The sequence below is a fragment of the Telopea speciosissima genome, chromosome 9, assembly GCF_018873765.1.
Source record: "Telopea speciosissima isolate NSW1024214 ecotype Mountain lineage chromosome 9, Tspe_v1, whole genome shotgun sequence".
Taxonomy (NCBI): Eukaryota; Viridiplantae; Streptophyta; class Magnoliopsida; order Proteales; family Proteaceae; genus Telopea; species Telopea speciosissima.
The window spans coordinates 50,178,913-50,323,091 of record NC_057924.1 but is presented as its reverse complement, the minus strand read 5'-3'; the positions used below and the strand labels follow the sequence as shown (position 1 = coordinate 50,323,091).

Genomic DNA, 144,179 nt, shown 5'->3' with positions numbered 1-144,179 from the left:
CAACTGCGAGCCTAGCTGAACTGCCTTCGTGGGGTCATCCTCGCTGAGGGGGAAAGGAATCAAGTCTTTCACCGATTTTCCTCTTAGCTCCATTAGCTCATCTCGTTGATCCTCCGGGAGATCTTCTACACACATGGCCATCCCTCAGACATTTCCTTTGTTCTGCTTGATGAACGTCGTATAGCATTCCCTGGCCTTCTTTTGATCGTCTTGGATTTCTTCGATCCCGTTCGCTATGGGGAACTTCATCTTCAGATGGACTGGTGAGATGACAAGTGTAGTTAGGATCAACCGTTCAACTATTGCATTGAAGGCCACGACCGACCTTACTACCATGAATTTAACCTTTACCGTCGTCTGGCGTGCCGCTTCTCTGAGTGTAACTAGTAGCTCAATCGATCCCTTGAGCGTGGTTGAGGCTCCCGAGAATCCGTGTATGGAGGTTCCCTCGGGTTTGAGTACATCATCGCCAAAGCTGAATTGCTGATATGCATTGAGAGACATCAAGTCCATCGACGCTCCTGTATCTATTAATACCCGATGGACGGGTCTTTTCGCGATCTCCACCTACACCACCAAAGCATCATCATGGGGTAAGCTTATACCTTCAAGGTCGGCGTCGGTGAAGGAGATCACCATTTCAGTCTTTGTCATGTTGTTCAGCATCTCCGCGATTGCAACGAATCACGCGTTGGCTTTAGCTTTTCTTGTTGACTCTTGTTCAGGGCCCCCGAGGATGGTGTATATTGGTGCGCCTTTGGTACCACTCAGCCCCGAACCATCATCTTTCTTTTCAGGGCGGGTTTTGTTCTCATTGGGTTCGGCCCTTTTGTCATCACGCCTCGGTTCATCCTTTCGCCGATCTTGGTCATCATTCCGCCGACTCCCACTCTCATCTCGGCCTCCTTTCACATGCAGCTTCAGGTGCCCAACCTTTATCAGCTCTTCAATTTCTCTCTTCAGCTGAAAGCAATCCTCGGTATTGTGTCCGATGTCCTTGTGGAATTGACAGTATTTGTTGGGGTTCCGGGATGACCCCGCCTACATCAGTCGAGGCCGGCGTATGTACCCCTCATCTTGGATCTACATCAAGATGTCCTTCCAGGATGCGTTCAGAGGAGTGTAATCGGGACTTTGAGCTCGGTCCGTCTTCTCGGGTCGGCGATCAGTCTTGGTGCATTTATCTTCTTTGTTCACATTTGTCACCGCTCTCTTCTTCTCGTTCTTTCCTTCACCTACTTTTCGTGCCTGAAGTACCTCCGCCATGTTGGCAAATTCATTGCATCTGTCCAACAATTCCTTCATGTTCTTGGTCGATTTTCGGGCCAAATCCTAGATGAGTTCCATGTCCGAGGGGCCATTGCTCATTGCCGTGTGAGCCATAGCCTCATCTAGGTCCTTAACGTCTAAGGATTTTTGTAACCTCCTTTTTTTTACCCTTACCCACATCATTTACACTTTCTTCAAATAAAGACTTTGTAGTAATTTTACTCATTCAACTTCTCTCTTTGTTTCTTTGTTTTAGGATATGGAGACAAAAGAACTCTGGTTGTGGTCTGCCACCAAGAACCAGAAGCTAGGCTTGGAAGTCACCATTCCTTTCCCCTCAGGTACCCAACCTGATGAAGAACTTGAATACATTGGGGAGCATGCAAATGAATCCTATTGTTCCGCAATTCTCTCTTTGTTCTCTCTTTGTTAGAAACCGATACTATCTCTCTTTGTTCTCTCATTTAACATAATGTGAAGTTGCCACCTAGGGTTAGGCCTAGGACCCATTAAGTGTAGCCCTATCCGTTGTGAACGGAATCGGGCTACGTGACTCCATACAGTCTGACCAAAGGTTTGGGTAAGGGGTCAGGTTACGAGTGTGGGAAGGTGTTAGGCACCCACCTCGCCCGGCCGAAGCCGGTCTCTCTGTATTGGATGCTACATAAGGACGAATGTTCTCTCTCTTTTATTACGGGGATGGGAGATATTATGAACTACATTTAGACATTATAAATTGAACTAGAACATAATAAACTATCTTAAGTATATGAAAGACACAGACTAAAGCGAGGAAATACGAAAGGACTACATTGAAACAACAAGAATGCAGTAATTATACCTGTATGGTTATATGCTCTTGGCTTAGGGGAGATGGACGAATGGACTGACGCCGATTCCGTCTGGGCTGGGCAGAGCAACGGTTCTTTCAAGTGATTTAATGGGGAACAAATGGACAAAATAACGTCCGTAACAAGGAGTTTTGATTGTTAGCCATACACTGACGGGATAACAATGCCTATGAGCGAAAATGCTTTACGCTCGAAGGGATAATCGAAGGATCTACCCACACCAAAGAAGGATTCACTCATTCACACTCTCATAAGGGAAAGAGGAGAAAGGAGAGTGAAAATGGAACAAAGAGAGGTGGAAATCACTTGGGGAGGGTCTCTCTACCCAGAATTCCTTGGGAAATGAGTGTGGGTAACCCTCCTATTTATAGGGGAGGGGAACCCTCACCATTGGGCTAGATAAGTCCTCCACGACGCTGTGGGGGACTTTTCCACGGTGCCGTGGGTGATGTCAGCAAGCTGATGTCACACCCCCTCATGGGGCCGTGGAAATTAGGTACACGCCTCCACGATGTCGTGGGAGGGAGCCCCACGGTGCTGTGGGAGTGCAGTACCTTTTCCCCTTTGTTGTTGGGCCTAAAATGGGCCATTTTGTGTTCAAAATGGTTCTTGGGCTTATGGGTCAGGTATAGTGCATCGTCCACCGTCCATGTCCCGTTGTCATCATCGCCAATCAGGGGGTGACAAAAAATCAGTGTCTACAGATAGATTTAGGAAAGGCAGAACAATGGGATGAGAAATTAAGAGAGAGAGAGAAAAAAAAGAGGAAAATTAAAGAAAAAGAAAATAAGGAGAGAATAAGAAGAATTAAAGAATTAAATTTTAAAGAATATTTAATTATTAAAAATTACTAAGGGTATCGACAATTTTAGGAAAATAAACAGTAAGGAGAGAAATGATATTTAAATAAAAAGTTAAAAGCTGCCTTTTTTTGGAAGAAATTCTAGTCCCGGTTTGCTAATCATGTCTGTCCAGGTTTTGAAAATCAATTATTTCAAGTTCTTAAAGGTTTATTTGGGAGCTACATTCATCTGTCAAGCTGGATTCTGCTGCAACTTAGTTTCTTCTCATTTTGTTCAAGTTGGGCATTAATACCTTGTATGCGCCAACTTGAGGGGGAGTGTTTGCATTATTATGGAGTTCTTTTTTTTTCCTTTTAGTTCAAGCTGAATCTTCTTTCTTTACTTATTTGTATAATCCAGCTTGAGGGGGAGTGTTGAAGTACAGTTCATGTGACACTGTTCACGTGAACAGTGATTTGGTTGATATGTGTATCTTCTATTTTCCTAGTCCTAGTTGAAGTCCTAGTTTCTAATTATGTTAAGTCCTAATTCTACTGTGAGTTGTTAGTCTTAGTTTCAGTTTGACTTGTTAGTTCTAGTTCTTTTCCTATTGTAACTTGGAATCCTATCATGATTAGGAATTTCTAATCTGATTAGGAGTTCCCCTTTCTATTGTAATTTGAGATTATAAATACAAGCATTATGAGGGAGACTGATAAGTATAACAGTTCTCTCCTCTTCGTCATCTTTTCTTCTCTCTCAAGTTGCTGGTTACAGTTCCTAGGTTTTCTACAATATGGGTAACTAAAATATAGTTCTTATTATAATAACTGAACCAACATGGAGACTCCCTGATAGTAGGATTAAAAAACATAAATATCATGTGTTGATTTGGAATAAAATGATATATGATTAAAATAAAATAAAAACATATTACATAAGTGAAGTATGTGTGAGGATCCGTCTCTGACACGCGATTGCGCGTGAAGGATTTTATGCTCTTCGATGGAGAAGAAAGAGAGAGAAGGAATGCATCTTCTCAGCAGTATATGTCAATTTATCAAGGGATGGGAGTCAAACAATTAAATGAAATGGAGTCGTCACTTAGGATTAGGGCCTAGGACCCATTGGTGTAGCCTTGTAGGACTTCGTTTGGACTGGTTAGGGATTCGGCGTAAGTGGTCAAGTTACGAATGTGGGAAGGTGTTAGGCTCCCACCTCACCCGGATAAACTAGTCTTTCTCCTAGATCCTTGTTTTCGAATATTCTCCCTTCATGAATGTCTTATTCCAGCATGTATAGCTAAAATGATGCAGAAACTGCTTAAATGAAAATTAAACTAATTTATATTAACTACTGTACACTACACAGGAATACTTTAAAGTCTACATTGTGCCAAAATTAAAAAGGTAAAGGAAGTAGTATACCTGTACGCTTTAAACCAATGCGATTGTATAAGACGGACGGCGTCCCCCAGCTCAGGTGGAGGCAAAAGACTAGCTTTGTTCCTTATCAGATAGAGTAACGGCTTACGAGTATCGGATGCTAGGGTCTCGGACAGAGTAACGGCTTACAAGTGTTAGATACTAAGATCTTAGACAGAATAACGGTATTGCGAGGTTTTAGAGACCAAGCACTCGGACGTTGGACAGAGTAACTAGGCTATGGGAGATTCCCGAGCTTTGGGCGAAAAATGGTCAGGAAAGGTAGATTTGGGGAATCCGGACAGAGGGACTAGGCTCGAAGGCTCGAAATTGGGTTGGGGAAGAGCCCCGAAATAAGGAAACTAGGAAAAAGACAAAGAAACTAGGAAAAACTGAAAAATTGGAGCTCTAGGGTGCCCCCTCTCCCATAAACTTGGAATGCCGCATGGTGGGGCTGTGGCCAGGCTGCGCAGCACGCGTGCAGCCCGCACGGCTCTATGCGACAGGGCCGCATAGTGCCCGAGCTATGTGTGGCACTGCACGCAGGACTGTGGCAGGGCTGCATAGCACGCGGGGCTGTGGCAGAGCTGCGCAACACATGGGTAGCATGCACGGCACTGCCAGGTGGGGTTGCTCCCATCTGTGGTACAGTCGTGCATGCGCTACGCGTTTTCCAAGGTTATTTTTTGGTTTTTGGTATTTCTACAGTGTTTTTTGGAAAGGGGTTTCAAGGGACATTGTCAGTCATTCATGTTCGATTGTCGTCATCGCTCGGGTGTGACAAAATTCAGCGTCTACAGGATACATATGATATACTGGATACATTTGGTATTATCAAAATCCACTAGTTCGTCTTCTCACCTCACTTTCCCACCCCCAAATCACTCTGACCGCGGATGTGTTCTACACTTCTCATATACATTCCTCTGTAAAATCCACGACAAGGAAGCGTTGATTCATATCTCTCACTGTAAGAGTATGAAGTGGGCAAAAAAATTAACAGACGAGAGAAGATCAGAGAAGTTCCACAAAACAAATTAGAAAAAAAACCTGGTAGAATATGAGAACAATATGGAAATTATTCACCTCTTATCGAATGATTGCTTCAAAACCGCAGCAAACAAAGAACTAATAACAACAACATTTCTCCACTAAGGACGATTTATTATCTTTTACTCAGATTCGCGATTACATGAATGTCAATCAATTTCAAAACCCTCTGGAGTTGAATCTTTTTTTTACTAATGATCAGCAATGTATGTATTGATGATGAAAAGTAAATAAAAAAACAATATTACAGAGGTTAAAATTGGAGTCCTATGCACAGCCTATAGCTGCATCCCAAAAGAAAGGAAAACCTCTCCTGTCCGTGAGGACCTAAGAGAACCTGTAATGTGGCCGACCCAGCGCCTCCCAGTTTACCATGTTAACTATAAAGTTTGGCGAAGCATTCCATGTTTGAGTTGCTTTTGTTCTAGCCGCATGATTGGCGAGTGCATCAGCCGGCGTGTTTCGTTCTCTGAAGCAATGGGTGAGTCGCCATTGGATGGTGTCCAGGAAATTAGAAGCTGTCCACCATTCCTGTAAATGGTACCATGGAAGCTTATTTGATAGAACTGAAGTAACCACCGATGCTGAATCACACTCTACCCATAGCTTTCTCACCCGTAGGTTCTTGGCTTCCTTGATGCCAATAGAAAAAGCCGCCAATTCTGCCTTGTAGTTTGTTCCAACCCCTTGAAACGATGCAAAACATCTGACCACAGCTCCAAAATGGTTGCCAAAAACCCCTCTAGCACCTGAGGATCCTGGGTTCCCAAATGATGACCCATCAATATTAAGTTTCCACCACCCTAACGGTGGTTGCCGCCAAGTCACCTCCACTACTCTTTTACTCAGAGACCTAGAGATTGTTGCTCGAAGAGATCTTGCCAAAACTAGCTCTTTAACCAAGTTAACATGCACCTTCAAAATACGTGTACAATCTGTAATTTCTCTAAGGCATCTCATTACGACTTGCCTTGGAGCACTTACTCAGTTGTCGTATCTTCGTTTATTTTGCTCCAACCAAATTTGTTGACAGGTGATAACTAGAAGCACCCTCCAGATGCTTGGCAGTGATACTACATTGGATTTTCTCCTCCACCATGAGAATGAAAGCTCCATTGATGGGAACCCACTCCAATTCTCCTCAAAGAATGAGAGAATTTCCTTCCATACTTGACATGAAAAGTTGCAGTTTAAGAAAATATGTAGTCCCGTTTCATTTTTTGAATGACATAACTCACATCAAGAGGCCAAAGGAACTGCACACCGGCATACTTTGTCGTCCATGGGGAGAGCCTTGTGCACTAACCGCCACCCGAATAGGGAACTGCGTGGGTGCAAACCATGCTGCCATACTGCCCATGTCCACGCTGGAGTCGTTGCCTTTTTCCTGATCTCATTCCATGATGATTTGACCGTGAACAGCCCAGTCTTAGAGAACGCCCACATGCAAGCATCCCTTCTATCTGTGGCTGTGATACCCAAATTCAAGATCTCATTTATCACCTCTTGGAACGCAAGAGATCCTACCTGAGGAAAATTCCACCTGCTCCCTTCTAAGAACTCTGAGACCTTGGCCGAAAGATTTCTTGGAATTTGACTAGGCTGTAGGAGTTCCTCAATAGATTGATTCCCCCTCCACTTATTGTACCAGAAACGAATCGTGGCTCCATCTCCCACCACCCATCTCTCCGATGAAAGAATAAATTCCCACACCTTTCTTACCCTAGGAAGAACCGAAGATGGACCCACAGACTTCCTTAAAGTGCCATCTTTGTTGACAAACCTTCCTTTCAAGAATTCAGTGAGCTTTGACTTTGAAGTTTTAATGGACCATGCAAACTTTGCAATCAAAGCCAGGTTTAACTTCCCTCATTCGACAGAGACCAAGTCCTCCTTTTTTAGGCTTGCAGAGACTATCCCATTTTACTGTTATGGCTTTGAACTTATCTAGTTCCTCTGACCAAATAAAGTTGCGAATCCAGCGCTCCATAAGATCTATGGCTGATCCAGGCCATAAGTAAATGGAAAAGTTATGTACTGGGATACTGCACATGACTGATCTTACTAGCTCCACCCGACCTGCCATGGAGAGAAGGCGGCCCTTCCAAGCAGCTAATCTTTTCTTCAAAAGATCGATCAACGGCAAAACCGACTCCTTTTTAACTCTTCCTTTTACCAGTCGTATCCCCAGGTAACGTGTGGGAAAGGAGCGTATTGGAATTTGCAGCACTGTGGCCAGCCGTTGTTTGCGCGGTGCAGAGATTTTCTCCATAAAAGCCTTGCTTTTAGTCAGATTAACCATTTGGCCTGAATATGAATCTCATTTCTATCTTCTACTCAGATTCATGATTACATAAACGTCAATCGATTTCAAAACCCTCTGGATTTGAATCCCATTACTAATCTCCAAAACCCTCTGTATCCACTCGCCATTACATGAATCACCAAAACCCTCTGATTCCACTCTATCTCTCTCCCCCCCCCCCCCGCCGCAGTAGAACACCATGAGCAAACAAGGTAGTGGAGTCGAGAAGAAGGATTACATAGAACAGTATAAAATGGTTTTGTATGGAGAAGTGTATCGCAGATCCTCTCATGTACCTAAGTATTGCTATCGTATCGCCCAAATATCGCCCAAATCGGCGATATGTATCGATTACTAGTCACTGATATCGATACCATGCCGATACCATATTGGTAGCACGGTACGGACAATGGGTAAAATGGTTAAAAAACTCATTTTTTAAGGAAATTCAGGGGCATTTGTGTCCAATACAGCCGATCTAGGCCGATACCGTATCGGTATCATATTGGTTTTATGGGTCGCCGATACCCGTTCTGATACCGTGCACTAAAACCATGGATCCTCTACGTATAAATTGGTTATTGTAATGAACGATCGAGATTTTATGATTCCAGATAGAGGGATGGGATTACACCCAACCACCAATACGTTTAGATGGAATCTTTTTTCCATAAAAAAATGAAATAGACTCTACTAATGGGTATGTTAATAACAATCTTTATAATAAAAAATAGATACTTCATGTGTATCAAGTGGTTAATATAAAACAAGCCTTAAATGCATTTGTCACGCATAGTGGATGCATAAAATCTACATACATTGTTAGCATGGTATTTGTTTATAACAACTTATTGCCTTAAACTATTCATCATTCATGAAACTATTTTTTCGGTTTCCTCTCTCAACATTGATGTGTCTTAAGAATAAGAGAAAATAAGTGTGATGATGAAACTTCAATGACAAGATTGGAGGAAATCAATGGGACAAAAACAATTTTTTGTTTGACCACTCAATTTATAGGTATCCATTCCTTTATTTTTTGTTTCTCGTTTTTCTTTCGCTCCCTTACGATACTCTATCCTGCCCAGATCTGATCCTTTCCCTGTTGCAGGCATTATTGCATTATTATGTTGCCTGGTTTCTCTGCTACATGTCAGCATTATTACTTACATTCTCCTAATAAGAAATCAACTTCTGATTTGTTTCCTATAACTTTGTTCTCCTAATATCGGTAAGAATTCAGTTTTGAAAACCTGATTAATAGTTCTACTTTCTGCTAGGCTTTAAATCTCTTACTTAAACCAGATCTGATTTTCTATGTCAATTTTGTCTCTGTATACTTATCTGAACTTGTTTTTATCATTATTAAGCTCTATAATTATCCATCACAAACAGAACATCCTGGGCCTTTCTGTGAATGCTACTCATATACTTAGGATACCAGACAGCAAAAACCTGTAATCTGAGAACTATTCCATCTTTAATTATATGTTAAAATATCATTGAGGATGTTAATTTAACCGCCCTGTACCTACTGGGTAACGTTTTAAGGCCACCATATTTACTCTCCGCTATTGGGTAAGGTGAAAAGGCCTGCACCCCGAGGAGAGTAGAGAAAAGGACATTATCCCACCCAACCCCACCTTGACCACCCCTAAGCCTACCCACAAGCCCCACCATTGAGATTTCCTACTTGAGTAAAATTTATCGGAATAGCTAACTATACCTTTCCAGCCCTACAAGCCTCCATGATCATCCCAAGGTGACCCTTTGTATTGAAGTGGTACCCATGATGCAGCATTCTCTGATTGAAGTCCACGACCGACCAATACTCTCTGAGCCTGCATCAAGGAGGAGGACCTTTGGATTCTTCAGCATTGCTCTCACAATGGCAATTCTCTGTTTTTGCGCTCTAGAGAGTTGAACTCCTCGCTCTCCCACCTGAATTTGTCAAAAAAAAATACTGTTTAAAAATTTCATGATTGAACAAACAGATTTATATTATAGAATGAACTTTGACCCTCAAATGTTTTCAATTCAGGCAAAATATTACTTTCACTGTCCTACTTAAATCTGATTCACCATTACAATGATTTCCAACAGAACGGGATTTACCTATGAACATGTTCAAATTCTCATTGAAAGAATCGGTGGAATCGATGGAACAAGAAACGCAACAGGCCGTTGAAAGCTAAGAAATGATCATTGATAAGATGCTGAATGAATTCATTCCTGTTGAAGAATAGTATACGACAATACGGACATTGATGGTAGATAATCCCACCAAATAGCAGAATTCCATTGCAGTTGCGGATGATTCGATCAACAGAGTCATAATAAAACATTTGTAAGGCTGCATAATCTGCCATGTCTGAAACATTAGGTAATGATCTTCGGTCTCTAAGAAATTGAGAACGCTTGCAGAGTAAACGAGGGAGAAAGAGAGAGAAAGAGAGAAAGAGAGAAAGAGAATCAAGAATTTGAAGAGAAAACGAGGGAGAGAATCAAGAATTTGCAGTGCTAACAGACAAGATAGTGTACCCTTATTATGTTCTGCTTATAAAATAAAAGAAAAAACTTCAGATTCTTCAACTTTTTTTATTTATTCTTTTTTTTTTTTTTATAAATTTTAATAAGAGGATATTATCAATTGGAACGGAGTTTGTCAGTTTTAAGTTCGAGTTTCTTTTCAATTTCTTTAGATTCAGTATTGGTTTTTATAGATGATTCGGCTTTGTTGGAGACTTTATTTTAAGATTAATATCCAATTATCCATGTAACGAACTATAATGCAAGGTTCTAAGTATCAATATCGGGCAATACGTACCGGTGTGGTTAGTCAGCGATACCGATACTATGCCGATACCGTATCGGTAGCAAGGTACGGACAAGGGGTAAAATGGTCATAAAAGTAATTTTTAAGAAAATTTAAGGATAATTTTATCTGATACAGCCGATCTAGGCCAATAACGTATCGATATCGTATCGTTTTACGTATTGTCAATACCCGTTCCGATACGGTGCACTAAAACCATGCTCTAATGATAAAGAGTATTTTATACCGTATATGGTTATATGCCCACTATTAATTGACATAGGACAAAAAATAATGGATGAAACGGTAAATTAACATGACTCAAGAAGGATAAATATTTAATAGAAATGTGTAGGGGTGTTAATGGGTCGGGCTGAGCCGGGCTTGGCCTCAACCCTTACCCAACCCATCCCTGGTAGCCTTAACCTAAACCCAAGCGCCCAGCCCGACCCTGTCAAGGTCAAGCATACCCTCAACCCAGTCCGACCCTGGTAGGGTTTTCCCAAGCCCGGCCCGGCCCTGATTGGCCCTGAATAGTGAACAGCCCAGTGAGTCCACTTAACAAATAACAAAGCCCCGGCCCACTTAACATATATATATATACTATATAATTGCTCTTATGCTTGCATTCATTATGAACATGCTACATCCTTGCATATGAAATATATTGGTTACAAATGGATGTGATGTGGATATGTTTACTTTACATTACTGTATTGGGTTACGGTGCCGAGTATGCCGGTGCCAGAACCTCAGAAATGCTTATAAGATATCGTGATGGCCATCCTGCCTTGTATGCGCCGTGCCGTGCTGGTATTCGGGTACTAGATGGAATGGGACGTTGATGCACCCGGAATACCTCTCGAGACGATAGGATTTACATATAGTATATCTACGGCTAAGATTCATTTCCCTATGCTACGACCCTTACCAACAGGGGTTTAGGTGTTGGGTGATCGGGGCTCCTTGTTGCCTGCGGGGGAGAGAAGCCAGGTCAGGGATGACCACTGATCATCAGGGTCCGCCACTGGGTGGCCTTGGTGGTTTCGACCGGCATAGGCTCCCCAGTGATAATAAAGGTTTCATTGTGGCGATAAGTTAAATGACCCACAGTGTCTCCAAAGTTATCATAGTAGAATATACCCCCGACTTAAAATTGTGTATTAGGTGGAAAATTTATTAACATTACATTCATCATAGACTATTTGTGATTGTGTGTTTGTGCATTCCCCTTCCCCTCGCTGGCTCAGTGGAGCTAACCCCCTATATACACACTCTTTTAGATTTTGATGTAGATGGTGGATACCTGGCTGGTCTCAAGGCCCAGCCAGCGAATTATGATGGTATTGGCATGGAGGAACCCGAGGCTGTGTTAGAGGAACATGGTGACGGATGCCCCTGTGACTATTGTTCCTACAGGCCGTGATGATGTTGGGGATTGTCCCCTCTTTTGATTCTTTTGGGGCTTTGGGCCCATTATGAACATTTGTTTGTAATACTTTATATTCTTTTGAGTAGTTACGTCATGGTTAGTCGGCAAACAGTGTTAAACTATTATTGTATCACCTAGCTAGCTGAACACATAGCAACTGCTATTTAATTCACTTCCGCTTGTAATTACTCTGTCTTGATATGAAATTACCCTTCCTTTTCTGTAAACTGCGATTATTATGTTTGGCCTTGACTGTTGACTATGGACTGGGACACTGTGTCAATGATCCTGATAGGAAAGGGGATGATGTGTGTCATCCTAGTCACCCCTTGACTGTGCTTTATTCCTATCTTGGAATGGGAGCGTGACACCGGGTGGTCACGATAGATTACCTCACCAAGTGGTTAGAGGCAGAACCATTGACGAAAATCACGTGACAACAAATGGAAAAGTTCTTTAGAGACAAGGTACGTGATATATCGGTTCAAGCCACCCAAAGTGCTGGTCACCGACAATGGAACCCAGTTCAACAACCACGAGTTCAAAATTTTTTGAGCGCGCTACCACATAGACCTCAGAGCAGTGGCAGTATCGTACCCTCAAGCGAACGGTCAAGTAGAGCTCATGAATCGTACTCTACTGGCTGGGATAAAAAGAAGACTGATCGAGGCGAAAGGAAAATGGGTGGATGAGCTTTTGAGCATCTTGTGGTCGTACCTAACTACCGTTCGAACACCAACGGGGGAGAGCCCATTCCGGTTGATGTATGGAACAGAGGCCTTACGCTAGTTGAGGTGTTGGCAAGGTCGCTCAGGAACCTCAAATTTAATGAGAGAACATATCAGGATGGGCTGAGGGCATACCTAGACTTCCTGGACGAAGTAAGAGAAGATGCCCTCATGAGAAACGTAGCTTATCAACAAAGGACAGCCCGCTTCTACAACTCAAAAGTGAAAGAAAGAGTGTTTAGAAAGGGAGACCTGCTCTTAAGGAAGACCAATGCGTCACAGCCACAAAAATAGGGAAAGCTGGCAGCAAACTGGGAAGGTCCATATGTGGTCTCCAAGCAGATAAGGCCGAGCACATATCGCTTGAAGACCCCAGGGAGCAACAAAGTACCCCGGCCCTGGAACTCAGAAAATTTAAAGAAATTTTATCAGTAAAGTTTTATGGACGACCATCTTCAGTAAAAAGTCAAAGTTTGAGCCATCCCTTGTTCAAATTCAAATTTTTTAAAGATCGACCCCCAGAGGTCGGCACGAAAGTCCCTAAGGGGCACTAAAGACCGATCGTACCGACCGGCACAAAAGTCCCTAAGGGGGAATAAAGACCAACCTAGTGTCGGCACGAAGGTCCCTATGGGGCTACCAAGACCGATCTCCTTGATCGGCACCAAAGACCGTAAGGGGCAGTAAAAACCAACATTAGGGGTCGACCCGTAAAAGCAAAGTCGAAAAAAGGATGACCTAGGGAGTTGGGCAAATTAAAGGCAAGACAATACCAAAGTTGAAGAACAGAGGATTTCATTAAAATGTCATTATTTTACATTCCAAATATATATATATATATATATATACACGTTCCAAAACAAAAAACAAAAAAAGAGAAAAAATTAAGTAACAATAAGGGCGGTCTCAGGGGCAGCATCGTCGGAGGGGTCTTGGACCTTTGACACGATGTCAGCAAGAACGACAGGAGTTGGAGACATGGGAGGAGGCGGAACATAGGAGTCTTACCCATCAAAATTGAAGGTCGGGCTCACTCTAAGCACGTACTCGATGGTGTCCCTTACACCAAAGTTGTACCCTTCTTGCGACTTTGCCGTGACGAACTCGGCCAGCTCCTCCGACTTCTTGAAGTCCTCCATGACCTGGGCCCGGATCGCGCCCTCCCTAGCCTTCTACTCAGCCAGCTCCCTCTCCAGAGACTTGATCTTCTCGGCGGCGGTGGCGACCTCTCCTTTCAGGGCATCCTTCCTATCAGTCAAGACCTTAAAGTCCCCTCGAAGTCCCTGACCTTGGACTCCAGGTTGGAATTGTCCTGGGTCAGGTTGAGCACCTGCACCTCCACCTCCTTGCGCCTCTGCTTCTCCCCAAAGTAAAGGTCATGATAACACTCTAGTCGTTGGAGGGTCTCACTGACCTTGGCCACAACTTGAGCGAATAGATAAACAATGTTAGAAAATAAGGAAAGGTAAAGTGGTGAAGAGAAAAATGTAATGTGCTAAAGGTCACGACACGCTTACCATCATCGTGTCAGGGTTGAGCAAGGAGATGCGGTCCTCGTTCGTCATTGACTGCATGGCCTTGTAGTCCTCCGGGAGGACACCCTGCATCAGCTACTCGCGTGCAACGGCAGGGTCCTCAAAAGCTGACTCGCCCACATAGATCTCCCATCGGGGCATCAGAGGGGCCTTCTTCCCAGAGGACCCCTTCCACGCATCCCGGGCTCTATTGGCCAGGGTGGCCTCCCCCTCCCTCGTGCCCACGGATGGAGCTGCCTTCCTAGCCCAACGCATCTGGTCGATATCAATGACCTCGACCTCCTTCTCCTTCCTCTTGCTTGGGGTCAAGGGAGGGGCGCAACTGTCCGAGTGGCCTTTGTCCTTAGAGAGAGAGGGGCACTCCTCGACCTGACCCTTACTCTTAAAGGGAATCGGGGCCATACCGCTCTCAGCAGCCTGGTCGACTGGGGCTTTCTTCACCCGCTGCTCCGCCAACTTCTTGCTGCGTTCTATCGCCATAGCTTTGAGTGCCTTGCGGTCTAGTTGGACGTCCATTGTCAAAGAAGAAAAGATGAGTCAGAAAACATAAATTATATAGGTAAGCATGGGAGGACAGACCCAAGGATAAAAAACACTCACCCTGAGCCGAGTTTAAGCCATAGCGAAACAGTAGGTTCTCGTTCTTCAGCTCACGCACGTCTAAGGGCACTCCATTCAAGCACAAGCTGATGGAAGCCTAATCATACTGGCTTAGCTCAGGAACAAGGTTCACGGTCCTCAGTCGAATCTTCTCCTACTCCGACTTGAAGGGGTTCCCAGGTATCCGAGTGAAGAAGTAGCGATCCTTCTACTTCTTGGTAGACTGGGGCATATGAGTGATGAATTGGATGGACTTCAACGACCCCTTCAGGCCACGAAGCGCAAGGTAGTACCACCCGCCAAAGGACTTCTTCACCATGAAGAAGTAGGCAAAAAGGGCCGCGGTCGGTTCGAGGCCGAGCTGAGCGAAGGAAAGGTAGAAGCTGACTATTTGCCTCCATGAATTCGCCACTAACTAGCCCGGGGAAAGGGTGAAGTGGCGGAGGGTGTCCACTATGAATTCTCGGAAAGGCAGACGGAGGCCGCAGATGAACGTAACCTCATATAAACACACCACGCCCTTGCGCAACTGATTCACCTTTTCCTCAGGGCCTGGGACCCAGGTGCGAACCTCCTTGGGGAACCCATACCGGTTCCGTAGAACAGTCAAGGACCGGTCTATTAAAACACTGTCATAGGAGTCCACCCCCTGGCAGCCTCACCAGCAGGCTCAGAGTCGGACTCGTCTTCGTCTTCATCCTCACCCGGGGCCTCACTGTCCTCAGCATTGCGATCCGGGCTACCCTCTGTGACTCGCTCCTCTAGAACTTGGGCAGGGGCTGGATTACTCCTCCTTGGAGGATCAGAAGAAGAATCGGCCAAATGGCCATACTGGGCAGCGAAACGCTTGGACCCAAACAAAATGAACTGGTCGTCGTGAGTTCTTTTAGAACTCTACTCCTCCCAGAAACGTCATCAAAGCACCTACTGGGCTCCTACTGAGAAGAATTCGAAGACATGGAAAGAGAAGAGGACTTACTGGAGAGAGTTGGGTCGAAGAAAAGAATGAGACCGAAGCGCCTGAAGAACAAAGGGCGACGCGAGTAGAGAAGGTTGAAGCTGCTACAAAGTTTAAGGCACCAACAATGCGAGCAAAGGAGCAGAAGAAGAAACAGACGTAAGAAGACACAGAGCAGCAATAGAAGAAATGAGGAGTAGGGGCTCCATACTTATAGGCAAAGGGAGAAGGAAACCATCAAGATCCAACGGTCGAGACAAAAAAGCATCGACAGCTAAGAGCGAGCAACGATAGCCCTCCCCAAGACGCCATAATGAACCTGTGCCACACGTCAATCGGTACATGGAATGTCAAACGTTGTTGAGAACGAGCGATGGTAGCCCTACACGAGGTGCCATAATGACCCAGCACCACGCATCAATCGAGACGTGGAATGTCAAACGTCTGACAACCATCAATCGTCATGATCACAAGCACAAGGGCAGACATTGGGAAGCCACAAATTGGTTTAACTCCCCTTAACGAGAACGTCCAGAGGAGTAGGGGGCTCGTGATACGTCATAAAAACTACCAGCCAATAGGAGGCTGACAGGTGTACTTGGAACGAGGTGAGGTCGTGCAAGACGAGCGAGGCTACCCCTATCCAGGAGAGCAAGGTCAAATACATATGTGAGACCCCAAAGACCATTGGTGCGAGGCCGGACATGTTTGAGCAACGAGAGATCATCGAGCCAAGCCGTCCAAAGGGTACAACCAGATCGAGGCCATAACCACCCTATACAGGGACGAGGACGACCTATATGGGACGACCCAGATACCACACTTTATGGAGAAAGAACAATCACCGGAGTTTCCGACATAAGAATGGATGGGCCTCAATGGCCCGAGATTGTCACTCATACGCCGCCTAATAAGGCATAATGGGGTAAGGGGGTTAACCTTATCCCTAAAATCACTCCTAAATTACCTCACTCCATGCCGCGAACTCTCCTTTCCTAATAGGGCACGTCTCTACCCCTAGAGTCTCACTCATCGCCTATAAATAGCTGGGTAAATTCCTTCCATGATTATCTGAACTCTACTATTCTTATTTGTTGCTAAGAGTACTGACTTAGGCATCGGAGTGGCTAAACCGGCTTAGCCCGGCCTCTCTTGCTAATTCCATATTTGCAGGAAAACTCGCTCCAACACCAGTTCTTGACACAACAGATCCACAATGTAAAATCAATACATCCACATCCCAAATCTCTTACAATCACTGTTTGAACATAAATATTTTACTACCATTATCTTAACAACAGAAGAAAATGGTGATTTTTTCTTCACACGGTCCAAAGTAGAGCAGTCTCTCTCTCCACAACAAGGTTCGTAATCTTGGTATCAGCTGGATCGGATCGGCAAATAAGGATCGGAATCCCCTAAACTGGGGCAAATATGACATTTGTGCCCCTATTTTTTTATTTAAAAAAATCTGCTTTTTTTTTTTTAACCTTTTTACCCCTGTCTATACAGTTGGAGCGGATCGGTATCAAGATCGACCTTGGCCGGATCGGATACCTATCCGATCCAAGATTACAAACTATGCTCCACAAAGGTCAGAATTGACACATCATTCCACATAACAGATTGGGGATGGGCCGCTTTGATAAGTTAGAGAATTTTCTGTTTATTTTTTTTTTGCTAAAGGTCAGCAATGTATGTATATATGTAAAGAATAAAAAAGAACAATGTACAAGAAAAAGATAGACTAAACCATAAACTGGATCTTCTTGGCGTAGGTACTAGCAGTACAAAAGAAACGCCCCTGGGGCCTAGTAGTTACGTAAACCTGTAGTATGGGCGGCCAAGAGCTTCCCAATTCACCGCCTGTGTTATGTTATCCGGGGCAGATATCCAATAGCTTGTGGATCGATTCTTCGCTGCATATTTTGCCAGCCCATCTGCTGTACTATTGGCTTCTCTGTAGCAGTGAATAAACCGCCACTGGATCGAGCCAAGGTAGTTTGATAGCGTCCACCAAACCTGTAGAAAGCTCCAAGGTATGTTGCGTGATAGGATGCTTTGTACCACAGCAGCTGAATCGCTTTCAATCCAAATCCTATCGAAGTTTAGCTCTTGGGCTTGCTTGATTCTAGCCATAAACGCTCCCAATTTTGCTATAAAGTTAGTACATACTCCTTTGTAGATTGCACAGCACCTTTTTGCAGTGCCTGTATGATCTCGAAAAATTCCTCCTGCCCCTGAGTGCCCTAGATTCCCCAAAGAGGCCCCATCTATGTTCAGTTTCCACCAACCCATTGGGAGGTTCTTCCATCGAACTTCTAGAATGCTCCTTTCCGGTGGTCTAGATCGAGATAGCTATGTGAAGATTTTTTGCCAAGACTAGCCCTTGAACTGAGTTCACCTGCACTCCATGAATCCTACTTCCATCTTTGATCTCTCTCAAACAGAGTTGGAGGACCTGTGTAGGCATTCTATTTGAGTTTTCGTACCTTCTTCTATTACGCTCTAACCATATCTGGTGGCATACTATTACCAGTAAAATGTCCCAAATTTATCATGTTTTTAGGGCCGCTGGTTCAAGAATATGACACAATTGTCCAGTTGATGTGCACGGTGCATCATGGAAAAGCCTGTTGGCGAAAGTAACCCCATCTTTGAAGCCAACAGAGAATCTATCGATGACAACCACAACTGGAACCCTGAATTCTCTCATGGAGCCCCTTCATTAAAGATTCACCAGGATTCGACGGGGAATAAATACCCCCGCAAATCTGAAGAGGTCGATAGAGATATAGGGCAGAAATCAGATGCTGGGCTGGTGTTCAAGAGACTCCTCCTCTGCTTCACTATTTCATATCTTCTTCCCCACTTTCCGACAGATCAGTTTGAGTGAGTGCAATGATGTTCAACGTATCCCGCCATATTTAATTACTGTATATGTGTATGTTCGCAAGAATCTAGCAAATAGATACTGGTAATGACGATCTATCTCATCGTTCTCGATAATGGTTCCCGGGCATGTTTTATCTCTTGAATTGCATTTGTTCAGATTGATTAGTATTAATTGGAAACATGTTTATGATAAATATTTGTTTAATTTGGTGTATTAAATTTTATGGGTTTTTTTTAATAATTAAATGCAGATCTATAGTCCTTCTAAGATGAAGAAAGAAATCAAATCCACAATGGAAAATTTTTTTTCTTCCTTTTGTTTTACTGTTCTTTCGTTTTTCGTTTATCCTGGATTTTCTGGGATGAAGGTGAACACAAAGATTGGACGATAGTTCCACTAAGATGGCTTTTGTTTGTCCCTTTTTTTTTATTTTTTTCCGATCCCAACTTTTTCACATTCAAAATGGATCTCCCAGTATGTCAGTTTGTTTCCTTTTGTACATTCTGAGCAAAGACATGGCAAATTTGTTCATTGGTTGGCATTATCTTTTATTTTATTTTCATTGCTTCCTTTTTCTTTTTAGCAATTTCTCATATACATAGGTTATCATGTGAAGTTCTTGACAAAGAAAGTAAATACCCTCTCTTTTAAGGAATTTGATTTTTTTTTTTTTAAATCCTTGTTCACTTTTTATTTCCTCTTCTTTTACCTATGTGTAATGGTTATTTTGAAAGAATTGTGTGTTAGAAAATTCTTTGACACATCAAGTATGTATTTTGTGATCTGACTTGGAGAAGGCTCTTATGATGATGCTTTATTATTTACGAAAATAGGTACCTACACTTACCCCGCAGCTTGCATGCCCGTATTTTCTTAGCAGCAATGGCGATTGATTGCTAGGACTTGCAGACTGAACTAAAGCAATGTAAGTCCACCACATCTAACTTGTTTACAATAAAAAACTTGATATCCTCTGGAAGTGCAAACATGATACTCTTGTTCACACCATGGCAATCAATGCTGTTCTTCAACCGCTTTCCATTGCAATCATCGGACAGGGAAGTAGCCATGCTAAAATATTGAATATAACCAACCACCAGATACATACACACACCTGAAGAAGAAAGAAGAATAGAAGAAAATGAGAGATTTGAGTAGCTAGAGCGATTGTAGCACCAACAACGAATTGATTATCCAGAATCGAACTTTTCCTTCGTTCTAAACTTCCAACTTCTAAGCTTTCCCCTTCCCCTATATATACACATAATTAAGCTTTTCTTTCCTTTCTCAACCACTAGTAGGATTTAACTGAGAGATAGCAGCATTTCCAGTTATAATCTGATTCTGATTTTTTCCTTCCGAAAGAAAGAAAACCCTAATACACCTACCTAACTAACTACACACGCCTCACGTCTCTTCTTCATGTGAGTCGCGAATCCTTCTTGTATTTGAACACTGACTGATTGATTCGAAGCGCAGGCGCTAGGGCTCAGGGAGAATGTAAAATCGTTATCCCCTCCAATTCCTCACATGGGGCAGAAATGATCATCCTACCCCCTGCCCGAAAACACTGCCCAAGGTGGGGTTCACTCCCCCTTATTAGAGGAATTGGAGGAATTGAAAATGCCCACGAATTGGAGGGGATAATTATTGGGGAACATATGCCGGCAGGAGAGCGACTTAGACCGACCCGAGAAAATGCAAAACACGAGATGAGTCCAAAGTCGATTTAGATATAAGTAGGGGTGCAAGTTTGGCCCTATCAGCCCGAACTTGCCCTGAGCCCGAATAGGGCCTGGGCAGACATACTTGGCCCTGAGGGTGGGTCAGGGTTACAAATTTTTTGCCCTAAGTTAAGGTCAAGTTAGGCCAGGGTTGAGGCCTCAGGCTGAGCCCGGCCTGGCCCAACCCGACCTTGTTTTAAGTTATATTATAAAATATATATTGACATACTAAACATATATTCTACCCAAAAAAAATAAAAACATACTAAACCAACGTTTGACACATTTTATTATATAATTTAGAGAAAATTACTTGGACACCCCCTAGACTATGGCCTAATTACTTAATATCACCAACATTTCAAACAATTACTTGACACCCCTTGAAACCTGACGGTGTTAGTCTGTTGTTAGTGTTTAATTGGAAATGTCCATTTTACCCTTATCACCTATTCAATAGAAAACAGTGAAATTGATAGCTTTACCCCCTTCTCCTTCTCCTCCTCCTTCTTCTTCTTCCTCATGCAACCCCATCACCCCTACCCCCTAGTGATTTCAAACCCTAATCGATTTCAGAAAATTTATCTTTTCTTAAACAAATTTCAAATCAAAATAACCCAAAACCCTTAATCGATTTTCAGATTAAGGGTTTAAATCTAAAAATCGATTAAGATTCAAACCCTTAATGGTAATTGGAATCAAACTTATTCACCCTAACCGATTTCAGAAAATTTCTCTTTTTTTTTTTTTTTTTTGGTTCCTTCTCAAGTTCTCTTTGTATTTATGTTGTATCTTCCAGTCCTTGCGACTCTGTGTTGTTTCTTCTTTTGAGGAAACTATAACTCAGAAACAGTAAAAGCTGAGAAGATTTGCATTGATGGTGATATAATTTTGTCCACCCAATTCAAGAAATCTGCAGTGTTTACAACTATTCAGATTTGCGGTCTTTCAAAATCACTCAAGGAAAAAATAACAAGACAAAAGAAAACCCCAGTTTATTCGAAGAGTTTTGTTGGATTATCCCTTTGGGGCAAATCGTTGTACCAGTAGGTCAGTAGCAGATGTTTGGATTTAGGTTTTCTGTATTATTTTGAAATTTACATCTATTTGAGATTTTAAAGAGCTTTCTACACATACCAAGAGATCCCCAATTGTGATTTCAGAAAATTTCCTTTGGGGCGAGGATGCCCTAATTGTTTTTGAAACAGCAGCCATGGTTGCCAGTTTTTTTTTTTTTTTGGTTGTAGGAGGAAGAAGAAGGAGAAGAAAAATCTGTTACTCCACTACACCGTAGTTTAAGCATTACAAAAAAATTAACCGATGACATCATCACTAAGCTAACGGACTTGACCTATTTGAAAGAAATGGTAAACTGCAGGGGGTGTTTAAGTAATTATTTAAAAGTTGGGGAGAACAAGTAATTAGGCCATAGTCTAGGGGGTGTCCAAGTAATTTTCTCTATAATTTATTATATATGAAGATAATAAGTGATAATATATTTTATTATAGTGTTATTTTATGTAAAATTGATAATTTTCTCCCCGACCCAGCCCAACTCAGTCCAATCCATGCATCTCTCCCTTCCCCCACTATGATCAAGGCCAATCAGGGTCAGCCCGACCCAACTCTGAGGGCGGGTCAGGATTGGATTTTCCAAGCCCTGAGTCAAGGTCGGGCATGGTTTGGGCCCAACTAAGGGGACTCAGGGTTGGGCTGAGGTTTTAAAAAGCCTTGCCCAAACTGACCCTGTTGCAGCCATAGATATAAGAAAGCTATTATTAGTATTATGTCTTATTTGGATTAATGTTTGGAAGGCAATATTGTAGGGGAGTCGAATTCCAAAATTGTAGGGGAGTCGAATTCCAAACATGGTTTTAGTAACCGGTATCGGATTGGCTGAATCAGCTTACTCGTATTGGTATTGGCAAGGCTGATATTGATTTCTAGTTGATCTCGTATTGATGGATTGGTACGGACCAAGGGTAAAATAGTAAAAAGAATATTTTTAAATGAAGCTAGAGGCAAATCCATTTAATAGGGACCGATCCTATTGGTATCGAACCGGTATCCGATACCAATTACTAAATCCACGATTCCAAAATCCAACCCACAATAATTAGAACAAATAACTCTGAATTGAAGATGATGGCAGTCATCAGGGCAGGCTAATTGGTAAACTCCAACCAAGTTAAAAGTTGAAATGTCTGGTAGTTACAATTAAAATTCTTAATATACAAAAACTATTTATCTCTTTAACATATAAATCATTTTGTTCTCTATTTTTTTTATTTTTTTTTTATCATGTGGCAATTACAACCGTAAAACACAAGGAAGTTAAAAATGCATGAATGGACGACTAATATTCCGTCTTGCATTGAGCATCTCTTCTCTCTCTTATATATACTAGTAAATTTGCACGTGTAAATGCACATGTAGCAAGATGAGAGAGAAAGAGAGAGATGGGAGGAAGTGAGATGTGGCCTCAACAAAAATACAATGATATGAGTAAGCATGTTGTACAGAATTTTTTGAGGCCCTCTCATACAAGGATACTGTCCAATTATTTCTTTGAAAAAATGAAACGCTTAAATACCACCAAAGAAAAAGGAAAGGGTGGGGGTGGAATGGAGAAAATTAAAATATATTATTTCTTATTAATGGACAAATAATTGTGAAATCTAGAAATATGATATCCATTTGCAAGCAAATTAAGGCAATAACAGATGGACTTATGATTTTTTTATTATTTTCAAGTTTTTAAGTTTTTGGAAATATTTGTTGGACGAAGAGTTTGGATGATTAAATTCTTCATTAAAGATGGATATCATCTCTACTTCAGTAGGTACTGTTAAAAATTCAGAACCCAAGACATTTACCATGAAATTGCAAATAATCATAAACTAATTTTTCTTCTTTTTTATTCTCCAGGAGGAAGAGATAGTAGACTGAAATCCAAAAGTCTCGAAAATAATCTTAAAGAAACTATAAAAATATGATGCACATATTGGATAAATTCAAAGAACCCATGACTAGATTTTATATTGGGTAAATTACACGGACACCCCCTTCATTTAGGCCTAAAGGAATAACCACCTCAAAAACTTTCAAAATTTCAATCTTTCCCCTGAAGTATAACATCGTTAACTTAATACTTGAAATGTCCATTTTAACCCTCATTACTTAAGACTAGATTGATGGCGTGTTGAATCCCACGCATTGGTGGTAATTCGTCTGGTAGTTCTTCAGAGAACACATGGTCAAATTCCTTTAGCAACGGTTGTACTACTCTTGGAGCCTCAGTGAATGTGTTTGAATGGTCAGTATCACTCTGTTTGGCAACTAGAGCATAGATAACCTTGGATTTATTGCACTCAGATTCAAAGTGTTTCTAGTTTAAGATATTGAGTGTCTTCAGGAGGACTTGTTTAGAGGTACTTCTTTTTTTATCTAGAAGTTTTGCCTCTTTTGGGAGACTAGGAATGAATCTAATCTCCTTCCCTTTGAATTCAAAGACGTAGGTGTTAGACTTTCTATAATTGATAACATCTCGGTCATACAATCAAGGTCTACCAAGGATAATGTGAGCGACGTCCATCTCTAGAACATCACACCAAACTCTATCCTGATAACCAACAAAATGTAATGGAATTAAACACCTAAAATTGACTGGGATAGTAGATTGATTTACCCAAGCAACTTTGTAAGGCTTTGGATGAGTTTCGATTTTGAGTCCCATTCGAGTAATGGCACTCTTAAAAACCACATTCATACAACTACCACTATTGATAATAACACGGTAATTCTTACCAATGTGACTGGTGTAAGTGACAAAGATGTTGGTTCGCCGCCAATCATCATCACTCTTTGAATGTTAGATCATGAATGTTAGATCATGTATCTCACAACATCAAGTCTAGAGGTAGCGATGATCTCATCCTCCTCATCGGATATGGTCTCATTGGGAATATAATCCTCATACTCATCATCCTAGGTATTTTCATGGTCATAATCTTCATGTTCTTGACCTCCAACATAGAGGTTCCTATTGGGACAGTCCTTAATGTAATGTCCAAACCCCTAACACTTGAAGTATTTTTGCTGATCAATCCTCTTAGGCCCTTCTCCTAAGATGCCTTTCCCCTTGTTGTCAAACTCATGTTGTGGGTTTGCAGGACGCTTTGAAAAATTGGAAGTACTTGAAAGGGGCTTTTGAAAACTAGAGTCTCTAGTTTGGAAGCTTTTCTTTTGAGGAAAGGTTATCACTGAAGCCTCTAACTCTAGAGCTATCTGAAATGCTTGAGGGACATTTCGCACCAAATGAGGTGTCATTCATGATTGGATGTCAGAATTAAGTCCAGTAAAGAACATGGACAGTGTTTGTTCCACATCCTCTCGAGTACGGCTTCTGATTTTCAACTCATTAAATTTAATCATGTACTCTGTTATGGACAACCTACCTTGTTTTAAGGTGTTCATGTCTTTTAGCAATTGTAGCCTATAGTTAATAGGCAAAATTTTCCTTTTTAACCTCGCTTGCATTTCTACCTAGGTATTGATTGGTTCATGTCCAAGACTATCTTCCTGATACTCTAATTCTGTCCAAAAGTCTTGGGCAGTTCCAATAAGTTTGATTTTAGCAAACCTAAAGCGGGCTTTTTTAGTCATTTCATCAAAATCAAAGTATTGGTCCATTTTTCGAATCCAATCAAGTAACACTTTTGCATCAATTTGTCCATCATAAATGGGTGCATCCAATCTAACCATCTTTTTTATGTTTGTACCTCTATTATGGTGGTCATAATCCTTATCGTCATTATAGGGTACATGATGCCTTTGAGGACGATATCCACGGGGTCCATGACCTAAACCTTATCTAAAGTTATCCCCAATTCTATCATTTTGTTCTAAATGAGGTTCGGAGATTTCTGTCCTAAACCCATTATTTTGTAAATCTTGATTGAATGGTCTGTCGATACTATGGATGGGTGCATCCATGTTTGTCAATCTGGCTATAATGACTTGCAAGCTTTAGGTGATAGCTTGTATACTTGCATTTTGAACGATGCGATCAGCCTTATTATTTGTCATCTTATTATGGATATCCTCAAGTACTTTCTGATTTGCAAGAAGAGTATTTGATATCTCTTTAGGACTCATTGGACTATTCGAAGGACCAAACATGGTTTGGTATATTTTACTTCTTCTGGTGGACATAAAATGGAAGGGACTGCTGGGGTTTATTTAAAATCATTAGCTACTGCTGGGAATTTTGAGTCTATGGTCTGCTAAGGACTTCTAGCCGTGAAAGAATTTCAAACTTCTCGATCTTGAGACTGACAATCTCTTTTTCAACAAGGTGCCTTCGATATGAATAGTCAATAACACTATTCAATGTGGCAAACCTAAGGAGGAAGTCTATGTCTTCTAGTTGGCTGTAACAATCACTCAAGTCTTGTTCTACTAGGGTTAGATTATATTTTAAATTAGTCATAGTTTGACAAGACATTCGGCCACAAAATTCTAAAGTTGAGACTCAAGTATTTGACAGCAATATACCCTTTTAACCTGGCTCTGCTACCAAATTTGAAGTAGGGGGTTCCTAGAGTCTAGGTTTCCTACCATATGGAGTCCCTAATAACCAGACATCATACATACATTTCTTACAATTTGATACTAAGCAGTAAAACAAAATGAAGTAATGTTCAGAACATACCAAGGCTGAAGCATTCTTTATTGATTAGTCCACAATTAGGCAACATGAATTTGATGTTAGTAATAAACAGCCTCATGTAAGATCTATGCAGGAACTTTCAAAGTTCTAAAAAAAATGGGTGCGTTAACAAGTACTCATCCACCAACTAGTATGTGAAAAATAGTGTTAAATTGAATGTAGATTACTCTAATTTAATCGGATTGTTAACAGGTTTCTTTTTCTTGCATATTGGCATATTGATATGAGTTGTTAAACTATAACAATAGCAAAACAGGAAACATGGATAAGGATTAGAAAGCATGTGATTTAAACATTATATTGAGGATATGAGAAAGAAGAATTAATGAAAAGAAGGGATGGAAAATAATATCAAGACAGAAGAAAAGGAGTAACTTGTGAGTAGTTCCCTTGACTCCTGTTTGCTGGAGCTCTGCTCCCTGGTCTTCTGTCTCTCTCTCTGGTTTCTTATGGTTTCCTTTTTTGTTGCCTAAGTATGCTCTGCAGTTGCCGTCTCCGACGGATCCTCTGCATCAGAAAAAGGTGTGAATTATGAATAGTGTTCTTCCCAAGCTCTGGTTGGTAACATCCCTTGAGGTAGGTGTGGGTATGCAGGCAAGGCCGCTATAAAATCCCGGCACAATCGGGTTACCTCCGACCAGGGTCTAAGTGGATTACTATTCATACTTCTCTGTTACTATTAAACCATCTCGAACCAGATCCCAGACAGAGGTCCAGGTGCATCTCTCCCAAACAGTAGTCCTCTCTCTTGAATTTCATGGCTCTACAACCGCCTTCTCCGGCTCCGGTCACCCTTAAACAGTCTCATGCGTCTAAGGTTGACTACTTGTACGAACTCAGCTACACTCCGGCTGAACAGCAGATCCATCCGACGAACTTTCCGATCCTCAATCCTTACGATGTCTTCCCACAGACATCTTCTTCAGTTACCAGGAAGCTTCGAACTATTATAGCTCCCAAGAAGACCCAGGGTCTTAAGGAGTATGTTCAGGCTCCCCCGTTTTCACAAAATCAGGTCACTTATCCACGACCAACTGATATGGGTATGATTCTTCCATTTCCATCCTCAGATGATTGGCCTCCTTGGCCTACTGCAGTGGACGATCTCGCTGCCTCTCCTCCTCCTATGCTGCCTGCGAAACCTAAAAGAAAGAAGCATGGCTCAGATCCTCTTTGGCTTCATTATCAGGCTGGATGCCCTAACGTTGGCCCTCTTGGCGAAGATCGTGGACGATATCAGTTCATCGTTGAGTATGGCAACAGCAAGCCCTGTTCTTTGGGTTGTTGTTCTCCAGACCCTCCGATGACTCCTCCTCCGTCCACTCCTTATTGTAAGCCGGATCTGCCACCTGCTCCTCCTTCTCCGCCAGCGGAACCTCCGCTTATGCTTTGGCAGCAACAGCCCATTCCTTGTTACATGGCTACCAGTTCTGAAGGCATCAGCAGGAATTTTCCTCCTACAGTTGATTATGAGGATGCAGACCGCCGTTATCACAAGTGGAAGATTACACCACCCAATGTTCTTGACAAGTGGAACATTATCAGAGAGTGACCAATGTGAGGCTGGAGCTGGAATTGTCCAGTTGGAGAAGATGGTGGAGACTGTGCTGAGATAATGCCAGAGAGTCAGGCGATTAAAGGTGAGGGCTACCTTATGGACCGCAAGAAGATGCCAAAAGAAGACCACGCATTCTTTATCAAATAATGCTGGATTAATGGCGAAGGGCATAAGGAAGGGATAGTCAGGATGACAAGCTACCCAGTCAAACTGGAGTCCACTGGTGTGAACAATGGAGAGGAGGACAGACTGGTAGGTTGCGATGCTATAAGCTTTCAGAGCACGAAGAGAGAGATGACTAAACAGTGAGGCTGGAAGCCTTGGTAGAAGGCGAAGTAAACGGTCAGGTGGTGGAGGTGCGGAGGAAGAAGCACCTGGAGTGAGAGGCATGCAAAGGACAGGGATGGAAGAAGATAATGGTAACTTCCGTTTGGTGCGAGAGAGAAAGTCTGCAAGCACGTTGTCCTTGCCTTTGATATGGTGAACTGCAAACGACCATTGGGAGAACCACTGAGCCCAACGAAGGAGCTGAGATTCAGGAAGTTGCTTCTGCTTGAACTGCAACATCTTCGGGAAAGCTGTCATGTCCATTTCTATCAAGAAAGTATGACCAATGAGGAAGAACTGGAACTTCTCAATGCCGCGACGAACTGCTAGAATTTCCTTGAACGTCGAATGATAATGTTGTTCAGAGGGCTTGAATTCACCACTGCGATATCCACAGATACGTCGTGTCTTGTCTGGAAGTTCTTCGAGGAGAACTGCACCCCATTGTGTATCACAGGCATCTGTCTGGAGGATGCGAAGACCTGTAGAAGGGATCTGTAGAGTTGGGAGATCTTGAGCCAGAGCTTTCAAGTCTTTGACTGCCTTAGTGTGAACAGAGGACCATGGTGGTGCATATTTCTTCAAGAGGCGATGAAGATGACTAGTCATACTGATCTGATGAGGGAGAAATTCGGCCATATAGTTGATGATGCCGAGGAACTGTTGTAACTCCTGACGGGTAAGAGGGCCGTCTGAGAAATCTAGGAGAGAGTGACCAATGTGAGGCTGGAGCTGGAATTGTCCATTGGAGATGGTGACACCTAGGAAGTCCACAGTGTTGACTGCTATTACCATCTTTGTAGGAGATAGCATGATGCCATGGGTAACAGTGATATCCAAGAATTGTTGAAGAAGAAGAGCATGATCATCCTCTGTGGCGGAGAAGAGAAGGATGTCGTCAATGTAGATAAGAGCATGTTCTTGGATGGGGGCATAGATCTGCAACATAGCTTGCTGGAACAAGGATGGAGCCACTTTCAGTCCAAAAGGGAGGACCTTCCATTGGTAATGGCCTCCAGGGATACAGAATCCTGTTTTGGGTCGATCATCAGGATGAATACCCAACTGCCAGAATCCTGCTTTGAGATCGAACTTACTGAAAGCCTTGGCCTGAGATAGCTGGAGGAGAAGAGCTGGCCTGGTTGGCAAAGGGAATTTGTCATCAAGCAGAAACGTGTTCAGAGGCTGATAATTGATCACTAGACGAAGCTTGCCGCGTTTCTGTTCCGCTCGTTTGTTCACATAAAATGCTTCACAGGCCCAAGGGGAAGATGTCTTCTCGATGAGACCTTGGGCTTCCAAGAGGGCAATTTCTTCACGGGCACGGATGAGATGTTCAGGGTTCATGCCTGAATGGCTGGCCTTGGTAGGATTGATATCCTCATTCTTCTTGAAAGGAAGACGAATGAAGAACTTATCATTTTGCCAGAGCGGGCTGGAACATTTGGGGAGAAAATCAGCATGGTTATCTGCACTGCAACGGAGGATTAACTGTTCCTTGATATCTGCAATAGGAGTCATGAGAAATAATTTGGGCAAAGTAGTCCAGGGGGTAAAATGCTTCTTGTAGCTAAGACCATGAACGCTCCATCGAAGATGGGGTAACTGGCATAGAACATCGAAGCCTATAAGGGCATCCCGACCAGGGAGAGAGGAACCTAACACCGTGTGGGTGATGGTAAGAGATGGAAACAGCCTAAGCTTAATGGGGTGTTTGGAGATGAGGTCAATGGAGAAGGTCTGACCATCTGCTGCAGTAAAGAACTGGCTATGGGATTTCTTCTTCGAAGGACATGAGCAGTCCTTATCCTTGCACTTGAGCTTAAGATATGAAGTGTCACACGCATCTGTGAGCTTATGGGTGGTCTTCTCCCATTGCTTGAAGAAAAGCTGTTGATCACAAAGCTTTTGCAGGGCACTGAGGATCTCTTGGTAGAGACGTCCGATAGGAGCTTGATCAATACGAAGACCTAACTGCTGCAAAGCCTTTGCAGCTTCTTTTCCCAGAGGATCAGGGAAAGAGTTGAGGAAGACTTGCTTCATATTAGGATCATCCATGCCACCAAGGATGTAGAAGCGATCCAGCATGCGGGTGTAATGTTTAGCAAGGTCTGCCTTTTGGAAGGAGCAGCACTTCATCTGGAAGTATTCTTCGCGAGCTTTGATGCGATTGTTTTCAATAGGGCCAATCATTTCATTGTATAATTGGGCAATGAAAACATCGATGGGAATCTGAGTCCATTGAAGCTGACGATAACCACCAAGGGCCATAAACCATTCTCTGAGAGTACCATGAGTACGGGCCAAGAACTTGGTGAGGACGGTATTGTCAGTAGCACCAGCAACCAACATTTCTGCAGTGAGCCAGGCATGAAACTCCGAGATGCGGTCAGGCCATTTGTGGAAAGGAAGACCGTCAAAAGTAAACAACTGTTTGGGGTCTTGATTGCCAAAAGGGCTTGGAGCATGGGCCTGAGGCTGTTGTCGTTGCTGTGGTGGTGCCTGTGGGGCAGTGTCCACTTCACTGTCGCTGCTATAGATGATAGGTTCAGTTGCCTGAGGATCATCTGGTGCCTTAGTCTGATAGATTGGCAAAGGACTCGAGGAAACATGTGAGTCTGAGTCCGAAAAGGTAGTCACAGAGGAAACCTTAGAGATGGATAGAACCGGGATGGAAGGAGGTTCCAAGGTTAACTGTGTCAGGTAATTGCTAAGAACATTTGGATGGGCAGGTGTTGGGACAACCGTATAAGCCGAGTCAGGAGGTGATGGTTTAGATCTGGGAGTAACCCAGGGAACAAAACCAGGAGGTCCTGTAGGCTGCTCTGGTAAGGGTTGAAAAGTAGGTTGCACCATGGGCTTAGCAATATTGATAGGGGAAGGTTGGAAAACTGGTTGAGGCACAGATGGGTATGGTGAATCATGAGATCGCTTAGGTTTAGCGGATCGTGCCTTATGTGCAGCTAGATGGCGCTGCTGATCTTGAAGCTCTTTGAACATGGCCGTGGGAAAACTGTGCGGGGCCTGATAGTCATGGTAGACAGGAGTCATAACTGAGTCAGGGAACAGTGTTGGACTAGCCGGATAATTTTGAGTTTGGGCTAGACGAAGCTGTTCTTCTAAGAGACGCTTTTCCTTTTCTCGGCCAGAGATCAGATAAGAGGCCTGTGCTGAATCCTTCACCGTCATAGCTATAGTCATAAGCTCCTGGTGGAGGGTTTCAATCCGTGTTTTCAGATAACGGATGTCGCCTTCATTCTGACGAAGAGCTAAAGTGTGATGTTCTTGGTATGAGAGAAGCTTGGTGAGATACTGATTCTGAACCAAAGCATTCTCAGCCTGCCAATTAAGCTGGGCTTCAACAGAAGAATTATGGGTCATCTGGCCATTGTTGTCAAGAACATTGGGTGGTGTAATCTTCCACTTGTGATAACGGCGGTCAGCATCCTCATAATCAACTGTAGGAGGAAAATTCCTATTGATGCCTTCAGAACTGGTAGCCATGTAACAAGGAATGGGTTGTTGCTGCCAAAGCATAAGCGGAGGTTCCGCTGGCGGAGAAGGAGGAGCAGGTGGCAGATCCGGCTTACAATAAGGAGTGGACGGAGGAGGAGTCATCGGAGGGTCTGGAGAACAACAACCCAAAGAACAGGGCTTGCTGTTGCCATACTCAACGATGAACTGATATCGTCCACGATCTTCGCCAAGAGGGCCAACGTTAGGGCATCCACCTGATAATGAAGCCAAAGAGGATCTCGAGCCATGCTTCTTTCTTTTAGGTTTCGCAGCAAGATAGGAGGAGGAGAGGCAGCGAGATCGTCCACTGCAGTAGGCCAAGGAGGCCAATCATCTGAGGATGGAAATGGAAGAATCATACCCATATCAGTTGGTCGTGGATAAGTGACCTGATTTTGTGAAAACGGGGGAGCCTGAACATACTCCTTAAGACCCTGGGTCTTCTTGGGAGCTATAATAGTTCGAAGCTTCCTGGTAACTGAAGAAGATGTCTGTGGGAAGACATCGTAAGGATTGAGGATCGGAAAGTTCGTCGGATGGATCTGCTGTTCAGCCGGAGTGTAGCTGAGTTCGTACAAGTAGTCAACCTTAGACGCATGAGACTGTTTAAGGGTGACCGGAGCCGGAGAAGGCGGTTGTAGAGCCATGAAATTCAAGAGAGAGGACTACTATTTGGGAGAGATGCACCTGGACCTCTGTCTGGGATCTGGTTCGAGATGGTTTAATAGTAACAGAGAAGTATGAATAGTAATCCACTTAGACCCTGGTCGGAGGTAACCCGATTGTGCCGGGATTTTATAGCGGCCTTGCCTGCATACCCACACCTACCTCAAGGGACGTTACCAACCAGAGCTTGGGAAGAACACTATTCGTAATTCACACCTTTTTCTGATGCAGAGGATCCGTCGGAGACGGCAACTGCAGAGCATACTTAGGCAACAAAAAAGGAAACCATAAGAAACCAGAGAGAGAGACAGAAGAACAGGGAGCAGAGCTCCAGCAAACAGGAGTCAAGGGAACTACTCACAAGGCTCTGATACCAACATAGGGAATAGTGCCGACCAGCGCACCAAAAGATCGACCTTGTGGGGAAGGCGCGCCACTATCCTTAAGTAGTACGCCCCTACGCGGGTCCTACCGCGCTTCCGCAACGCGGCACAGTGCTGCCAGTTAATCACGGCGAAATACGCTGCTCGAGCGTCTCGAACCCGCAACCTCCTGGCTTTGATACCATATTTCAGAGTTTCTATTAGATTTTTCAACTTGATTACAAAGGAGCAGACGAACTGCTTATATAGACATACAAACTAATCCGGGTTAACTGACCACGGGTACAAAAGTCTAAAAGTAACTTAACCAAGGTAAGTACAAAGTCTTCATCTTACCAAACCATAGTTGGTAACCCACCTAACCATAGTTGGTACAAAGTCTCCAACAAACTGTGGTTGAGCCTTCAAAGTCTCCATCTAACCATAGTAGCCGAAAGTAACGCCGAACTGATGTTGACTGCTGTCGGACTGCTGTCGGGTAGAAGTACAGACAAATACAGACATACTTGGGACATACAGATAAGTGACATACATACTCACTTACAGACAAGTGACGTACTTACATACACGGATATACTTGGTACATACTCAATACAAATGAAAGACATACATACTCGATACAGACATACATTCAAAAATACCAAATCTAGTCTGTGTCAAAGTCGGTATCGCTGGTGTAGGGAATGTAGAAGTCTAGAGCATGGTCGACTTCGAACTCCATGTGTTCGCTCATGATACGATGGATGAACGGATGGTGTAAGACATTGTTGACCTCCCAAGCCGTGTTGGTACTTTGTAGAAGACAAGAGGGCAAATTGGCTGGATCAACGTTATTATGGGTGCACATGGTTGTCATGAAAGAGAACCATCGAGCCTTATGCTCATCTGACTGGTCACGATGGATGAAGAGATCCTGAGAACTGGATTCATGAAAGGTAAAGGTGGGGTCATAAGCTATGAGGTTATGATCCAGAATGGGGGGAGTAACCAGATGATGGTGGATGAAATCCGGGGGTCGATGGAAGATGTAAGTGACAAATGGCTGTTCATCAAGGGCTGACAGATGATTGAGCCAAGTAGGAATAGGAGCAAAGAGGCGGAGAAATCGTGCTAAGCACTGAGGTCTCTGAAGTCGAAAATAGGCGGAGCCTATTGGGTTGGAGAAGATGGTGGAGACTGTGCTGAGATAATGCCAGAGAGTCAGGCGATTAAAGGTGAGGGCTACCTTATGGACCGCAAGAAGATGCCAAAAGAAGACCACGCATTCTTTATCAAATAATGCTGGATTAATGGCGAAGGGCATAAGGAAGGGATAGTCAGGATGACAAGCTACCCAGTCAAACTGGAGTCCACTGGTGTGAACAATGGAGAGGAGGACAGACTGGTAGGTTGCGATGCTATAAGCTTTCAGAGCACGAAGAGAGAGATGACTAAACAGTGAGGCTGGAAGCCTTGGTAGAAGGCGAAGTAAAGGGTCAGGTGGTGGAGGTGCGGAGGAAGAAGCACCTGGAGTGAGAGGCATGCAAAGGACAGGGATGGAAGAAGATAATGGTAACTTCCGTTTGGTGCGAGAGAGAAAGTCTGCAAGCACGTTGTCCTTGCCTTTGATATGGTGAACTGCAAACGACCATTGGGAGAACCACTGAGCCCAACGAAGGAGCTGAGATTCAGGAAGTTGCTTCTGCTGAACCGCAACATCTTCGGAAAGCTGTCATGTCCATTTCTATCAAGAAAGTATGACCAATGAGGAAGAACTGAACTTCTCAATGCCGCGACGAATCGCTAGAATTTCCTTGAACGTCGAATGATAATGTTGTTCGAGGGCTTGAATTCACCACTGCGATATCCACAGATACGTCGTGTCTTGTCTGGAAGTTCTTCGAGGAGAACTGCACCCCATTGTGTATCACAGGCATCTGTCTGGAGGATGCGAAGACCTGTAGAAGGGATCTGTAGAGAGTTGGGAGATCTTGAGCAAGAGCTTTCAAGTCTTTGACCGCCTTAGTGTGAACAGAGGACCATGGTGGTGCATATTTCTTCAAGAGGCGATGAAGATGACTAGTCATACGGATCTGATGAGGGAGAAACTCGGCCATATAATTGATGATGCCAAGGAACTGTTGTAACTCCTGACGGGCAAGAGGGCCGTCTGAGAATTCTAGAAGGGAGTGACCAATGTGAGGCTGGAGCTGGAATTGTCCATTGGAGATGGTGACACCTAGGAAGTCCACAGTGTTGACTGCTATTACCATCTTTGTAGGAGATAGCATGATGCCATGGGTAACAGTGATATCCAAGAATTGTTGAAGAAGAAGAGCATGATCATCCTCTGTGGCGGAGAAGAGAAGGATGTCGTCAATGTAGATAAGAGCATGTTCTTGGATGGGGGCATAGATCTGCAACATAGCTTGCTGGAACAAGGATGGAGCCACTTTCAGTCCAAAAGGGAGGACCTTCCATTGGTAATGGCCTCCAGGGATACAGAATCCTGTTTTGGGTCGATCATCAGGATGAATACCCAACTGCCAGAATCCTGCTTTGAGATCGAACTTACTGAAAGCCTTGGCCTGAGATAGCTGGAGGAGAAGAGCTGGCCTGGTTGGCAAAGGGAATTTGTCATCAAGCAGAAACGTGTTCAGAGGCTGATAATTGATCACTAGACGAAGCTTGCCGCGTTTTTGTTCCGCTCGTTTGTTCATAGGACCCGCGTAGGGGCGTACTACTTAAGGATAGTGTCGCGCCTTCCCCACAAGGCCGGTCTTTTGGTGCGCTAGTCGGCACTATTCCCTTTGTTGGTATCAGAGCCATGAAATTCAAGAGAGAGGACTACTGTTTGGGAGAGAGGCACCTGGACCTCTGTCTGGGATCTGGTTTGAGATGGTTTAATAGTTACAGAGAAGTATGAATAGTAATCCACTTAGACCCTGGTCGGAGGTAACCCGATTGTGCCGGGATTTTATAGCGGCCTTGCCTGCATACCCACACCTACCTCAAGGGACGTTACCAACCAGAGCTTGGGAAGAACACTATTCGTAATTCACACCTTTTTCTGATGCAGAGGATCCGTCGGAGACGGCAACTGCAGAGCATACTTAGGCAACAAAAAAGGAAACCATAAGAAACCAGAGAGAGAGATAGAAGAACAGGGAGCAGAGCTCCAGCAAACAGGAGTCAAGGGAACTACTCACAAGGCTCTGATACCAACAAAGGGAATAGTGCCGACCAGCGCACCAAAAGACCGGCCTTGTGGGGAAGGCGCGACACTATCCTTAAGTAGTACGCCCCTACGCGGGTCCTAATTTGTCATCAAGCAGAAACGTGTTCAGAGGCTGATAATTGATCACTAGACGAAGCTTGCCGCGTTTCTGTTCCGCTCGTTTGTTCACATAAAATGCTTCACAGGCCCAAGGGGAAGATGTCTTCTCGATGAGACCTTGGGCTTCCAAGAGGGCAATTTCTTCACGGGCACGGATGAGATGTTCAGGGTTCATGCCTGAATGGCTGGCCTTGGTAGGATTGATATCCTCATTCTTCTTGAAAGGAAGACGAATGAAGAACTTATCATTTTGCCAGAGCGGGCTGGAACATTTCGGGAGAAAATCAGCATGGTTATCTGCACTGCACCGGAAGAGCAATTGTTCCTTGAGATCTGCAATAGGAGTCATTAGAAACAATTTGGGCAAAGTAGTCCAGGGGGTAAAATGCTTCTTGTAGCTAAGACCATGAACGCTCCATCGAAGATGGGGTAACTGGCATAGAACATCGAAGCCTATAAGGGCATCCCGACCAGGGAGAGAGGAACCTAACACCGTGTGGGTGATGGTAAGAGATGGAAACAGCCTAAGCTTAATGGGGTGTTTGGAGATGAGGTCAATGGAGAAGGTCTGACCATCTGCTGCAGTAAAGAACTGGCTATGGGGTTTCCAAAATTCAGAGGGAAGGACCTTGGGGGCTAGGATGGTTGAAGCACATCCAGTATCAAAGTATCCAATCACCTTGATAGGACGATCCCATGTAGTAGGGAGAATGGAAAGAGGAGCTTGTGGTAAAGGAGTTTTGGTGATAGCCAAAGCTGGTGACTTAGGAGGGTCAGGAGAGGTAATCGGGTAGATGGGGTCAAATCCATCGGACTCGGGTTCGGGTGAAGAAGAGTCTGGTTCTTCGTTCCAATTTTCAAGAACGAATAGGAGATCTGGCGTGAAATCATCATCCACCGAGTAGAGAGATTCAACGTCTGCTTCAAGATCATCCGTCATGGAAAAGGGGGCAAGCATGTGCATGAGTTTGGCTTGCTTAGCTTTGTCAGGACAATTCTTTGCAAAGTGTCCAATCTTTCCACAGGCATAGCACTTCGTAGAGGTCTTGTTCCTGAATTTCTTTCGTTTGAAGAACTTGTAAGGCCTCTGTAGCTGTGATGTCCGTTTAAACCATTGAGGACGGTTATGCTTAGAACGGAATTTGCCTGGATGAACTTTGGAGAAATGGGATTTCTTCTTCGAAGGACATGAGCAGTCCTTATCCTTGCACTTGAGCTTAAGATATGAAGTGTCACACGCATCTGTGAGCTTATGGGTGGTCTTCTCCCATTGCTTGAAGAAAAGCTGTTGATCACAAAGCTTTTGCAGGGCACTGAGGATCTCTTGGTAGAGATGTCCGATAGGAGCTTGATCAATACGAAGACCTAACTGCTGCAAAGCCTTTGCAGCTTCTTTTCCCAGAGGATCAGGGAAAGAGTTGAGGAAGACTTGCTTCATATTAGGATCATCCATGCCACCAAGGATGTAGAAGCGATCCAGCATGCGGGTGTAATGTTTAGCAAGGTCTGCCTTTTGGAAGGAGCAGCACTTCATCTGGAAGTATTCTTCGCGAGCTTTGATGCGATTGTTTTCAATAGGGCCAATCATTTCATTGTATAATTGGGCAATGAAAACATCGATGGGAATCTGAGTCCATTGAAGCTGACGATAACCACCAAGGGCCATAAACCATTCAGGCATGAACCCTGAACATCTCATCCGTGCCCGTGAAGAAATTGCCCTCTTGGAAGCCCAAGGTCTCATCGAGAAGACATCTTCCCCTTGGGCCTGTGAAGCATTTTATGTGAACAAATGAGCGGAACAGAAACGCGGCAAGCTTCGTCTAGTGATCAATTATCAGCCTCTGAACACGTTTCTGCTTGATGACAAATTCCCTTTGCCAACCAGGCCAGCTCTTCTCCTCCAGCTATCTCAGGCCAAGGTTTTCAGTAAGTTCGATCTCAAAGCAGGATTCTGGCAGTTGGGTATTCATCCTGATGATCGACCCAAAATAGGATTCTGTATCCCTGGAGGCCATTACCAATGGAAGGTCCTCCCTTTTGGACTGAAAGTGGCTCCATCCTTGTTCCAGCAAGCTATGTTGCAGATCTATGCCCCCATCCAAGAACATGCTCTTATCTACATTGACGACATCCTTCTCTTCTCCGCCACAGAGGATGATCATGCTCTTCTTCTTCAACAATTCTTGGATATTACTGTTACCCATGGCATCATGCTATCTCCTACAAAGATGGTAATAGCAGTCAACACTGTGGACTTCCTAGGTGTCACCATCTCCAATGGACAATTCCAGCTCCAGCCTCACATTGGTCACTCTCTCCTAGATTTCTCAGACGGCCCTCTTACCCGTCAGGAGTTACAACAGTTCCTCGGCATCATCAACTATATGGCCGAATTTCTCCCTCATCAGATCAGTATGACTAGTCATCTTCATCGCCTCTTGAAGAAATATGCACCACCATGGTCCTCTGTTCACACTAAGGCAGTCAAAGACTTGAAAGCTCTGGCTCAAGATCTCCCAACTCTACAGATCCCTTCTACAGGTCTTCGCATCCTCCAGACAGATGCCTGTGATACACAATGGGGTGCAGTTCTCCTCGAAGAACTTCCAGACAAGACACGACGTATCTGTGGATATCGCAGTGGTGAATTCAAGCCCTCTGAACAACATTATCATTCGACGTTCAAGGAAATTCTAGCAGTCCGTCGCGGCATTGAGAAGTTCCAGTTCTTCCTCATTGGTCATACTTTCTTGATAGAAATGGACATGACAGCTTTCCCGAAGATGTTGCAGTTCAAGCAGAAGCAACTTCCTGAATCTCAGCTCCTTCGTTGGGCTCAGTGGTTCTCCCAATGGTCGTTTGCAGTTCACCATATCAAAGGCAAGGACAACGTGCTTGCAGACTTTCTCTCTCGCACCAAACGGAAGTTACCATTATCTTCTTCCATCCCTGTCCTTTGCATGCATCTCACTCCAGGTGCTTCTTCCTCCGCACCTCCACCACCTGACCCTTTACTTCGCCTTCTACCAAGGCTTCCAGCCTCACTGTTTAGTCATCTCTCTCTTCGTGCTCTGAAAGCTTATAGCATCGCAACCTACCAGTCTGTCCTCCTCTCCATTGTTCACACCAGTGGACTCCAGTTTGACTGGGTAGCTTGTCATCCTGACTATCCCTTCCTTATGCCCTTCGCCATTAATCCAGCATTATTTGATAAAGAATGCGTGGTCTTCTTTTGGCATCTTCTTGCGGTCCATAAGGTAGCCCTCACCTTTAATCGCCTGACTCTCTGGCATTATCTCAGCACAGTCTCCACCATCTTCTCCAACCCAATAGGCTCCGCCTATTTTTGACTTCAGAGACCTCAGTGCTTAGCACGATTTCTCCGTCTCTTTGCTCCTATTCCTACTTGGCTCAATCATCTGTCAGCCCTTGATGAACAGCCATTTGTCACTTACATCTTCCATCGACCCCCGGATTTCATCCACCATCATCTAGTTACTCCCCCCATTCTGGATCATAACCTCATAGCTTATGACCCCACCTTTACCTTTCATGAATCCAGTTCTCAGGATCTCTTCATCCATCGTGACCAGTCAGATGAGCATAAGGCTCGATGGTTCTCTTTCATGACAACCATGTGCACCCATAATAACGTTGATCCAGCCAATTTGCCCTCTTGTCTTCTACAAAGTACCAACACGGCTTGGGAGGTCAACAATGTCTTACACCATCCGTTCATCCATCGTATCATGAGCGAACACATGGAGTTCGAAGTCGACCATGCTCTAGACTTCTACATTCCCTACACCAGCGATACCGACTTTGACACAGACTAGATTTGGTATTTTTGAATGTATGTCTGTATCGAGTATGTATGTCTTTCATTTGTATTGAGTATGTACCAAGTATATCCGTGTATGTAAGTACGTCACTTGTCCGTAAGTGAGTATGTATGTCACTTATCCGTATGTCCCAAGTATGTCTCGTATTTGTCCGTACTTCTACCCGACAGAACCGACAAGATCAACATCGCCAGCGTTACTTTCGGCTACTATGGTTAGATGGAGACTTTGAAGGCTCAACCACAGTTTGTTGGAGACTTTGTACCAACTATGGTTAGGTGGGTTACCAACTATGGTTTGGTAAGATGAAGACTTTGTACTTACCTTGGTTAAGTTACTTTTAGACTTTTGTACCCGTGGTCAGTTAACCCGGATTAGTTTGTATGTCTATATAAGCAGTTCGTCTGCTCCTTTGTAATCAAGTTGAAAAATCTAATAGAAACTCTGAAATTTGGTATCAGAGCCAGGAGGTTGTGGGTTCGAAACGCTCGAGCAGCGTATTTTGCCGTGATTAACTGGCAGCACTGTGCCGCGTTGCGGAAGCGCGGTAGGACCCGCGTAGGGGCGTACTACTTAAGGATAGTGTCGCGCCTTCCCCACAAGGTCGATCTTTTGGTGCGCTGGTCGGCACTATTCCCTATGTTATTTCGTCGTGATTAACTGGCAGCACTGTGCCGCGTTGCCCACTATTCCCTATGTTGCTAAGCCCATGGTGCAACCTACTTTTCAACCCTTACCAGAGCAGCCTACAGGACCTCCTGGTTTTGTTCCCTGGGTTACTCCCAGATCTAAACCATCACCTCCTGACTCGGCTTATACGGTTGTCCCAACACCTGCCCATCCAAATATTCTTAGCAATTACCTGACACAGTTAACCTTGGAACCTCCTTCCATCCCGGTGGCGATGCGTCTCAATTTTCTGGACACCCGGTTCCGAAACTTTCCTCATGCCACTATCACAGATGTTCAGACCACTCTGAACGATGGCACCGTCTTCTACACTGTATACCCCAACTACAATATCTCTCTTCAGGATCCCAATCTTGCGGATGCCTGGCAGTTCTTGATACAGCTCACCGGTGCTCCTCAAAAGGAAACAGCTATTGCAGCCACTCTGCATTATCAGATCTGTTACAGGCTGCAGAACCATGCGATGAATCTCAATACTGGTTTCTCCAGTAATGATGCAGCTCTCTTCGTCCAGATCGGCGAAGATAGGATCCCAACGATCACTCATGTCCCCCGACAGATTGATCGAGAGACTCTTCTCAAGCTTATCCCAGAGTCCTGGATCACGGCATACGAATCAACCCATAATATCCCTGCTGCAACACCTCCGTTGATCCAGCCAATTTGCCCTCTTGTCTTCTACAAAGTACCAACACGGCTTGGGAGGTCAACAATGTCTTACACCATCCGTTCATCCATCGTATCATGAGCGAACACATGGAGTTCGAAGTCAACCATGCTCTAGACTTCTACATTCCCTACACCAGCGATACCGACTTTGACACAGACTAGATTTGGTATTTTTGAATGTATGTCTGTATCGAGTATGTATGTCTTTCATTTGTATTGAGTATGTACCAAGTATATCCGTGTATGTAAGTACGTCACTTGTCTGTAAGTGAGTATGTATGTCACTTATCCGTATGTCCCAAGTATGTCTCGTATTTGTCCGCATTTCTACCCGACAAGAGTCCGACAAAGCAACATCAGTTCGGCGTTACTTTCGGCTACTATGGTTAGATGGAGACTTTGAAGGCTCAACCACAGTTTGTTGGAGACTTTGTACCAACTATGGTTAGGTGGGTTACCAACTATGGTTTGGTAAGATGAAGACTTTGTACTTACCTTGGTTAAGTTACTTTTAGACTTTTGTACCCGTGGTCAGTTAACCCGGATTAGTTTGTATGTCTATATAAGCAGTTCGTCTGCTCCTTTGTAATCAAGTTGAAAAATCTAATAGAAACTCTGAAATAGAAACTCTGAAATAGGACCCGTGTAGGGGCGTACTACTTAAGGATAGTGTCGCGCCTTCCCCACAAGGTTGATCTTTTGGTGCGCTGGTCGGCACTATTCCCTATGTTGGTATCAGAGCCAGGAGGTTGCGGGTTCGAAACGCTCGATCAGCGTATTTTGCCGTGATTAACTGGCAGCACTGTGCCGCGTTGCGGAAGCGCGGTAGGACCCGCGTAGGGGCGTACTACTTAAGGATAGTGTCGCGCCTTCCCCACAAGGTCGATCTTTTGGTGCGCTGGTCGGCACTATTCCCTATGTTGTCCGTTTAAACCGTCGTGATGCCCTTATAGGCTTCGATGTTCTATGCCAGTTACCCCATCTTCGATGGAGCGTTCATGGTCTTAGCTACAAGAAGCATTTTACCCCCTGGACTTCTTTGCCCAAATTGTTTCTAATGACTCCTATTGCAGATCTCAAGGAACAATTGCTCTTCCGGTGCAGTGCAGATAACCATGCTGATTTTCTCCCGAAATGTTCCAGCCCGCTCTGGCAAAATGATAAGTTCTTCATTCGTCTTCCTTTCAAGAAGAATGAGGATATCAATCCTACCAAGGCCAGCCATTCAGGCATGAACCCTGAACATCTCATCCGTGCCCGTGAAGAAATTGCCCTGTAAATATCTCTGTACTTTTTATTTTTTCCATTCTCCACCAATTCAGGCAGTCTATTATATATTTAAACAAAAGAAAAAAAAAAAAAAAGGTGGGTACATGTGTGGGGGAGGGAAACAAGGATGGATGTTTAGATTTGGACACTAGACCCAAATTTGTGGAGGGGAAGGGGGAAGTTACAACTGACCTAGTTTGTAACTTCCAACAAAAAAACTGCCCAGTTTTAATTTAAAATCTAAAATAAACTTAACAACACAAAATAGAATTAAAGACTATTTTGCTGATGATGTTGATGTGGTATAAAGTGCTGATATGGCAAGATGCTGATATGGATGGATGCTGACATGATAAGGTGTTGATGTTGTAGTGTTGATATGTCATTCTTGCTGGTGTGGTCTTCTACTTCTTTGGTATATCATGAGGGGTTGACCAAAATTTTGTTGGAAAAATGCCCTCATCATAACACTTCGGAATATGTACTGAACATCCTAGCAAAAAAAGGTATCTCTAATATAAGCCAGCACCCAGTGTCTAAGATCATCATACAATGACCTCTAAGCCACTCATCATCTCTAGGGGTGTCAATAAAGCCCGGCTGGCCCGAACCCGCCCAAACCCGCCCTGAGCCCGGCCTTGACCCGACCCTAATTTTTCAGCCCTGAGGGCGGGTTTGGGTTTAGTTATAGTCTGGCCCTGGCAGGGTCGAGTTGGGTCAGGGTTTAGACCCCGGGCTTAGCCCAGCCCTGTCTTAATTATAAATGTATAATATTATATATATTATATATATATATAGCCTAACTGAAAACAATTAAAAAGCAAAAGACCAAAAAAGTTCTAAGGGTACATATGGCAACTCGGCAAGTATTGCCACAAGACAAAGAAAAACCCTAAGCCAATCTATTTTCAGTTTCAACCTAATCTCTTTCATTCTAAGGGCGCCGCTCGCTGCCTTCCTCTTTCCCTCGGTCTCCTTCCCTGAGTTCCTTGTAGGCTGTAGCTGCTTCAATTCCCATGGATAAGTTGGTGTGCTATCCCCACTAAAAGCTTCAAATCCCTAATTTTCTGAAATGGGCCTAACGGCATTCTCAATTTTGGATTTTATGTCTTTGTTCTTTCTTCGTCTCTGTCTGGAGGTTTATTGTGATAGCTCTTAGTTCTCTGTGAACTTCTCGGAGTCTCCTCCGGCATTCTCGCCTCTTGCGTCAGCTACATTTGTGTTTAAAATTCTGGAGAGCCAAAATGGAGATATTTACAGAAATTGTAGCATCATGTGCAAGGTTGGTTACACACACTTCTGTCTGTCTCCTGAGCTGTTATACACATTTCTCATTCTACTGTTAGTTGGTGGGTCTTTTCTTCTTTAGTTTTCGTTCTACTTTATCTATGTAATTCGTTTCTTTTATCAATTTGGGTTGCTATTTGATCTTGTTGAAACTGTAACTAATGTTGAAAGGATACTTTTGTATACAGTGATAGTTTACATTTGAAACTCTTAGGAAATAAGCTACTTCTCTGAATTTCAAGAGTGATGGGATTCAGAGATTGGAGAACATTATAATAATTTTTAGGATTGGAATTGAATAGGTTGAATTTGGTTTGTGGTGTGTGTTGGTGTGATCTCTTCCTTTCTCCCTCTCTCCCTCTCTCTCCTTCCCCTCTTATTCTTCTTCTTTAAAAGAAATCATTTTTTTTAATATAGATAATTACTTGATCTAGATGGGATTACAAAAGAAAATTAGGGTCAGGGTCAATCAGGGCCAACCCGACCCTGCTCGACCCTATCAGGGTCAGGCCGGGCCGGGCCGGGTTAGGGAAAACCCTGGCAGGGTCGAGTCAGGGTGGAGGGCTTCTTGGCCCTGCCAGGGTTGGGTTAGGGTTTAAGTTAAGGCCTCTAGGGTCAGGGTCAAGGTTTAGGCAGGCCCGGCCCAACCCGACCCATTGACACCCCTAATCATCTTTAAATTGAAATGTATTAATCATTTGCCTCCATTTTCTTTCAAACTCTTCTTCCTTCGATGAACTACAAATGCACTTATTAAATTCGGTCATAAAATCTGTATGCCTCTTTGTTAAATGACCAAGCTTCACAGGGATCTTGCTTACTATATGCCACAAGCAATGTTGGTGTTGCATATTTGGAAAGACCTCTTCAATAGCCTCTTTCATGCCTCTTTCCAAGTAGTAATTATCATTTTAGGAGCTACCCCACCCACCATTGTTCTAAGCCATCTTCGCATTAGCAAAATAAATGTTGGTACAAACTATAAACTCATCTCATCAGCAGTTAAAGCACAACCAAGCAATGTGGACTGAAAGTGGTGATTCACTCCTATAAAAGGAGCAAATGAGATTTTGAATTAATTTGTTTGTGACATAAGTAGTATCAAAACATACTACATCACCAAAAATTGACATAATCATGTCTGCCTCTGAATCAACCCAAAACGTATTTCTCAAACATTGTTCATCATTCAAGTGAATGGCATAAAAGAATTTTGGATTCTCTTCTTGCATACATATAAATTGTTCAAGCAATGCTTGAGCATCATTTGTCTCTATAGGTAACATTGGATTGCTCTTTGCATTTGTTTGTAACTCAGTGCTTGCAAGATACTAATGTTAATTTTTTGGTAATTGGATCAATTTTCTTGTGAGACTGAAAATAGTGTGTATAGGCTGGAACAAGATCATGGTTGTGCTCCTTTATGAAAACCCGATAAATCCCTTAACTATTCAAACGTCCGACAAATCTTGCTTAATTTAAAGAGAGGAGATCAGATACTTACCTAAATCTTTGAGAGAAAACAAATTTTTTTTTTTTGGTAACCTCATGGCCTTAAACCAAAGGATCTGTGGATAGTCATATGACTTTAAACCAAATGATCCGGGGGTAGCCGTGTATGTTAAACTAAAGGATCTGGGGGTGCTAATAACCCATGTTGGCAGCGGTGTACAACTTTGGACCTGAAGAATGTGGCATCTTATAGTTCCTATGCCAATTGTTAATTAACAATTGGGGATGAAACCTCCGAAAATCTAAAAAAAGAAAGCCCCATCGGCAAGCAAATTCCAAGAATTTCAAAAAGAAGAAAATAAGCAAAGTAAACTGGAAAAGAAGTTGTTAAAGATCAGCAATATGAGATACCCAATAACCCAAATAGGCGGTTACCCTATTGAAAAGCCGATAAATCCCTTAACTATTCTAAACGTGTGACAAATCTTGCTTAATTTAAAGGAAGGAGGTCAGATACTTACCTGAATCTTTGAGAGAACATTTTTTGTTGGTAACTTCATGGCCTTAAACCAAATGATCTGTGGGTAGTCATATGACTTTAAACCAAATGATCCGGGGGTAGCTGTGCGATGTTGACACTCTACTATGACTTTAATAGGGGTGACACTCTATCAGGTCATGATATAGGTTGAGGCACTATTGGGTCAAGAGATGTGTGACACTCTACTGGGTCAAGAGATATATGACACTCTACTGGGTCACGAATGAATTGATGCTCTACCGGGTTAAGAGATGTGTGACACTCTACTGGGTCACGAATGAATTGATGCTCTACCGGGTCAAAACATGGGTTGACACACTATCCGGTCAAAAGATGTGTGACACTCTACTGGGTCACGAATGAATTGACGCTCTACCGGGTCAAGACATGGGTTGACGCACTACCGGGTCAAGAGATGTGTGACACTCTACTGGGTCACGAATGAATTGACATTCTACCGGGTCAAAACATGACTTGATGCATTACCGGGTCAAGATACAGGTGTAAACATAATTCACATGTATATTGGAGTTTTTAAACATGAAATATATTCAGATTCAATCAACATGCAAAATTAAACTAAATTTGGAATAAGTACAGATGCAATCAACATGCAAGCATGAAATATATACAGATGCAATCAACATGCAAAATTGTTATATTAAATATGGAATAAACACAGATGCAATCAATATGCAAGCATGAAATATATACAGATGCAATCAATATGCAAAATTAAACTAGATTTGGAATAAGTACAGATGCAATCGACATGCAAGCATGAAATATATACAGATGCAATCAACATGCAAAAATGAACTAAATTTGGAATAAGTAGAGATGCAATCTACATGCAAGCATGAAATAGATGCAGATTAGGGTAAATTACCATAATTAATAGAAACACGGTCTAACAACATGTTCATGCAGGAGAGAGTAATCCATCACCAGGGGACGAGGATTGAAGAAACAAGAAGGAAACCCATCAATGAGTATTACCCCGGATCAAACTACCTCGGACCCACTCAACATGAATTTAGGAAAATTTTAACTCCCCAATTTTGCTATGAAATATGTCAATTCTCTCATCAATTCATCTAGGGGTGTAGAAGCAATTTTTATCTGAAATTTCCTGATTTAGCCTGAATCGGAAACAGAAGTAGGGAAACATGTGTGAGTCATCCACATTACTCTGCCACAGCTATTATCCAAAGCATGCATTTCTTGATTCTGTAACGGTCACCAATGATGATCTCGTCTGATTGTCCCAATCAATTCCCCACCTCACAGTGATCCACTACATAGGGGTGAAACCAATCACAACATGTTGTGATCTTTTTTGTTGGAATACTCTCCTTTCGTTTCTGTTGACATTCAAGGGTGATCTGTTCATGTTGTTATCATCAAGAGACAACATGCCATGTCTGGACCCACTCAAGCCTAAAATAACTACAGGATACACTTTTGTAAGACACCATAAAGACATCCGATGGGTCCACCATGGATGGAGAGACTAAAAGGAATGGCGAGCTCATGAGAGAAAACACACCATTAGAAAGAAGTCAGTGGTTTGAAGGAAAAAGGATGGCGCGATTGCAAGAGCAAACCCGTCGACTCTGGAGATGGATAAAACTCTTTTGGAATTCCGCTGATGAAGTGGGCGGTAGAAAGAGTTCAACTGAGATGGTGAGAGGATTAGATAATGAAAATAGCGACGAATCCATCATTCCCTTAAAACAGGAGAGTTTGTGAGATAATTCTTATGAAACCCTAAAATGATGGGTAATGAAGTTTGGTATGACCGAGCTTGAAAGCTGGCTACGTATCCCAAGTTGAGAATCAGGTCAAATGTAGTTCATGCCTGATGATGGTTAAAAATGAAGTTTAATGGATGGGTGGTGTGACTGAGCTTGAAAGCTGCCTACATATCCCAAGTTGGGAATCAGGTCAAACGTAGTTCGAACTTGATAATGTTGGTGTCAAAGCTTTGATAATTAAGTTCCATCATAGCTGAGTGAGCTTGAAGCTGTCAAAGAAAACTTCACTGTATCTAGCTTAGGCGGACTTATCAGGTTGTAATGGGGCTTTGGACTTGGTTGCAAAAGATGGTAATGGCTCAAATATGCCCCTAGGGTCTAAGCAGAACCTGATAATTTTTGCTCCAACAAGTTAACCGAAAATTCAATATTTCTGGCCTCAAAGGTTTAACCAAGAAGTTTCTAACCCTGTGATTCGTTACAGAGATTGGCGATTTTTCCCCAAAGGCTTAATTGAGAAGATTGGAAATTTTTGCCCCCATGGTTACTAGCGAGATCTTTCTCAACTTCACTTGAACTGATGCATCTCATTGATCTTTGATTCTATCTTCTTCTTCCTTTTTTTTTTTTTTTTTTTTTTTTTTTTTTGAGATTGCCCAGGCTTGGGTTTTGAAAATCTTTTCTTTTCTCATTCCTAGGAGCCTCATTAGGTTTCAACACAGAGATTTCCCTTGGTTAGACCCAAAAAGATAGGGGGACATGCAACAAGCAGGAGTGTGCTTGGATAATGGGTTGTAGGTAAGCTGAGATGAGCTTTCCAACGAAAAGGCTAAGGCACAAAGGGGAACTAACGGATTCAAATGTTTCTGGAGTCATTTGGGAAAGCAAGTGGCTGAGGATGGCCTCCCTTAATAGGTTCAATGCGGTGAAATCCCTTCTAAGCTCCACACTCGTTATAAGGGGATTAAATGTATGGAAAGCTCGAGATCTTTTATTATCAATACTTTGACACCCAAAATGGACAATGAATGGTTGATGAATTTATTTTTTTCAGGAAAGCTAGGCAATGGGTCGTCGCAAGATTTGTCATCAAAAAATAAGAAATAGGGGAAGAATACACAATATTCTCAAAAGAAGCTATTTTATTGAAAACTGAAAAGGTTATGTCAGACACAGACTCACTAAGACTGACACGACACAAAAAAGGAAAGGTAACATTTTTCATAAGAGGAAAATAGAGAGAAAAAGAAAGATCACCAACATGACTGCCTACAACACTAACGTACTTAGGCCCAGACATGACCAAAACTGAATCCAACTCCATGGGATGAACAGAGTCATCTAGGAAACTTCAATTGGTAAAGACACCCACACAGTAGGGTGAACCCACATATGTGTGGTGGGAAACCATTTCTTTCGTCTTCAGTAAACTTTGGCAAACAAATCTATCAGATCCAGGTTATCCGCCTCTTCCACTTACAGCTGGCTCATCTACTCTTGAATGTTGTATTCTATCTCAAGTTTGATTATTCAACCCAACCAAAATGTTTATAGTACAAGAAAAAAGGTGCCCTTCTAACTAGAGCTGGGAGCCTGGAATCATTGTAAGTCAACCAGCAAGACTAGTCTCATCAAGTTAATGATCGTAGTTTAACGCCTTCGGGCGACTACCCTTCTATTATTTTGGACGTGCTGGGAAGGGATTGGTAATCATGCTTGGTTGTTGTTGTTGGGATGAAGTTCACTCTTCTCTGCATCTAGTAGATCATGTACTGCGTGCCTCAGGTTATAACATTTGTTGGTGGCATGACCTCTCTGAGCGTGGTAATGACAATACAGGTCCGAGTCATACCATTTTGGCAAGGGATTTGGGGTTGGTCGAGGTCCCATTTTCGTGATCAAACCAACTTTAAGCAACCTGCTAAAGACCGTCCCCAAAGGCATCCTTAGGTCTGTAAATTGTCTTTTAGGGCGACGAGATGAAACTTGCTTCAGAATACATTGTGTCGCTGTCACCGGGGGCTTCGGAGATTGTTGTAGCTTTAGATCTCCTGATACATCTCGTTGTTGAAGCTTATCAGAGGATGATGCCTTCTTGAAATGGAAAACCTCGCCTGTGTCGGGGTCCTCTCCCTCAAACCTTTTTATGCAGGAATTGCTCATAGCAAACCTAAGGCTTAGAGTGATTTTTTCATCTGTTGAATCACTGAATTGATATAGACTTACTCGCTTGCATTTCCTAACTTGTTGCGCAAAGGAGGATTGTGCCCCTTTAAATTCTTCAGATGGCCGTGCAATCCTCTCAAATGATTTGGTTCCTGGGGAGGCCTCTTTTTCAACTGCTTCTCCTTTCTCATTCTCGAAGATGCGCTCCATACGTTCTAGTTTTTCCATCAGTGCTTTCTCTAGTTGGGTTTCCGGTGTTTCCGAAGTGGGATCAGAATGCATCATCCAAGCACAATCTTCTTCCGGAGTTAAGTCAGGGCAAGCAATCTTGGAAGTATAAAGACAACCTTGTTCAAGTGTCAGCTCGGCCACATTCATCTGCTTTTGTATCATGACAGTTAGGTTGGACAGCATCTGCTCTATATTGGTCACTCGAATTGCCAACGAATCCATGCCAGCAAGCAGTTGATCTCGACTAGAACTCATGCTCAGGGGTTAGCTCAAGATTGGTTCAAGTTTGGAATGATTCCCCCACCCCTTTGAATTGAAATAGTGCCGAAAAACAAAAAAGATGAAATGGTGAGATGGTAACAGATGCACTCTCCTTTCTAAACATGACTATAGACAGTAAGCATGCACAATGAGATTCGAACATGCAAAATTTAGCCCAAAAGAGAGTGCCACCAACTCAGAGGCATATTGGAGAAAAGTGTACTCAAGTTTGGTGAACTCTCACCTAATAAATCAATCAATGTGGTCCAAACAAGAATTTCCATGCAGGCAATACTACCTCGAGACAGTCACCGAAAACTAGGTGGTGGATAGATTCGGATCTTCTCCTAACACTAAGACAACAAATGTGGAACCATTACCAGGTTGAGATCTACGCTACACTGGATTGATTATCGAGGATTAGGCATCACCCTACAGTTCCAATCTTGTGGTGTGGACATAAAAACCAACATTGATGTAGTTATAAACACTTGTGCCCTAGCGTTAAAGTTAAATCCTTATCCATTCGTTGATAGACGGGAGACTCAGTAGGATTGGCTATGAAGAAATTTTGGAATGGACCGCGGACAAAGTACAGTCAGTTGTGGCGCTCCTATGCATTGAGTCTATATTCAGTACATGATGCATGCATAGGTAGGCTATAGGACAAAAAAGGTCACCCTTGACAGAACCGATATACCTATCGCTCGTATGTACGAAGCAAATCGAGGGTACGTGGTTCCTTTGATATACGGAGGTACGATACCAAGGGCTGTGGCTTCGCCGCGGATTACCCATGACTACACATGGGTTCCAACGACTAACCACAGGGTTGAGTGATTCCATGCAGTGAGTGTGTGCACGAATGTGATGCAAGAAGTGGCTATCATCCTATCTCAGAGTACGTAATATGATGTGCCCCACCTCCCCGGGGCTAGAGGCACAACAGGGAATACCCTCGTCGCTTGATTTCACTCCGAGCATGATGCATGATGCAATTAGTACAATCACAATATATACAAACAATTATGTATAACACAACGAGTATACAACAAAGTGTGGTCAATCAGAAGTCTAAAAGTCCCCAGTGGAGTTGCCACTGTAGGAGCAGCGGACGGAGGGTCACCGGTGTGCACCCGGGGGAAAGAAGGAAAATGGGAAAATGGGAGTCGCCACCTAGATTTAGGGTCTAGGACCCATGAATGGTGCCCCTCCTTTGCAAAAGGGGCGCTAAATTAACTCCAATGACTCAATGGATGGTCTGCCCCAGAGCTCTGGGTAAGTGTCAAGTTACGAGTTAGGAAGGTGTTAGGCACCCAGCAACCGCTCAGTCGACGGTCGGTCTTCCTAGACCAAACTTTGTTGTGTACTGTTGTGTTATACATATTATACACCTAATTAAACTAATTTTTTTTGTGTTTTATTCAAGTTAAAAAACCTAACTCTATTGTAAAAATATGGTTAGCTGTCCAAAAGTGATTAAGACCCTAATCCTATGATTATATCATGAAGAAGGACAATTACCTAGAATACAAACTTACTTAAGAGCCGAAATGGCCAAAATTACGAAAATGCCCCAAGAGGGCCAAAATATGTACAAAGGCATGAAATCATACTTAAATGCTGTAAATAAGCAAGACATGATTAAATAACATTAACATCATGCATTTGGACATGATTAAATAACATTAACATCATGCATTTGGATCATCAAGAGCACATGAAATGCTAAATGTGAGGTGGTTAAAATTACCAAAATGCCCCTCTTATGGCAAACATATAGAAAATGCATGATAATTCATGAAAATGCTGACTTATGCTTATTAACATTAAAACATGCGGAAAAAGTAGTAGGAGCCTTTTCGGGGTCCTAAACAACTTGGTCGCAAAATGACCAAAATGCCCCTAAGGGCAAAATGGTAAAAGTATCAAAAAGATACTTAGAATCATTGTAGGCATCGAAAGTGATGTTAAACATCCTAAAATGACTAAACACACCAAATAATATTTCCAGAATGATAGTCTCGGCCCGCATTTGGTAAATTACCAAAATGCCCCTGGAGGGCGAAAATGACTTTTTATGCATATTTGTCAAGCATGATGGTCACGGATGCATATGAAAACATCCTAAGACATTCTAAAACAGCATGTCATGCATAAAAACATTTTTTCCTTATTTTTCCAGTATTTTTCATTATAATTAGAAAAATGACATTTATATCCCTAAATAGGGTGGGGAACACATATAAAAATGATCAAACATGCATGATAGTGGATAATGATTCCATAAAATCAAGCATGATGAAATATGCATCCCATAATTTTTTGTGAATTTTTATGCGTTTATACTACTTTTAATATTTTCTGAAATGCTAAAAAGAAGGGAAAACAAAGAAAAATACAAAATCCCCATCACAGATCCGAATTGGATCAAACCAGAGACCATCCCCAATAATCAAAACATGATCTTTAACATGGTCATAATAATTTTCTCCAAATACCCACCCACATGTTCAGATTTCACATAATCCTAAATCCCTCACAGGGGCAAAAATATCACAAAAACAGTGATTTGGAGCTTGATAAAATTAATGAATATCAAACAAAGTGGTAAACATCATCCCTGAAAATTTCAGAATTTTATCACTCTTGAGTTATTTTTAAAATGTTTATAACTGAAAAACGACCTTTGTTGCAAAGAAAATAAAAACAAATACCTAAAAATAAGTAAAAAAAATATAGGAAAACAGCCCTTGAGGTGTGGAAGTGCCTGGGCTCAGCTTGAGTAACCTTTTTTTACTGCAAATAGTCTCCGGAAACCTCCAAAAGCCGCTCCAAGTGTGGTTGCTCTGAATGGCAAGAGTCGTGAAAAATGGGTATTTACGGAATTTTATATGAATAATGAAGCATTATATATTGATGAGAAAACCATGGATCGAAAGAGGAGATCAAGGACTGGGTGAAGGTAATTTTTCACTAATTTTTCTCTTTTTTTAAATCCTCCAAATCACAGCCTATTTATAGGCAAAAATGTGTTCGAGGAAATGATTGAATAAGCCCTGGGCATTCAATGCTGATTGACAAGAAAGGGGGTTGGGGTTGGTGGGCTGTGGCCTGTGCGCTGGCAGGCTGCGGCCAGGTGCATGGCCATGGCTTGTGCACATGGGCCTTAGGCCCTGTAGCCTCTGCCGACATGGCTAGGCTGCCGACAGGCCCAAGCAGGCTGGGTCAGGCTGGGTTGGTCCGGGTCGGGTTAACCCGGTCTAACTCGGTTCAGTCAACTTTTTTTTATATTTTTATATAAACCTTTTAAAGATTCCATTTTAAAGGGTCCACATTCAAACATCAATATCTTTTGATCCAGATGGCCGTTTTTTGCACGTCACATATCGACGCGAAGGTCGCAACATGTACTTTCCATCCATGTGGCTGATATAGCCAGATTTTGACTAAAAGTGGTACGGATGTCGAGGAAAACACATAAATGGTGTTTCACACCGATCAAGGTCTCAATGATACTAGAATTACACGAAATTTTACGTGTAAGCACAACATGACCAAATAAGATCATCCAAATGGTTTTGGATCACATCAGGTGGCTCGGATACCAAGAACCACACTAGGGGCAAAACGGTTATTTTGATAAAAGGTACCGGATTTGGGTGAAACTTCAAATGTAGACTTAAAATGGTTAAATAAGGCCATGCTAGGGGTGTAGGCTCTATTTGGGACAATTTGGTTACAAAAAGTGGGGTAGGGTTAATTTGGTAATTCTTGTTATTCAGTCACTACACGAGTTACGTCCTTAACCATCATTGCCTAGACACACTTCCAAGGTGTCAAAATGTGGTGTCTACACAGAGTCGTTCATTTCGGACTCCAATTTTTCTTTTTTTTCTGGCTTCCAGGTCCAGTGCAAGCAAAATTTGCATTAATAAATTCTCCACCACGTACACTTAGATTGATGAGTATTTTTTTTTTTCATAGTTCCTAATCGGATTTTTATCCGCTGTTGTAACTGCTGTGCTGCTGTACTCATTGTGCAGCACTGCAGGTGCCATGTGTGTCATGTGAGCCCGCTGTGCATACATGGCACCTGCAGCGCCGCATGATGAGTACAGCAGCGCTGCAGTTATAGCAGCAGATTAAAGTCCTTCCAAATCCTACAAACCTACCATATTAATTATAAAAGAGTAAATTTCATACCCAGTTTCACAACATACCTCCTCTAGTTTCACGTTTTATGTGCACCCCCTGGATTATTGGGTTGCTTACAAATAAGGGTAGTATCCCAAACCCATCTCCTCCCAATAACGTTCCATTTTTTCATCTTCTTTACCTTTACCTTTCCCTTTCTTCTCCGGTGACCTACGAAGAGGAGAATCAACGCTGTTCCTGCTGCTGTTGCTCTAAATCATCGCCCGTGCTCACCGGTGCTGCTATTGAAGAAAGGGCAAACAAGTAATATGTGTAAGATGAGAACTAGACCTGCCAGAGATTGCACAAAGCTCCACCACCTCTCCCCCGTCAATCCCTTTAGGAAGTTTCAATGGGTGTTTCTTCCCATCCTCGCATCTCAGAACATTTCTATCATCGTTCACCAAATAACAATTGTACTCAGATCCGAACCCACTTGGAACCGTACCCCTATTCTTCCGCTCCATATGAGCTCCCCACCTTCCTGAAAAGGGCTCAAAAGCAAACCTTTCTTCACATTGCATGAACCAAGCACAGGTTCGGAAGTAAGCACAAGTCCGTAGACTCGAAAGCTCTGACCCCTTTGAGTGAAGTAAGGTACTCTGAAGCTCAAATTCAATGTTTTAAAGGACTTCTTCCTTGACAACAAACCAGATTCACCATTTTTGCAGAAAATGAACTAGACCCAGATGAAAACTATCAAATCCACCTATCCAAAATAAGTATATACATTAAATCTGGCAAAATCCAACTGAAATTGGATCAAAATTTTGAAGCCGAATCTGAAGTTGTAAAGGATATACACTCCACGTCCTTCACTGGACAGAATCATATCAAGGATATCAATCAAGATATCAATCAAATCAATTTGAATATAAATCAAAGGAATGGCAGCAGTAGCACTACCTTAAATAGGATTTCTAATATTGTAAAGAGGGAGTCACAATTCTTATTTAAGGAGATGGATACAAAGGAGAATAAATATTGAAAACCATTACAGCCGTGGACGTAAGTCTCTTGACTGAACCATGTTAAACCTCTTGCCTATTGTCTCTCTTCTCTCCTCTTCTATCTTGCTGTTTTTCACTTTAACATGGTATAAAGAGTAGAAAACGATTCCAGGGACTCTCTTTCTTCCACACCTCTTCAAACCTCACCCACCGCTGCCCTTGGATTCCCATCTCTGAATACCTTCTTATCCATCAAACTGAATGACTCCAACTATCTTCTCTGGAAGTCACAACTCATCCCTCTACTGAAAAGCTATGATCTTTATGAGATTGTGGTTGGGACTTCTGTGTGCCCTCCATCGACTCTCCCTCCCACTGATGCTGCTACTTCTACTGCAGCCATTCCAAATCCAGCATATGCTAGATGGGTTTGTCAAGATCTGCTGATGTGTTGGCTCATAGCCTCTATGACTGAAACTGTGCATACCCAGATTGTGGGATGTACTACCTTTCATGAGGTCTGGTCCACTGTGGAGCGTCTGTACTCCACGTCCTCGACAGCGCGCATCCTTCAACTTCGGCTCCAACTTCAAAACCTCAAACGTGGAGGTTCCTCAATCCATACTTACCTGCTGCAGATTAAAACTATAGCGGACCAACTCGCCGTTGTTGGAAAGCTGATCTCAGACGAAGACCTTTGTCTCTACATTCTCAATGGCTTAGGACCTGAATACGCTGTAAGATTTTCATAAAGGTGGGTTAGCATAGTCACACTTTATTTTAACAAAATCGGTTTAGCAGTGTTGATAGGAGCTGTCTTAATGGTATGAGTCTAATTACTATGTGTGGACCTAAAGTATTGTTTCCTTAATGGGAAGGAAACCCTAGTTTCTATGCAGGGTTGATCCCTGCCCTTACCACTATAAATAGTTGTCACTGACCCATTAAGTGACCACTCTAAGAAAATCTAAAGTTGAGTGGAAGAGGGCAGACCAGACCAACAGTTCGTGTGCGATAGAGATCGTCAAGAGTTCGGCTTCCACAACCACGGATCCAGGTACGCCAATAACACCTTCATAATTTTATATGCTCATTGATCTCCATGGATGTTCCGCATGAATTTATTCTATCAATGGTATCAGAGTCGATCATGGTTGATCAATGAGACTGCAATTTTTTTATTTTGGTTGTGCGTAAATGCATTCGATAGATTTTACGGGAAAAAAAAAAAAAAAAAATTTTGGCATCAGCCATGGTTTCAGTTGATTGCTACTGTTGTTTTGGCAGCCGCAAGTAGGCAAACAAAAAAAAAAAATTTTAAATAAAATAATAATGTTGCAACCATGGCCGAGACCATGGCTGTATGATGTCCCTGTTTTAATAAAGAAAGAAAGAAGAAGAAAAAAAAAAAGGTTTTTCGTTTTGGGCAATCGGGTTTTCTCTAAAGGGGTTTTAAAGTTTTTTTTTTTTTCGGCCTTTTGACGCCGGGGTTATCGTCGCCAGAGCACGGCGGTCCTTCGCCGGGATCTACCCTGGTCGCCGGCCTTGTGTTTTGGCCACCGCTAAGGGCGGCAGAATGTTTTTTTTTTTTTTAAAAATGTAAATTTTTCCTGAAATACTCGTTGATGGGTGGAGTTTTTCTGGTTTTTGACATCGGCGTTGCAATCGCCGAAGGGAGGAGATCCTACGCCGGAGTCTGCCTGTGTCGTCGGTCCCCGGTTAGGCCACCGTGGCCGGCGGCGGTGGCCGTTTTAAAATTTAAAAAAAAAAAAAAAAAAAAAAAACACACCTAAAAGCTTTCGTTCTGGTTTTTGCGTTTTTGGGAAGAATATGGGAATATTCCCGTCTGATTCCCTTAGCTTTTTGATTTCTTTTTAATCTAAATAATCAAAAAGCTAAGTAAAACGGTCAACAGTATTTAAAGAAAAAAAAAAAAGTGAAAAGATATAGTTAAAAGTAGATGGGTTTTGCTATCGTGTGCCAACAGGGGTTTGCTAACGTGTACCCGGGTCGGGTTGACACGACAATCCGACCCGGTAACCCGGATAGGCCACCCAGTTTTGACCCGACTCAACCCGGTTGACTGGTCAACTCATTGCTTTGACCGGACTATTTTTGGTTGGGGTTTGGCCGGTTTTGGTTCTATGTTATTCGGGTTGATTTTGGTTCGCCCGGTTCAGTTATGGTTCACTAAAACAGAAATTCACACAGAAACAGAAAAAACAGATGAAACAGAAACAGAAAAAATAGGTAAAACAGAAACAGAAAACAGATAAAACAGAAACAGAAAAACGTTTTTTTTGTAAACAAAAAAAAAAAAAACAAAAAAGAGGTTTAGTTTACTTTTCTGTTTTTGTTTATATTTTGTGCTGTTCTGATCTGTCAAGATAGTGAACACATGATTTCTAACACTTAGAAATTTTTTTGTTGTGTTTCCAATTTTCACATAATGAGATTTTGTGATTGTCATTATGATAGAAAATTATTTACTTGTTGGATCTAGTAATGGCATGATGGAACACCTTATATTGATATTAATTATTTCATACTCTTGTGTTCCATAATATAGTACAAATCTTTGATGGTATTCATTGTAACAATATGACATATGTGATATATATCTCGTGATTGTTTGTTATTATCATCATGAGGCAATGCTCGTACATTGTGGTGCTCCAATAGGAACACGTTTATGTGTTTGATTTGTACCTCGTTATGAATCAAACTGGCACGATAGGAAACTAGTATGTATGGTAACACTTGGAAATTTTTTTTTTTTTTCTATTGTACTTGTTACATGCCTAAAGAGGACTTTTGAATGAAAATAAAATTGGCTCATATGGTGTTTTTGGTGGCTTATCATCGTTTCATGCCATATTTAACACATTATCATATTGACTGGCCGAACCGGTGGGAGGATGGATTTATGTACTCCGAGCCGGTTATATGGTTCGACCAGTGGGACAATGTAATTATGAACTTTGTTCAATTTTTGGCTAAATTTGGCTGTTTTGGTACAATTCAAATTATGGATTATTTGTAGAAAATGATTTGGTTCATTTCATTTACAGAAGTAATTTTTTGTTGAGATATAATTCATGAAAATGTTGCAGAGAAATATTTTTGCTTCAGAATACCATTTATGCACTTCTACTTCAGGGAAACAATTCTATTTTGGAAACAGTTTTAGTAAAATTGATTTCAAAAGTAATTTTTAAGGTTATTGTTAAGCCATTTCTGAACCGTTTTGACCACGAATTTTAAGAGTACCTTGAATCGGTGGGAGTATAAAATTTAAGTTAAGGGTAATTTAATGTTCCATACAGTGTCAGGAACGTGTTAAAATATACTTTCAATTTGAGAGACATTAAATTAAACTCCCACATAAGATTTTGTTTGGTTGCATTAAGTATCCCTTGACCTTTTAAGGTGTTGTTTGGATACATTAAGTAAATTTTGGTGCATATTGGTTGTTTAATTGGCCAATCATCTATGTTTTGTTTTTCCTCATGCTATGTCACATACATGTATGCTTTACAACATCAAATTTTGGATTATTCTATGTGTGGATTTAGTGCCATTAAGGTTGTGACATCTAAGTAAGTCACAAGGCGGTAAGTAAAACCACATGTGTTATAATATATAAGAAACTCGTGATATTTTGTATTGTCATGAGGTATTATAATCAGTGATGTATGTTTTTTTTGTTATTTGTGACATTTAGAAAAACACAATCTTTAATGTGTGGTATTTATAAGTTTGCCATTGAGGGGATATTGTTATCACATGTTCCATCATTTTATATCCCATAAAGTTATTTTAGACAATCCAATAAATATGTGAAGACATTGAAATTTTAATTTGTTGAAACTTGCGTATAAGATGGATATGATGATGCCCACATATGATTGAGCTTTTGGATCATTAAGGTAGTAAGCATGGGCTTATAAAGTTACAGATTAGATACTTCCATCATAGTTTTAATGAAACCTACTTGAAAAGTCTTATAAATGGATTGACTATAAATTGTTTAGGGAAGTGAATTAGAAATCATACGATTTTAAGTTTGTTCTATTGAAATAATTTCAATTTTGACCTTATGATTATTGAGTTTGACTTCATTTTTAGAAATCGCTTCTATTGATTGGTTCCATATATCATTTCTAATCTTGAAAATTATTTATCAATAAAGATTTGTGGATTACCTTCTGTGCTTACAGTTATTATTTTGAAACCTCTACGATGTCGTAATTATGAATCTATTGACTGGTTAGTCCTATTGTTGTTTATTGGTATTTCTGTCATCGAATTCCACTAGGTTGGGTTGACTCTATAATCCGGTCCGTCGACTTATTTTGAGCCAGTAAACTCATTGTCAATATGATCTTTTATTTTTGATCGATTTTGGTCTTTTGAGTTAAGACAGAGATTCAAACAAGATTGATTAGTTCAATAGTGAACAAGTTTTTGATCTTATATGAAGTTTTATTATGATGTCAACATAGAAAGATAGAATTCTATCCTACTATGGGTGATGGATGTATTACACATTGGTTTATATGCATTACACTAGCCTTTCATGAATTTTTAGTCAATTTGATGTATTTTGAATTGCTTATCGGTGTTACATTTGATTTCGTCACGAGGGATTTCATGTAGCCTATTCATGATATTGACACTAATTCTGAACGTTACGAAAAGATTGATTTAGGTGACATTTCTTTAAATATATTGGCTATGTGTGTTTTATGATAAAAGCAATATTGATGAAAATTATTGAAATTAAATGGGCATTCAGTAGCAGTCCAAGTCTATGGGGTTCATGATTTAAGTGATTACGCTTTCACTCAGTGGGCTAGTTACTTGGATTGTGAGATCATCATTGACTATTCGGATGGATTGCAGTCAAGGAAACCATATGACGAATGATGTGCTCTTGCCACCACAGGTGAATCATTGTTTGGTCGGTTTCGCTTGATGGTGTAAGGGTGACGTTTTGGACTTCACTACTTTAGAGGTTCTTGTCCTGCCACCACAGGTGACGGAATCTTTAGAGTGGTGTTATTGCAAGTGTCTCGCCTTGCATGTGAGAGATTCCACTGCATGTTGGGCGATCTTGCCACCACAGGTGTGACCCTGATGACGTCGGATCTTTTCCCAGTTTATGTTTTCCTATAGTTACTGAAAATAAAACTGGGATAAATCTAATTAATAAGCCCAAATTAATCAATTTTCAGTTATATTATTGGGATATTGATATGCCTTCAGTTATTGCATATTGTATGTTTTGGTAAATTTTATATGATCATATTTACCAACTTTAAGTTCCCAATTATCTTCCATCAAAATCTTGAATGGTTCCAATTTAGGGAATGGAACGGATTTTTTAATATTTTATGTGGTTACATTGAGTATGGATTTTACCATTTTAAAGTTGACAAACCTCCCCAGCCTTTGGCTGACAGTTCCGTTGAACATAAAGGTCTTTATAAAATGTGGGAGAAGTCAAATCGGTTATGTCTGACAGTCATGATATACATCATGGACATGACCATCCAGAAAAGTAACATTCTGGTTGAGAATGCTAAGGAACAAAAATTTATTAATACCTAAAAACAGAAGATTCATTGTTTATGATGAACTTTAAAGAACACTTACATGGATTTTGTTTTGCTTACACCCAGTTCTTATAATAGTGTGAGTGTGTTCTGTGAATAGATATTATAAATCATGTCATACAAGTCGAGTTAAATGGAAATAAAATATTTGATATGTTTTATTGTATGGTATATTATTCAGTTATTCTTGTCTTAGTTTGACAATGTTTTCAATGGGAGTCAGATAAGCTGTTTTTGTATTTTATAGTGATGATAGTCTTGTTGCAATTAATAATGTTACCATTTTACTTCAGATAAAACAGTATTAACCATTTTGGTAAAAAGATCTTGGTGAAGCCTCTTACGTTTAGGCATTAAGATTCACCGTAATAGAACTATGTGTATGTTTGGTTTGTCTCAAAAGACTTCTTATGAAGAAAACAGATTTACTAATACTCAGTGAATTCAGGTGAATAATACTCTTTGTGCATCTAATGTTGGTAGTTTAACGTAAACTCAAGAACATATGGATTGACATTGCTTATTTTATAATCTTGGAGTAGTGCATTAGGTAACTGCCAAGATGACTTAAAAGACCATATGTGGATATCTGTTTGGGATGACAGGTGGTGCTATATGTTAAGAGGGTGTCTTACGGACACCGACTACTTTTCTTTATGCAAGCAGAGTTTTGTGACCTATTGTGATGTCACTGTTTAGACTCTATAACTGATGAATTTTAACTCGAAATTTGATATTTATGCTTCCTTGTTAGAGAGAAAGTTTGTGAGTCACAAAACTCAGTTTGGTGCATTACTGTAGACAGTATGATTGTTGATCCTCTCACTAAAGGACTTGACTCCAAGAGTTTTCAGGAGTATGTCGGTAATATGGAACTTGTTAGTTCTTTAATGCATTTTATTAGTGGGAGTTTTGCTTATGTATACAGTTGCAACCGACTTCAAATTCTTATTTTTTTGTGACATTCTCGAGAATATACATGCATTTTTGTTATGGCCATTTGTTTATGTGTATACACTTGATTAATTGCCTCATAGAGAATTAATTGAGGTCATATGTGGTGTATTTATCTCATTTGATACATGAGGTTCCAGTCAATACATGCACATCCAGTTGTTAAGTAAAAGCATGCAGATTCTATTGTGTACACTTGTTTTGCCTCCTTCAGATATTTGAGGCTATGTGGTGTATTTGTCTCCTTTGGTATTTGAGGCTTTCAGTAAATACACGCACATCTTTTGTTCACTAGAAGAGCCTCATTCGGTTTCAAGGACGTGAACTAGTATGTTGAGACATTCGGACCCAGTCTCAACGAGCTTCCTTATGTGAAGTGTTTGCGTTTGGGCGACGCTTATGGTAAATGAGACCTTCAGCTTTTGTCTCATGCGGCTCATTCGGTTACCGAGTCTGGACCAATTTGGAAATTGGCATGTTGATCATTATATCATGCATTTTCCATACCACACTCTCATACTGTACAGCCCAAGTCGGTGAGGCCATAAGCATTTTGACGTATTAAGTCCCATGTCTCTTCAGATGTGACGATCTGCACTGTTGGGTGTTTGTAGTTTCATTCGGACCAAGGCATCAGGTTTAAGGTGTACTCCATTCAACACTATCTTTTGTGACCACAATCAGTTTTTCTAAACCGGAGAGTCATTTTAAAAAGATTTTCAAAATCAAAACTTGTGACATATGCAGCCCAAGTGGGAGATTGTAAGATTTCCATAAAGGTGGGCTAGCATAGTCACACTTTATTTTAACAAAACCGGTTTAGCAGTGTTGATAGGAGCTGCCTTAATGGTATGAGTCAAGTTACTATGTGTGGACCTAAAGTATTGTTTCCTTAATGGGAAGGAAACCCTAGTTTCTATGCAGGGTTGGTCCCTGCCCTCACCACTATAAATAGTTGTCACTGACCCATTAAGTGACCACTCTGAGAAAATCTAAAGTTGAGTGGAAGAGGGCAAACCAGACCAACAGTTCGTGTGCGACAGAGATCGTCAAGAGTTTGGCTTCCACAACCACGGATCCAGGTACGCCAAGAACACCTTCATAATTTTATATGCTCATTGATCTCCATGGATGTTTCGCATGAATTTATTCTATCATACGCTGCCTTTGTAACGTCCATCTCTACTCGTGAGATGCCTGTTCACTATGCTGATCTTCGAGGTATGCTACTCACTCAAGAAATTCGCCTTCAGGCAGAAACCCCCTCCATTGATATTGCTGCTCCAATGGCTAATCAAGCCTCCCACACTTCGACCGCATTATGTGGGGGGCGCTCCTTTCGTGGCTCCAACCAGCCTCGTGGCCGTTTTACAAATAGAGGGCGACCTTCTTGGGGACGTTCCTTTGCTTCTCGCCCACAGGGGGTCTCTTCCTCTGATCAAGGTAATCCTCTTTTTTGTCAAATCTGTGGGCATGCTGGACATAAAGCATTGGACTGCAGACAAAGATTTAATCATGCCTTTCAAGATGGTTTTATTGCACCACCCACTTGCAATTTTTTTGATTTTTCGGCACCATTAACTGATGATAATCGATGGTTCCCCGATTCGGGTGCTTCACACCATCTTACTGCAAGCTTAGAAAATCTTCACCTCTCCTAGCCATACAATGCCACTGAACAGTTGCAAGTTGCGAATGGTTATGGCCTGCCAATAGCAAATACTGGTAATATCACTGCCAACTCTAAATCCTTACTTCTCAATAATATTTTGCATGTTCCTGGGGTTACTAAGAATCTTTTATCTGTGGCTCAATTTACTCGTGACAACAATGCAATTTTTGAGTTTCATCCTGACAGTTTTCTTGTGAAGGATCGCGCAACAAGGACCCACCTGCTCCAGGGCAAGCTTAAGGACGGTCTTTATCAAGTTCTATTAAATAAAAATACAAATGCAGTAAATAAAACCCCTCCACAGGGCCTGATTGGAGAACACACTTCTGTATCTCAGTGGCATAATAGATTGGGTCATCCGGCCCTAAGGACTATTGCAAATGTTATCTCTAATTTTAATCTTCCCACTTCATCCAATAAAAATTTCAAAGTTTGTGAGGCCTGCCAAATGGGCAAAAGCCATAAATTACCATTTAAATCTTCAGATTCACGGTCTCTTACTCCCCTTGAATTAATATTTTCTAATGTTTGGGGACCATCTCCAATCACCTCAACGGAAGGGTATCGCTATTATGTCAGTTTTTTGGATGATTATAGTCGATTTCTATGGTTATGTCCTTTAACTGTGAAATCTGAAGTGTTATCTATTTTCCAGAAATTTCAAGCGCTTGTTGAAAATTTGTTTACTCGGCGCATAAAACGGCTTCACACAGATTGGGGTGGGGAGTATAGATTTGTATCTACTTATCTCTCCCAAATTGGGATTGAGCACCGTCTATCATGCTCTCACACGCATGAACAAAATGGGACTATTGATTGCCGTCATAGACATATTGTCGAAATAGGTTTGTCGCTACTGGCACATGGGTAGGTTCCACATGCTTATTGGCCACACGCTTTTGAAACAGCAGTTTTTCTGATCAATAGACTCCCCACTCCTATTCTCCATGGAGTTTCGCCTCTATACAAACTTTTTGGAATGCATCCAGCTTATGAACAATTCAGGGTTTTTGGATGTGCGTGTTATCCTCTACTTCGACCATTCAATACCCACAAAAGGGATTACAGGTCACATGTGCATGTTTTCCTTGGTTATAGCTCACGACATCGGGGCTACAAATGTTTTAATCGTAAGAGTGGGAAAATTATTATCTCGAGACATGTTGTTTTTTATGAAGAAAAATTTCCCTTTGGTATTCCTCCAAGGCTAGACCTGGGTCACACAACATCTGAACCATCTTTGTTAGGACTGCCACCTCTGGCCTCATGGGTACTTGAGCAACTGTCGGCATACACCCCTCCCATGGTTCCACAACACTCTCAGAACTCAGTAACTCAGGAACCGCAAGATGCTCCTCATGAACCCATGGTGTCCAGTCCTGTTATGGTTTCTCATGAACCCACCGAATTCTCAGCAACTTCTGTGCCATCTATTGATTTAATTGTTGATTTGCCTGTGGACCAGTTCCCCTCAAATACCCATCCGATGATAACTCGCACAAAGGATGGTACTAGACGGCCTAAGGTTTTCTTGGCCGATGTCAAACCTCTCTCAATCGAGCCTACAAGCTTTACTGTTGCAAACAAATTTCCACAATGGCGACAAGCTATGGATAAGGAATTTAATGCCTTGTTACAAAATGGTACTTGGACCCTTGTACCACGCCTTTCTTCACACAATGTCGTTGGATGCAAGTGGGTTTTTCACATCAAACGAAAACCAGATGGGTCCTTTGATCAATATAAGGCCAGACTAGTCGCCAAGGGCTACAACCAGCAAGAAGGGATTGACTATAATGAAACTTTTAGCACGGTCATCAAACCAACTACAATCCAGTTTGTTCTCTCCATTGCCTTGTCTAGGTCTTGGCCGCTTCGTCAAATCGACATTCAAAATGCCTTCCTTCATGGTGAATTAAATGAAACAGTGTACTTGACTCAACCGCCCGGTTTTCAAGATCCAGCACACCCAGGGTACGTGTGTAAATTACACAAGTCTCTATATGGATTAAAGCAATTAAGCACCACAAGCGTGGTTTGATAAGCTAAGCTCGTTTCTTCTCAAGACTGGCTTCCAAGGCTCAAAGACTAATACCTCTTTGTTCACTTACAATCATGGCACTGATATTATTTTCGTTCTCATTTATGTGGATGACATAATCCTAATAGGAAGTAGTGATGCTCTGCTCCAACAGTTCTTGACCAAAATGAAAGGGGTATTTGCAGTAACAGACATGGGAACTCTACATTATTTCTTGGGTATCAGCGTAGAACACACACCGAATGGTCTATATCTTCATCAAGGATGGTACATTACGGACTTGTTAGAGAAGACACAAATGACTGCTTGCAAGGAAGTTTCCACACCACTCACCCCATCAATGGTTTTATCTCAATTCACATGAAATCCTATGGACGATCCAACTCTATACCGAAGTACAGTTGGCGCCCTACAATATGCCACATTAATGCGCCCAGATATACAATTTACTATCAACAAAGTCTGTCAATATATGCAACGACCAACCATTGACCATTGGGCAACCGTTAAAAGAATTCTTCGCTATCTCAAAGGCACGCTATCACATGGTGTTCATTTTGATTGAAGCTCACCACTTACTCTTAGTGCCTTCTCCGATGCTGACTGGGCTGGCTGCCATGATGATCGTAAGTCCCAGGGTGGTTTTGCAATTTTTCTTGGTTCCAACTTGATTTCTTGGAGCTCGAGAAAACAGGCAACTGTGGGCCGCTCTAGTACTGAATCTGAGTACCGTGCTCTTGCCAACGCCGCAGCCGAACTCACATGGGTTCAATTCCTTTTGAAAGAATTACACATCTATCTTCCAAGTGTTCCTACTCTATGGTGTGACAATATAGGGGCAACTTATCTCACGGCCAACCCGGTATTCCACGCCCGCACAAAGCATGTTGAAATAGATTTTCACTTTGTCAGGGACAAAGTCTCCAAAGGCCATTTGAGTGTACACTTTATATCCACCAAGGACCAGCTCGTGGATATCTTCACCAAGGCTTTATCTGCAACCCGCTTTCGTCAACTTATGGTCAACCTCAAGGTCCTGCCACCACCCTTGAGTTTGAGGGGGCATGTAAAAGATATACACTCCATGTCCTTCACTGGATAGAATCATATCAAGGATATCAATCAAAGCAACCAAGATAGGAAAGAAGCCAATCAAGCAAGCTAGTATATCAAACAAGGAAATCAAGATAATTATCCTACACGTACAGCACCGCAAGGATATCAATCAAGATATCAATCAAATCAATTTGAATATAAATCAAGGGAATGGCAGCAGTAGCACCACCTCAAATAGGATTTCTAATATTGTAAAGAGGGAGTCACAAATCTTATTTAAGGAGATGGATACAAAGGAGAATAATTATTGAAAACCATTACAGCCGTGGACGTAAGTCTCTTGACTGAACCACATTATACCTCTTGCCTATTGTCTCTCTTCTCTCCTCTTCTATCTTGCTGTTTTTCACTTTAACAGAAGTGAAGGTACCAAGCCAATTGAAACCGCAACCGGAAGCCTACTTTCTAGAGTAAAATTCTAAAGGAGATAATCAGATATGACGAATATATAGACCAAGAGATTGATATTAATCAATTACAATGAGAAACCAACCAATTATTGACTTGAACAGCTTGACGAACTGAATGAAACATAAAACTAGTAGGAAACCATGGTTTCTGAAGGAAAACAAAGCATGCCGAGTTAAAACCCAGCTGAAATAAACCACATTTTTCTCCGATTATTTTTTTGTTTATGCACAAATGGCGATTCTTTTTTGGGGGAAGAAACAAAATGAATCCTCAAGTGGGCTTCCCTTGGTGAACTAACAAAAGTAACGGGTCGATCAAACCTCTTATGGGATTGATTGAATGGAGGAGGAAGAGCAGGCGAAGTCTCTTTGAGAAGAAGAATGAGAATAAGGGTAAAATGGGAATTTTAAACTAAGTCACTGAACTAAAAAGGTAAAATAGTTTTTTTACTATCAAAACTAACAATTTACTAACACCGTGAGCCATTAGAGGGTTATTTGTAAAAAATAAAACTAATAAAGGTGTTTTGTTATTGTTTGAAACTACATGGGGGTGCATGTAATTTGATCATTATAAAATGAATAAGCATGTTCCATTGATTTAAATACCATTCCAACAAAAGGCTCCAGATTTTCATCTTCTTATGTGAAAAAATTCCGATAATTTTTTTCTCATTTCTTTAATAGATCTTTCTCTGGCCTTTAGCCAAAAAAAATTCATGGCTTGAATATATGGATCAGTACGTAATAGGCATATGATGACATGAGCTTTGCAAAGTATAAAGCTGTGCCACCTGATGTGTACCACCACCCCGCCAGTACTGCAAAGAATTTTAATACGTATTAATCATATTAAAACAAAGAGCAAAACAAAACAAAAGAAAAGAGAAATAGAGGATCATAATCATACCATAGCAACAAGAAAATGAGAGCAAGCAAGTAGATTACTTGATTTGCTTCAGCAACAGCTACCGTAATTTATATTCTTGATTCGCTTGGTTTCTCTCACATGAACTGTGATTTATTTTTTTCCCTCAACCCTAATGATACAGTAGCATTGAAACCTATAATGCTACCTTTCAGTTCACAATATCCCCCAAAATCACTAATCTGATAGTTCTCAATTTGTGATTTTTGGAAACAAACTTTTTGGACTACCAATTCTATAGACAATAAGGATATGTAGCTTCAATCAAACCACATGATTTTTGTCAAACTAGATAGAAAAAGTACAAATCAGATCCAAATCTTTTTCTTTTTTTTTTTTTTTTTTTGATAAGATAAACAGACCCAAATCAAGGACAAGGAAAACAGATGCATCACACAGTACCAAATTTATATTCACTAATTGACAGACCAGAAACCACTTTTTTGCCCTTCTATGAACATAACATGGTTTCCCTTACCCAAACACCACCAATCCAGCTTCACCACATGCATTGGTGTCTCAATTCCCCATCTTTTCATTATATGGAATGAAGGGAGAGTTAGAGAGACCCTTTTCCTTGTCCCGAGGGCAGCTGATCTCAGAAGTCAATCTTTAATTTAAAATGAGAAAATTTACAAAAACCTAATTGAAAACTAATGCAAAAGCATAAAACCTAAAATAACCAAATAAAAAAAAAAAAAAAAAGGGAAAAGGAGTAGGATTCTCCACCACACTGGTATGAAGTGGAACATGCACACCACACCAATGGCGATTCAGAAACAATATCATCTACATGGGGCCACGTGGGCAAAGCAAGAGAGAAAATAATAATAATAAAAAAAAGGTGCAACAGATCGCCGCCTGGTCGTTTAACACCTGCACCAGTGTAGGGCCAATGAGAGCGTGTATAGATGCATCAACAAAATGAGATTTTTTATTTCACGGGGATAGTGATTTTGTGCACTCCAATGTGTGAGCACATGATCCACACAATCACACAATATTCTTCCCCTCCCCCCCCCCCCTCCCCTCCCCAAAAAAATAAAGGGCAAAAGAACGACACCCAGTTGCACAGCACACGCCGCCCCTGCGCCTTGACACAAGGGCACGCAAAATGACTCGGCACCCCTAACCCTAGAAATTATCATGGGTGCGGTGGTCATTTTGCACGCCCTGTGTCAGGGAGCAGGGGCGGCATGTCTGGCACCACCAGGTGACGTTCTTTCTCCCAAAAAAATACTCATTATCTTGGGGGATTAAAATCCTCTGCAATTCCCCCATGACGTAGTACGATGTAGTTCGGGGTGGAGAGGCCGACACTTGGTATATGCACGACATCCAACGGTCTGAGTTGCACTGCCCCCCCTTTTTTTTTTTATTCTTTCTTCTCAAGCTTGGCACCATTGGTTGTCACGCCTACAAGGTGTCAATATCTCCGCTCCAAACTACACTTTTATGGAATTGGAGAGGATTTTTTTTTTTCTGTCTTGGAAAACTTTTTCTTTTCTTTTTTTGACATCCAAACGTAACCTTAAAGTTTTATTAGAAACCTATGTAAACCATTAGAGTGCGTGTTTGTGTGGACCTCAAACCACAGCCCTGATTCATGGTAGCTACGAGAGAGAGAAGTTGTGGGGGTGTAGCTTGTTCAACCTTGATTTCTGTTGGCAACAAGGCCTATCAAGAGCATGGTTTGAGGTATCAGATCGAATTGGCCGATTTTGGTTGGATCGGATCGGTATTGGCCGAGATCAATATCGATCTGATCCAGCTGTACGGATAGAGGTAAAATGTAAAAAGATTAGTCTTTTTTTAGTCTTTTTTATAAATAAATAAAAAAAAGCAAGAACAAAAATGTTATATTTGCCCAAGTTTAGGCGATCCCAATCCGATCCGATCCAACCCAACCGATACCGAGATCACGAAACATGCTTCGAGAGTCTCCGCGATGGCATCATGTGTGGTTCTGCGAAAAGCCTGCGCAGAGCTGATTATAATTATTAGATCTCATCCTCACTAAGTGGAAAAATCCTGCCAAGCCCTTTCTAATTTCCAGAGCCAAACAGACCCGCAAGGCTCCTCATAGCCTTTTCCTTAATTCTAATTTAATAGTTTAAGGATAAATGACCGTGTTGTTATGGAAAGTTAGAAAGGGTTCAAATTAGGGGTGCAAGTTTAGCCCTGTCGGCCCAAACCCGCCCTGGCCCACCCTGAGCCCGAACAGGGTCTGGGCTGAGATATTTGGCCCTAAGGGCGGGTCAGGGCTGGAAATTTCTGGCCCTGAGTTAGGGTCGGGTCGGGTTAGGGTTGAGGCCTTGAGCTAAGCTTCGCCTGGCCCGGCCCGACCCTGATTTAAGTTATACTATAAAATATATATTGATATAATTTATACATTATAAACTTTAAATTTCACCCACATTTTTTTATATAATATATTATATATGAAGACAATAAGTGTTATATTATAATTTAGGGAAGCAACTTCCAGCACGGGACTGTGGCCTACGGTAGCAGTCACATGTGTCTATCTCTCTCCTCCTTAAAACAAGGGGCAAGAGGTGTCTTTTCACATGAGGAGGAGAGAGATAGACTCATGGGAGTGCTGGTGTAGGCCACACTCCCGGACAGAGAACTTTTTCCCTATAATTTATTATATTATTATTCTATGTAAAATTAATGATGTTCTTCCCAGCCCATTCCAACCCATGCATTTCTTTCCTCCTCCCCATGATAAGGGCCAATCAGGGTTGGCCCTGCCCGACCCTGAGGGCGGGTCAGGGTTGGATTTTTCTGGCCCTGAGTCAGGGTCGGGTAGGGCCTGGGCCCAGCTAAGGGGACTTAGGGTTGGGCTAGGGTTCTATAAAGCCCGGCCCAACCCGACCGTGTTGCAGCCCTAGTTCAAATATATATTTTTTGGTAACAAAAGGGTTCAAATATTAAAAGCATTAAAAAAAAAGCATTTTCCCCTCTTTTTCGGTGCGTCAAATTTGTGTTTATAATAAAAGAATCAGTATGGGAGGAATTCTTTCTCAGTTTCAATTGGTTCTTCTCCGTTATTTTCTATGAAAGCAAGCAAACATGCAAATCTTGTAATATTTTCACTCTCAAATTTGAAAGTTTAACTTTCATTTCGCATTTCTGTACTTATATTTCTTCTGTGAGCCTTGTTGTTCACTAGGGTTCCGTTCGATTCAGTTTGTGTGTTTAGTTGCCCAGAATCTCCCTTTGAACAGAATTGTTTTTAAGAGTGGTGGGAAACCAATTTGAGTAATGGGTTTGTAACTGTTTCTGCGTTGGTTATGGAAGTTGAACGGCCCATGTGTGAGATCGGTTGGGGTTTCTCTGGAATTCTCGTTTTGGGATATCTTTTCTGCGCGTGCTTATCTCGTCTCGTATTGACGATGTTTGTTTGATTCAGGATCTGTTGTATCTGCGAAGTGCTGGTAAGTTGGTGCCCACATTTTTTTTCTTTTGGTAAAAAGTTGGTGCCCACATTGATGAATCGTTGATTGGAGATTCTCTTTTCTCGTCTTCGGTTTCTCTGGTTTGGTAGTTTCCTTTGAAGTAATAGCTTTTTACTAGAAAATATTGCTGTGTAGCAGACTATAAGTGCTTGTTGATTGGTAAAGCGAGCCCAATAATTTACATTGGATCTATAAGGATTTCGAATTTATTCTTCGATTGGTGGGTGCCTTTGGTTTGATGGTCCAGATTTTCTCAGTTAGAATGAACAATTGGGTTTCGTTTGTTGTGGGTTCTGTTCAATCTAGATTTATGAGTTGTAAATGTCAGTTTGGAAGGATTATCAAGAGGCATTCGAGATATCTGTGACTGATTACAGTTTTCTAAGTGGTTTCTAAGGATGAGAAGACCCAAAAGCGACCCTGCTGGTGGGAGAAGGTTCAAATTGTCCCATTTTTTCCTGAGTATGGCAGCATTGTACTTGGTTTTTATAGCCTTCAAGTTCCCTCTGTTGTTAGAGATTGCTGCCGGGTTCGGTGGGAATGACAATTTTGTTGGTCTGGATGGATCAGCAGTAGGTAAGGAAGATGGGGATATCAGCAAACCGTTCTTTAGTTCTGTTTACAAGGATACTTTTCACCGGAAGTTGGAAAATAATGAATACCAGAATGCACCACAAATGCCTTGGAAGGAGCCATTACGGGATGAGACTGGCAATTCTCCACCTGTCAAACCACTTCAGTACCGCTATGGTCGTGTAACAGGTTATACTTTGAGGCAAAAGAATAAGACAATGGGTCTGTCTCCTCTGGAGAAAATGGCTGATGAAGCATGGACTCTAGGCCAGAAAGCATGGGCAGACGTAGAGAAGATGAATCCTGAAGAAGTGGATCCAGGTTCTGTACTTGAGGGGAAACCTGAGTCATGCCCTTCATCTGTATCTGTGAATGGAGAAGAACTTGAGAAGGGGGACAATATCATGTTTCTTCCTTGTGGTCTTGCAGCAGGTTCTTCTATAACATTGGTGGGGACACCCCATGGTCCTCATCAGGAGTATGTACCTCAGCTTGCAAAATTTAAACGTGGAGATTCTATGGTATGGGTTTCACAATTTGTGGTTGAACTGCAAGGGCTCAAGGCAGTTGATGGGGAGGATCCACCAAAGATTTTGCATTTGAATCCACGGTTGAAAGGAGACTGGAGCCAATGGCCAGTCATTGAACACAATACATGTTACAGGATGCAGTGGGGTACGGCTCAAAGGTGTAGTGGTTTACCATTAGGCAACGATGATGACATGTTGGGTAAGCTCTTATCTTGCTTCTTTCAGTTTAAATTTTCCCTAAATATATTTGTTGGCTAACTAATATTACCAGTGAACTCATCAAGATTATGTTAGTTTCCAAAAAGATGCAATTAGAAGGTATTAAGGTATACTATAAAGGCAATAAATATTCTCTGGGTTGGGGTATTTGGAGGCACTATGTGAAGTTATTTGTGAGACTCTGTGTTTAGGTTTATGTAGACCATTCGGTGGTCAATTGGTCATATTTTGACCCAAAGCTTCAAGACAACCCTAATTAAGCATCTAAACTTATTGAAATCTTTAGATTGTAAAAAACACATTCAAAATAGTAGTTTGGTTTCAGACCTTAGGTTGATAACTGTACAGTGAATACTTTCTTTAATATAGCCTATTCTACACGTAATGTGTAGTACCAGAACACACAAAATTCAATTAAAACAACTAAAGTATGCATTAGGCATGAAGAATAATCATTTAATAGTGTCCTAAACTCCTTGTTCCACCAAGAAATGTGGGTGATTTAGCAAAAAATCTGGGATTTTTTGGACATTTTGCTCCCCTACTGTCAAAAACCAATGAAATCTGTAAAATGGATCGAAATTTCAACCAATTCTGATTGAAAATGGTGCTTTTTTAAGCACTGTGTTGTAATGTTTCAACCAAAACGATAGCAAACCTGAAATGCCTAAATTTCCATGAAACTTTGCAACTTTGCATACCTAGTGAGTTGACCCACATTTCGTTTTAACTCATTTTGAAACCAAAATAATTTGTGAGATTTCATCCATTTTGATTGAAATCTTAACTATGGTTATGGAAAGGACACTCATGATGCAAGACAGAATATATCATGTACTTTGAGCTGATCCTCATATGGTTTCAGATGTTTCCAGAAATTGACATGGAGATGTTTATGGGATCCATGCCAAATGTGGTTTAGTTGTACCTGGACATGTCATAAAGTGATTGAAAAACATAAGTTTCTAAAGAAGTTGAAAGAGAACATAAAAATGTCAGGGGTTATGTTTAGTGAATGGTGTAATTGGTGAGGTTTTTGAAAATTGGTAATACTGGAAAGTACTAAAGTATAGACAGCATAGCTGTGGCTGAGTTCCCTAAGATTTAGGGTCAAACATAGCGGCTGCAACTCAAGCCAATGTCGGTCTCAGGCTCTCAGCTTTGAACCAAATTGGACCAGGCTTTGCTGGGCTCGGGCTTGGCTCAATTTGGTTCAAAATCAATAAATTTCCCACCCCAGGCCCGCCTTAAATTCATCCTAGTCAAACAAAGGCCACTTGGACCTATTACTTCATACATTGGCATCCATAGTTCCATTATTTTCCATGTTATCCTAAGGATTTAACATATTTATGAAGCTTTGATTGTGCAATAATTATAAAAACAGCGTGTTGCAAAAATGTCGATATGTAATGCAAAGTGTGCATACCATGTAAAAACATTGGGAAGCATGTTTTGGCACTGTCTTTCAAGCCAACGGATGGATATGTGTCAATGGAAACCTGATTTTTTTTCACTTCATAGTTGAACCTTTATCAAGAAATAACTCACTTCTTTTATTTGGAGCATAATGGATCTTTTGACCTGCCTACTTAAAAATCTAGGTGATTGCCACCTTTTGGTGTTGAATTATGATTCAGTTTAGGCATGAGGGGCCTTCTGCCAATCTATTTGGTTTCTGTTTTTGTCAAGTTTGTAATGCTTTTATTTGGTGCATCACCTTTCCATGCTGACTTCGCAGTTGATTAATCCATATTCCAAAAATTGTGCCAGACATGTGGTATAATTTAAGGGCATTAAAATTTTGCTCCTTTGATAGACATAGATCTTCCATCTCCATGCTGCCATATTTTTGTTTGAGTTTCACCCATATTTCTGGCACTTACTGTTGGACAGTTGATGGATTTGGGAGATGTGAGAGATGGATGAGGAGTGATATTGTCGATACAAAAGAGTCCAAGACAACCTCTTGGTTCAAACGATTCATAGGGCGTAAGCAAAAGCCGGAAGTTACCTGGCCTTTTCCTTTTGCGGAGGGTAGAATGTTTATCATGACTATCCGAGCTGGTGTGGACGGATATCACATCCATGTTGGTGGCCGACATGTGTCTTCATTCCCTTATCGAACGGTATGTAACTATGTTGTCTAGAAATACTTTTTATGATGAATACTACTCACGTTAGGATCAGAAGATGGGAATTAACTGTTCGTATTTCAGTTGTCCAGTTGAGTGTCACCTTGGTGCTTGTGAGGGGTTTTAGACAATTCATTGATCATGTACTGTCTAAGGGATGCCCTAGGGCAAAGCTGACAAATCATGTGAACCGTCTGCCCTATGTAATTCTATATCGTGGGAAACGTGGAGAATGGTCAAGAAAAATCTCAAACACTGACAGCTAATATGAACAATTCTGATGAATGTTAACCTAGATCCATCTGATGCAGGGGCCTGAACTGTCAAAATTAAGGGGGATGTCTTTCTCCTGTTGGTTTTCCAGAAACTAGTTTTCATTTAATTCTGTTGCACTTTCACCTGCCCTCTCCTATCTTTTCTATGTCACCAGTTTCTCGGATATGTTTTAACCAATGGAACAAAAGGGTATTGCTGCTTTTAAAGTTTTGATGTTTATGTTCTTAGTAAGCTTTCCCTACTTCTGCTGGAATGAGCTTGAAAATGCTGTTCTGCTGATCAGTCTTTCCATTTCTTCAGGGATTTACTCTTGAAGATGCAACAGGATTAGCAATTAAAGGTGATGTGGATGTGCAATCAGTGTATGCGACTTCTCTTCCTGTCTCTCATCCAAGTTTCTCCCTCCAGCGAGTATTGGAAATGTCAGAGAAGTGGAAGGCTCATCCTTTGCCCAAAACTCCGGTGCAACTTTTTATTGGAATTCTTTCTGCTTCAAATCACTTTGCAGAGCGCATGGCAATTAGAAAAACCTGGATGCAATCATCTGAAATCAAGTCCTCAAACGTAGTGGTTCGTTTCTTCGTGGCATTGGTAAGCTTTATGTGTTGTGAGAGATTCATGGTTGTTTGTGCTAAGAAAGTTTTTTATTAAAATAAATTTGATGGATTGGATATCTGGGTAATGCAAGACCAGACCTGTAAAAGTTTACTAGACCTAATCTCACAATAGTATCTCAAGAGCACAGTCAAATTCTTCAAAGTCAACCTTCTCAGATGAAGGTCAAACTCTAGGATTCGATCACTCACAATGAGTAGACACCTTTCAAAAGATGAGAAGGAATTATTAATGGTTTGAGAGTAATTAGAGAATTTCAGATCTGAGAGAGAAAACTCAGAAATTAGTAAATCTGAAATTAATTCAAATCAGTAGGTTGGATGTACTCAAATCTTAGGTTGAACCACTGGTTCAGTCCGGAATTCATGCATAAGGATGTTAGCAAAGACGCCAAACCTCATCTTGCAGAGACGGTGGATGGTGCTTGTTCTAATCACCTATCCTCTACAGTGTACAAGAAGCACCATCCACCTTCTCTGCATGATGAGATTTGGCGTCTTACCCAAATGAACACAAAGAAGCTAGGACCTTCTGGAATTCATGCATAAGGATGTTACCAGTCCTCGTTGCTTGGCTTGTAACCATAAATATGATGATAAATGTCTCTAAAGGGTAACAGAAGAAGGAAGAAAAAGAATTGATGAATGGGTCAGGGATGCAATTCAGGCCGGAACGAGTTTGGCAATTGACAAATTTTGAATAGAGCTGAGTCCAAGGTCCAGCCTGATATAGTTTGAGTATGAGAGGAATTTTTTAATGGGCTGACCTGAGCTCAATCCCCTATTGCGCTGCCATGTTTAAAGCAAAGTTCTAGACTATTTGCCTATCTTTGTTGACGAAGACCTCATGGTTTGTTGTCTTTAAAAAGTTGTTTACCGAATTCTTCACTGCTAATTTCCGTTGAAATCACTGATTTCCTTAGCTGGCCTATTTGAAGTTCTAAGTATATACCCAAAGTCAAGGTTTATGTTGGAAGGTGCCCATGATATGGTCGGCGGCTTGGAAAAGTATGTAGAGCAGGAACCAGTGCCTGTCTCCTGTCATATTTGTATAATATGGAAATCTAGTGGGGAAATGGTAATTCCTGTATTGCTGATTAATTACTAATTTTGTCCCAATTTCTAGTCAATCTGTGTGCTAGCTGGCCTTTCCTATGGGATGTCCAACCCCTGGTATAGCATTGGTACTAAGCTATTTTAGGGAAAAGGGTTGGATACTATAGGATGGATGAAGTGGAGAGGTGCAACTGGAGTACTGTGTGACCGACTCATTCCGTTCAAGTTTAAAGGAAAGTTCTACAGGACTGTTGTCCGACCTGCCATGATGTATGGGGTGGAATGTTTAGCAGTCAAGAAGTTCCATATAACAAAGATATGTGTTGCAAAAATGAGGATGTTAAGATGGATGTGTGGCAAAAGTTAGAAGGATAAAGTGAGGAATGGACGTATTAGAGCTGATGTGGGAGTTGCTCTACTCTGTGACAAGCTCCGAGAATGTTGTCTGAGGTGGTTTGGCCATGTGCAACGGAGGCCTGGGGATGATCCGGTAAGGAAAAGTGATCTGATGCCAATTGAAAGCGCTAATAGAGCTACGGGCAGGCCTAAAATGACCTTAGGTGAGGTTGTGAAGAATGACATGCATGTTTGGGTCTTGTGCTAAGTATGACCTCAGATAGAGCCTTTTGGAGGGCAAGGATCCACGTTATTGAGACCATGTAGTTGGGATTTTCCTGTTTTCCTAAGCTATACTCTTTCCTCTTTTATTTTTCATTTTCCGTTACTTAGTCTTTTTATCCCATTTCTATATATATATATATAGATTAATCTTCATTCCTCTTACTTTGTTTTCGAAAAGATCCATGTCACCGATCCCATTTAGTTGGGATAAGGCTGAGTTGTTGTTGTTGTTGTTGTTGTTGGTTGGATACACATGGAGGTGCCTACATGGGCGATTTTATGAAATATCTGTGATAAGAATATATTACTCAAAGATACTTTTTCCTCAAATTTCAGGATGATATACCATGTAGCTATATGGTTTTCTCAGTCACGGCAGATGAGATCTTCTGAGCTATTTCTGGAGGGACTATTTTGGACTCGCACAATATATTTATAAACTATTTAACTATATGCTTTTGCATTGGGCTTCAGCAGATTGAGTGTTCAGAGGTATCTTTGAAGAGACTATTTTGAGTGATCGGAGCATTATAGTGATGCCGATCTCCTTCACCTATTACATCTGCTTGTGGTACCCTTCAGCTCAGATCATTGCCTAAGTAAATTTTGATGGTTACTTCCTGAGAGATCTTTGGCAGTTGGGATTTGCTTTGCAGACTGGCAGGAGACCTACATATGCACAGTTGGTGCTGTTGTAACGGGTGATTCTTTGAGAACTGAGGTTCTCTTCCTGCGTACAGGATTGAGAACTGCCCACTCCTAAGGTTATGAGAGACTAATTATGTAGGGGACTTGTTTACGGTAGTTAGAACTTAGATGGTTATGGCCCTCCACCTCTTATTGGTGGAGACTTGGACCTTCTCCCAGGAAAGGGTTTGTAGTTATTCTTTTTGTTGTCTTTTTCTTTCAATTATGCTTTTGCCATCTTAAAAACAGAAATTCGAAAGGAAAGTAACTAGAGAACCAGGATAATATCTAAATAGTCAGGAAGACATAGATATGTGTCCATATACTGTTTACAACGAACCCTATTTCACCAGTCCATTCTATCTCAGGTTGAAAAATGAGTTGTAAATCCTTTCTCGTCTCTACCTTTATACTTTTGCATGCTTCTTGTTTTTGTTATTATATTTGATAAAATTACATTGTTCCTACTCGTTGACATTTAGAATCCAAGGAAGGAGGTGAATGCATTGCTGAAGAAGGAAGCAGCTTATTTTGGTGATATTGTGATTTTGCCATTTTTGGATCGTTATGAACTTGTCGTTTTTAAAACCGTCGCCATCTGTGAGTATGGGGTGAGTTAAAAGTTATATATTTAATCCTTTTCCATGCCCCTTTCAAAATTGAACGTCTTTTGATGATGATTATTTAATGCACATCCAGTTTATTGGGCCACATATTGAGTTTTTTGTGTTTCCCCAAACCTTCTGTTCTCCAGGTTTGGAACTTGAGTGCTGCATACATCATGAAATGTGATGATGATACCTTTGTTAGGGTGGACACCGTTTTAAAAGAAATTAAGGGTCTCTCTCCCGAGAAGTCCCTTTATATGGGCAATCTGAACCTCTTGCATAGGCCTCTCAGACATGGAAAATGGGCAGTTACTTTCGAGGTATGATTGTGTCTTTGCTTTACTATGAGTTGAATAAGAAGGGAGTTCGTACAATTAAAGAGGACCAGATTTTCGTGATTCTGTCGCTGACTCACAAATGTTTACAGGAGTGGCCAGAAGCAGTATATCCTCCTTATGCCAATGGACCTGGATACATAATTTCGAGTGATATTGCAAGATTTGTCGTCTCTCAACATGCCAATCAAAGCTTAAGGGTTTGTTAATGGGAACAACCTTTATCTTTCCCTTATTCTATTGATGTTGCTTTTCATGGATTAGATCACACTGTTACTGTTGTGATTATTATTGTTCAGACCAATTACATTCGAAGTTTTTACTTTGTTTGGCAGGTGTTCAAGATGGAGGATGTCAGTATGGGATTGTGGGTTGGGCAATTCAACAGTACCAGGGTCGTCCAGTACTCCCATAACTGGAAATTTTGTCAGTATGGGTGTTTGCAGAACTACTACACTGCACATTACCAGTCACCCAGACAGATGATCTGTTTGTGGGATAAATTGTCGAGAGGCCGGGCCAACTGTTGCAACTATAGATGACAATGAGTGGCTGTGATCATTGGAGGCTCCCATAGCACCATTTGTCCCTTCATGTCCGCTTGGAAGTTTCTTACTCAACTTCTGCAAATCGTTGTAACATTACACCAAAAGTTTGTTTGACGTCTCCATGCTTAGGAGATGTCCGCGAAAATGTTTTAATGGTTGCAAAAGAGCACTGTATTTGGTGTTGTTGAGTCAAAGCTAGAGAACTAGGTTCTGTTTATCTGCATATTAGGCCAAATTGTAAAAGTACACTGTATATTGGTTTTGAACAGTTCAAATTCAAAACTAGCAATTGAAGGGTGATCAGAGAGAACTGCCGGAACCATTGCTGAACTTAAATGTGGATTACATGAACTGTACTCATGTTTTTGCTGACAAAACAAGAACTGTACTCATCTAGAACCTGCAAGAACAGATGATAATTTTGTATTTTTGTTGTGCCTGATGATATAGCAAAGAAGGTTGAATGAAACTGAGAGATCTTATAAGCCTATGGAATGCAGTTGTTGGACTCATTGATTTGTAAGAAATTACAACAATCTGACCTTTCATATATCAGAATATAACCAGACAACTTGGGTGCTTCTTTACCTATCTGTGCTAAAGAATCTCATCAATGCTGTATTGTTCACAAAGATGAAAGATACAAACATGATTGCAAACTGAAATCATTCCCTAAAACTAAAAGGGAAAAAGAATGTCAATTGTCTGAGGTGGCACTCTTTTTGCTTTACATGGATGCCAGTTGTTGGACTGTGATTGGACTGCAAAGATCACCCAGAGAATGGTTTGACCACATAGAGTCAACTAGCAAGATGTTGACTGCCTTTGTAGGATCATAGAAGTCCCACCACACATGAGTTGAAGGCTCATGACAAACCATTTCTTCTGAAAGACACCCAATTCTACCACCGTATCTTCCATCACCACAGCAAGCCAACCTCACTTCCTCGAACCCGTATCGACCTGGATGGGTTATAATCTCCATCATCCCTCTGTATACATCACAGTATACGATTTCTGCGTCCGGCAACTCCAAGCTGAGCTCAGAAAGCCTCTGGGAGAGTACATGGTTGTACTCGACAATGTGCTCGTTGATCTCATCCACACAATGTCCATACCCGGCAGACCCGACCCGATACCCATGAGACTCATACAGGATCCGTGGGCTGCAACCCAAAGGCCCAATACCCATACAGATTATCTTCCTCACATCTGCATTGTAAAGATCCTTCACAACGTGGTCGATTTGATCCACCAGAATCTGAGCGAACCCTGTTGATCCAAACCTCAGAATTACTTCAGGAAAATTGCTGGAGAAGAGGTTGATGTAGTCGTCTTTGCCAACGGAAAGATAGAACAGAGACGATTTTATGAATTCTTGAACTTCTTCTATACCCAGTTGCAGCTTTAACAATTGAATCGTATCAAGAGCTTGTCGCAACTGCTGATTCAGTGGATGAAAGTCCAATTGGGTCAAGATCGTCGCCGGAGAAGAACCAAAATTCAAACCTGCGATGAGACCATCAACTGTTCCATTTTGGCTGTAAAATTGGGAAATTTGGGGCAAACCCATCTTCTCAGCAAGCAATTGAGGAATGAGGATTGGTTGAGAGCCATTACAGGGGAAGAGAATAGAATCTTGACCGAAGAGACTGGAGAAGAAAGAGTTTTCACCACAACGAACAGAGGAATCTCCCATGATGAACATTGCAGAGATGGAGAGGCGTTCTTGGGTAGTGTCTATGACAGGGTATTGAGCAAGAACGACAACGAAGAAGTGGGCAAGAAGAAGAAGAAGAACTATAAGCAGAACTATCAATTTGAATTGGATATTTCTGTTGTTGTTGTTCCTCACATTCTTACGAGAGTTTTTGTGATTGAAGATTGGCGAATTCGTCATCTTCTCTTTCTTGATTTTGATCGAAGGTTCTGTTGCTGATCTTCTGAAATTGAAAGTGAGCTATTGAAGGAAGAGTCTTTCACAGTTCCATATGAACGACGTGAGTTTTAAAAGCGAAGAAGGCGCCTGGGTTTATAAACCAAGCAAGTACGAACCACGGTCCTGTTAGTGGTTGAACCAAGCAAGTAGAAACCGGGATTTGGATATTAACAGTGTAAACTGGCGGTTTTGTTGATAGAATCTACACATCCATGGAAGGACTTGTAGTATTATGAGACTATGAGAGTGATTGGTTCGTTTGGGCTGCACGTAGTAGTTTAATAGGTCACAGACTCACAGCGTCCAATCCGGTTCATTACCCGGTTCTGTCTCAAAATCTACGCAGGAAGGGAAAAAGGGTGGATTGGATCACTTTTCTCAACGCGGGCTTAATTTTTATCCTCTCTTGTTACTGCACGGTGCAGTACTGCATCGTGCGGCGCTGCAAAGGCCATGTGGTACAGTGGACCCCACATAGTGCACATGGCCTCTGCAGCCGCCACACGATGCATCACTACACCGTGCAGTAACGGGAGAGGATAACGATTCACATGGGCTTGGGAGAACCAACACACACACAGCACAGAGAGCCACAAGAAACAAAAAATTGAAAAGGGTCGAGGAGGGGCATTCGGGGGAAGGGCGGAAACAAAACAAAAATTCTTACTGTTATGGGTAGACCCTTGGGCCGCCACTGCGACTAGTATACATTCTCAGAATGTGTTTTGGGACTAGAATTAGGGGTGTAACTGAATAGCTGAAATCCTTTTCCATATCCGTGTCCGTATCCGTTTAGCACTATCCGAATCCATCCAAAAACTAAACAGATGTGGATACGGATAAGCTGTAGCTATCCGAAAAGCTATATTTACATGTAAACGGATAAAATATCCGATCCGTATCCGTGTCTGTATCCGTTTATCCGAATCCGTCCGATAGTTAATCGGATGCGGATGCGGATATAGCACTATCCGAGCCGAATCCGATCCGTTTACAGCCCTAACTAGAATGCATTCTAGAACACCAAGAATAAGGGTGAGACAAGGCTGGGTTTTTTAAAACCCCAGCCCAACCCTGAGTTCTCTTACCTCAACCCAAGCTTAACCCAACCCTAGGTTGGGCTGAGATATCTCAGCATAGGCCCAACCCTGTCAGGCTCAACCCAGCTCAACCTAGTCCAGCCCTGATTGACCCTGATTTGTGCCATTTGTGTCCTCTTATGCATTGAAAAATGAGACACAAGTGGTTGAGTATTGATTTGCTTCATACTCAATTGACTATTCAACTTTTTTTCATTTTTTGGTTAGTTAGACTTTTTTTTGGTAAACCAATAGATAATTAGATACTAAACAAAAATTGTAAAATGTAAACGCTAAACTGTAATGCATAACCTAACATAGGGTCGGACTAGGCTCAGCCTGAGGCCTCAACCTTGCCCAGCCCGACCCTAACCTCGGGCCTAAAAATTTCAACCCTAACCCGCCCTTAGGGTTGAATCCAGCTCAAACCCTGTTCAAGCTCAAGGCAGGCTTGGGCTGACAGGGCCAAAATTACAGCCCCTAACCAAGAACATGGTTTGGTATACATCTTCATTCTGGAATCTTAAAATTCTCAAGAATAGACCTAGTTTTGTAGGAACTTGAAAACTAATCACAATACAAGAAAACAAATACAACAGGAAAAAAAAATTACACAAATGCAACACAACGATTTATGTAGGTCAACAAGATTGCTTACGTCCACGACAAGATGAAAACTGATTCATTAATAATGGAAAATAGGGTTCCAACCATAGTTTGAAATTTCGTCTCATCTCGCCATATCGGGCTGGTCGAAAATTTTGAAATGTTCTGAAATTTCGGCAAAATATGGTTTTTTTTCTACCATATTTCGACACTCCATCTCGGTGGATTTTTGGCCAAATTAAGGTCTAATACTTCATATACACCCTTATTTAAGCTAAATATACACATTTAAACCTTCATAGTGCAAAAAGAATTAACTCAAAATGGTGTTTTGGGTTTGCATCCTTGATTGATAGTATACGGTCGGACCTTGATGTATAAATAGTTAAATACACATTGTTTAAGTAATATACCAAAATTTCACAAAATATACCTAAATTTCACGAATGATACCGAAATTTGAATTTTTTTCATTTCGGAAGCCCATCTCGTCTTGGTAGTGTTGAGATTTCCGAAATATGCCGATATATCGCAAAATTTTGAACCATGGTTACAACCACTCATCCTCACATCTCCTCTTGCTTAGAGAATTACCTCACTATAGAAACACATCGTACAACATACAACCCTATAAAAATTCCTTCATGGACTACCAGGCTCGAATCCCTACATGGACCACCGGTTCGTCGAGGCCCTAGTAACGAAGATAACACCTAAATATATAGATGTAAGATTACTGGTACAGCTTATCAAGGTTCATAGGGGTAGGATGTCTTGTATCCATATGAGGAAACCAAGGTTCTAAAACTCGGGTTTTGACCAGCCAGAAACCGAGTTCGTCTCGATTTCGACCATATCAGTCGAAACCTGGGACTTTCTCTAAGCTAATTTGAACCTTGGTTTCAAGGTCCAGAAGTTGTTTTTTTACCCTGATTCTTGCTGTGCTGCCTATTTTTGACATTTAAACCCAATCCAAGCAATAGTTTCACATAGAGAACACTAAAAATAATACTTATGATTTTTATCCAAGTTTGATACTCTATATTGTTCTTGGACATGGAATCGAATAAGGTTTGACCGCAACATAACTCCTTCAATATAAATCAGATTTAAGCAATCTTGGATTTATTTGAAAGCTTTCCAACAAAGCTTTCAAACAAATCCAAGATTGGTCGAATCTGATTTATATTGAAGGTGTTATGTCCTGATCAAACTTAATCTGGTGTGCCCAAATGCTGTTTAAAATCACTCTTAATGAAAATATTTTTTAGATATCAACACAAATGGTTATTTTACCACACTTTTGATTTTTAACAATGTTTTATCATATTAAGATTCATGAAGCTTTTAGATTTGAGAAAAACCCCAGCATTAGAGAGTTGAAAACTTCACTTACCACCGAAAATCCAGTTTTTATTCTTGAATTGGGGGGTTGACTTTTAATTCTTTTGGAATTTGATTTTTTAACTATTTTTATTGGACTCAAATAAGGGATTATTTACTTATTTATGAATAATATCTTAAGTAAATGAAATACGAATATAAAAGCATATCTTAAGTAAATGAAATACCAAAAAAAGCATATCTTAAGTAAATGAAATACCAATATAAAAGCATATCTTAACTAAATGAAATATCAATATAAAAATATTTGCTTGAATGACATTAGGCATAAATAAGTGTTTGGCCTGGTTTCTTGCATAAATAAATGTCTACCCTAGTTTCCAGCCAGATTTCCTCAAATTTCGATAGAGATAAGTGACACTTATATAGGTATTCAGGTCGAAACATGTCGAAACTGGTTGATACCAACCGAAACCTGGAACTTCTTAAATTCCCACTAAGTTTCATCTCGATTTCTTGCAAAACCGAGATATCTCTGTGGTTTCGATCAGTTTCGACTGAGTTCTTTTTCCATGGAGGAAACTACTCACGCCTCCTCTTGTTCAGAGAATTACCATCCAAAGTTCTATCTAGCAAACTAAGTCTAAGGTACAACATGCCGTGAAGTCCATTGATGACCAAACATGGAGGATTGCAGTTGCATCTAGGCTTGTTCTAGAAAACTAATTCATAGTTATCAATGTTTTAACACAGAGTGGTTGTTTCGCTAGTAAAACACATTTTCTTAAAATACCAAGACCAAACAACATTTTTTCATTATTTATATAATTGTATCATAAAATGCCCCATAGATAGAAAATGGGATTCCGGGTCTACTAGAGATTGGGTTGGACTACGTACCATATCTTGCTCGGTGAACGGGTGGAGAGGGGTGAAGACCAGAATCAGGGACATGGATATTGTCCTCTTTTCACATCGATCTTATTCTTATGAAGAATAAAGGGTGTAACTTGTTGTCACCAAAGAGGTGAACAAAAAAGTTATAACCTTCTTTTAATTGCCCCTTATTTTATTTTTTAAGGTTATTAATTATAGTATTTACTGTAGGAAAAAAAAAAAGGTTTTCAAAAGTTATATTTATATCTGTCCAGATATTGCCGAGCCATGCCATGCTTCTTCCTTTATTCTCTTTCTTCCCCACTTAAAGTCCTCTTTAACTCATGGAATCTTGTATAAGTAGAAAAAAGAAGCCATGAAATTAAAGAAAACTATAATTGTTAAACCAAATATATGGTGGTGAAGAGAAACCAGAGTCACTCACGTTTCACAATTAGTGTCCCGTTTGATGGATACTTTAAGCTAAACATGGCACTTATTAGGAAGCTTCTTGGTTGCCTAATCCTTAAGGTCCTTATACTTAGCTGCCACTTCCTTAATGCATTCGAATGCTTGCCGCCGGTCCTCAACTTTTGGCACCTTCTCTATCAGTTTTGTCATCCCATCACAACACGCCACAGGCGGCTTAGCCTCCTTTCCGGCTAGATACGAGAAGCAGTTGGACAAGTTCGTTTGAACTTCCTCGCAAATCACAGTTGTCTCTCCTGACTCCACCATCATGTGGACCACCATGGTTACCACCACCACCATAAAACTAATTATCAACTCTCCCTTCATCTTTTTGTTATATGTGTGTGCCTAAGGTGTGTTGCTCTATATATAGGAGTTGAGAAGAGAGAGTGAATGCATGGTGCCGTTATAGAGTTTTGGCTTCTTTCTCTGTCCTTTACAATTGCAGGCCATTATGATTATGAAGGTTTTGGGGGTAAAGGTGGGTGATTCACGTTTCATTTTCAACAGTTGATTAAAGGAGAAAGGGAGAAGAGTACTGATAGGTTTTTGGTACATGTGTTTGATTTAATGAAAGGTGGTTCAGGTTTTCTCTTACATTTGTAGAGAGGTTCTATTTATAGTTTATTAGAGAGGGAGAGAGTGTTGTGTTTTGGGTACATGTGTTTGATATCATGCAAAAGGTACTAACTATCATCTTACATGGTAACGTATGCTTTTTGTTGATATTTTGATTTGGAAATGGCTTGGCTTGACCACCAAGCACTAATGGCAATGTTTGGTTCTAGGCTACTACTAGCCTATGGTTTTAATACCCAATTGTTATTGGTGAAGCCTGATCTCAATCCAGAAAGTGTTGCATGTGCTGATTTTTTGATGGGCCGTTTCATCTTCGAAATGCGTCAGAATTGCCAAGAAGTACATACATCAGTGATAGAGGCATTAACTCCTGTAGAGCTCGTCGAGAGCTTCGATTTGATACGTATCTTGATGTATTTCGGTTCAGGTCTGATCCGGGTGGATTACAAGGGGCAGTTTTATACTTTCTGGGGTCAAGGTTTTCTTACGTAATATTATTATCTCTTTGAGAGATGGGTGAGAGGGTTTTGTATTTTACTTCACAGATTACTGGATTCGTACTATCGCTCGGCCGTGGATGTAGCCTTCCTTCTTGAGGATGAACCACGAAAATCTTATTTTATGCTTTTGTGTTTTCTTTCACTTTGCAATTTCTTCTGCAAAATCGTCATTCTGGGCATTGTTTTTCTAACACCAAATTGGACTAGAAATTTTTTTTTTTTATTTAGGGGGGCTTTAGGATGTTAATCGATCAGTTCGGTCCGATTTTTGTCATACTAAATCGATTTTGGTCTATTGCTAGGTTAACCTCAAATCTAACCATTAAGGAAGTTTCAATTTTGATCCGATTTGGTCCAATTTCTTATCGATTTTTCACCATACAACAGAAATGACTTACTATCTATGGGATCTGATACTACACCATTGTTCAATACCATAGTAGATCAATTGTATTACATAAGTGCGGATCCCCCTTTTCTGCTACATGTACAGGTTGCTAGGTCATGACTCATGACGAGTCTCGGTGTGAGATCCTTTTCAAAGGAGGACAGGGGCAAGCACATTCAAGGTAGACAGGTCTATGCAAGTTCGGTTCACAGCTTAGAGGTATCCCCCATATGCTCGCCTAGTGGAACAAGCTCAATTCATGTTATTTGAAGATTCGGAGTTCTTTCGTTCCAAGTTCTCCTTCACGGTATCCACACAATGCTCCCCCAATGCTAATAATACCGATATGGCCCCCACCAATGCCGGAGATGACACGTGTTCACCCAGCTACAAGGAGCTCTGCCACCGTACCAAGCCTCCTCCTCTGCACACCAACAGACTGCTACCCAAGTGTCCCCCTATCCCCTGAGTAACCGTCCTACCTCGACAACCCACTCATCCTTTTCAAATCTACCTTTTGGAAGTTTCTCCCCACATGATACCAATCATTACCACACATCACTTTTAGTGTAGTATGATACCTCAAGCCAGGTTACATCTCTCCTAAACCAACTCACATCACCCAACTTTGCCATCAATCCCAACCTAGTCCCATCCCAATCCGATTTGTCACAACTGTTGTTACCACCACCAACATAAAACTAATTATCAACCCTTCCTTCATATTTTTGTGTTATATGTGTGTGTCTAAGGTGTGTTTCTCTATGTATAGGAGTTGAGAAGAGAGAGTGAATGCATGGTGGCCGTTATAGGGTTTTGGTTTCTTTTTCTTTCCTTTGCAATTGCAGACCATTATGATTATGAAGGTTTTGGGGTAAAAGGTGGGTGATTCACGTTTCATTTTCAAAATTTGATTAAAGGAGAAAGAGCGAAGAGTCGTGATGTGTTTTGGGTACATGTGTTTGATTTAATGAAAGGTGGTTCAAGTTTTCTCTTACATTTGTAGAGAGGTTCTATTTATAGTTTATTAGAGAGGGAGAGACTGTTGTGTTTTGGGTACATGTGTTTGATATCATGCAAAAGGTACTGACTACCATCTTACATGGTAACACATGTTTTTTGTTGATAGTTTGATTTGAAAATGGATGAGCATGGCTTGGCTTGACCACCAAGCATCAATGGCAATGTTTGGTATTAGGCTACTACTAGCCCATGGTTTTAAGACCCTGATGTTATTGGTGAAGCCTAATCTCAGTCCAGAAAGTGTTGTATGTGGTGATTTTCAACGGGTCGTTTCGTCTTTGAAACGCGTTAGAATGACCAAAAAGTGCATACATCAATGATAGAGGCACCGACTCTTGAAGAGCTCGTCGAGAACTTCGATTTGATATGAATGTTGACCTATTTCGGTTTAGGTCTGAAACGGGTGGATTACAAGGTGAAGTTTTATACTTTTTGGGGTTAGGATTTTCTTATCTAATGTTGTTATCTATTTGAGAATTGAGTGAAAGGGCTTTGTATCTTGCTTCACAGATTACTGTATTTCTACTATCGCTCAGCCGTGGATGTAGCTTCCTTCTTGGGGATGAACCACGTAAATCTTATCTTATGCTTGTGTTTTCTTTCACTTTACAGTTTCTTCTACAAAATCATCATGTTGGGCTTGTTTTTCTAACACCAGATTGGACCAGGAATTTTATTTATTTTTTTAGGGGAATTTTAGGTTGTCAATCGGTCGCTTCAGTCCAATTTCTATTAAACTAAATCGGTTTTGGTCTATTGCTAGGTTAACCTAAAACCAAACCATTAAGAAAGTTGGTCCAATTTCTTATCGATTTTTCTCCGTATGATAGAAAGGACTTACTATCTTTGGGATCTGATACTACACCGTTGTTCAATACCTTAGCGGATCGATTGTATTACATAAGTGGACTCTTAGCTTTTATCTCATGACATAAGGAAGTCTAACAAAAAGACAAAGACATAAGGAAGCAGTTCTTTTTTTTTTTTTTGATGAAAATATAGATTAATATTAATTAAAAAGGTGACAATTTAGTACATTGTTCAAGGACACAAGGAACATTAGTACGACTAGTATATTGAACAAAAGATCTAAACCAGACGAGTAAAGTAGAATTTGTTAAGCGCCGGAAAGATACATCTTTGCCCCGCTTCAAAATCTGTAAAAAATGCAAAATAACTTCAGAAGGCCAAGGAGAATAGGATGGAGTTGGAAGAACTCCAGATAGCTCCTTGTAAGAACACCAAACTTCTTTCAGCTTCAAATCTCTAAACCTCTCAATGCGGCACAATCAAAACCATTGATGATTCCAAAACCATGGAGCATTCTCTCTTGGTAGTCTACGAGTACCCTTTTGGCAACTGGAATTAAAAACGAAAAAAAGAAACACCATGTACATATAATATAGTGTATATTCATAAAATATATTCTTCACCGTCCATTTTATTTTATACCAAGGAACAAGCTTATAAGCTAGCTACTATCAAGTTCGGTCAGGTTCGCTTTATATTTTACATTTATGTATAAGGAAATCAATGAGAAAATATCTAGATTTTTTTTCCCCCATTTCTTGTAGGGTTACTATCGGTCTGGTCTCAGTTTTTTAGCGGGTTCGGTTTCAGTCGGTGCATTTGTCAATCTGGTCTGGTTTCGAGTTTTATGAGTTTCATTAAACCAAACCTGAAACCGAACCCATAAATGGGCTACCCTTACCCTGCTCAGGCAGGGTAAGGCGGACAATGAGTGCGGCGATGTATCTGGCCGCACAGGCCACTACGGGTAGCGCACCATAGACGATCACAATAGCCTTATATTTCTTTAGCTGACATGTGGTTAAGGGTGTTAAATGGTCCTACTTTTGGTTAAACAGTTCGATTTAGTTTGGTTCAGTTCAACATGCATAGGAGTAGAAACTAAAACCAAACTGTTTAACTAAACACTTTCAAAAATTAAACTGTATCCGTTAATTAAATAGTTACGGTTTAAACGGTTTTACTAGGTTTTTAGTAATTTTTATTGAAATGAATATAAATTTAACATTGAATTGGATTGTTTATTGTCATGTTTTTTTTAAAATAATTGTAAAGTTTAATAGTTTTTTATATGTTTTCAATTTTTTATTTAAAATGTTTGAATATCTTTTAAATTTTTTGTGGGATTTGTTTATTCTTACCGAATCGGTTTTAAAAGTTCCGGTTCAGTTTAAAATGTTAAATAGTTTTAATTTTAAAACTAAAATCAAACCATTTATTAAACGGTTTCATGGTTTCGATAAACGGTTTTCAATTTTGTTTTGACACCCGTACATGAGGACCATGGTGGGAGGTAATTGCTAGCATATTTTATTGGACTTCAAAAATCCCGTTAGGCCCATTGAAGCCAGCCCATTCAAAATTAACATGGTCTCATTCAGCAATACAAATGACTAGCTAAGCGTGGCCTAGCCATGGCCATCAGTGGGTTGGCCTTGGGCATTGTCAGCCCATACACTTCATTCGTATCAATATCTTCAGGCCTCATCCCTTCTGGCGGGCTCCAGTCGAAGCAATGGAACAGCCGAGCCAAAGCCATCAAGACGAAAACGACGCCTAATGGTGCACCGGGGCATTTCCTCTTGCCTGCACTGAAGGGCAAGATCTTGAAATCATTCCCATGGCTTATTTCAACTCGGCTTCCATCCACCGAAAGATGCCTCTCTGGTCGGAATTCCTCGACGTCATCCCATATCCGGGTATTCCGTCCAAGTGCATGAGTGTTGATGAAAACACGTGTCTTGGCGGGAATGTAATAGCCGTTGATCTTTGTTGGTCGAATTGATTCATGTGGGATGAGAAAGGGTCCGGCCGGGTGCATTCGGAAGGTTTCACGGACAACACATCGTAAATAGTTAAGGTGGGCTAAATCTGATTCAGTTACTGTCCGGTCCCGGCCCACGACCAAGTCAAGCTCTTCCTGGACTTTTCGAAGAACTCGTGGATTCTTTATCACCTCTGCCATGGCCCATTCATTTGTCACTGAAGATGTGTCTGTGGCAGCAGCTATCATGTCCTACATATATGGCAGTTAGAACAAGCACTCAAGAAGGAATAAAAACGGTTCACCAACAAACTGGGCTTCTAATGGGCCAGAGGGATATTGTAATTACCCAAGGTTTGGGCTCAGACAAAAGTACAATCCAAACAAAACCCTGAGCCCAGCCCCAAATAGCTGGACCTTAGAATTGAACTAAATCATGAAAGAAGCTAACCTGAATTAGAGCTTTGATCTCCACATCATCCATGTTTTTCTTTCCTTCTTCACCAGGCAAAGATAACAAAATATCAACAAAGTCCATCCCTCTACCTTCATCCTCTCCTCCCCCTCCATCTTCCTCCTTCTTCTCTCTCCCCTTCCTATGTTCCTCAAGTATCTTCTTCTGGAACTCATCCACTCTCTTCTCCACTTCCCTCATCTTCCTCTCGCATCCGAAAGGATCGAACCACCTCCAAATGGGCAGATAATCACCTAAGTATATTAACCCAAGAAGCCAAAATAACTCATGGGTAATGTGCATGAACTCCAAAGCTTCATCTGGTCCAGCCGATTTGACCCCGAAATATTGCTTCCCTAACAACATCCTAGTCACATTGTTCATCGAAAATGCACCCAAGACTTCCCTTAGGTTTACGGGCTTACCTGTTTGAGATTGAGCCCACACGTCCCGCAATAAGTGTTGGGCTTCATGAGCACGGTGAACTGCGAACGACTCAATTCTCTTCGTCGTTAGTAGATTTTCCATGCATATTCTCCTCATTCTCTTCCAATGTGGGCCTAATGGTGCCAATGCCACATCTCCACACCCATAAGCGAGGTGGATTGCAGCTAAGGTCCGAGGTCGAGAAGCAAAGATTTCATCTTGCCGGAGAAGTATTTCACGTATCATCTCAGGGTCATCGGTAGTGATTGCATCAACACTTCCGAGCCGTAGATAGACCAAGGGCCCATACTTCTTGCAGAAAGCTGCAAAGTCCTTGTGTGGTAATGGGCCCAATTGAAGAAGGTTGCCAACAATGGGCCATCTTGGTGGACCTGGAGGGAGTTTCTTAGTGTTCTCAACAGATTTCTTATCTAGCTTGAGGTATAGAACAATGAAAAAGAGAAAGGAACTAAGAAGAGTTAAGGCCAGACCTAATATGCCTAATTCCATCTGAACTGTTAAATGTAGCTTATCCCAAACAATGAATCTTGGAAGTTAATTAATAGTGAAGGTGTCACACTGTCGGCATTGTTAAGCTTATTGAATCACCTAAATATAAAGATCAATGTAGAATTACCATGATCTTGGTGTGTAGTAGGGTGTGATACGACGACGTTCATTCAATCGTGACATTTTTGGAGGCATGAAGTGAATGTTTTTTAAAGCAAGAATTAGTTACTGAACTAGAAGGAAACCAGTCATGGTTGGTGATCCATGCTTGAAGTGATGGTTCTCTAGTCTCCTACTTCAAAGAAATGAAAATTGCATGTTTAGTGAACAGAAACTTGGGCTCTTTTCTTGGGTCATCATAACTTGGGGTACAACTTGGACTGGACCCAAAAGAAAATTGGGCTCAAATTTGAACTACTTCAGGTTAGGGCTTGGGTCTAGAGCCTGAGTTGCAGCATTTTCTCATTAGTCAATAATCATATTTGCTCTTATGAAAGAAAAACATGGGCCTGATGTAGTTTCATTCTCTGTCCTCACCTAAATACTTTGTGAGTCCAAAATGGTTGTAGAAAACTAGAAATGCCGAAATACAATTGTAGCACAGATGCATTTTATTAAACACCATCATGGGCAAGCTTGGGGAAGTTGGTCTAGAAGAACAAGTTGGTTGATGGGGGGAGTGTAATTTTCTCTTTCTTTAATGATTAATCGTATTATTTTTAAAATTTAAAAAACAATAATAAAAGATTGACTTATTAATATATTTGTCGGCAATAATGATTGAATTTTGAATCTTATACGAGAAATTTCTTGCTGTTGCCAAAAAAAACAAAAAACAAAAAAACAAAAAGATAAATTACACGTCATCCCTGATTTTCAAACGAAACTCAAATTACCTTTTGATTTTTTAAAATACTCATCCGTCTGCATCTAAAATAATGGTGTTAATTAAAATCAAACAAAAAAGTGAAATGACATATTTAATCTTAATCAAAATAAGATAAACAATCACAATTGAGGTATCCAATTGTAGAAAATGCACTTTAGATACTCAAAACTTTTTAGTTATATTTAGAATACCAATTTTGATATTTTCAATTATATCCCAAATCACCACCACCGCTGCAACCACCTCCGCCGCAGCCACCACCACCGCCACCCACCATTACCGCTAGTTCACCTGACGACCCTAGAACCCAGATTCCCAAAAGGCAAAAACTCCTGGAATATTCCAAGGAAAACGATCTCTCTTCTTGAACAGATGGCTTCTTCTTTATCCAAAGATCCCACTTTCACGGCAGCACTTGCAGTGGCCATCTTCGGAAGAATTAAACAACAATCCGTAGTAGTAAAATGGTGATTAATTGTTTCTGTAGAGGAAAATTTTCTTGTATTTTGTTTTTTACCCTTTCTCTCTGAACTAGCCTCATCGATTTTGTGAACCAAAAATAAAATTTGTAGGTTTTGGCATAACAAATCAAGAGAGAATAGATGATTTGAGGGCTGCCACACGCAGAAGACTAAATCCCCCTTGAATCTAAGAAGTCATCATCTGATATTATGGAAACCAGTCCCCAACTATGACATGCACTCTGAAGAAAGTATAAGCTATTGATGATTGGTTATGCTGAAACAAACAAATTGATTCAAGGGAAAGAAACAGATTATACTCAAATAGATAACCTGGCAGGCTCAAAAGGGGAGAATAAGAAAGAACCAGTAGCGAAGAATGAAAGGAGAGAAACAAAGAAAACCCATATGGGGAAAAGAATCAAAGAAATAACCTATAACCATTCTAGGGTTTCCACTTATGCAGCAGCTTGCAATTCTTCAATTCTCTTCTTATGTTGTTACGTCACTTGTATAAAGAGACTTAAAAATTTCATTAAACCTCATCTGTTTCATCTTTATGAAAGATCAAAGCATCAGAAACTTGATGAGGAGGTCCTCGTATCACAAACCCTTGACAAACAAACACTTATCTGCCCATCTCGCCTAATTTTTATTTTTCCATTTAAGGATTTGGGGGTTCCAATCGCGGCAAAAATGGGGTTATCAAAACCGCAATCAACACCGTAAACGGAATACAAAATGGTGTGAGACTTATGGGCTTCTAAAGGTGAAGACATGTCAACCTCGCAACAGTATCCCTGTTCAAAACATAAACGAACTTCTGCTTCTCGCAAGAACCAATCATTACCGCACGGCTGTTGGGATCAATAGTCAGGTACTTCCCCGGAACAAGGCGACGACAACCCGAGAGAGGGAGAGGAAGGGGTTTGTAGGTGGGGATGGGGGAATATGGTAGCGTAACGGCGGCAACGGCGGTGACGGTGGGGAGATGAAGAAGACGAGAGGAAGAAAACAAAATTGTGTTTTGGGGTTTTTAGATTTCAAGGGCAAAATAGTAACTATATACTGGTCAATGGTAGTTTAAGAATTTAAATTTATTTAACTTGCTCACATCATCACTTAACAGCATAAAACTAACGATAGAAACTAATTTGTCATATTGAAATCTAATACATAGGGTGATTTAAGTATTTTAAAAAACCAAGAGGGTGATTTGAGTTTTGTTTGAAAATCAGGGTGACATGTAATTTACCCAAAAAATAATTATTATCATTAAATTGATCAATATTTTTATATTGAGAAAAAAAAATGTTACTTGGTCGTATGACCTCCACGCCAATGGTTGGGACAATGATAATGCACACATATGCCATCAACGAGTAGGGGTGGGATAATCTTTTTAGGCGCCCATGTGAGATGGCGTAGGGAGGGGTGACCAAGCAGAGTTCTTTCTCTTTTTTATATTTTATTATAGACAAATAGTTCTTACACGCAAAATTATTTTGAAAAAACCTAACTAGTTTTTGTTCAAAAAATTTCTTCCACTTCAATTATTTATGTATTTAAAGGAAAAAGTTTCTCTGAGCCGCAAGGGGAGCTCTCTCTCTCTCTCGCTCTCTCTCTCTCTCATGAAATAACCCCCACTCCCTTTCTATGTATGAAATCTTTCCACCTCACCTCAATGGTATCCTACTTTATACGTTGGCCAAAAATCCTCTCCCATATTTAAAATAAAATCAAAAAAAAAATCGAAATGTTACAACCAACCACATAGTAGTGCAAGAATGACTTCATGTAATAGAGAACTACACAGATCTTTCTTGCCCAATTTCAGCCCAAGAAAGCATGGTTTGAGGTATCGGTGCCAGATCTCCTGATACGATCGATACTACACGATTTTGAAGGTGACCAATACCAACACCTTGTCGATACTATACGATGAAACGCTACAGACAATGGGTAAAATAATAAAATAAAATAAAAAACTATTTTAAAAGAAAAACAGAGATAAATTTGTCCGATACAACAATCTATGTTGATACCAATGTCATATCGATTTTCGTATCAACTTTGTAGGTGACTTAATACCCGATCCAATATCGTGCACCAAAACCATGCCAAGTGTTTATTGGTATGGTGGTGATTGCCAGTCATAATAGAGTGTTGGCCTAAGTCTTAAGAGGAGGTCGCATGTTCAACTCTATCCCCATCGGATGTGTGACGTCTAATAACTCACCCCCTTCCCTTGGCCGCCCTCTCTTCTTGGAGCTGAAACCCCACCCTTGGCTGCCATCTTAACTGGTCTATGGGCCATCACAGGAATGACCCCAAAAAAATTGTCCCATATGAGCAATGAAGCTGCACAAAATTAATTAAAATGATACCATTTTAAATGTATATTCTTTCCCTGATAATTTGTGATTCAAAAAATGGAAATGGATAGTCACTATTAACTATTAATTAATTGTTTAAATTGAACCCAAAATGAAATAAAATCATTTTCGAATCTCTGGTGAGTCATGAGTCATGACCATTAGTTAGAATTTGGAAACAAGGTAGATGTTGGCATTTAATTTACGAAAATGCCCCTTATTCTCACACCACAAAAAAATTCTGGGCATACCGATCTCGAGCCTTAACTGTAGTTGTTGACTTGTTGTGCACTCTAGTCAGTTGTCACACAGACACTACTGTTGCTTTCCCCAACTGCCAGCTCTGGTCAGCCACGTGTCTTCCTTAACTGCCCCAATCGACGTGACACGTTACCATCATGTTTTTATGTTTCTTTGACTACAAGTGTGTGATCCTTATAGATATACGTCGGAGTATAGGATAACACCACGTGGAATCTGATAGTCCATAGAATCAAGATCTCAATATTCTGGGGTCCCACTTATTGGTCGACAACGACGGACTAAAGAAGCGGCTTTCCATGGGACCACTGCGAGGAATCATAACCCAATAAGTAAATCCAATCTCCTCAGGGCCCTCCGGGGTATACCATGTCGGTACTCGGCAGAACAGCCAGAGATAGACACATCTCAGCCGTGTCAAGGGACTTTTAACTTTGTACTGTTGTGCAGGATTTAAAGCAAGGTGGGTCCCAATAGATAAGATCAGACGGGCCCAAGGGCCCAGAACTGATTGCTGTTTTCAATCGTACCCCTTTTTTCCCAAATGACAAAAGTATCCTTTTCAAGTTACCTATACCATTGTCTTTTTCCACTTCCCAACTCCCAAGATGGATTACATTTCACAAAGGTTTAGAAGAACAGTTGTAAGTTGTAACCGAGCCGGTTACAAATACACTGTAATCTTATTTGATTTGCCCTCCTTATTTGTCATCTTGTGGTTGCTTTTGGGGTTAAAATTGTAAATTTATTTTAAAATATTTAATGCTTATCTTTTGTTTACCCATTTTAATAAGGGGTATTTTTTGAAAATTTGAAACACTTTACCCAACCGTATTTGGCATCGTTGGATGTGCGAATTGTCAGGTATTGACATCTCCATCCCGAACTATCGCACTGCACATTTTTAGGGAATTAGAAAAGATTAAAATCTAATGCAAGGATGACTCCATGAAATAGAGAATTGTACAGATCTTTCTTTGTCCAATTTCAGCCCAAGAAGTCTGGTTTGAGGTATCAGTATCAGATCTCTTGATATAGTCGATATTGCATGGTTTTGAATGTGATCAATATCAATACCTTGTCGATACCATGTAAGTTAAATGGTACGGATAATGGGTAAATTTTTAATCATTAACTTTATTTTAGACATTTTTACCAAAATATAAAAACTTTAGTTTACACATTTCTTGAGTGTATGATAAATCTACCTTTGGCAAAGGTTTTTTTTTGTAGTTGTGATGTATCTTGCATATTTACTTATGGACGATCGACCGAATAACACCTTGCTTTGTCAGGAAAATATTTCTGAGAGCAAGGTTTTTAAATACAGATTGTGGATGGTCGATCGTGTGTCCATACAGATAGCTGGCCAAAAATAGTCATCAAAATGTAACAGTTATAAATAAAGCTATTGAAATCCAACCATAAAAATGGCTAGTCTAGTGATCAATCGAGCCAAGTTCACGGTGAACCAAACGAGGTCTAATAGTCGAAAATGGCTAGTATTTTTACCATTATGATTTTCTATATTTATTGGCTTTTTTTTTTTTTTTTTTTTTTATCAAAACAGTAGGAATAACTTAAAAAGCTGAGAAAAATACATAGTGTTTGGCTTGCGCATAGGAAGCAAGGTTTGGTGCAATAGCTAAACAAAAATTGTCTTTGAACGTAGAAAAAGTGATATCAAGGGACCTGTTACTTATATACATTTAGTCCTTAATGGAGTACCAAGGCCACGGAGTGTTAGTTGGAGATGGAAGAACATCAACTATCATTTGGTTAGAGCACCATATTTCCTTGATCTTCAACCCCATACGAGCTGCATGATCTAGACTAGTTCTGATACTGTACAATTCTGATTTCAAGACCGTAGAGGACGTAATATACTCTGCAGCTAATGACAAAAATCTTCCATCCATCAAAAAAATATACAACCAGCCTGCCAGTCTTACTCCTGGGATCTGGATTCCTACACACATTAAAATAGGATATTTAAGCAAAGGTATTGGCCTTATTACTCCTCTTGCAAGCTTTTTACTAGCATTTTTCGCCTACACTATACTAAGTATCTAATAAGGGCCATAGATCGAGGGGGTTGATTTTCATCTTATAACCTTTGACAGAGTTTTTTTATTTATTTATTTGTGATATATCTTGCATATCTACGTATTATGGAGGTTCTATTCCTCAAATTGAAAAACTCAAGAACTTTTGTGTAAGTTTAAAGGTTAGATATGTACCCAACCTTTAAACTTTAGAGTCTCTTTTTTATGCGTTATATTTGTCTTCCGAATTCGTAGGCTTTATCTGAGGATTTGAAATTCACCCATTCTTAAGCTACATCTTATGATCTTTTATTAGCCAATTAATACTCTATTTGTGGTGATAATACTGTCCTAATCTTTTTTATTAGAATAGTGCTTTTTGTTTCCAATCTTGTAATTCACATTTTGAGAATATCTAGAATCGTTTTGATAAGAGAAGTGTCCACTATAGTTAGCAAAAACAGGAATGGCAAAAAAATAGAGTTTTACGATACGAGGAAGGATTCGGAGGAAGCATGCGAAGCGCACCAGAATGGTATAGAGAAAACGCACGAGAGACCAGAGAAGAAGATGTCCAAGAAACGATGTTGGAAGCTCTACAGAATCCACGAAGCCAAAATCCAATTAAAATCGAATAAAAGCAAAAGAATCCCAAAAATTAGAGTGTTGGATTAATCACAGAAACCCATCAATCTTACCGTCTCACAACTTTCCCCTGCGAAGAGGTTTCCCAATCGGATTTCAGCCATAATTCACTGGATTTCCAGCCAAGACCACCACAGACTACAAATTCTGAAAACACCGAAGGAAAAAAAGGCGAAAAAATACAGTTTATTTGATTCAAGTAACAAGGGATGTTGTGAGAGTGAAGTTAGGGATGCCCTATGGGCAAAATGGTAAGTTCACACACTAGAAGGGGGTATATTAATCATTTAAAAACAAACTTAATCAACATCATGGCACCTAACTAATAAACTCTGTATTTAGAATAAAACTCAAGAGATGATAGTATAATTTTTCCTTTAATAAATGATTCAATTATGATTTCAAAATTGAGACCGTTTAATTAAACGATTTACAAAATAGAACCGTCTTTCTAAGACCTCCTAGGATTATAGATGAAACAATTAAGGGAGAATAAATTTCCAAACGGTACAATTGAAAAAAAAAAAAAAATGCGGTACAATCAATTAATACTTCGTTGCCTTTAGTGTCCACAAAATTGCAGGGTTCAGATTATTGCGCGTGTGGGGGGGACCTGGCTCCTGTCCAGCCGTGGCGGGAGCTGGATGGTGCAGCACCCCTCACAGATGGTGCCACGTGGATTGCTCAACATCCAACGGTTAGAAAAATAGAAAACATATTCTTCCTCCAAAACCTTCATCTTTGTCGGGTCACTCTCTAACCCGAAAAGGATTTGGCTCTCCCCTGCGAACAAGAAGACCCTTCTTCAATGGCTTTCTGCAATATTCAGATTAAATAAAGCTTGTAAAGTCTAGTAAGATCTGGATTAGCTAGGGTTGGCACTGCGTTTGCTGTTAGTGTTATTAGCTTTTCGATTTGTTTTAGGGTTTAGTTTGGTGGTTGTTCATTCAGGTTTAGGGTTTCTTCAAGCTCAACAGGCCGGAATGCAGGTTTTCCTTCTTCGGAGGAATTTGCGTGTCGACAACCCTACTAAACTGAGCAATCTTCTCTTCTGATTCTTCGTTTTCTGTTATTTTTCCTTTCGTTTAAGCAGCTTTATTGGCTAGGGTTTAGGATTTCTTATCACAATTCGTTTTTGGTTTTTTTTTTTTTGTTTTTTTGGGGATTGGTTTCAATTCCGAGGGGAAATAAAGGTTACGATGAGGATAACAAGCTCCCTCTTCTGAAATGAAGTTGAAGACAAATGCTGGTAGAATCGAACCTAATACTCAAACGCCACTACCGAGTAATCTGCTTTTCCCCCTCCAAATCTGATTTCATTTATGGGAATAATTAGGAACTTCAAATTCTTGTTTGATTTCAATGGCCTATGGGATGAGGATGAGGCATTAGTTACTTCATATCCAACATTTGATCTGAGGGGATTTGTTTCCAGGTGATTGCATCGTTTTGCTTTTGAATCTCTATCCTATTAAGCAATTTTTTTCTCTGTATTTTTATTAGGTTTTGAGGATGAAAGGTATTCATCATGTAATGAAATCAGAAAATAAATCTTAGGACACCTTCCTACACATCTTTGGCTTCTGGAGCTGTGGATGAGAAATAAATTTCTATTTAGATGATGAATAATCATTCAAATGAGAAGAAGCTGAGCCGTGGAACTTGTTCTCAGAGAACTCAACTTGAATACTAATTTTTTTTTTGGTTAAACAACTTGAATACTAATTCATACGGGTTTGAAGAAGCGCCTGGTCTTCTTGTTCGCAGAGAGACCAAATCCTCTTTCGGGTTAGGGAGTGACCCGACGAAGATGAAGGGTTTGGAGGTAGAATATGTTTTTTATTTTTTTAGCCGTTGGATGTTGAGCAGTCCATGTGGCACCATCTGTGGGGGGTGCTGCACCGTCCAGCTCCCGCCACGGCTGGACAGGAGCCAGATCCGTGTGGGGGCCAAAGCCAAAACCTTACTTTCCACACAACACTTTTGGAAAATTTTCCACACACTTTTTTTATTTTTATTTTTTAGAACACACTTTTCTACTTGCCATACTGTACTGTTTCCACTGTATCATAAGGGTATTTACGTAATCAAAATTCTTGGTTGCTTAAACGACAATTAAAGCGCGAAATGAAAATTGAAAGGCCAGTTTAGTGACTTCGCCCTTTTAAATCCGAGATGTTTATCCATTTTCTCCTCATTTTCCCGGCCTTTCTCAAACATCATCACCTTCACTGAATTGTTATTCCTTCAAACGAGAAATGGATCTGTAATCACTGCTTTCATAAATCTCCATGGCCCCCCTTTGGTCTGTTCTACTTTAAATCTCGTCTGTAACGGCTACTTCTCTCTCTAATCAACGGCAACTTTTAATGGTTTTTAGTGCTGCGACTGTTTATTCTCTGGTTTCAATTTGGCCTCATTAAGGAGCAAAGAGGAAAAATAGTTGGAGAAGGAGCAGAGGGAAAGAAAGGAAGGAAGGAAGGAAGGAAGGACGGACTAAGGAGAGATGGATTTCACTTCGTTTTTGACGTCGCTTACGACGTCTTTTCTGATATTTGTGGTTTTGATGCTTGTGTTCGCATGGCTCTCGAGAAAACCTGGTAACGCTGTTATTTACTACCCGAATCGTATACTCAAAGGGTTGGATCCATTGGAAGGGTCAGGGTCGAGGAGTCCATTTGCTTGGATTCGGGAAGCGTTGAACTCTACAGAAGCAGATGTTATTTCTTTGTCCGGCGTCGACACTGCTGTTTACTTCGTCTTCTTGACCTCCGGTGAGTGTGAGCCGCTCCTTTGCAAATTTGTGTTTTTTTTTTGGATCAATATTCTTCTGGGGTAATTTTTGCTTCTTCTTTTTTTGGGTTTTGGGAAACGGAGATTTCTGGGTTTATTTTAGTCTTTTACATTGTTTAGTTGCTTAGTTGGTTTTCCATAGATTTGTCTGATTTCTCTGTTTTAATTTTTCAATTCTTAGATTCTTAGTTGACATATTTATTGCTCTTTTTATTTTTATTTTTATCGAATTTCCGTTTCTGCCATGAATTTTCTCCTCCTCTATATTATTTTATCTTGTTAAGTATGTTTCATTTTGTACCTTTTTTTTTTGTTTGGGTAGTTTCCATTTTTTTTTTCCAGATGACTGGGTGGTTACTTGGATTAATTAATCTTTCTGGTACGGGTTTTTATTTATTTTTTGTTTTTGTTTCCAAGTCTTCTTTTAACTTTTAAGTACTTGGATAATTCCTCTTTCTGGAGTTGTTGTTTTTTCTCCTTCTGGAATTAGTGATTATTGTTATTTTTGGTTCTTCCGATGGTCTTTTTGATGGAGCACCTTTCTGGAGCGGGTTCCTCTTTTTTTTGAGGGGGGGGGGGGTTGGGGGCACTTTTTTCCCTGGAATTTTTGTTCCTATGCCTATAGGAACACTTGTGTGTGCCTGGGGAACCTTGAAGAAGAATAACCGTCTTTACCGGTCTCTGTGATTATAATCAGACTTTTGATCGAAAGGAGTTGAAAGCCAGAGTAATTTCTTCTTCTTTTATTTTATTTTAATTTTTTTTCTTCTCCTTTTTAGATTTTCATTTGTTTAATTTATGTGGCAGCACTGGCCATCTTGGTTTTATCTGGCCTCATGCTACTACCTCTTCTTCTGCCTGTCGCTGCAACTGAGCATGTGAAGGCAACCACAGATACCACCAGCAATGGGACCTTCAACAATCTTGACAAGCTATCCATGGGAAACATTGAAGTAAGCTAAATGAATTTCTCTGCCAGGTGTCATTTTCCCCATTGAGTTTATTGTCTCGGTCTGAGAACTAAGCAGCCAATTTACACCTAAATTGTTCGGAACACAGGACAGTTAGGATCTCTTGTGTGGAAGTTGGAACACATACTGGTACTTAATGTAATAATATTTCTCCCATACAATTTTGTTTATTTTAATTTCCCTTATGTGTTTCAGGAGAAGAGTCCAAGACTCTGGGTATACTTGATTGGAACTTACTGGGTTTCTTTTGTTACGTTTTATATCTTGTGGAAGGCATATAAACATGTTTCTGAACTGAGAGCTGCAGCTTTAATGTCTCCAGAAGTGAAACCTGAGCAATTTGCTGTTCTCGTCAGAGACATACCTCAGGTACATGGAGGCCAAAGTCGTAAAGAACAAATTGATTCGTATTTCAGAACAATCCATTCAGAAACATTTTACCGTTCATTGGTGGTCACAGATAACAAAGAGGTAGTATTTGTCATTTCTTTCAATGTTGTTAATTTCATCTATGCAGGTTGAATTTGGTTTCTGGTCTCAATGAAATTTTACTGATAATTAATAAAGGATTTGGGTAATTTTGGCCCATATACCAGAAGCAAATCTGTCACAAATGCCATGTGGCAGTTCTGTTAGAGCTCAACTTTAGAGGATATGGTGTCTATGTCACCATATATTCATCACTTAATTTTTGGACCAGTATGACGGCTTCACCTCCAACATGATGCTTAGAAAATTTAGTTCATTTTGGATTGTTCAATAAACCTGATGATTGAGAAAAGGTGAAACACCCCAGATATGGTGTTCTATTCGGTTGAGATGGTCACCAAAGTTGACAGGTTGGCTTTATAGAGGATTTCTCTTCTATCTAAGGGCTAGGGTGTTCAACAGCCACCACCTTGTGGCTATATGTGCTGGATTATTTCGGGGATTGATCTAGAAACACAATGTTGGTACAATTCCCACTGTCAATCACCGTTATACGTAAATGATCGTGCACCTTACCCTGGTCTGAAAATACTGTTACGGCACCAATCCTCTTCAGAGACTGTGTGCGGCCAAAAGTGGACGAAGAATGTAGCAAGGTTGATATCAAATAATGCAATCTGAATATCCAAAGGATTATGTATCTCAGATGCAAACATGTCCCGAATCAGTTAATAATTGCAACAGTTAGATATAGGGCTTGATAACAGTAAATGGGATCAACGAACAGAATAGAGAATCAACTGAAAGCGGTAGTTAGGACTTAATTAACAGATCATAGTAGATGCAGAATTTCAGATTCTGAGAAGCAGAATACTAGCTATGGGTTCAGATTTAAAATCAGAGATGCAGAATAACAGAATCCAGATCTGAAACTTGGAAGGAATATGAGAAGAAAACAAAACAGAAATTAGAAAATTCAGAAACAGAGCTGACATATTTCCTGCTAACAAAATGAAGAAGTTAGTAAACTAACCTGTGTTCAGAATCTGATAACAGAGATGCTCCTGCATCTGCAATTGGGAATAACCTGAACAGAGAAAAAGAGAAGAAATCTGTTAGCAACTAGGGTGCTGCAGGTGGAGAAACTGAGAAGAAAGACGAGAGGTTGCAGGAGAGAGAGAAGGGGACGATGAACAGTACTGTGTGGAGAGAGGAGAGGAGAAAAATCAGTTCTCAAACCAAACAATTTCTATTCATTTGCTATTACAAAACTTGTTTAAAAAAAAAGAACGAAAATTTAGTTTCCTATTTAAACGACTTTGATAGCTAGCTAATAGATAATTAAAAACAGAAATTGCAAGAAAACCCCTAAACTTATAAGAATTACAAATAAGCCCTAACTAATTATAAGAAAAACCCCAACTTAAAAAATACCTTTTTAATTTACACCCCATGAGTGTAGGACATAGCTGATGAGCTGTAATCTGTGTAATGCATGGGCTTTGATAGCTCCTAATAGATAATTAAAAACAGAAATTGCAAGAAAACCCCTAAACGTATAAGAATTACAAATGAGCCCTAACTAATTATAAGGAAAACCCCGACTTAAAAAATAACTTTTAATTTACACCCCATGGATGTTGGACTTAGCTGATGAGCTGTAATGAATGGGCTTTGGCTTTAACAGCCTATTATATTGATTCAGCCGGTCCATACCTCAAAGTTTCCCTTTGCGCTGTTTTTACCTGGAAAACAAAGGAGTCTAAATGGAAATTTAGAAGGTAAAAATTTACATATACAACAAAACTTTATCCCAACTATATGGGGTGGACTATATGGATCCTTGCCCTACAACAACAACATAGCCTTATCTCAACTAAATGGGGTCGACCACATGGATCCTTGCTCTCCAATCAGCTCTATTCGAAATCATACATTATACGAGGCCTAAGCTATGCATGTCTTTCCTCACTACTTCTCCTATGGTTAATCTAGGCTGCCCGTGGTTCATTTAGTCCCTTCAATCTGAATCAAATCACCCTTCCATATTGGAGCATCCTAAGGCCTCTTTTGAACATGACCATGCCACCTTAAACGACGCTCTCATAGCTTATCATGAATCAGGACTACGCCCAATTCAGCTCTAGTATGATCATTCCTTACTTTATCCTAACTAGTTTTGCCACACATCTATCTCAACATCTGCATCTCCGCTACACTTAGTTTACCTATATGACTCTTCTTAACTGCCCAACATTACCATACATCATAGCTGTCCGTTTCATAGTCTTATAAAATTTTCCTTTAAGCTTTAAAGGAGTATGCCGTTTACACAACACTCCGGATGCACTTCTCCACCTCATCTATCCTTCTGGGCAACATCATCCTCTATATCACCTTCTTTATTAATGATTGAGCCCAAATATCTAAAATAGCCACTTTGTGGGATCTCATTCTCAACAATATTCACCACCTCATTAACTGTCCTAGTATGGCTAAAGTTATAGACCATATATTCAATCTTTGTTCTACTTATCTTAAGACCTCTTGATTCCTGGGTTGTCGCCATAACTCCAACTTGGCATTAATCCATGCCTTCGTCTCATCCATGAGAACAATATCATCAGCAAAAAACATACACTAAGGAACTTCATCTTTCTTAAAGTTTCTTTTACCTTAGACACCCTAATTTTGCGTATATATCTATGCCATGTGGTAGAGGGTGGGCCTTGGTGCAACAGTAAGGTTGCTCCATTGTGACCAAGTGGTCACGGGTTTGAGTCTGGAAACATCCTCTCTGCAAAAGCAGGGGTAAGGCTGCATACATTATGACCCTCCTCAGACCCTAAGTGGCGGGGGCCTCGTGCATTTTTTTAAAAATCTATGCCATAAAGGGTGGGCCTTGGGTATGCCCTTTTTTTTTATCTATGCCAGGTGAAGTCAAAATGAGTAATGCAGACTTCTGGATCCTTTCCCTCCAATTATTTCTATTCGAGGTCATACTTGATACAAGGCCTAAACTATGCATGTCTTTCCTTACACTTGTCATAGGGTCATTTTAGGTCTGTCCTTGGCTCTTTTAGTTCCTTCAATCTGAATCAAATCTTTCCTCTATACTGGAGCATCTAAAGGCCTCCCTTGAACATGGCCATGCCACCTCAAACGACTTTCTTGTTCATGTATCGAAGCTACTCCCAAATCAGCTCTAATATGATCATTCCTTACTTTATTCTTCCTAGTTTTGCCATACATCCATTTCAACATCCTAATATCCGCTACATAGAGTTTATCTACATGATGCTTCTTAACTGCCCAACATTCCGCACCATACATCATAGCTGATCGTATCCTTCCTGTAATTTTATCAATGTTATGCTAGGGCATTACTTACGAGAATGTGCATAGCTACACTATGACCCGGGTGTAGTGAAAAGTGAGCAAGGGTTACCAAGGGCATCCCCCGTAAGTGATGCGACGCATTCGTGTCTCAGTCCGGTTGTGGTGATAAGTAGGCAAGGGTTCTTGCACCGTGGATGAGTACGGATAAAGAGGCTAATCCAAAAGCATAGGATTAGGTTAGAATGTTGGAACATTGGATCTTTAACAGTTAATAGTTTTAATTGATAAATGTTATGAGAAGGATTAACATAGCATGTATTAAAGAGACTAGATGGAAAGGTAAAAAGAAGCTAAGGAGTTGGACGGTTTAAATTTTGGTATATGGGGGGATAAAAGTAGTAGAAGTGAAGTGGGCATAGTAGTGGATAAATATTTAATGAATGATGTGTTAGATGCTAAAAGATTTGGAGATAGAATTTGTTAGAATGTTGGAGTTTTTTTTTTCTTATTAGTTCAAGCTGGAGCTTCTTTTTACTTATATGTATAATCCAGCTTGAGGGAGAGTGCTGGAATATGTAATGCAGAATACTGTGGGGGTATTCTGGTCCTTTTGGGCTTGCTTAGTTGTTAAGTTATTAGGATTAGATTGCTGCTCTTATTGAGTCACCTAGTTAGGGGTAGTTTTGTCTATTTATGTCCCTTTGTAATATTTCCCTCTATTATAAATATAGGGGCTTACCTATCAATGAAATCAAGCCATTCTATTCTCTCATTCTCTCTTTCTAACTCATGGTTACTTTAACATTGTATCGAGCCAACTCGATCTAGGTTAGAAAGAAGGAAAAAAACCTTTCTTTCTTCCATCACCTTCTCCTTCCTTTCTCTCTCTCTCGGTTTCTCCTTCTTCTGGTTTTAAGCTTCTCTTCCTTGTAAGAGGGCAGCACTAATGAGGAAAACCTAATCCAATGATTTAGTTGCTGCCCTCCCACAACCTACCTCTCTTTTTTACAAATTTCTAATCGAAAACTGTTGGAACCATCTCTGTGATTTGGAGTTTCCCAGAATTCTTTGGAGATCAGATTCCTATCACCTTGGAAGGCTGATCTTCCATTATTGGAGCTCCCTCTGCCTTCTTTTCCAACAGCTATCTACGTTATTCCATTGTTCTTTGTCCCTTTTTTTCTTCTCCAGCTTTCATTAACCATTCCAGTCTTGATACACTCAATCGATTTCACCTTTTCAGGGTTTTTCAAAACCCTGACTCCAATCGATACTAGGGTTACTATTCTCTATTCATGCTGATTTTTTGTGGGTTACTTTCCTCCATTACAAGGACCACTCGACCTCAGTATTGCACCTTTCCAAGTTTTTTTTGAAGACCCTACCCCAATCGATCTCTACTTTTTAGGGTTTTCCAAAACCCTGACACAAGTCGATTTTTGGGTTAGGGAGGTTTGCTGTTGCTGTGGTTTTTTGGAGGTGTTTCTACCATCAAGAGAGGCAATCTACTTCAACTATTCATGGCTTAAAGTACTTTTACCTACGATAGCTGCTGCCCTATTTTTTTCTGCACTTTTTGGTGTTTCTCCCTCTTGAAGATCAAGTCTTAAACACTACAAGAGATTGGTTGTTCATATTGGAGATCCATTCAAGCAGCTGAGGACAGCATCTATTACCAGAAATCACCACACTTGGACAAGTCATCATCAGTTTTTTTTTGAAGCCCCCTACCCTCCAATCGATCTCAAGTTTTAGGGTTTTTACAAAACCCTGACTATAATCGATCTAAGGGTTAGGGCCGTCCTCTCTTGCTGATTTTTTGAGCAGAGTTTTATCACCATCAGAGGAGTACTCCGCCCAAGGTTCAGCATCATTCATGGAGTTTTTTTGACAAATTTCAGGTTTCTTCCTTATGGTCAACTTCTACAACTATCAACGTATTTTTTTTCTAGTTTCCATGTGGCTGGATGCATTAATTACTATTGGATCTGCTGAGTTATTGTCTTCTATTTGCTGGTTCTATTGAGCTTTCATTCATACCTTGCTAGTTCTGTTGATTGGCCTCTGTAAGCATGACTAGTTAAGGTGTTATTGCTGCCTTTATGAGGACTACTGCTGCCATAGTCTTGAGACTGTGTTTGCCTAATATTGGAGATCGAATTTCTTTCGCCTTATTGAAGAATCGAATCTACTAATTTGGAGGTCAGTTTCTATTTAGGATTACAACAGTTGTTCCATGGTTATTGGTTGCAACTACGAATCTATTCAGTTGTGTGAAGCTTTTCTACAAGTTTATATTCAGCATACTTTGGGAGATTGCTCCAAGCATTATTGTTCTCTTATTCAGATGTGATCAAGGTTTTCGTGCAGTTTATTACATCAATTCTGTCCAGATATCTTCATCAGTTCTATTCAGCATACCGTACCGTACCGTACCGTATGACCATACCGTACCGTACCGTACCGTTTTTGCAACGGTGCGGTTTGATACGGTTTTACACGGGCGATTTCGGTTTCGGTATACGGTTACGGTTCCAGATTGACACCCTTAAGCATATGGGAGTTTATAGATTGGAGTTTTGCACACTGGTTCTTCCTTGTTTGAAGTTTGATCAAGCCTTGAAGATTGGAGCCTTTCCTTGCTTCAAATCAGATCTGTCTTCTTCTTTAGATCAGATCTAAATATTGGAGTTTGGTGTTTCTCCCCTGCAGGTGTATTGAAAATTTATGTGTTTTTTCTCCATGATTCTTTCTCTCACTGCCTTTTCACTTACCAATATCCCATACCATATCTTTGGCATTTACCCATAACCACTTTGGAAGTTTATGGTTTACTCTAACATGCTATTCCTTCCTTTTTCCATACCCATAGCACCTTTGGAGAATTTTGGAAGTTTATACTTTTGTACTATCTCTTACATCATCTTTGTTATTTTGTCCACGTGTACTACTATACGTGAGGGGGGGATTATGTACAATACACCTGCAGACATTGCAGAACGTAGAACTTGCATGAACATTGGTAAAAAACATAGAAGATCAGTTTTCTCCACCATTTCCATTGGGTATCCTTCATTATTAGGTTGAGTTTGTCGTAAGGGGGAGATTGAAGTTTTGCGTATTGAAGATATTTGGTTGTTGCCTGCCTATTTGAGGGTTTACAGTTGGGTTGATTCAGTTGTTTCCGTTGCCTGATTTAGTTTATTCCGTTGCTTGCTGCCCTAGTCTTTCACTTCAAGATTTTATGTCACTATGACAATCTGAGATTCATCACTAGACCACTATTGAAGATTGGTGAGAGCTTCGCTAATCAAGTCTACCCAGTTGTTTGAAGATCAATTATTTCAAGTTCTTGAAGGTTTATTTGGGAGCTTCAATCATCTGTCAAGCTGGACTCTATTGCGACTTTGTTTCTTCCCATTTTATTCAAGTTAGGTATTAGTGCCTTATATGCGCCAACTTGAGGGGGAGTGTTAGAATGATGGAGTTTTTTTCTTTCTTATTAATTCAAGCTGGAGCTTCTTTTTACTTATATGTATAATCCAGCTTGAGGGAGAGTGTTGGAATATGTAATCCAGAATAGGGGTATTATGGTCCTTTTGGGCTTGCTTAGTTGTTAAGTTATTATGATTAGATTGTTGCTCTTATTGAGTCAGCTAGTTAGGGGTATTTTTGTCTATTTTTGTCCCTTTGTAATATTTCCTTCTATTATAAATAGAGGGACTTACCTATCAATGAAATCAAACCGTTCTATTCTCTCATTCTCTCTTTCTAACTCCCGATTTTGCTAACAAAATTATATCATCCATTAGGCTTGTGGTGGAGAAGCCGACCCCATTAAGTTGGGATAAGGCTGAGTTTGTTGTTATAAGCTTGTGTTGGAGAAAGAGGTTGTCAATATAATTAGCGCTTACACACCCGAAGTAGGATTGGATGAAAGTAGTAAGTTACAATTTTGGGAACACATGGATGATTAGTGCAAGGTTTTAGTCAAGGAGAAAAGATTATTATAGGGGTTATCTGAATGGACATGCTGGGAGAGATCGTAGAGGCTATGAAGGTGTACATGGAGAATATGGTTTTGGAGGGAGGAATGAGGAGGAGATCTCAGTTTTAGATTTTGCTGTGGGTTATTATTTATCCATTGTAAACACTTACTTCAAAAAGAGAGAGGAACATTTAGTTATTTTCAAAAGTAGGCAAAATAGTAGCCAAATAGATTTCTTTCTAACTAAAAGATCCGATAGGTTGTTATGTAAGGACTGTAAGGTTATACCAGAGGAGAGCCTAACCACATTACATAGATTACTGGTCATTGATATGTGCTTCATTATGCAGAATCGTAATAAAGTTGAGCTTATTTGCCCTAAGAGAAGGTGGTAGAGCTTTAAATGAGATACATTGAAAAGCTTTATGGATAATGGAAATAAAAAGAAATTTGCAGTACGGTAATAGACTCATAGTGGGGTTGCTTTATTTTCTTCCTAAATTATTAGAGAGTTGATTTTCCCAAAGAAGAAAGAAGAAAGATTGTACTGTACCACTGCTTCTGACTGTTACTCATTATACATTTACTGTTCTCATTTGATTTTCCCTCATCTAAACTGTCAGTGCCCTCCTGAATTACCGCTTCTGAGTTAATTAATGATTTTTTTTTCTTTTTAGTCTTGTCAGTGGTCCATCTCAGCATCTGAATCTTTGATAAACTCATCATTTGATTTTCTCTCATCTAAACTGTCGGTGCCCTCCTGAATTCACGCTTCTGAGTTAATTAATGATTTTTTTCTGTTTAGTCTTGCCACTTGTCCATCTCAGCATCTGAATCTTTGATAAACTCATTTTATAGTATGTGGGTTTTCTTGGTTGCGAAACATTTGCCTCAACCTTTTCATTGAAGACAAATTGTAATATACTGCTTCTTCCGACTATTTTTCAGTGTACATGACTGTTCTTATTCAATCTTCCTCATCTCACCATTCAGAGCCACCCATATGCATTATGATTCTATTCCTTTCCAGTGTTTCCACTGTCATTTTAGCATCTGCCTTTTTTTTATACTAATTTTATGTATATGTTGTTTCTTAGTTGCTGAACATTCTCCTCAAAGCTGTAAGTATGAAACATTTACTCCGTAATCAGCTGAGGAATTTGGTTGTCAATAATTTTTTTTCATAAATTGCTATACAAGAGGCATGGCAATGATCCTTGAAAGGCAAAGAATAGAATGGTAAGTGGACTGAAAGTATATAGTTAGGAAGATTATTCCCAGGGGGTATGAGAGAAAAATGTTCAGTTAGATTTATATCATGCGAGTGTTGGTTCCATACAGTATAAACAGTGATACACTGATACGATCACGGGAACCAGAAAAAATATAATAAGGGTTTGGAGAACATCAATGGAGAGAAGTAGAAAGAGAGAGATGACAGTTGTCTTGTTTGGTTGGCTTTAGTCTGATATGTATTTCTGGATCAAGGTCTGGCTGTTCATCGAAGGTACTTATGTAGATCCCTAGGTGATTCTTTGACAGCACACTTTCATGTGGTGCTCAAAGGTTGCTCAATTGCCATTGCAATATTGTCCTTTGAATCTTTTTGCAGCACTTGCTATGTTTTCTCTCTAACCATCCACAAATATGTTGCATGTTAAATGGCTGGCTTAGATGTCGAATTCTGTTAATGGGTCCATAATACAACAGTTGCTTTATTGTGTTTCAATTGAAACTGATTTATCTGTAGAGTTTAATTTATAAGCACTTAAAAAATTACTGACAACCGTTGCTTTATTGTGTTTCAATTGAAACTTTATCTGTAGAGTTTAATGTATAAAGCACTTAAAAAATTTACTGACAACTGATCCTCAGGCCAACAAAATTTGGGAAGAGTTGGAAGGATACAGAAAGAAGCTTGCCCGTGCTGAAGCCGTTTTTGCAGCCTCAAAAACATTAGGAACACCAGAAGGAACAAGACCGACAAATGGAGTTGGCTTCCTTGGTCTTATTGGCAAAAAAGTGGACACAATAGATTACTGCAATGAGAAGATTAATGAACTGATTCCGAAACTAGAATCTAAACAGAAGACCACCATTAGAGAGAAGCAGCAAGCAGCGGCTATTGTCTTCTTCAACAACAGGCTGGCTGCAGCTTCTGCAGCTCAGGCTGTTCATGCCCAGATGCCCGACTCATGGACAGTTACAGAAGCTCCAGAACCGCGTCAAATAATATGGAGTAATCTTACAATTAAGTTTTATGAGAGAAAGATACGTCAAAGTATTGTTTATGTGGTTGTCGCTTTGACCATATTTTTCTACATGATTCCAATTGGGTTAATCTCTGCATTCACAACTCTGGAGAACCTAGAGAGGTTACTTCCATTCTTGAAGCCTATTGTCGAGCTGAATGTGATCAAGACGGTATTGGAAGCTTATCTACCTCAGATTGCACTAATTGTGTTTCTGGCTTTGTTGCCAAAGTTTCTTATGATGCTCTCGAAGGCTGAAGGAATCCCTTCTGTGGCTCATGCTGTGAGAGCCACCTCAGGGAAGTATTTCTATTTCACAGTGTTAAATGTTTTTATTGGAGTTACTGTAGGTGGGACCTTATTCAGTACGTTCAAGGACATAGAGAAACATCCAAACACAATTATAACTGTTCTGGGTACCGGTCTTCCTGCTAATGCGACCTTCTTTCTGACCTTTGTGGCATTGCAGTAAGTTTTCTAGTTTCGATTTGTCTCCCCCCCCCCCCCCCCCCATACACACACACACTCATTCTTTCTAAATGTTTTACTGAGACAGACTTTAGATATTCTAATATTTGTCAGGTGTTTCAAATTTCCAAGGTTATGCACAGAATGCAATTTTCATGAATTCTGTTCTTTCATTATAACTTCTAACAAGCATTAATTTTGGGTTGCTTCAACCATGATAAAATATCATTTCATTCTAGGTAAAGCATTTGACGGTAGCAAGAGATGACACACATGCAAAGGTTTAGATTTGCCCTTTGATTTGACCACCTGGTACATTCCCTGCCAAAGTATCAAACCAATAAAATTCAACAAATCCAATACATCTGTTAGATTTTACCAGAAAAAAATTGAACTGATAAGTGACAAGAAATCTATTGTTATCCAATCGTACAATTCTTCCTGGTGGTGAATATTCCTAGATGTGTCCTTTGCATGTGTGGATTGTGCTTTAGATTTTTTTATATATTTTTTTCATTTGAAAAAATGTTAATGCTACACCTATGGCTAGCAGGTGGGTAGGAAGATCCAAACACATGAGTGGAGTGTTTGATCTTGTTAACTTTAAGACTACAGCTATGGGTCCTAGACAGATCTCAATTATGCTTATTGTTTTGAAGAAACCAAACTTTTCCAATACAATCCACGACAATAATATTTTGGGGAGTTATCTTCAAACCTTAATGGAACTTATCCATACTATATATTGTGGTATTTTTTTTTGACAGTGGGGGGGGGGGTGTATGAGCATGGTTCGAGTTCTCGGTTTCAGACCTGGTTTCGGCCAGGCAGAAAACCGAGTTGGGCCGAGATCGATCTTGGCGAGTTGATGTTTTTTTTGGGGGTTGAACTCTGTGATTGGTTTCGGTGAGTTTTTGACCTAGTTTGGTCATGAAACTTGGTATATTACCTATTTTGGGCCATTTAAACACAATGACACTATCAGATTTCGAAAAATCAAAGTCCAAATAGGAGTTTGATTTCGGACTCTAGGTTTGTGGGCTACGACGTACACCGTCTCTAATATGTCCTATTCTACACATAATTTAGTAGTAAAGCATACAATTAATGTAAAACAACTTAAATAAGCATTAGGAATGTAAAATGTAAAATACATCAATCTTATCTCAACTCTATCTCGCAAACGAGTGCCGTGCTGGATCAAAACCTTGAGACCGCCTTAGCTAGTTCCATGCGTACTGATGTGGATAAATATATGTCGGAAGAGGGGCGTGTGCATTCAGAGTCACCTCAAACTTTTAAGACTTAGGCTGGCCAGGTTGATGAAGAACACAAGTAAGATGGGTCGCCATCTGATGATGATGGTGGTGGTGGTTATTATGATGATCGTCGTAAGCACGGGCAGTACCAGTACGAGCAAGAGACGGAGCAGGAGCCGGTGTGTTTCACAAGTGAGACTCAGTTTACTCATGCCACACAGGAACAGGACCATGGTGCTCACACACGTTCCAGTATTACGCACACGAGACAACCGCGTCGCACACAGTCACAAGCTCAGGTTGAGGACGAGGAGTTAGACCTGACCTTTTTCACCAAGGACCAAGGAAAAAAAAACCAAGCAAATGACCCCTCCCCCCCAAAAAAAAAAAAAAAAAAAAAAACTCATGTCCCTTTGTCATACTTTTTTTTCTTCTCTTCGTACGACACTTTCCTTTACTTTTTGTTTCTTTCTCCTTATTCTTCTTCCTCTCTTCTCTCCTTCAGATAAATCCTTTTCCCCTCTTCTTGTGCTGTGCTCAATCTTCTTTTCCCCCTTTTTTTCTTCCTCTCTTCTCTCCTTCACGTATGCGGAATCATACCTCAAAATCGTACCTCGGAATGATTCAATGTTTCTCCCTATCTAATTTTCACTGGTATGTAAATGGAAAACAATCTATGCACTTTTATAATGGAAAGCTAACCTGCAATTGTACCTCCTGCTTACCTTGCGCATAACCCGTTCCCTAGAACCTCCGGCAATTTGTCGAACCTCGCTCTGATGCCACTTGTTGGGAACGAATGCGCGACCACAAAGAAGAAACCAAGAAAACAATCTCACACAACACTAGGAATGTGTAGTTAAGCATGAATGCCTACATCCACCTGAAAAAAACTAGAAATTTTTTACTAAGCTAGAAAAACACTTCTCACAATGTGATCTCTCTTGTCTAGGGTTTTTCCCATAGAGGCAATATATAGGAAACTCTAATCCCCACACAATAACAATTTCACCCCTGTACAATTAATGGATCTAAAACCGATCCAAATATATATACGAGTACAATTTTAATTATGTAACCACTATAGAATACAAGAGATACAAACCCAATATTTTGTTCTGCAGCTCTTGTTCACATGCAACTGTATAGCTTGTAGGAACACATCCAATATTTTCTCACTGTCTGAAGTCATATCCTTTGGTATGTTATTTCTCATTTTGGAGTCACCATATTATTGTTGTGCTGGTGTTATCAAAACACTTGACTAGGGACTTCTTATATTCTCCAAATATTTGATCACTGATTGAGGCAACCTTCTTTCTTTCAGTTAGAATTTCATTCTTCCTAGTCTTTTAGCACTTTCCATTTCAGCATCTGCTTGTCAACTTTTATTCTTTGGATGTGCTCTTTCATGATTGCCCTACTGTTTTCACCCTAAAGCATGGCTAACAACTTCTAGTCTTCTAAAAGTACATTCCACTTCCTTTTTTTCTTAATTATTTTTGGATACATTTTCCCTAAAATTTTAGAATTATATATGCGGAAGTGGTTAGCAGGTCCATAATTTTTGCCAGCGTAGAGGAAATGATGTCTGCAACGTGGAACCATAGGTGGCACCCAAAAAACACATTTGTATGCCCCACTGTCCTTGTCTTTGAAATTTGCAGTCTGAAGCACTTTACCCATGGCAAAAGTAAACCTTCTTTTCTTCTCCTTTTATGTGGTTGAATTTTGACTTAACCATAAAACATGAGAATTCACTGAAAATGCGAGGGGAAGAGTCAATTACATGGTTGGCCTTAAGATTGAGGTGGGGCCTGAAATTTGGGATTTAAATTGCAGACGGATGATCCTCTATGTAATGTTCTTGATTGGTCAATCTAGCAATCCAATCAAGCTGCCTGGGCCTTTGTCCTTGAGGCATATAGAAGCCTGATTTTTGTACTTGAAACCAGCTGGACAGGTTCCTTGTCATTAAGCGAGTGTATTAATTTCATGAATGTCTCAGGTTCTTTGTTGGCTATGGGCTTGAGCTTTCGCGGCTAGTACCTCTGATCATTTACCATTTAAAGAGGAAGTATCTCTGTAAAAGTGAAGCTGAGGTGAAAGAAGCCTGGGCTCCTGGGGATTTTGGTTATGCTACAACGGTTCCAAATGATATGCTAATCATCACAGTTGTCCTCTGTTACTCTGTTATAGCTCCTATCATCATTCCATTTGGCGTGGTTTACTTTGGCATTGGATGGCTTGTTCTTCGAAATCAGGTTTGTCAAGTTACTGTTTACACATATAGCATGTGTGCTAATCCTGAACTCTGCTGTCAAGAACCCTCAGAGCAACTTGGATGGAGTTCTATTTTAAGTTTTTAAAATGTTTTTATCTGAATCCACATGGAGCCCACATAGCATGTATGCTAAGGGCTTATAGGAGATAACTTTTGATGGACCCTTCCTAGGAGGTTTCCCAGGCTAACGTAAAAGGCTAAAACCTAATAATCTACTCGTTTGGTTTGAATATTGGGTGGATAGGACATGTATGATTTTCGCTTCTTTTGTTGATCTGGATAATTTCCCCAAAGAACTTTCATTCTTACAGTTGACATTTCTTTCTTACAGGCCCTAAAAGTGTATGTTCCATCATATGAGAGCTATGGGCGCATGTGGCCCCACATGCATTCACGTATTCTTGCTGCTCTGATTATCTACCAAATTACAATGCTTGGCTACTTTGGACTGAAGAAATTCCCCTTCACAGTTCTCTTGATACCCCTTATCATACTTTCTTTTCTCTTCACTTATATATGTTCCAAGAAGTTTTATCGATCATTCGAAGCCACCCCTCTTGAGGTTGCCTACCGGGAAGTGAAGGAGATCCCCAACTTGGAATCCATCTTCAGATCATTCATCCCACCAAGTTTGAGATCGGAAAAGTTTGATGATGGTGATCAGTTCGAGGATGCTCTTTCTCAATTTTCAAGAACAGGATCATCCATTTGATGTAAATACAAGACAAATATGTATGTCCACAGAATATCATTTTCCTTTTTTTTTTTGTACTTAGATCATGGAACCTCAATTGGCCTGCTGGGTTTTGTTGGCGATGAACTCTAGGAACCATTTCTTTAGATCTTTGTAATCTATGTATGTTCAATCCAGATAGTGTGAGAACTTTCTGTTTGTTTCTACTTGGAGTGTAAGATTTTCCTTGTTGCTGCCATGGAAGGTAAATTTGCAGCTGATTAATACTATTAGTTTTTTTCCCCCCTTTTGTGTTAACCATAGGTTTTCTTGTATCTCTCTTGCTACTCACCTCAATTTGAAGCACAATACCCTTGTCTTCTAAGGTGATTCTTGGGTTTTCAGGACTTCTATGGACTTGCACAAATTATGAGAACTCTTTTTTTTCCCCAACCAATAGAACTTCAATATTTCAAAGTCACCAACCAGCACTATCTTTCACCTAAATTGTTGCATTTTCTTTCACTATTTCATCATATATTATTAATCCCTAGAGTGGTATCGGGTCCAGACTCCAGCTGCACACCCCAAAAGAGGGGCTCTTTTAAGTCTGTGACATGCTACTTATGTATAACAGAGGTTGGCTGCTGCATTCAAGTTAAGATTTCTGGTACGATTCTGTTGGATGAATTGAGTTACGGGATCACTAGTAGATTATGGCAGTTCATATTCTGGGTCATTTTTGGGGGTCAAGTTACATATGAGAGAGGCTATCCAACAATCTAGAGCGGAGGTCAAGCGCAGGGGAAGTTCTTTCACCATTTCCGGTTCGATGGTTGTGATGAGGCAAGGGTTTGCTGATTTCTTTTCTAACCAATCACTATTGGAATGTACCGGTGCCCTACCTTGTGCACTGAGGCTCTGGAGTTTGCTGGTTCAAAGTAAGAAATTCTTCATCTGCCCACCAGCAGCAGAGGGGTTTGATTCTTGTTATACACAATGTGGCGAAAAAGACTGAAAAAGGAGAGATGCTTTGCCTGCATTAAGATTTAAAACGTGTTATCTACTTCCAAGAAATGTTTGGAACACTATGATCGCTTTGAGTTCTGTCCCAGATTGTAACTCCAAGAGGGTAGCTCAGTTGGGGACTACATATTAAAAATAAAAAATTGATTTTGGAGTCGGGAATCCAGGTAAAAAATCTTGCTTGAATACTAAATCTCAAGGCTGTCTGGTTGCAAGAAGAGGGGGGGGGGGGTTTGGAATTAATTTAAAAAAGAGTGAAATTATTTGAAATCATGATTATAACTGACTTGAAATTTTACCCAATATACTAATTAAACATTTCTAAATGGATCCTTTATTTTCTTATTTAAATCCAAGAAATTTTGTTAGAAAAGAAAAGTTTTTGAGTTACTTATACAATCATTGTTGTTTTAACCAAGGAAAAAAAAAAAATTTAATTAATTCGGTAATGATCAAATTAGGTTCCAATGTATTCTTGTTTTAATTTCATTTCCCTTTCCTTCACTTCACTTCCAACATGATGAAGTCACAGAGCCTAAGGTTGCTTGGAACAATGAGAAAATTCAGGAAAACTAAACATGAAATCTCGGATTTAGAAGATAAAACGGTTTAAGCCAAAAATATAGTTTATAAAAAAATTAAAAAATTTTGAAACCTAAACTGAAGAAAGATAATTTTAGAAACAGGAACAAATGATGAAGGAAAAGGAATGGTTTAGCCATAGGTCATTATGCAAAATGCCTAGGGTTCTGCCATGCTAGTTTGTCCAGCATGTAAATCAGTACAATAGACAATAAATATATGACTTATTTGTTGTGGAGTAGTTGCAGTAATATATGGCCGATATATCCTTTTGTATTGGTTGGTGTGGAAATGCACAGCACCACTGATTGATGTAGAAATGCACAACACCGAAGTATATCTCTTGTTGTGTTGAAAAAATTGATAGTTGAGTTGAATCTTATCCGAACAATACTCTTCTTGAGGTCTTTAAATGCCCTAAAATGTGTAAACTGGGTTGGTAATGCGTTTATACCTCCAAGATAAAACAACTCCCTAATCACATAAGATGCATCTCAATGTGAATACACAGGGAGCCCAAAAGCTATACTCTCTATACTGATTTGGATACTGCTATAAGGAGACTCAAAATACTAATACGCATACACTGATACAGAAGCATTTGAACACTTAGAATGAAGACAAACATAATTCAAGAGTTTTGAAAGACACACTTAGAATGAAGAAAGAGTTTTGAGTATGAAAACAGTAAAGAATGCACAAACAATATATGTTGTTCAAAATCTGCCAAATTTCAGACATTCTATTGCACACACACACACACACCCGAACCCGAACTTGACCCCGACCTCGGCCTGGCTCATGCCTACGCGTGTGTGGAAGGCATCCCGGACATCTCCAAGGAGGGATACTTTCCTTTTGAACCCGCATCCCTTATTAGTTCCATTAATGCTTATAAGATCGTTGTCACTCTTGTTTGTGAGCAATGTGGGACTAAAAAAAGTTCCCTTGGTTCTCTTGCTTTTGCCCCTTAATTACTTTGGTTAATTTAACAACTCTACTAATCCACTCACAAGAAAAAAAAGGGGAAATGAAAAGAATGATTTTGAATTTTACAACCACATAAAATCCAACAATTCTTCCACAAAATTCAAAATAATGATAGAACAAGACATATAATGAGTATATTAAACATAATAGGATACATCACTGCAGATGTCTTTTAGACTTAAACCTATACTTGGTTTGATGAACTACTCTCGAGTTTGGGTGAAGTCGGACCTCTTGAACTGGACCTTTATCTGCGTAATGAGGCTTGGGCCACACGATCATGTGTGCACAATGGAGCCAGTGCACACATGGCCGTTCGCGTAGCACTATGCGCTCGATTGAATAAAAATCCCTTGAATCTTTCCTCATTTGTACAGCCGACTAGCTCACCATCTATGTCCTATCAATTGATCTTCAAGACATCCCTTTTATAACAATGAATATTTTCTATTGGCCTTGTCTCCTATCTTGGTTTCATGGATATTTAAAAAGTTTGCATTTAAAACTATCATCGGTAGGTGGCCTCACCTCTTTACATCCGCTTACGTCAGTCTATAGTGTGTACCATAGTTAACACATCCCTACATTTCATGAGATCCGGCTTGATTAAGAGTTTATGCTCAATAATTCTTTCATTATGATGACATTACTTTCCCATCTAACAAGAATGAGCAAACATCTATTTGTACTAGACAGATCATCCAGTGATTTCATTTTTACCATTTGATCCTAATTCATGAATATTCCTCTTAACATAGGTTGGGTGTCAATCCATCACATGACTTATGACACAAACCTTAAGCTCATTCCTTTAGATGATTCATTGATAATCTTTGTAGGCATAAGTTTTGTGAACATATCCACTAGATTGCTTTCTGATTTCACAGAGTTGATAGCTATCGTCTTTTCATTTGTATATTGCCATACAAGATTACATTTTAAATGGCAGTGCCTCCTTTTTTCCATTGTATTCTCTACTTTTAACTTTTGCTATCGTTGCCTGACTATCATAGTGACATGATATAGAAGGCAGCAATTTTGGCCACAATGAAATATTTGTCATCAAATTTCTGAACCATTCAGCTTCAGTTCCTGCTTTTTCAAAGCTACAAATTCTACTTCCATGATAGATCCTATACCACAATTGTTTTACTGATTTTCAAAAAATTGCTCCGCCACCTAGTGTGAATATATATCCACTACTTGTTAATGATTTCCCTATATCTAAAATCCAATTAGCATCACAATAACCTTCTGACACCGTCACGATACTGCTATAATGAAGATCGACCATAATTTATCGTATCCTTCAGATATCTCTTAGTAACCTGTCAATGGCACACCAATGCTCTGTACATGGATTGTGAATATATTGACTCAAAACATCTAAAGTGACATCAGGCTTGGTACAATTAATTAAATATAAAACAAAACCAATGATCTAGAAATAAAATTTTTCTTCTCCAATTCTTTTTGGAAGAAGGTGATTCCGTCTCCGTGAGAACGGACAGAGAACTGATTTGCTGTTTGATGGGAAGAATTGATTGCTTGAAGGGCTAAGACCACATAGAGGCATCATGACCGAGAGTTTAAAGGTAACCCGTCTCCACCTCCCTCCATTATTGGTTCTTGAATGATCATCCCTAACGATAGGACGATCCTGCCTCAGTTTCTTACAAGACAAAACTCGGTGTTACTAAGTTTGAGTTTAATTAATTTTAAAATTTTAAAATCATAAAGTATAAAGAAAAAAAGAAAATCATTTCCTTCAATAGAAGGGGAGAAAGAATGAATAGAAAAATACAAAATCTTTAAATAATTTTTTTTTTCTTATAAGAATCTTTGAATAATTCTATATATATATATATATATATATATATATATTTTTTTTTTAGGGTTAAGAAAATCTTCGAACAACTCAAGGTTATTAAAAATACAGGTGAAAATGTGCAATGCAAGATGTACCATAATATAGAATCAAGGCAGAAAATTTCATACTTGACCAAGACATGTTATCCTCTTCCCATTCAACTAGTAATATTTTTTCATTTATCGCTCCTAAGGATTCAAGGGTTGAGCTGGGCATGGGCTGTCTTTAATGATATCTCCAATTACATCTTCACCTACATACCCTCCCAATTTAAAAATAAAAAAACCCTTCACCCCCACACACTACTGTCCATTGTATGCGTTAAGTATCTTAAAGAATACTTCATTGTTCATAACGAACTAATGAACTATGCTCTACATCGAGTTGACTTTATTTCCTTGCGTGAGTGCTCGTTCATGTTGATGATTCTAACTAAATATAACTAATAACTCCTATAACCTCTCCAAAGTCACTTTGGCCGGCCAATCTTCCAAAATTTGCGAAAAATAAATACTTAATGGGAAAAAGAACGCAAACCGGTGCTGTGCTTAGGAATGTTCCTGTGCCTAGACACAGTCCAATGCGAAAAGACTGGCGTTAGCTGTCCGTTGAAAAGGCAGAAAGGATCAGGGGTAACATCGGTCTTTTCGTGCTGGCTATATCTGGACACAGGTACACACCCAGACATAACACCGGTTAGCATTCTTTCTCCCATACTTAATATTGAGATGGAATTGAATAGACGATGATGCTCTGAAATTATTTATTAAAGGGATTATTGACATCCCTTTTCCCTCAAGGTATCAAATAATTTATAATCTTATTGATGTATCCAATGCCAAGATGCATTATAATATTTTTCTTCATTCTTTCAAGAAACAGGGAAAAAAATAAGATAATAATAAACAATTCCTATGTGTCATTGCGTAGTAAATACCTTAGTTCAGTTGAAGGTATGTCTTCAGGGTCTCTCCTAGGCCTAACCCATTTCCCATAAGAGTTAAGAACTAATCCTTTGTTGAGAGATTGAGACCAGCACTTGGGTATTTTTAGCTCATCCACCAACATTCCACAATATTTGTTCACCAATGCCAAGTCCCTCCGACTGTCTGACCGGAATTCCGAAGTGCTACTTCGAAAACCATCTACAAGATGGAGATATGTCTCTAAGCTATGGAACCCTATCAAATCGAATCCCTTCTTTAAGTAAGGCGACACTTGAACATCAAGTTTCAATTCAGTTCCGACATGGGTATATTGCCATCCTGGTATCCCAGGCATCAGAGGGACTTTATCTTGCTTTACTACAACGCGTAATGTCTTTACTCCCATTTCGCGAAGCTTCTCTTTAAAGGCGTTGTTACCGACTTTTGGTCCTCCGAAGGAGATGACACAGATAGGAAGATCAGGAATGGCTTTGGCAGCTTCATAAGCATTGAGGAGAGCTAAGGCACCACCTAAACTATGGCCAGTGATGGTGAGACTCACTTCTTGATCACCTCTTGTTTTATAGAGGCTAACTAGTCTAGTTACTTGTTTCATCACTTGCTCTGAGGCACTTGACTTGTTGTAACTAGTGGACTCCCTCTTAGATGTGTAAATGTCATGGAAGCCATGCTCAACCTTCACATCTCCATCTTCAATTGGTATCAAATCCAATTCAAGATCTTTATACCATTCACAGGCTGAAATGGTCCCACGCCAAGCCACGACAATGTCACGTCTTCCAATCCTATGTGACTCGTCATCATTGCTAAAACCCACAAACCCCATCCAATTGGAATCCTTGCTCCATGTGTCCGTCAGGTGGGTCCATTCGAGCCATCGGGGCACATCAATGTGTGACATGGCATAGATGTACTTGTTTACTATGTACCCATTCTTAGTAAGCCTTAATTTGTCGAAAATCTTTCGACGATTGTACATGCAACTCCCACAATACTCCGATAAGGAATCGAAGTCGAAAGCATCGTATGTGGCTTGAGCAAATTCACCATATTTGATGATCTCTCGTCGGAGCCAAGGGTGTAGAGGGTCTAGAAGATTATTCCAATCCGACGAACCATGAATTTCGCGCCATCTTGAAGATGTATCTTCCTTTGGTGATTCTGGATTCGTTTGATTGTAACTTTGTAGGGAATTCAAATCCATGCAAGGATGGTTAGGGATCTCTATGTGGAGCTGGAGGAGGCTGGAGAGTGAAGATTGATGCATATGGGGCTCAAGCACTGTGACCTTCTGATGGACATGAATTGCAAGACATCGATTCAAAGGGGAATCAAAGGAGGCTTCATAAGTATACAACGGAAGAGAGAGGAATAGGGGAATGGATTTAGGCTGTTTTTGAAACCTCTGGAGAAGTTAGGAAGGGAGCTTGGAGAGAAGAGTTATGAGAGGATGAAAGATTTATATAAGGTGGAAGGGGTTTGAACTTCAAGTTGTCATTTTCTATCCTGCAACTCAGTTAATAAAAAATAAAATAAAAATTTAAAAATAATAAAGAAAAAATAAAGAAAGACCAAGACATTGTAAGGTCAAGACTACTTTGTATACGTTTGTATGGTGGAGGATCTACTGATGAAGGTATGTAGCAGGACATGCGTGCGAATCACTAAGCTAAAACACATTAAAGCATTCAATATAGCCTATATTTTATGGGGGGAAAAAACTGAAGTTGCCAACTGGTTAGGCAATTTGGGTCCAAAACCCATTTGCTAGTGGCCCAAACCTCGGAAAAATAAAACTACATTCATCAAAACTGGCCCAACCAAACTCATTGTCCAGTTTGCTTTTGGTTTTGATTTTAGAAGAACTCTTGGTTTGATTTGGTTTCATTCCGACAAAAATCTATATTTTTCAATAAATTTTTTACAACTACCATTCTAAAAACTTTGATATCTATTATTATCCCCCTAAAAACTTTTAAATAACTATTATCCTCTCCTGTTGCATGCTAATAACTAACTGACCCCACCGCTACATTTTCATAACGGAGAGAATTAGTCGTGACAGTGTGCCGTTATCACGAATTTTCTAAGACCAAAATGCCCTTTCGAGGTGGTAATTGTAAAATAACCCCCACCCCATCACCGTCCCTTGTCCTTCTCGTCTTTCTTCTCCTTCTTCTTCTTCCTCCTCAGTAACCCCAAACCTTGTTTTCTCCAAGAAAAAATGAAATGGAAAAATTAGAAAGGGAACGCAATGGACCGGTCAATGCTGAAATGCATGAAGTCCCAGTGAATTCCATCTGTGCCGGGCGAAATTAGTCGGGTTTCTGATCAAAATAGCCGTGATTATGTGCTGTTATTCCTTTGCCGGCGAAGTTTTGCAGTAAAACAAAAAATAAAGTACGTGCGAGGCGTTTCCCCTTCAAGTCTCCAGCTGCAATAGATACAGTAAGCTGTGGTCAACTGGCCATGTCGCCTTTGTTATGAACGCCTTCATCCTGATGGAATTAAAAATCTAAAAAAAATAATTAGAAGCTGAATCGAGTTGGAGCGATGGGGGTTGGAACAGGGGAATTTTTTTTATCGGGAATTTCAAGTAATCAATCTTAGAAAAAGAGCAGAGATCTTCATTTCTGTTAATAGTTTTACAATGGATCCAAACTCGAACCTTGCCTATTACATTGTATTTATCTCTGAATCTCTGATGGTGTATCTCGCACCGGTCCTTGTGGAGCTTAATAGCTAAAAAAATGTGCACTCCGGCTATCCCTCCTTGCCTGAACTCTGAACTCTTAATTGCCAGTTCGCCCCCGCCCCCCCAACCCTTCAAGCCAAGTAGCACTGGCTGTCATATCCGAAATTCCGAATCGCCATTACAGCATCTGAAACGACGTCTCAGATCACTTAGCAGAAGATCCCTCCTTCAATAGCAGCTCTGCATATTTTTAATACCATGTCCGATACTAGGCAGAAGGCTATTTCATTTCATAGTGATTTCATCAAATATTTGGGACTCTGTTTTCTCTGGTGAAATTGAATCTCGATTCGTTCAAATCCTTAAAGCAAAGGGGTAGAAAACAAACCCCCCCCCCTTTAAGTGGAGAAAACAAGGTTTGGGGTTGGTGAGGAGGAAGAAGAAGACGGAGAAAGAGGAGGAGAAGGGACGGTGATGGGGTGGGGTTTTTTTTTACAATTACCATCCCAAAAGGGTATTTTGGTCCTAGAAAACCCGTGACAATGGCACACTATCACGACTAATCTTCTCCGTTACGAAAATGTAACCGTGGGGGTCAGTTAGTTATTAGTATGCAATAGAGGAGGGTAATAGTTATTTGAAAGTTTTTAGGGGGGTAATAGTAGATATCAAAGTTTTTGGGGATGGTAATTGTAAAAAACCCTAAATTTTTTGTTTCTATAAAAAACTAATAATAGACCAATACGGGACCATTAAGAGAAATCGACAACGGATCAAAAACTGATTGGGCCGAAATCTATCGATTTATGTTGGAATTTATAGACTGATTTACTATCGATTTCTCAATTTATATTCTATAGGACTGTTATATGATTGACAATGATGTATGGGGTTGAATGTTAGCAGTCAAGAAGTGTCATATTGAGAAGTTATGTGTACCATAGATGAGGATATTAAGATAGATGTGCAGAAAAACTAGGAAGGATGAAGTACAAAATGCTCGTATTAGAGCTAATTTGAGAGTTGTCTTGATCAATGACAAGCTCTGAGAGAGTCGTTTGAGATGGTACAATCATGTTCAACGGAGGCCTAGCCGCCTAGGGATGCCCTAGTAAGGAGGATTGATATGATTCCGGTTGAAGGAGCTAAAAGAACTAGGAGCAGGCCTAAAATTACCATAGGAGGAGTTGTAAGGAAGGACATGCATTGCTAGGTACCAAGTATGACCTCGAATAGAGCCTGTTGGAGGATTATGTTCCATGTTGCAAACCCAATTTAGCTGAGATTCTCCTAACTGGTTGTGTTGTGCCTCCTTCCTCTTACTTTAATTTACTTTCATCTTTCATTTGTTGCTATTTTCCATCTTTCATCTATCATTTTCCGTTTTTCATTTCTCATCTCATTCTCCATCCCTCTTTTCCCATCTCTTCATCCCCCTTTTTCTTATGGGTAATTTACACATACCACCCCTGCGGTTTGACGAAAGGATGATTTTACCCCCCAGTTTTGAAAAATTCTGCGTACCCCCCTGAGGTTTACAAACGGTAACAAATAAACCCATTCCGTCAGTTTATGACTAATACTGTTAAAATCAAAAGGTAAAGTGATAAAAATGCCCATTCAAGAGAAAAAAAAAAAACCCTGCAACTCATCTTCCCCAAATCGATTGGGGAAGATGAGTTATAGGTATCCCCATCGATTGCTCCATCCACTATATCAAGGTCTCTAAGAACTCTCTCTCTTTTATTTGTTGCGATCAATCATAGAATACTTTTAAACATCAATTAATATTTGATGATAAGTTGTTGTTCTGTTATGCAGATGGCAGAAACTCAAGTTCTAAACTTGAGTTGGTGTTCTAAACTATCATGAACTCCAGACTTGTCAGCAAATATAAATTTGGAGGAATTAATTCTTGAACATTGTGAAAATTTGGCTACAATTGACGCATCCATTGGTCATCTTACGAGGTCAATCAAATTGAAGATGAGGGGTTGTACGAGTCGAATGCATCTCCCAACCAGCATTTTTAAGTTGAGATCTCTCAAAATACTTGACATTAGAGATGCAAGAATCAGCCAGTTGCCAGAAACCTTGGGCCGCTTGGAGGCCTTAATGGAGCTATACATTGACTTCTCTGAAACACTGTTACCTAGTACAATACGGTATCTAAAAAACCTCGAAACTTAAGTGCTGAAAGTTTTTCAAGGGTCCAGGAATTGTCTATATATTCTTGTAGTAAAGGAATGTCTCATATGGACTTAGAGATGGATCTCCCAGAGTTTCCTCCAAGTTTGAAATATTTGGATGTTTCAGGATGCAAAACGAAATCACTCCCATGGCTGCCAAATTTGACAAATTTGGAGGTATTGCAACCGATCAATGGATAAGCAGTTGGAACTCTTTTCTTGATATATTTGCAGGAGACGAAGACCTAGATGAAATTTTGTTCTTTTTGATTAAGAAGTAAAAGAAAAAGACAAAAGGAATCGAGATGTTCCATTAGAAGCCATAGATGGAGCAATCGATGGGGATAACTGTTACATTGCAGGTTTTTTTTTTTTTTCTTGAAGGGGCATTTTTGTCACTTTACCTTTTGATTTTAATAGTGTTAGTCATAAACTGACGGAATGGGTTTATTTGTTACTATTTGTAAACCTCAGGGGGGGTACGCAGAATTTTCCAAAACTTGGGGGTAAAATCATCCTTTTGTCAAACCTCTGGGGTGGTATGTGTAAATTACCCTTTTCTTATTTAGACCTTAGTTTTCCCTACTTTGTTTAGTTGGATCCACGTGGCCGACCCCATTAAGTTGGGATAAGTCTGAGTTTGTTGTTGTAGACTAATTAAGTATCCATCTGATCCAATATATGCCAAAAACTGATAAGATTGACTAAAACTGAACCAAATCGACAGTCTGAAACTCCTACTTGTTTGCTTTAGACAAGATTGGGCCGGGTTGCTTCAGTCTGAGTTCGGCCGAGGAATTTGTAGCCATGATAGACACTTGCTCACTTTTAGTCATCCCCTCTGCTGGGGTTAAATATACCTGGTCTAATAATAGGCAGGTGGGGAACGTCAGAGCTGTCCTTGACCAGAGTCTATGCAATGACGCGTGGTGGCAACAATATGCTGGTTGCAGGCAATAGGTGTTGGTGAGGGGTCCTTCTGATCATGCTCCAATTCTTGTTAGTTGTGATGTTGTTCAACGCCCTTCAAATATGTCGTTCAGGTTTCAATGGTTTTGGGTTGAGCATGAAGAATTCAAAACTATTGTTCAAAGAGTTTGGGCTGAGCCATTTCGGCGATCTCCTCTATATGTGGTTGCTACAAAGCTTAAAAGTATGAAGGGCCCTCTCTCTGAGAATGGGCTAGGAAAGTTTTTCCCCACATAGACCATGAGGTCACCAGGACCAAGGCTAGCTTGGAAGAAATTCAATCCCTGATTGAAGTGGAAGGCATTTCTGATGATAACTTCAACAAGGAGATGGATGCTAGAAAAGAATACGACAAAGCAGTGCTGCTCCAGGAAAAACTATGGAGTGAAAAGTCTTGCGAAAAGCGCATCAAACTTGGAGATAGGTGCACAAAATATTTTCACCTCTCAGCCAAAATCAGGAGATCTATGAACACTATCAGGGAGGTTAAATTAGATGATGGAAGGACCCTCACTAATGCCAAAGAGATAGGGGAGTGCTTTGCGAGCCACTTTGAAAGCTTCTTCAAGCAAGGCACCATTCAGCGACATGATGATTTGCTTGATGTTATCTCTAGGCTGGTCTCAGAGAGAGATAATGAAGCTCTAGTTCGTGTGCCTTCTGAGAGCGAAATCAAAGTAGCTGTCCTTGATCTAGACCCCTATAGTGCCCCAGGTCCAGATGGCTTCCCCGACACTTTTTACAAGGTCTGCTGGGAAATTGTTGGTCCTGATGTTTGCCGTGGCGTGCAAAAATTTTTCAGAGAAGGAGTGGTCACAAAAGGAATTAATAGTAATTTTATCAGCCTCATTCCCAAGGTGGAGAACGCCAACAAAGTGGGTCAATACTGGCCAGTCTACCTAGGGAATTTGTTGTTTAAATTAATTCCTAAATTTTGGCCTCCAGATTGTCTCCATTCTTCATAAGTTAATTTTGGCAGAGCAAGGGGCCTTCCAGCAAGGCAAAGTGATACATGACAACAGTGGAGTCGCCTCGGAACTGACTAATCTCATGCATGCTAAGTGTAGGGGAGGAGGGCTAGCACTAAAGATGGACATTCAGAAGGCCTTTGATACCTTAGAATGAGAATTCCTGTTTGGTGTCCTCAGGGCTTTCGGCTTCTCAGAGTTGTGGATTTTTTTAGTGTAGCAAATCATGCTCTCTACTAAAATCTCGATGTTGATCAATGGAGGGCCAGTTGGTTTCTTCAGTGTTGAAAGAGGACTACGTTAGGGAGACTCCCTCTCCCCTCTTCTGTTTATTCTATCAGAAGAAGTGCTCTGTCGTGGCATCAAAAAGCTTTGTAACATGGGGAAGATTACACCTCTCCTAGGCCCACGTCAGGTATCTCCACCCACACATCTATTATATGCTGACGACCTTTTCATTTTTATGAGGGCAGATCTGAAAGGGGTGAAGAAGATCAAGCAGTTTCTAGAAGAATATGGTAATGTCTCAGGGCAGCATATTAACCTTGCGAAAAGCAAAGTTTTCTTGGGTCGGGTGGCGGCGGCTAGAAAGGAAAGGCTATTGTCAGTGCTACAAATTCCTTCCTGCAACTTTCCTACAAGGTACTAGGGAGTGGATCTGATCAAGGGTCGTGTTACTAAAGCCAATGTACTTCCCCTCCTTGATCACTTCAAGAAAAAGCTTTCCTCTTGGAAGGGTCACCTCCTTTCTTTGGCAGGGCGAGTGGAATTAGTTAGATCGGTGATGGGAAGCATACCAATCCACAATCTCTCTGTTTACTATTGGTCAGCGAGTGCAATTGCTAGCATGGAGAGATGGATTCAGGATTTTATTTGGTCAGGGGAATCTGATAAGAGCAAAGCCATCACAGTTAGGTGGGACGCCCTATGTCAACCGAAGCATGAAGGGGGATTGGGTATAAGGCGGCTCAGGGAGGTCAACTTAGCTCTCTTAGCTAAATTCGCCTGGTCAATCAGAAGTGGGAACTCAAGCTTAACAGAATTTCTTCGAGGAAGATTGGTCAATAAGGAAGGCTCTTTGAAGATTTATGTGAACTCTTCTACTTTGCTAATAGGTCTAAAAAAAGTGTGGGGGTTCGTTCAAGCCGCAGAACATTGGGTGGTTGGTAATGGAGAATCCATTCGGTTTTGGTATGATAGATGGATGGACAACCAAAGCATCGAAGAACAGCTCCTTCCAGCCCAAATTCCTAGCAATCTCATAGCCATGGTGTCTGATTTTATAGAGGAGGACAGCTGGGTGATCCCACAGGTGGAAGATCAATTGCTTCAAGGCATACTCAATAAGATTCAAAGCCTAGAAATTATTCCATCAGGTAGGGAGGACACACGTGTTAGGGCACACACCAAATCAGGCTCTTTCTCAGTTCGCTCTGCCTGGGAGAAGTTGAGGCACAAAGCAACCAAACAGGATTGGACTTGGGCTGTTTGGCTAAAGCATCTTCACCCACGCAGCACCTTGTTTGGTTGGAGGTTAGTACACAAGGCTCTATCCACAGATGAGAATGTCTGTCGAAGAGTGGTTCCTTTGGTGTCCAGATGTGAGCTTTGTTGGGCTGAAGAAGATTCAAGTAACCACATCTTCCTCAACTGCAACTTTTCGAACCAGATCTGGAATGAGGTGTTAAGCATGTTTAACGAAAATTGGGTTGGCTTCCCCTCTATTGAGCTCTTGTTCTCGTGGTGGCGAAGGAAAGCAAAAGTAGTATGGGTGGTTGACATTTGGAAACCCCTCCTGATTATTGTTTGTCAACAGATCTGGTTTGAACGCAACACAAGAAGGTATGACAACAAGCGTAGCTCTCCAAGGCAAGTCATCCAAAGGTGCATCAATGCGATCTCGGACTGCTCAACCATCAAGGGAATTCAAATTAACTCAGTAAATGATCTCATGCTGGCCAAATTATTTAAGGTAGCCACGACTGCGCCTAAACTGAAAAGGGCCCTTGAGGTGCGTTGGACACCTCCTCCGTTGGGATGGTGGAAATTGAACATCGATGGATCCTCCATTGGGAACCCATGTTATTCAGGTGCAGGGGGAATTATTAGGAATCACTTGGGCATAACAAGCAGGTGCTTCTCCATTTTTCAAGGTGTTGGAACGAACTACCAAGCTGAGATGGTAGCTTTCTTCTTAGGTATAAAAGAAGCGCAAGATCTTCAGATGGAGAGGCTTTGGGTGGAATGTGATTTAGCCACAGTGGTCACTGGTATTCTAACGTCTAACCTCCCTTGGGAGTTTCTTCAACATTGGTGGACTGTAGATGTTTACCTTAGAACCATACAATGGCGTATTACTCACTATTACAGAGAAGGAAATGTCCCAGCGGATGCTCTTGCAACTCGGGCAGCGAGATCTAACACCTCGGAGAAGTGGAATGATTCTCCAAGTTTCATTGCCCATTCGATTAGTTGGGAAACATCGGGCAGACCGTACTATCGCTTCTGCTAAGGTGTTGTGAGGCTAATGCCTTTTGAGTGTTGTTTCTCTGGCTGATCAAGCCTTGTGTTGTTTCTCCGGAGTAGTCTCTTGTACATTACTTCTTTCATTTAATATATACTTGCTGACATTTTAGCAAGAAAAAAAAAACAGTCTGAAACCCTTAACGTAATGTACTATGATTGCACTTAATGCCTGGGCTTGGGCTTGGGCTTGGGCCATGCTGTTGGGTTTATTTTGGCTATCGGTGGCATTTTGGTAATATTTTTTAGTGGGGGAGAGAGATTTTGGGGAAAGAAAACTTATAAATGGGAAACATCTTCTAAATTTTTGGCTTTCAAGTTTGAACACATGAAGCATTGTCAAGGTAAGAGGGGAATGCCAGACTAGAGAGTTAGGATTTGGGAGGTTGAGGTCCATGTGGAGTTTGATAGAACTGACAAAGGATCATCCTATCGGTGAGAAGACCATTCGTTATCATCCATTAATGGCCATTAATGGAGGGAGATGAAGGTTACCTATAACTTCATTATCATGAAGCCTCCACGTGGACTTAGCCCTTCAAGCAACAAGTTCATCCTCCACGATAGTCTATTGGCTTTTTGTTACGTTCCCACAATGACGAAGAAAATGTTCCTTCTTCAAGTTATATCAGAGAAAATGAAGTGTGAATCCTTTGTCTTGTGGATATGTGAGAAAAAAGGAGAGATTATTTTTCCTCATCTTATGAGAGTATTGCGATTAAATGCCCATAAAGGGGTTTTAATCCTATCAACAAGGGAAGGAGGTGGTAGTCTCCCAAACTGTACAAACTCTATCATTCTCTAATCCCGACTAGGTTCATTTAACCACCCAAAGTGGTTAAGGATCAAATCCCTTGAAAAGGGGACGCGAGTATTTTAATTCAAATTTCAAATTTGCCTGTCCAAATCTAGTCATCGTAGTGGGCCCACTTTAATGGACATATATCCATCAACAATCCCACTTGTACATCAAAGCCAATGGAATCAGGATCCATATCCATATGACATCAGATCATATCTAATGCCTAGACATTCCAAAATAATTTACATTCTCTAAAGAATACATGTCAACTAATAAATTTTTGTCATAAAGAGTGAATCTAAATCGTGAAGGAGTAGAACCCCATTGGGAAATAACTCATCAAGCGATGTATCAAATATTATATTCATAATGCAATATTTACCAATACATATATGATAAGTGTAAAAAAACTTAACACCATGTAGAGAAGAATGGAAATCGCAAACACAATCACACAATGCGCACAAGAATTTATGTGGTTCGGCAAGGTTGCCTACGTTTACGGTGAGATGAGATCTGTTTTACTATCAATGGAGAATAGGGTTACAGTCGCTTGTTTCTCACACCTTTTTCAGATTTTCAATTTAGAGAAAGAACTCTCCGTATAGATTTATAGCAAAAACCCTATACAGAAAATTTACCGAAATACCCAACAATAAGTAATTGCAACTAAAACTCCTAAAGAAAGTAGTATATTTATGGATGAGTCCCCCACTATACAACATCGCATGGTTCACTATAGGGCATGTGTTAAATTCTGTCAAGTCCTCATGAATTGGAGTTGCCATTTAAAAATTCTATAACCTTGATCGAATGAAAAGGAAAAATATTTTCAAAAGTTTGAGAAAATAAATTTTAATACATAATATATTTTCAAAAACCTTTCGAACACTTTAAGAAAATGCCACCAGATCCGGTTTCAAGTCCAATCAATTATAGACAACCTTTCTCCTTGATATTCTCCCAAAAAATGGACAGTTGATTCCTTGTTGGGCATATCTTTCGAATATAATGAAATATTATAACAACTGGGAAGCAATCTTTCATATCCCACATTAAACGATATTGCAGAGCCAGGAAGTCTAGACTAAAAACATTGGTAATTATTCAAGGATGAAGCACATTGATGATTCCCATTGTTAACACAGATAAAATGCTGACTTTATATTGCTGAGAACATAAGAATAATTGAAACCTAATCGGAAAGGGATGGGAGATTTCACATTGCCTCTACTTTGGGGTCTGCTTCATGGCCATGAATCCACTAGTATTGAGCCAAGATTCAACCAAAAAACAAACTAAAACTGAAAGAAAAAAAAAGATTCATCGTTCTTCCTGCACGTTGAGTGTTACTCAAAATATAACTGAAATGCTAGAGCCAAAATGGAATAGCCAAAGTCTTAACTTCTGATGACGAAAGTTCTTAATAGCGATCGATTCGCAAAACCCTGATTGCACCATCTGTGTACCCAGTAAACAAAGTGCTTCCATATGAGCTACAACTAATGGTGGTGCAATAAATTTGCCAAAAAAAAAAAAAAATGCTTGATTATGGTACATTGGTTTTCTAAGTTCACTTTCTCCTGCAAAGATATTCGTTTCACTGAACTTCACAATGCATGAACGTTTCGCCAAAGATCTTGTTGTTCTTGTGACAACTTAGGAGAGAGATCTCAGATTTCACTTAGATGGTGTCCCCATCTTGGTCATGTTATTAGTGAATCCTGATTTTGGTCCAAAATGTGCAGATGAGATCTTCGAAGGGCCATTTCGGTCTCGAAACGATCTCGGAATGCAAAAAAATGGCGTTCGTCATTGCCAGAGGCTATGTGTTATGTTGGGCTTGTCGAGATCTTCAAAATGGTATATTTTGGGATATATGTTATGTTTTGGTCCAATCTTGTCTGGTTTGGTAATTTTTGGGTCCATGGGCATTTTTGTATTTTCTCGGGTTAGGGTTTCTCTATATAATGCTCTTATCTCTGAGAGGGCTGTAAGAGAGGTTTTATAACTTTCCAAAGGATAGTGAAATTTGTTCTATTGCTCGACCGTGGATGTCGCTTCCCATCTTGGGGATTAACCACATTTATTTCTGGTGTTGTGTGTTATTTGTCTTCTCTGTTTTTCGTTTTTCTTCTACAAATCGCCATTCTGGGTATTGTTTTCTTAATAGATCATTCTGAGTGCCTCTAAAGATTCAAACAGGTAGAAACTTTCGGACGTGAAACATACGCTAAACCACACCTCAAAAAATGAGATTCTGAGAGATATATATTACACCACGATTTTGAATTAGAAGAGAGATTTCAAGAACTGATGCTATCTATTCACGTTATCAATAACCGGTGAATTGTAAATTTAACATGTCAAAGCACTGGACCGGCTATCAATAGACCGCCAAGGTTCATACCACCAGAATTGACCAACATTTCACTATTTGAGAACTGATAACAATAAAAAGTGCAAATTGAGACATAATGAGTAGTAGTCCTAAAAAGTAAATTAAGGTTAGCTTCTTGAAAAACACCAACAAAAAAAAGGAATAAAGAACACATGTTCTGCTCAAACCTCGCTAGATATCCAAACCTCTAATCAATCACCTGTTTCTTACTTTTTCAAACTATGGCAATCATCCACAGGATTTTCCTTTTCTATTGATTCCTACAGATTGGATTAAAAAAAATTTCTTGAGACATGATGAGCAGTAGTTTAAGCGTTGAAGGGGCACAGAAAATTATCGTCTCCATTTATTTGCCTTTTTATTTTCTCCATTTCATGTAATAGGGGTTCTATCAAAAATCTAGTAGGAGGGAGTGGACCCCACTTGAGCAGTGTGTTCGGGTAGGGGGGTAGGGTGGTCATTTTCGACCCCTTGTGAGATGAAATGGAGGAAATGAAGGGGCAGATAAAACCTAAAATAGCTTCTTTATATGGTCTGGCTAGTGATGACATCTTTGCTAGTTAACTCATCTTCTGCAAACTGTTTTATTTATTCGTCTGGCATCACATGAAATACAGTGCCTTCTAAGATAAACTGTTTAATTTGGTCTAGAGGAGGAGACTCACACTGTTCGTTTGATTTCGAATTCGTCTAGGAGAAAATCCCAAGTTACTGGGATGGCTCATCTTGGTCAACAGAAGGAACCTCGAGCTCAAGTTGTCGGTGTGATTGGGGTTGATCAAGGATGGGCGGATCAAACTGTTGGTATTTGGGCTTGTTCCTCTCAAATAGAAGGCAAGTAGGCCAATACCAAAACAAAAGTAATACTACCCTGCGCCACCAATGTATTCCTAATGCTTCTCCCTCCGAATGAAAGCCTCTCAACCGCCTACCATGAAAATAAAAAAAAAATTTAGATATTATATTAGATATGTAAATGAAAAGGCAATGGTCTTACATCTCTCTCTCTCTTTTTACTAAAGGTCAACAAAGTTTTGCATTAATATTTAAAAAAAAAATAAATAAATACAGAGAATGTTTGAAACAAATCATTGTAGATCCTTTCCCACCTTCGGCATGGCCATCTATAGGGAAAAATCTCCAACTAACAAATTGAACAACCAAACAAATTCACCTAGAAAACCTATATCTAGGTCTTAGTTGGGCATCCCATCTTATATCATTGAGGACACATTGAGGAGCCGCACCCCAAATAATTGAGGTCCTTGTTGCTGCTGCTTGCTTGGCTAAAATGTCCACTACAACATTTGTTTCTCTAAAGCAATGAGTTATCTTACAAAAAATCTCCGCCAAATAACTATTGTAGAAACGCCATCTCTGTTGAAAACTCCATGGAATTGAATTATTTTTCACACAACTTACCAATGAAGTAGAGTCGCTTTCAATCCACAGTTTAACTATCTTCATCAAAAGAGCATGATGAAGACCGTTGAAAAAGCCTTCGAACTCTGCTATGAAGTTGTTACCAACCTCAATATAATATGCAAAACAAAACCGTGTACTCCCATTGCAACTTCTCAAAATTCCGCCAGCTCCTGACTGACATGGGTTATCTAGTGAGCAACCATCAATATTTAGCTTAACCCGGCCAACCCTAGAGAGGTGGCTGCCAAATGACTTCAATAATCTTCCTACTGGCTGTCTAGTTATATTTACAATAATTTCCTTGAAAGCAATAAATCCGCCACAGAAGAAATTTGTATTGGAACTACTGATGACACATCTTTTAAATCCTTAAGAATCAATTTGACACTAGATGAAGGATTACGATGCTTATTCTCAAATCTCCGTCTATTCCGTTCCATCCAAAGTTGATACGACACAAGAATAACCAAAGCTGACCAACTTTTTGGAAGCACAATACCGGCTTTTTTCCTCTTCCGCCATGAAAACAACTCCTCAATGGAAGGAAAACCAGCCCATCTCTGATAAAAAAAAAAAGGGAGAGAACAATAGACCACACATGGGTAGCAAACTCACATTCTAGAAAAATGTGATAAATAGATTCTTGGCATTTACAACATAAATCACAACGAGACACACCTTGATGCAGGCCTGTACCAAGGTCACCTGGACCACTAAATAATTGTTAGAAGATCGGACCCTATTCAAGCTCAAGTCTAGCCCAAGACCACTTAATGTAAAGCAAGCCCATGACTAACATTTCTTAGTCTTTATTATGCAATGTAAATGTTTAATCTCATCCATTGAAGCTCAATTGGAATCGACGGCTGAGATATCGTAGGAGATTTTAGGGTTTGATATGTGAAAAGCTTTATAGTGGAAGATGATGTAATATCCTACTTGGTAATGATTTCAACTACCCCAGTGAAAAGATGATGTGGAAGCAAAGAAGATGATGTGAACTCTTCATATCCTTAGGGTTTGATGATGTGGCACCTTTCTCCCAAAGATTCTCTTGGTCCAAGATCATTGAACTACTTCTCCCAAGAGCCTTCTTTGAAGACGAACAAAGCTCCATTAGTCTAAGAGAGTCTTCTTTGGAGATTACAAAAGCTAGAAGCATCCATGATAGTGCAACCCCCTACGTCATCATTTATTCAAATATTTATTTAGATAAGCGGATATTGGATACGAATTGGATAGATTTTGATATCCAAATAATAATTGGATCAGATTTGAATATTGATGTATCTGCTTCGATTATAACTTAATACTTTCTGGAGTTATTTAAGAATTTAGTCCATATATGCATTATATATTGTATGTTTATTTTTACCAAAAAAGAAATATTCATTATTTTTATGCTAATTTTATGTATATTCGTAGATTTTTAAATATATAATTAGATAGAATTTGGATATCTAACTTCTTGGTGGATACAAACTCAGATACTGATCAATAGAAATATCCATCGGATATTGGATCGAATTCAAACAGAGGATATGTTAATAAGAAATGAATTCAGATACTGATCATGTATCCGCTTCAAATTCGCTCCATAAACACCCTCCATTAAAAGTTTGATCCTTGAAGGGTGCAAATTTGACTTTGATTTTTTGTGAAAGTAAAAGGATATTAGAAGGTAAGAGGATCAGATCAATTACAAGACTCGGCATGCATAAAATTGGGGTTGATCAGGATCAGTTAAAATCGATTATAAGTCTAATTGGTCAATTTTGATTCTAATTCTAAAACATGATCCCTCATATTTTCATCTTATTAGAGTCTAGATCCTGTCTACTCATGATTAAACTCCGATGGTCCATTTACTGAAAAGGGCTAATAAGCCAATACCAAGATGGGATTTTTCCCATTGCCAGAAGATATAAACGCAACTAACAGAGCTTGAGTTAGTGTACGTGTGAACAAGAAAAGGTTGAGTGGGTGTATCTCCTTGTAGAAACTTAATTTTTTCACTCGCAAACATAGGTTGGTCGTACCCACCAAAGGAGATACAATCGAAGAATGCCCTTCCAAACATTTAATATAGGTCTCTCACTTCTGAGACATTTCTACTTGATTTCCAATACAATTTACCTCTGATACTTGTGCCATCAGATAGTACAAACAAAAACTTTTCAAAACATTTAAATAACTATCTTACATATGCCACTGTATTGCCTAAATGAAAATATACACCCTAGTTACTAACCCTGATCTCAAAAGAAATCTTTCTAAGGAATCTCATTAGACACATGGTCATTGTCAACAGATTCCCTCAAATCACTAAAGTGAGATAACTCCTGATAGGTTGAAGCCTAATTTTCAATGTGCTTCACTTTACTGACAAAGAAGGCCAAAAAGGGATCTTTTACCATAGGTTCATAATCAAGGTATTTCCTATATTTTCAGGCTTCCAAACCAAGTATGTAGGTTTATGTTATTTATTTTCAGTATGTTACCATGCATAGAATAACATACAACTATTTTCAGAATGCTCTTGAACTATTTTCAACATGATCCCCTAGAGAGGGTATGTAGGTAGTCTGGGCAATTATACTATATGCCCAGGTTTGGTGTGTGTGTCTATATATATCACCTAGATTATGATTAGATTTATCGCTTTATGTTGTATGCTAGTTAATAAATAGTATAAGTGTGAATGATCTAAATAGAAACAGACCCGCCTCCGACCGGGCAGGACTGGATGTGTAAAAACTTCACAACATGTAACTTTGAATTTACCTAGAGATCTGGGAAGACCACTGCTTTTCCATCGTGAGCCAACTCTCTCCCTCGAGAGGGGTAGACATGTATGACTCCTTAACATATATAGAAACCCCAATCATCTCCCGGACAGAGCTGCGAAATCAATCCCCACGACACGTCGACTCCCATTGGCCATATTTGCCTTATGGCAAGTCAAATAGGATCCTAATTTTAGTCGCACATAGTTACACTCTTCTCTACTTATGTACTGAGTATGAGTTTAATTATTTTAATGTTTTAAAGTATCATAAAATATAAAGAAAAAGACGAAAGTTTTCCTTCACTACTAAGGGAGAAAAAATGAAATCAAAAGAACAAATCTTAGAATAATTCAAGGGTATTGAAAATACAAGAGAAAATGTGCAATGCATAGATATACCATAATATAGAATCAAGACAGAAAATTTCATATTCAGAAAACTAAAATAAAAAGGTTTCTACATCATCCCTTACAACAACACATAAGTCAGCATATAACTTTGAAGGATGGAAAATTTCATACTTGACCAAGACATGTTGTCCTCTTCCCATTCAACAAATCGTATTTGTCCATTTGTCTTTCCTAAGGGTTTAAGGGATTGAGCTGTGCATGGGCTGTCTTTAATTATATATCAAATTTGACCTTGACCCACGTACCCTCCCAAATAAAAAAGAAAAAAAGACTTCACCCACACTACTTCCCATAACATATTAGTATCTTTAATGTGTAATTCTTGAAGAATAATTCATTCTCCTTCAATTAACTAACTAATAAATCATCCTCTATCTCCTCCATGTCCACTTTAACCAGTTCCTACAAAAATTTATATAAAAATTTTGGGAAAAATGAATACTTAATATTGACATTCATGAAGCAAACACAAAGTCTTCAGTCTCATCATAAAAAATTATGCATATCAATATGAGTGTGGGTATTAGAAACTTCGGGCAATGAAGAAATGTCTTCTCCAGCTGAAGGTATGTCTTCAAGGTCTCTCTTAGGCCAAACCCATTTCCCATAAGAGTTAGGAAGTAATCCTTTATTGGGTAATTGAGACCAGCACTTGGGTATTTTTAGCTTATCCACCAACATCCCACAAGCTTTGTTCACCAATGTCAAGTCCCTCCGAGTGAATCGCCGGAATTCCGAACTGCTATGCCGAAAACCATCAACAAGATGAAGATATGTCTCCAAACTGTGGAACCCGTTCAAATTGAATCCCTTCTTTAAGTAAGGCGACGCTTGTACATCAAGTTTCAATTCAGTTCCCACATGGGTGTAGAGCCATTCTTGTATCCAAGGCATCAAAGGGACTATATCCTGCTTCACTACAATACGTAATGTCTTTACTCCCATTTCATGAAGCTTCTCTTTAAAGGCTTTGTTACCGACTCTCGGCGCACCGAAGGAGATGACACAGATAGGGAGATCAGGAATGGCTTTGGCAGCTTCATAAGCATTGAGGAGAGCTAAGGCACCACCTAAGCTATGGCCAGTGATAGTGAGGCTCACTTCTTCACCTCTTGATCTATAGAGGCTAACTAGTTTAGTTACTTGTTTCATCACTTGCTCTGAGGCACTTGACTTGTTGTACCTAGTGGACTCACTCTTAGATGTGTAGATGTCATGGAAGCCATGCTCAACTTTCACATCTCCATGTCCAATTGGTATCAAATCCAATTGTAGATCCTCATACCATTCACAAGGTGACAAGGTGCCTCGCCAAGCCACGACGATGTCACGTCTTCCAATCCTACGCGACTCTTCATTATTGCTAAAACCCACAAACCCCATCCAATTGGAATCCTTGCTCCATTTGTCCATCAGGTGGGTCCACTCGAGCCATCGTGGCACATCAATGTGTGACATGGCATAGATGTACTTGCTTACAATGTAACCATTCTTAGTAAGCCCTAATTTGTCGAAAAACTTTCGGGGATCATACATGCAGCTCCCACAATACGCCGACAAGGAATCGAAGTTGAAAGCATCATGTGTGGCCTGAGCAAATTCGCCATATTTGATAATCTCTCGTCGGAGACAAGGATGTAGAGGATCTAGAAGGTTATTCCAATCGAACGAAACATGGATCTCGTGCCATCTTGAAGATATATCTTCCTTAGGTGATTCTGGTGTCGTTTGATTGTAACTTTGTATGGAATTTCAATCTATGCTCGGATGGTGAGGGGTCTCTAAGTGGAGCTGGAGGAGGTTCGAGAGTGCTTGATGCTTATAGGGCTCAAGTGTAGCCTTCTGATGGGCATGGATTGCGAGACATCGATTCACAGGGGAATCAAAGGAGCTAGGAAGAAGTTGTTGGATGTTGGATGTTATAGCCATCATAACTATACAATGGAAGAGCTAGGAATAGTTTGAGAATGGATTTAGGTTAGAATTTGGAACCTCTGGAGAGGTTAGAAGGGGAGCTTGGAGAGATGAAGGTTATCCTTACAAAACTGAAGAGATAAGGAGAGGAGGAGAGATTTATATGAGGAGATGGGAGGGTTTGAACTTGAAGTTCTCATTTTCTATCCTACAAGCCAACGATTAAATTTCTTGTTCCTTCCTCCCCCCCCCCCCCCAAAAAAAGAAAAAAAAAGAGGTCTACACTACTTTGTATGGTGGAGGATCTACTGATGCAGGTATGTAGAAGTGGACCCTTGGGAATCACTAAAATAAAACAAATTGAAGCGTTCAATATATCCTATATTTTATGGGGAGAAAATTAAATTTGCCAACTGGTTTGACTGGGGTAGGGAATTTGAACTCCAAAACCCATTTGATCTCGGAGAGAAAAAAAAAAACAGTTTTTGAAAGGGTTAGAAATGAGTGGCCTTTTATTTTAAAGAGTTTCCCTTGGACACGACAGCTGTTTGTAGATCACTCTCTCCTGATGGTTGAGTTGATCTATGATGATACTTGTTCTTCTTGATTTTGTTGTTTCTTCTCACTCTCTACTACTTACGATTGAAATTTTGCTAATGTTCCTGCTACAAGGTTAGCAGCCAAGGAAATGAAATCTTAAGGGGTATTTTAGAAAATATTAAAACTTAAGAGGGTATTTATGAATCCAAAGGGGAAGTGAGTTATTCCATGTCCTTGGCTGCTAGCATTGGAGCAGGAACATTCCTGCTATGGACATAGCAGCAAAATTTTTTCCACTACTTAGAGCCTCAAGTGTGGATACTACACCCAGGTGAAATAATTAGGGGTGTCAAATTCGAGATCAAACTGAAAAGATTGATCGGATTGAGCCAGAAAATAAAAAAAGACTGAACCAAACTCGTTGATTCGGTTTTGGTTTTGATTTTAGGAAAAACTCTTGGTGCAGTTTTGTTCTAAACCAATAGGACCGATCAAAATCAAGCGAATGGACCGAAACCATAAAAACCCGTAAAAATTGATATTTTTTACAATTATTTGTGTCATTTTTATATATGAAAAACTAATAATAGACCAATAATGGACCATTAAGAGTCTAAAATCGATAAGGGCCCGAAAGAATCAGAACAATAGCTATTGACTTTGGTTTGATTTTTATAGATCAATTAGGCCTCATTTATTTAGAGGGGACTTAGGTGGGGTGGGAGAATTGGGTTGGGAAAATGCTACTGTGGCACTTCAAAACCCGGCCCCAACCTTGTATGGTTATCCTGGGGTAGTGAACTTACAGAAGCTTAGGGAACATCATTAAATGTTTTCTCTTTCACTTCAAAATCCCACCCTCTTATTCAAAATCCCACCAAATTAGTTAGACTTAGATTACTCATCATTAGGGATGTCAACGGATCGGATTCGGCTTGGATACGGATCGGATATGATCAGATCCAGATATTCCTTGGCCGAATACGTTTATATCTCTACCTTGTGAAACTCGGACCTTCCTCCCCGTTGCGGATACAATTCACTCTCAATCCATATCTCTTAGATCATGATTATCTTTTCCTCATATTCTAGAACTTGTTGAATCTTAAAAAACCCTTAAGTTCATTAGTTATTTAATTTTTTATTATTAAATATTAAAAAAAAATTTTGAACGAATTTTTATCAGAATATTCGAATTTTTTTTTCAATATTTCTAGAAGAATAGGGATGCCCCTAAATGAATACAGATGCAAATCAAATTCAGATTTTGGATTCTCTATTTACATCTTTACTCATCATGAGAAAAGTAATTTTACCTCAATATGTACATACCAATTAAACCCCACCAATAGGTAGGTCTCATCTTCCCATCAGTCCCACCCCTTCTTCACCTTTAAACAAAAGAGATTTTAAGGAGAACTTATAAATGGCA

The 144,179-nt window shown here is 40.3% G+C and overlaps 5 protein-coding genes, 2 non-coding genes and 1 pseudogene across 7 annotated transcripts; 4 read left to right on the top strand and 4 right to left on the bottom strand.

Moving 5' to 3' along the window:
• Positions 1–71,693: 71,693 nt before the first annotated feature.
• LOC122640415 (hydroxyproline O-galactosyltransferase GALT2-like) lies at positions 71,694–79,608 on the top strand. The gene is made up of 7 exons (XM_043833599.1): positions 71,694–72,686; positions 74,603–74,835; positions 75,418–75,708; positions 78,578–78,706; positions 78,850–79,023; positions 79,131–79,238; positions 79,374–79,608. Exons 1-7 carry the CDS (start codon positions 71,783–71,785, stop codon positions 79,578–79,580), a joined length of 2,046 nt encoding a protein of 681 aa, XP_043689534.1. The 5' UTR covers positions 71,694–71,782; the 3' UTR covers positions 79,581–79,608.
• Positions 79,609–80,238: 630 nt separating this feature from the next.
• LOC122639021 (GDSL esterase/lipase At1g71250-like) lies at positions 80,239–81,486 on the bottom strand. The gene has a single exon (XM_043831858.1). It carries the CDS (start codon positions 81,484–81,486, stop codon positions 80,314–80,316), a length of 1,173 nt encoding a protein of 390 aa, XP_043687793.1. The 3' UTR covers positions 80,239–80,313.
• A 9,226-nt stretch (positions 81,487–90,712) lies between these two features.
• LOC122639703 (cytochrome P450 703A2) lies at positions 90,713–92,592 on the bottom strand. The gene is made up of 2 exons (XM_043832612.1): positions 91,637–92,592; positions 90,713–91,437 (listed from the first exon to the last, which is right to left on the bottom strand). Exons 1-2 carry the CDS (start codon positions 92,573–92,575, stop codon positions 90,799–90,801), a joined length of 1,578 nt encoding a protein of 525 aa, XP_043688547.1. The 5' UTR covers positions 92,576–92,592; the 3' UTR covers positions 90,713–90,798.
• A 7,848-nt stretch (positions 92,593–100,440) lies between these two features.
• On the top strand, positions 100,441–100,540 carry LOC122641193. Its single transcript, XR_006329842.1, has one exon. It is a non-coding gene; the product is annotated as a small nucleolar RNA R30/Z108 (small nucleolar RNA).
• An 82-nt stretch (positions 100,541–100,622) lies between these two features.
• Positions 100,623–100,716, top strand: LOC122641183. Its single transcript, XR_006329833.1, has one exon. It is a non-coding gene; the product is annotated as a small nucleolar RNA snoR31 (small nucleolar RNA).
• Positions 100,717–101,757: 1,041 nt separating this feature from the next.
• On the top strand, positions 101,758–117,992 carry LOC122639702 (CSC1-like protein ERD4). Its single transcript, XM_043832611.1, has 6 exons — positions 101,758–102,025; positions 102,852–102,997; positions 103,211–103,486; positions 112,647–113,491; positions 116,759–117,014; positions 117,366–117,992. The coding sequence occupies exons 1-6, from the start codon at positions 101,758–101,760 to the stop codon at positions 117,744–117,746; spliced, it is 2,172 nt and encodes a 723-aa protein (XP_043688546.1). The 3' UTR covers positions 117,747–117,992.
• Positions 117,993–123,087: 5,095 nt separating this feature from the next.
• Positions 123,088–124,326, bottom strand: LOC122639020 (phospholipase A1-Igamma3, chloroplastic-like). Its single transcript, XM_043831856.1, has one exon. The coding sequence runs from the start codon at positions 124,324–124,326 to the stop codon at positions 123,088–123,090; it is 1,239 nt and encodes a 412-aa protein (XP_043687791.1).
• Positions 124,327–139,874: 15,548 nt separating this feature from the next.
• On the bottom strand, positions 139,875–142,222 carry LOC122641101 (annotated as a pseudogene).
• Positions 142,223–144,179: the final 1,957 nt, after the last annotated feature.

What these genes read in the sequence shown, in the direction of transcription:
- LOC122639020 (XM_043831856.1), bottom strand. Translation starts at nt 124,326, where the DNA reads ATGGATTTGAATTCCCTACAAAGTTACAATCAAACGAATCCAGAATCA.
- LOC122639021 (XM_043831858.1), bottom strand. Translation starts at nt 81,486, where the DNA reads ATGACGAATTCGCCAATCTTCAATCACAAAAACTCTCGTAAGAATGTG.
- LOC122640415 (XM_043833599.1), top strand. Translation starts at nt 71,783, where the DNA reads ATGAGAAGACCCAAAAGCGACCCTGCTGGTGGGAGAAGGTTCAAATTG. An exon ending in CTTCATTCCCTTATCGAACG is followed by an intron (nt 74,836 to 75,417) that starts GTATGTAACTAT and finishes CCATTTCTTCAG; the next exon opens with GGATTTACTCTTGAAGATGC. An exon ending in AATGGGCAGTTACTTTCGAG is followed by an intron (nt 79,024 to 79,130) that starts GTATGATTGTGT and finishes AAATGTTTACAG; the next exon opens with GAGTGGCCAGAAGCAGTATA.
- LOC122639703 (XM_043832612.1), bottom strand. Translation starts at nt 92,575, where the DNA reads ATGGAATTAGGCATATTAGGTCTGGCCTTAACTCTTCTTAGTTCCTTT. An exon ending in AGATCAAAGCTCTAATTCAG is followed by an intron (nt 91,438 to 91,636) that starts GTTAGCTTCTTT and finishes CCATATATGTAG; the next exon opens with GACATGATAGCTGCTGCCAC.
- LOC122639702 (XM_043832611.1), top strand. Translation starts at nt 101,758, where the DNA reads ATGGATTTCACTTCGTTTTTGACGTCGCTTACGACGTCTTTTCTGATA. An exon ending in CTGACCTTTGTGGCATTGCA is followed by an intron (nt 113,492 to 116,758) that starts GTAAGTTTTCTA and finishes TGAATGTCTCAG; the next exon opens with GTTCTTTGTTGGCTATGGGC. An exon ending in GGCTTGTTCTTCGAAATCAG is followed by an intron (nt 117,015 to 117,365) that starts GTTTGTCAAGTT and finishes TCTTTCTTACAG; the next exon opens with GCCCTAAAAGTGTATGTTCC.